The sequence below is a fragment of the Chenopodium album genome, chromosome 25, assembly GCF_948465745.1.
Source record: "Chenopodium album chromosome 25, dcCheAlbu1.1, whole genome shotgun sequence".
Classification (NCBI taxonomy): Eukaryota; Viridiplantae; Streptophyta; class Magnoliopsida; order Caryophyllales; family Amaranthaceae; genus Chenopodium; species Chenopodium album.
Window position 1 is genome coordinate 5649931 of NC_137858.1, and position 143050 is coordinate 5792980.

Sequence of the window (143050 nt, forward strand, 5' to 3'; positions counted from 1 at the left end):
GACCTATGATAATTACCATTAATTTAAAACATAGTCCTTATACCTTTGACACTATAAAATATTGAAAAGGAAGTAGCCTTTTATTACCAAACAAAGACCTTGTAAATAATATAGTGGTTTTATTTTAACATATAGTGACCTATGGTAATGAAGTGACATATTAAACCAACTAAAGACCTTATAAATGATATAGTGACTTTATTTTAACATATAGTGATCTATGGTAAATGTGACCTTTTTGAACCAAACAATGACCTTATAAATAATATAGTGACTTTATTTTAACATATAGTGACATAAGATAACAGAGATCTTTAATAATTGAATTAAACAAACAATATACCATTTTCATAATATATTGGCAAAAGCTTGTTTACACAAAATGAATATTTTTCCATTCTTCATTCAATAACCTACACAAAAGTTGAATGAATACTAATTAGCTATACATTCTTCAAAGTACTTTGCTTAGTTTAAAAAATTATGATAACAACTAAGTTTAAAAATCAGTTTCACAATGTTAAGCCTTTCCTTGGTTAGTTTCAGAAAATTATGATATCTTAAGCCTTTCCTTTCTTCTTCTTGTCTACAGTCTGCTTCTTCTTATTCTTCCTCTGCTCAATCTCTTTCTTCCTTCTTTCTTCAACCTCTTTTGAAAGATGCTGCCTATCAGGTTTGAATTCAGCCACCTTACCAATTACATTTGATCTAGCTTCATTCATATCAGATAACAGTAAAGATGCAGCAATTTGAACCCGGAGAATCTTCCTATTTGAAGCCTAAAAAAAATATATAATCGATATAAGATATTGTGATATTAATTAAAAGAAATAAAAGAAATAAGTTAAAAGGAATAGAATCATAACTGTTTTTAAAATTTCACATTTAAACTCATCAGCTCCATTGAATAAAAGCATACTCATCATAGTATAAACACCAGAATCTGAATTATCTTTGCTAGATCTCCAATTCAAAGTAGGAAACTCCAAAGCATAGTCAACCATAGCTCCAGATTGAGTAAGTCTTTGATCAAAGAAGGTACTGATCATATCACACTACCAAAAAATCATATAATCAGATCACAGTCACATTTGTCCAAATCCTAATTACTAAAACTCACTGTAAAAACCTTTAGACAAGAATATAGTAAAAATATGGAAGAGTGAGAAAGTAATACCAAGAAACTAGATAACTTTTTGAAGAAGTTACGACCATTCTCATCATAATTCAGATTATCAATAAACTGAATTTTTCCTTGAGTCAAATTCACCACAAATAAGCAATAATGATTGCCACTTAGACAAGGTAAAAATATCTGCAACAAAGATATCATAATTAGCAAAATTATTTTTCTTCCCTCAAATTCTCTTATTTGAAATTATTTTTCTGTACACGGGTTCTTTGAGTAGTTAAGTGTTACATATAGGAGTTAATACATACCAAAACACACATAATTAAGGTCACAAACCAAGCTTGCAACTGTTTACAAGATCAGCCAAAATCAAATCAATAGCTAAAGGGCGAAGAGTTGGATAAGTGCATTTCTAAAATCGTCCCCTTCTATTCATAGAGAATATATCTGAAAGTCATAAAGTATGCCAGTGATGGCACCCACTGATACTCTTCAATTCAAAACCATTCATTCATTCTGAAAATGTCAAACTAAAAATGGCACCCTTTATCAACTGATAATTAAGGTCACAAAAAATTTATAATGTAGACTTTCTAAGAGTATTTTACAATATGCACTCTCATTTAAATAAAGGTAACTACAACATAAAAAAAAGGAACTATATTATCATAGCATCAAAAAAAGAAAGTATTACCAGCTCCACTTCTGACAAATCAAAATCATGAGCTATTTTCATCCACTCCTCCAATTCTTGATATACATTGTCCACTAGTTGTGAATTGTCATCACTGCAGGCAGCTTCTACTATTGTAACCTTCATAACATTTAAACAAATACAAAAATAAGTGAAAAGTAAACACATGTATAAACATTGAAATAATAAAAAAACTCACACTAATTGAAGAACCAAAGTACAATTTTCGAGGTCCATCCTTAACAAATTTCTGATTTTCATTGAGAAGCAACGCCCAGCAATCCAAAATACTACTGCTCATGATTTCAGAAGGCTCTCCTAATGTGTAAAACTCTTGCCTTTGAATCAAATGATTTTCATGAAAGCATACCAATAGTTCACTGTGTCAAAGAATATAAAATAAGAATTAAAAAAGTGTTTCGTAAATAAATAAAAAAATAAAAGAAAAACAATGTAATCAAGTAAAAGCTTACTTACTTAGGAGGCAAACAAGAATCATTGATAATGCAATAGTCAACAATCTCTAAGACTAATGGATCCAATAGCTTCATTTCCTTGTTATTTGACTTCAAAAAGTGTGAAATAACAATAAGCCTTTCATCAGATTTCCAATTTAAAGAAATCGAACACCTAGACCCTCCATTTGTAATAATATTTTCAAAGCCAATCACAGGTAAAGTTCCCCTATTTTCCTCCCTAATTTCCTCCCTTCCTTCATTTGTCTTGTTTTGCTCAAATGCAGAAACTTGATCCAACACCTCGGGCATTTTTGTCACCCAAATAGCAAGTTCAGAGATCTCATCAATCACAGATTGAACTTGAGGATCCAAAAAAAAACGATCATCCTGAGAATCATTAACACCGGTAGCATTTTGAATCTCATTGTGGCGTGAAAGAAGAATCTCCTTTATCTTGTCATTGTAAAAACAAGATATCACATTCATATCTCTTTTCATGAACAAAAATTGTTCATGAACAGGCTGCAAAGAGATTAAAAAATCATGTATAAATATTGAAATCAAATCCAATAATTCAAAAAAAAAAAAAAAGGAATAAAAGTCAGAAATTCCTTACATCAATAGCAGATGAATGAATCTCCTGATCTGACATAGAACCCGGTGGGAGATTAAACTGTATTGTACCATCATTACCCTCCCTAACATGTTCAACATTTCCCACACTTCCTGCTGTAGTACATACGGGAGCATCCTGTAAATTCAGCTTACGACTAACAGGATACACATCACAGAGCAAAATCCCTGAACCAAAACTTTTCGACAACTTTTCCTTCTTAATTCTGTCCCTAATCAACTCATCATTCCAATGTTGAATTAAGGGTAAAGAAGTACTTAATTCAACATTCCTAAATCTCAACCTATGAAAGTAAATAATCTCCAACATCAAAATACAACCACAACAGTTTTGAATTTCTCCTTTTTGGTAACTTTTAACACCTTCACACAGTTTTTCAAGAACATATTTACACCAATTCAAATTTTTAATTTGTTCAACATCATCAATTGCCTTAGCAATCCTAAGATCAGCAGTTCGGTTAGAAGTAGGAGCCAGAAAAGAGGATACTGCATGCATAACAAAGAGTTGCTTAAACTCATCACCACCTTGATCTAAAGTAGGTATCCTATCCTCTAACAAATTAAGTGGAATTTGGTCATTTTCATCTGCCAACCCAAAATTCAACCTCCAATTATGTTTGAAAACAAAGTCAGGATTACTTTTATTAGCAGATCGAGGTATCTCCTCAACATTATTAGGGTTCAAAGGAAGGCAAAATACGTCATAAACATCATATTCAGTGACCACAAACTCCTTACTATTGTCTATTGAAAACATGCAGCTACCATAGTCAAAACAGTCAATTAGCCACCTATACATACTAGTAGGATTCCTTTTCAATTTCAATGATAATAACCCTCCAAAGCCGATTTCATTCACAGAAAGTTTTTGAGCATCAGTAAAGTTAGACATCAAGTCAACCAATTGCAAAGGCCTACATTTAGTTTTAAATGGTCGCAATCTGCAAAATAGAAATAATAACGCAAAGTCACACAAACATGCACGTTGAATCTAATTTTTTCAGAACACTACAAAGTAAACAAAGTTACTTACATAGGTACATCACCACCAGCTTCAACTGCATTTGTTCTTGTCCTTTGCCTCTTAACACGTACAAGAGCAGTAGCGCGAACGCTAGATTCAGGTTCATCTTCTCGAGTTCTCTTTTGCCGAGACGAAGGTGAACCAGTTGCCTGATGCTCATGAAGCTCTCTGGAAACATCTTGTTCAGGAGCATTCTTTTTCTTTTTAGCTCTAGTTTTCTTCTTCAATCCTTTGACAACATTTGTATACAAAAGAAATCAAAATGTATATTATAGTAACCTTTAACAATTTTTATAATTATTATATAAAGCACAATTAACAAATCATACATGAAACATATTGCTATCAAAATTACATTCAAACCTCACAAAAAACTAGATCGAGAACAACACATTAACAATAGTTCAATTAAACAAAAACAATAATTAATCAACTCAAATTTACACAAATATTAATCGAGAACAACACATTAACAATAAAATTGAATGAAAAACAGGAAACAATAAAATTGAAAGAAAATAAAAATCGAAAATAGCAAAACCCTAGATCTTCACCACAAAACAAAATTAAAACAAAAATTCATACAAATAGTTGAAATTAGAGAAAAACAACAAATAACCAGTTCAAATTAACACAAATAATCATCGACAACAACACATTATCAATAAAATTGAATCACAAAACAAAAAACAATCAAAATTGAACGAAAATTCATACAAAATTGATCCAAATAATTTCAGTTAAAGAAAACAACAATTAATCAACTAAATATTGCAGTAAAAAAGAAATAAACGAAGATTACCTGAAGGTTGTGGTTCGTCGACTTTTGTAGCAGAAGAACGGAGGCCGCGTTTTCGTTGAAATGTACCACCTCCTCTGGTTCTCGCCATTGATGAGCTCGAGCTGAGGAGAGAGAAAATGGAAGAAGGGAAGAGAGAGAAAATGTCAGAGTAATTGGCAAAATAAAGGAAAGAATTAAATTGGTAATTTGGAGCAATTAATATGTAAGAAAATAGGAAAGGAGAGGAGAGGCAGAGAGGAGAGTAAACTCAGCCAGCTGAGTAAAGTCACGTGACAACTTTGGTCCACAATAATGTTATTGTGGACCAGGTTCATTTAAGAAAAATTATGTAGACCTGAGTAGTTTATGGGCGTTTAAGTTAAAATCTAATCTAATCTAATATATATAAATAAAGTAGGCATTTTTGGAGAGCATTGGGAGCGCCATGTAAGCAAAGGTAGATTTTGGACCAATGAAAAATTAGATTTCTATTTTATTTTAGAATTAAAAAATTCACTCGCCAACTAGATAAAAGTGACGAATAAGATTCGATATATCTCCAATTTTAATGCCATGTAAATAATTATCTTATTTAATTGCATGATAATATAAAGTTATAAAATTCTTTGAAATATCTTTAGTTTAAATATCATATGATAGTAAACAACTACTACATTAAGATATTGAATTTTAGATGGTTAAAAACTATCTTCACCAAAAAGAGCCATGCATATCATATGATAAATCTTCACCAAAATAGGACCGTGCATATCATATGGTATTAATCATTCATAATTTATCAATATATTCTATGATAATAAATATCATTATTAAATATCAATATAAGATGGTTGTAGCATCACCAACCTCGGTTTGAATCCTTCCAGCCACACTCCTCAGCCAATCATACCTCATTCTCACAAGCTCCGGACTCTTGCATTGGAATAAAATATATAATTTTATTTTCAATACAATACAATCCAATATTATTTTCAATATTAGGATTTGATAATCATAACTATCAATATAAGATAAAATTTATTATAACAATAACCCAATAAAATAACTTAAAAATAATTATAACCATATCTTAAAACATATCTACCATTATACGATAAATTTTTGTTACCTACCATTATAAATTGACGCATTATTATTATAAATTAACGTATCATACGTCACCAACAAAATTTCGTATCAATACAAAACCAAATCAATTAAAGTTTGTGTTAGTAATTGTGTCAGTTGTAGATCATCAATGGCTGGGTAATTCTTTGCTTTTTTTAAAAAAAAAATTATATTTGTATTTGTTATGTACATTGTGTTTATTTTGAGATTTTTGATTTTACATACAGATCAAATTTAATTAGAGAATTAAATTCAAGCAAAAATGATTGGAAAATCAAAGTACGTGTTTCTCGCCTGTTTGACGTACTGAATTTTCGCAAACAAGATAGCTTAATAAGTTTGGATATGGTCCTATTGGACGAGGAGGTATTTCTTATAAAATATTACCTCTATTAATTTTGAATTGAACCTCTTTAGTTTTTATTATAACTAATTATCTTAATTTCTTATATTTAATAACAGGGTGATTACATTCACGCCTCAATCAAATCCAACTTTGTTCAACCCTTTCGTCCGAAATTGATTGAAGGAAAAGTTTACACCATTAGATACTTTTCAGTCATACCAAATAAGAAGCAATATCGCATTGTCAGTGACAACAAAACAATGATTCAATTTTTTCAAAACACTGTTGTCCGAGCTATTGGGGATGATGGAAAAATTCCAATGCATAGATTTGATTTTATACAATTACATTCTTTGGATCAATTTCGCAACAATTGTTCACTTCCCGGTAAATATATTAGTTTATTTTATCTAAATGTATAGATTGTTTTATATCAATTTTATTTTTTCTAATATTTCAGTGTTGTTTTTTTATATTAGACATAGTAGGTATGGTTGTAAACGAAATCGGTGATTCTATCGAAATAGAAGATAAATGGTATGTATGTTTTTTTTTATTATTATTATTTTTAAATAATTCTTCTTACGTATATTTATTTTATGTGTATCTAATATTATTTTTTGTAATTAGGGGGAAACGAGCTCAAATTAAGCTTTGGAATAATGTTTTTACTGAGTATACAAAACAGAAAAACCAACTTACTGATTTCACTAAACCTTTTCCTATTATAATAACGTCAACGATGGTGAAAGAGTTTAATGGTAATTTAAGTTTATTGTTGGTTATTATTTTACTAATTATTGTTTTCATTATTTTTCTATCTATTTTATTTTTTATTATGACTTAATATGTAGGTACTTTTAATCTAACCTCTTCGTCGTCAACCAAAATCTATACAAATGTAGAAGTTCCAGAGGTGCAGTTGTTAAAAGATATTTGGAAGTATGATTCCTATCTTTCAAAATTCTTATTTTGGTACATAATGTCTGCTTTTAACAATAAAATATTGATTTATATTTTATTTTTATCTATTTTTTTATTTTTATTATAGTGAAAAATCGGAAAATAGTACTATTGGAAAACTTGAGATACAACGTACTTCTACAAACTCAGAAGAAATTATCTCCAAGAAGATTGATATCTTAACTCTTATGAATCACATCCAAAAAACTGTTGAAAAGGTATTATATCAAAAATGCTATTTCTATTATTTTGAATCATTATTTAATAATTAAATATATATCATACAATATAATTTCTAATAATTTCGTAAATATAGGATTTAATATTCTACTGTAAGGCTAAAGTGACTGATATCATGGGTGAGACTGGTTGGTATTATATCTCATGTCCGGTTTGTAGAAAACGCGTCACTCCAAGATTGACAGATTTTTTATGCATTCTTTGCGAAAAATCAGTTGATAGACCAATACCAAGGTTAGAATTTTAAGAATAGTTTATGGTTTAAATGTTAATCATATTTAATTAGCTATTGATTTTTTATTTTTTTTTAATAATGACCTATAGGTATCGTTTGGAGCTTGGTGTTGAAGATCATAGTGGGTCGACCATATTTGTTATATTTGATGAAGAAGCTAAGAAGTTAATTGGTCAAGATGCGAGTGCTGTTTTTGAAGCTCATATATATGAAAAGGTTATCCTTTTTTAAAATTACTTACAAAAAATTTAATAAAATACAATTATATATTTTAATAATCATTTAAAATATTGATTATATTGCGTATTTTATTGTCACTTTGTAGGCTAATAACAAAGATGATGCTAGCGATAATGACGCACAATCAGAAATACCAATGATAATTAAAAATATTATTGGGAAAGAATTGATTTTTAAAGTTAAAATCACTGCTTATAATCGTAAAACATCACGACAAACCTTCACTGTGATGAAAATTTTTGAAACAATTATCCTTGAGGTATGTTTTAACTTTTAGAAATTATCAAATTTTTATTAAACTTTTCCAAAAAATAATTGTTATACTAACTATTTGATATAAAGGACGACAAAGAAGCTACAACAAATAAAGAAGAAGATACAAGTAAGGATAATGGAAAACGGTCTCATGATGAATCTGATAGTAAAGATGATAAAGATTCAAACAACACATTTAAAAAAGCAAAGGTATGTATCTAATTTTTCTCAATAATTAGCTACTTTATTTTAAAAATAATATACTAATTAATTGTTTAAAAATCCAATCATATTGCAGGCTTAATTTCATGATCAAGATAACAAGTTTTGCGAAGGGATATTCAAGCTTCGAAATTATCATCCATTATGTAGTTTTTATATACTTCATTAAATAATCATTGGTTATTTTAGAATTTCATTATTAAGTTAGCCATTAGACTATTTAGCAATTTCTTCATATGATTTTATATTATTATGTACTCAAATATTTTAGAATTTAACTTTTATACGAGTTCTTATACGTTTTATTATTAATTATAAATTTGAGGTATTAAAAAATTGATGTGCAACATTTGTTAGTGATATCAGTAATTTCAGTTATCCCATATCCTACTCAAAGTAAGCTCGCCACGCCAAGGAAACGCAATTTGACAATTTGTGTATACTCAAAGTAGTTTAATAAGGCTGTTACCATTTTTAATTTATATGATCGTTCAACAATAGTATATATTTTAAGATAAAAGATAAAAAGGTGAAAAAAAATAAAATAAAAGATAATCTATAATCTATCTAATCCTAACCCAACTTTAATAAAATAAGTATCAAACTTAGATTTAAACTTTTATCATGCAGATATGCATATAATAATATAATTATTATTTTCGTTTTCCCAAAGTTAGCAAGTAATTATTATTATTATTATTATTATTATTATTATTATTATTATTAATAAAAGGTGGCGAGTAAAACATACACCATGGACCCAACTTTCGTTTTCCCAAAGTTACCAAGATAAAATGCCAACTCACTCTATATGTAACTTTCATTAATTATTAGAACAGAAAGTTCTGGGTAGTTTTATACGAGTATTATAGAAAAAATAAGGAAAAAACCGTGTAAATAAAAAAGCATATACGAGTATTATAGAATGAAATAAAAATATACGTTTTATTATTACTAACATATATATACTCAAAGTAGTACAATTTTAAATTTTTATAAGAGATCTTATACGTTTTATTATTACTAACATACTCTATAATCTAATCCTAACCCAACTTTAATAAAATAAGTATCAAATTTAGATTTTAATTTTTGTAAGAGATCTTATACGTTTTATTATTACTATCATATTTCGAGTATAGGAGATTGATATCTCAACTCTTAAGTTTCAAGGCCGAAATACTATAATCTAATCCTAACCTAACTTTAATAAAATAAGTATCAAATTTAGATTTTAATTTTTATAAGAGATCTTATACGTTTTATTATTACTATCATATTTCGAGTATAGGAGATTGATATCTCAACTCTTAAGTTTCAAGGCCGAAATACTATAATCTAATCCTAACCCAACTTTAATAAAATAAGTATCATACTTATTTGAATCACAATGTTTACTTGAAATTTATACATAATAGCCTCACCTTCTTCTTCACTATTTCCTTTCTTCACAAATGCATGTATTTTCACAACCAATCTGGAAAAAGTATAAGAATTATACCATCTTTGATTCTATCTTCTTCCCTTTAAGTTGTTTCTAATTTGGGGGCTACTTCATTTATTTACCCCCTTTTTTCTCTCTCCTCTTCTATTTTTATCCTCCATTTTTATATAGCTATGACTTCACTCACCGCCTTTGTTGACGAAACCCTTACTAACGACCTCAACAACCATCTATTCCGCCTTTGATTAGGGATCTTGCTTAAATTGATCCCAATTTGAGGATTTCATGTTATTTGATTGGTTTTGGCATCTAGGTTATTGATTAATTAGGGGGTTTTTTATTTTTAATCCGAGTTGATCTAGATATGGGGGTTTGGGATTATATGATCAAATTTATTCATTATTTTTCTGGGTAATTGTGTGGAATAGGGGAAAATGAAGGAGGTGGAGGAGGAGAGAGAAGGAAGTGAAGGGGGTGAAGTTTCTGCTGTGGCTGTGGTGGTTAATGATGGTGTCTGCGCCAATTGTTTGGATGACATCGAGCTTCAAGAATTAAAGTGTATATAATATACAACTAAATGGATTATGACAAAATTTCAGTTAAATGAATGACAAAGATCAAAATTGATACATTTTAATATGGAAGAAGACAGAAAAGGGTAGTTTTTTTAATACTGATATTTTTTAAAAGAAAAAAAGGGTAGCTTTTTTTTAATTTATATTTTTCTGAAATCAAAAGGGTAGCTTTTTTATTTACAAGTATGTTTTTTAAAACCTATATAATTTAAAGTTGGAACATATCATTTAAAATTAGGGATAATTTTACTACCATTAGTTGTTAGTATGTTACTGCCGATGATTAAATTATGGAAATATGGATTGGAAGTCAAATTATTAGATAAGATCAACAATAAAAATATGATAAAATTGATGTAAAAAAGATAATATTTATTGTATTTCCTTATAAATAGACATAAAACTATTTCATAGTACATGCATCAACAATTAACCACACAATACATAAAAATAATAAACATTGGTTTAATATCAAACCTACATGGCTTTACAATACCCTTCGTGAAACCTATATGGTGAGAACATCCAACAACATCAACCACAGCTCAACATGATGAGGGATGCAATGGAAAACGAAAATACTTCGAGGAACGAAGACGGGAAAAGAACAATCTTGCCACCAACATTCTTCGGAGACATAAGATACATGTACCACAATTATAGAAAAAGAATAGACACTACATGCTACACACTTGAGATGGAAAAGGAGAATAGAGTTATTTTGCTGGCTTCATTCACGGGAGGACCAAGATCCATATACCACAATTACATAAGCAAAATATACTCTCCATAGAGGAGATGGAGATAAAATCCGTCTGAAACTAGCAATTTAATTTCTAATTATGTTATTAATAAAAAGTAATATTTAATAAGTTGAAATAATTATATTTTTTCTTTGTAAAGAACTGCAATATTATATCGACTACATTAATAATTCATCTCTTTATTATTTTTAATGTATTTGATTAATGAATATTGATCCAACACGATCACCTATGGCTGTTGATCCCTACCATATTCATACTTAAAAATAATAGTAGAAAAAGTAAAAATATTATTAAAAAAATAATAAAAAAAATAAAAAGCTATAAACTAACCCGTGCATCTAATAATTAAAAATAATAATAGAAAAGGTAAAAATACTAAAATAATAATAATAATAATAATAATAATAATCTATAAACTAACCCGTGCATCGCACGGGCTTCACACCTAGTATATAAATAAAGTAGGCATTTTTGGAGAGCATTCGGCGCGCCACATAAGCAAAGGTATATTTTCGACCAATTAAAAATTAGATTTCCATTTTATTTTATAATTAAAATATTCACTTGCCACCTAGATAAAACTGACGAATGAGATTTAAGAATTTTGCCACGTTATTAAAAAAACGAATTATGATTTATTAGATCGAAATTATTTTAAAAAAAACACTAAAATTATCTTTTCAAAAAAAACAATTAGTGAATTATAAGGATTTAACTTATTTAATAAACTAAAAATTATCTTTTTTATAAAAAAAAAATCATTTATAGATATAGAACTATATCTAACATAATCTTGATAGTGTTTATGATAAGAAATTAAAATTATTCCTTAATAATAATTAAATTAAATTTTTTTATGCCTACCACTATAAATTGACACATCCTACCAAACCAATAAAATTTCATATCGATACAAAACCAAATCAAGAGAATTTTGTGTCATAATTTTTTGTTAGTTTTAGGTCATCAATGGCTGCGTCATTCTTAATTTAAATCTTATTTTAATTTGTGATTATTGCTTACATTGTGTTTATTTAGAATGCTTAATGATTATATGTTTATGTTTTTTTTACTGAAATTTGTTTTTACATGCAGATCTAATTTAATCAGGGAATCAAATTTTGGCAAAAATGATTGGAAAATCAAAGTACGATGAGGTATTATATTTGTATAAATCGTTTACATATATTAATTTTTTATAAATATTTTTAATTATTATTAATTATTTTATGATTAAAATAATTTTTTGTGATTTAGGTGGCTTAATCAAGTCATCAAATTTAACTTAATTTTTATTTTTAATTACAAAGTGATTATGTTCATGCATCAATTAAAGCCAACTTTGTACAATTTCGTCCAAAATTAATTGAAAGAAAAGTTTACTCCATTATATACTTTTCAATCGTCACAACTAAGAAACGAGCGGTGATTAGGGACAATTAAGCTCCAATGCATAAATTTGATTTTGTACCATTGCAATTTTTGGATCAATTTCACAAAAAAAAAAAAAAAAAAAAAAAAAAAAAAAATCACTTCATGATATATAAATATATTGATTTATTTTATAAGACTAAATTTTATTTTTGCTAACATGTTTTATTTATCCAGTTTTATTAGATGGATGAGTTATGAGTGTGAATGAAGAAATAGAAGATAAGTAGTATACATGTTTTTATTATTTTTTAAAAATAAAACTATTTTTTAAAAAAACCAATGAATAATGATTAAGGATTAAATTATGTAAACAAAAAAAAAAGCTTTTCACATTAAAGATTTTATCCTAATATGTAACCAATAATTTATCATATTTAAAAAAATTTTTGTTTTGAAGATATTATATTTACAATTTATTCATTTTTTTAAATACAATTGTCATATAACTGATAACCACAAATAAAATACAAATTATACTTTTGTGATAGGCAATAACACTTTAATTAGATTATTAAGTGTGTTTTTTTTTTTTTTTGTCTGAAATTATTCAATAGTAAAATAATCAAATACAAAAATATCTTTTCGTGAGATTTATATATGAAAAACCGTGCATCGCACGGGCTTTCATCTAGTTTGGATACATTTTGAGAATTATCGACTGTTAAAGGTTGTTTGGAATATCGGGATGGAGGTTAGGGTGAGACGGTGATTTGAGGATAGTATTGTATACCTAATCTTACTATTATCGTTGCATAGTCATTGTATTTTGTTTGAAAAATTCGTTCAAAAAGTCCCATTCTTGATTTGAGTTGAATTCACATCTTAAGAGGTAGTACGGTGTAGTAGATCAAGTTTTGTATTCAACTTAATGAAAAGAAGAGTTTATACTATGGAGTACTTCTTACAAGTCAAGGGTGACTTGGTGGAGCTACCATTTCATATTCGAACAGGATAAGCAAAGTTTAAAGGTGTCTATCACCATTTACCAAGTATTCTGAAAGACACAAGATATTACATGGAAGAAAAAGCTAACAGGCTCAACATTATGATGAAACTTATTGAGAGACAAGTATTATTGAAGGTATTGATAAACAATCTAAGAAACAGAATATGCTGAGGCTGGGCCAAACTTTGACACTTCGTGCAGACTGCAGGAACTATAAGTTGCGCACATGTATACTCCGTCTATACAAGAGCTTTTTCAACAGCTGAATGTACCACCATTTATTAAGCTTAGCTTAACTTAACAGATCCCATGGTATCTCCTAGTATTTTAAAAACTCTTACAGATCTTCCGAAGACAAAGGCCTGAAATGAACACCTGATGAGCCTGCAATGTTACTCAGTCAACAACCCATAGCAGTTTCGGTAGCTGCACCTTGATCCTGCTCAAAGATGTGTCATGTACTTATGTGACCCATGCCCTGGTCCTAATGGATGCAAGTTCTGAAAGACGGATTGCAAGTTACTGCCTTACTGGTCCTAATGGATGCAAGTTCTGACAGACAGATTGCTCCCTCCCACCAAAATAAATAGGCATGTACAGTGTTCTGATGTGTAGAGGATATGTTTTGGTTAGAATTACGAGCACATCCCGGTTTTCCCACTGACATGTGGTGAGACTGGATGGGGAAGAAGCTGCTATAGTAAAGGGAATCCTGATTAACATCATATAAGTACATCGCAAGTAACTTTTGTATCCAGCAATTCATTCCAGGACTTTACCAAACAGGACTACCTTAGAACAGAGTGAAAGATGTTTGCAGCCAATATTTGCCCTAATCATCTGAGAGACATGTAATTCCATCTGAACAAGCAGAAATCAGGTTCACAGCAGTTTAGCCAAATTGAAACACATGTGGAGGATATAGGCTCTCCGCTCTCTGATAAAGTCACAAAATGCGAATCCTTGTTAAATTCAAGTTATGAAAATGAACTGAATCTAGGACCAAAGAATTGACCTCTTATTAGATCAATCAATCATAGGCCCAAAAATAATCGTATATGTTTTGTTTGAATAATATGAACCTATCAAGTATAAGTGCCAAGAAACTCACAAGAACTTCCATTCCTCACTATACATTCCGAGCTGGAAACTGTCTTATGATACTTTCTTCGAGTCACTTGTCTTCGTTTGCTCGCATTGCTCCAACCATAATTGAGGTGCTGTTGGATGTATACAGGAAAGTTGCGCCAAGAATCCTTTCTTACTTACAGCTATAATGCCTGACAAAGTGTACTTTTTTTTCATCCAACCCTGCTTAGTAAGCCAGACATGAAATCTATATCTGGGCTTAATTCGCTTTTCTAGATTATAAATCAAATACGCTGGAAAAGTCTCCAGGAACTCCAAGGATAAACCGACTTCCTGGCGAAGGAAGTCAATTTTCCGTTTAAGAGAGTCAGTCTCCTGATTTAGAATCTTAGGTGTATAACTTATCATCTTGCACAGTTTGGAGAACTCAATGCCTTCATTTAGTAGGAGATCGAATCGCTCATGTAAGTCACTACCAGAACCATGTACATCTTTTAAGAGCTTCATGGTGAAACCATGCTCTCCAAATCCAATGCCATGAAAAAATTTCAACTTACATAGTAAATAACTATAATGTCTTAGGCATTTGATGTTCTCCATCTCCTGTACATAATTCGCGTCTTCACCTTCATCGGGACTACTCAAATCATAATTACCCAATAACGGATACTTCCCCAACTTCATATTCTGGAAGAACCATTCATGAAGATCCATGGCTCTAAGAATATAGGGCAAATTAGACATCTTATTCCGACCAATTACATAAGAGTATTTCTCCATAAGGAGTTTAAGTTCGATCTTTGATAAGCCAAAATGATTCAAAAATCCGGATACAGAAACTACACGATTTTCGATATCAATGCTCAGTATCTCAGGATGGGAAAGTAGCAACAAACCAACATCTGCTTTCCCAACACTCAACTTACAAAAGAACTCCACCTTCTCAGCCAAAACCTTCTCTGAATAATCAGTGAAAACAACAGAACTCTTACCAATCAACTCTCCAACCGCCCTTTTCGGGACACCCAAGTCATAGAAAAGCCTAAGTTTCCTACAAACCTCATACCAAAGATCCACATTTCCAACTAATCCATCCCCCAAATCATAATCAATCAATACCCTTTTCAATTCATTCAATAATTCATCAAATTCACCCTTCAATCCAACCTCTTCCCCCTTCAATAAAAAGGGAAACCCTAAACAAATACCAACAGCTTGTTCAGTACTAAACCCCATTGCTAACAACCCATTAAACTTTGACCCCAAAAACTTGGGATTATTCTCAAAAATTGAAATTTCTTCAACATACAATCTCCCCAACTTATTCCAAGGAAACCCAAATCCAGCAAGTGTACAAGCAACATTTAATACAGTTGAATCATCAGAGAAAAAATGCACATTTGGCTTCAAAAAATCATTAATATTACAATAATGAATCCCAATACTTTCATAAAAGAACCCAAATTCAGGAAGAGGATTATACCTAAGAAACCTCTGAAAATTCTTGCGGAAATAAATGGATGAAAAATCTACCTTTGACATCAATTCAGTAAGAGAATGAACGGAGTTTTTGCTGATGAACTCGGCATATGAAAAGGGTAATGCACTGGTAGTATGAAGATAATCTGTGACAACTTCTTGAGCTTCTTTGATTGCTTGAGGTCGATATTTAGTGGGGATTTTGCCAAGAGTTGGGAGATTTGTGTAATGGCGAAGTAAGGTTTGAAAGAGAGGATTTGAGAAGGGGGTGAAAGGGAAGAACAGACGCATTGTGAAGGACACATTGAGAGAGATTTGTTAGGGCTCCCTTTTTAACAATTGGACTAACTCTCTAATTTCTATTAGCCTATTGACTCTATTCTCTTAAAATTTGGCAACAATTGGTTTATTTAGAATTTGTTTCTTACTTCATCTCTTTTTGAATTTTTTTTAGTTAAGATCCAATCTTACAATAGAGTATATATATCGGCTCTGAATGTTTGTTGTCATTTATGCGTTTTATATTTTTAAACTTTTGATTGAGTGAAGTTGATACGCGAAAGTGTTTTTTTTTTCCTCAAATGAGGACACGAGCATTCAATAGAGTAAAAGAAAAACAACCAAAAGTATAAAGAGCAACACAAAGAAAAAACACAATCTATGGTGAAGGCAAAGTGTGGCATCGCAACGCCCTTAGTATCCTCCTCTAAAATACAACTTAAATCTAACTGAACATTATTGAAAATTTTTAGTTGAAAGTCTTGAACGACTTCGCAATTGGCCAACCAATCCGCCGCTCAATTACCTTCTCCAAAGATATGTGCTACTTTAATTTGCCAACGATCATCACTAATCAGTCTCAAGCAATCTCTTATGTAATGAATGTTTTCGCCCCTTATAGGCTTATAGCTTCTTATGTTCTACAAAACATGTACACATGCCAAGTTATAAAAAATAGTAGGATTAAAAGTATTACTCGTATGTGAGAGTAAAAGTGCAATGATCGTGAATTGTGATAAACGATAAAAGGTGCAATCTTGTAGGGATATTCATTTTTGGTATATGGGCAAACACTTAGAGTTGGGGAGAGTATTAGAGTAAGAAGGAAAATTACAACATTAATAAAAAGAGATAGGAAAGTATTGAGGGTTTGTGAGAGTGAGAGGTGTCAAAATATCTATCTCGACTCGATTCAAATTGACTTGAAAGTAAATTCAAATTACAAACTTGTATAAGCATAAATAACTTGTCGACAAATCTTAAACGAAACCACACCCGATCCGACATAACCGAACCCGACCCACATTAACAACTCGGTCTCATCCTTTATTAACCAACACTTCGTAAAACAAAACCACACTCCGATCCGACATAACCGAACCCGACCCACCATAACACCTTGTTCTTCCCCCTTTATTAACCAACACTTGGTATATAAACACCCTTTCTTGCTTCCATCTTCTTGCTACCAAAAAACTCAACAATGGCGCAACAAGGACAATACCCATCAATCCCAACCCTCCAACCATACACACAACACCATCAATACATCCCACCACCACATCCACCGCTTCAACCACCGCACCCCCACCACCACCATCAACCCTTAAACATCCCTTACCACCACCAATACCACCCTCACCACCACCCTTCTCATCAATACTCCGATTATGGCTCTGTTCCTCAGCTTCAACACATGCCTTTACCCCCAATTCAATACCCCTCTTACCCTCAACCCCATTACTCTGATCGCCCCTCTTCGAAACGTCCCCGAGAACCCGTTTCGGATTCGAATGAGGTTCCTTCCACGAAACGCCAAGCTTTGGGGAATGATATTTTGTTTAGGGTTGTTGTTCCTTCTGGGCAAATTGGGAAGGTTATTGGGAAAGGGGGTCATAGGGTTCAGAAGATTAGGGATGATACTAAGGCTACTATCAAGATTGCTGATCCTATTGCTGTGAGTTTTGCTCAATTTTAATTGGGGTATTTTGTATTTTGTTATTGCTTTTTGTTTGGATTGAATTCTATTATGTTGTTATTCTTTGGGAATTTGATTATATTGATTGAGAAATTCAGTGTTTTGGGAGTAATGGGGTTCTTGAAATTTGGGGGATTTGTTGTTTTTAATTGATTTTGGGGTTAATTTTTTATGTTTGGAGTATGAGATACTTGAAGCTGTTGAAATTATAAAGGTTGAAAATTCTCAATTCCATAGGTTATGATGATGTTAATTAGAATTTGTGTGATTAACTTGACAAGAGAGGATGTATTATCTGTATGTTAATTTGAATTGATGCAGTGTTGTTGGAGTTATTACATATGAGTAACATAATTCGGTGAAGGCTCGAGTAATTCTTGGGTTAAAAAAATACTGAATTGGTATCTGAACCAATAAGCTGAAAGTTTGAGGAATGTCTATTGCTAGTTTAATTTGTGCTAGAGACTGTGTGTTGATGCTGTTAGGAAGATGAGTTTAGTATGCAGTTGTCGCCTTGTCGGTAAGTGACAGCCTTTTGATGTTATTCCTTGGCATCAAAACGGGTTATTTTGATGTTAAAACTGCCTATCTACTAGGGTATAAGAGGCATCTCTTCTTGATTCTGGCATGAGGTTACAATAGGAGATAAAATCATACATAGACCTTTCTATGTGTAACTGATTTTGTGGAATGCAAGGCTGAGAGATTTAGTGTTGTTTATCAGCTCTTGGTTGCTTTTTTCAGATGAAAGGATACTCAGAGATAGTGATTTTGAACCATAAAATTGCTATCTGGCCTGGAAACTTTCAAGTAGGGCAAATATGTTGGAGGGCTTTCATGCTCCTACATTTCAATGTCACTGATCGAATAGAAGAGTCCACAAAATAAAGCTTATGTTTTTTAATTTTAATTTTTTCCACTAATTTTCATAAACTGAGTTTCATATTGAATTCAGACTTTTTATATTATTTCATTTACTAATATTTGTTTTTATTGGGTTGAGCTAATTGTATGATAGCAGTTATAAGTGGTCTAAGGTCTATATTTGTAAGCTTGCAGTCTTTTCAAATTTCTAATTAGATGGAAATATTAATTGTTTGATTTAAGCTAAAAATTTGGGTCCATAGAAGTGAAGTTTCCTCATAGAAAGACAATGGAAGGTGTTTATATGGAGTACTGTTTAGAACTCACAGGTCAATATTGTTATCTTTATTTTCCCTAAATATCTGATGCTTGAAAGCTGTGGCTCTGTTTTTTTTTTTTTTTTTTTTTACTTATTCAGCAAACAACTTTTGGATAAAATGAATTTTTGGAGAGCGGAGACTTAAACTTAAAACTACTTTGCTACAAATTGCCACCAAACTTCTGCTAATGCAATCTTAGATATATAATAATTTTAACCTATTGTATGTTCATCTTTGGAGAAGCTGCTTCCAAGTTAAACCATCTCTGTATTGTTTGCTGAGGTCGAATGGGTTGGCTATGCTGTAGTTTTAGCAGAAATATCTGATTTTGTAGACAAAGAATTGCAGTCACTTTAATATGGTAATGCAGTGTTTGGGTTATCTCTGTCCAACTCCTGTATATTGGCCATAATATATGAGTTTATGCAGTAATCAGCCTCATTTTTCTGTTCTAGGTATCTGTTTCGTAAAAGCTGTGTTGCTTATTGCCATATTAAGTGATACTGAGATTCATGATTGCTTGTTACATGTACATTCCAGTTGAAGCATTTTTTTGCTGTCTTTTGGGTATAATATGGAGAAAACGTAACAAATGGAATTCTTGTATCAAAGCTGATTTGTGAATGACATCATGTTAACTTGTTGACCCTTTTGTTTTAGCGATACGAGGAACGTGTTATAATTGTTAGTTCTAGAGAGAATGAAGCTGGTGGTATCAGTGATGCGGAGAAGGCTTTGCTTCAGATTGCTTCTCTTATCCTTGCGGTATTTAATCCTGCCTTCCCTTATCTTGTTTTTTCTTTACTCTGTTATGTAAATTAGTCAATAAGACAACTTTTTTGTTTGTTTTATTGAGAGTTAAGTAGAATGTGTTAAGAAAACCAACCTTCTACAAACTTTTGTGATTATAATGTTTTGTGATGTTCTTATGCTTTAAAATAGTTATTTTTGAGGATAGCATATTAAAAACTAGTCTTCCAATTGGTGATTTGGTGTATCTGAACGCATATCTTTCTTTTTTTGGATAGATTTTGATATTCATCCACGTCTTCTCTGGTTGTCAACTTGTGTAAATACATTTCATGTTCACCTTTATAAATCATTACACATTTTTGAGTGACAAATTATTGCATTTGATGAATGAACGGGGTCTTGTGAGCCAGATGAACTAGAAATCCATTAATAAAGAAATAAATATGCTTTTCTGCTAACATACATATGTTTGGGGAAATCTTGTTTAAAGTGTATTGGGATTCCATTTCCGTCCTTTGGATTACTGGAAGTATTACATGGTCTTATGATGGAACACACAATTGCTCTTGCAATGATAATTTGGCCTTGTGTATCAAATTGAGCTTTTTCTAAACAAACAGGATGATGGAAGCAGTGCACCTGCACTAAGCATTGCTGCTGCAACTGATCCTTATTCTGCTGCTGCTGCTGGCATCAGCGGAGGACATGCAACCTCAAATTCAGTAAAGCTATTAATAGCTGGTTCACAAGCTGGTGGCTTAATAGGAGTGTCAGGTCAGAACATTGAAAAGCTTAGAAACTCTTCTGGTGCCACAATTGCTGTTCTGGCGCCAAATCAATTGCCTCTGTGTGCATCTGCTCATGAATCTGATCGCTTGGTCCAGGTAAGAAGAACGTTTGTAAGCCTACCATTATGTAGTTTTATGTTTACTTGGGCATATGGTCCTTGCTCTGGTTTCTTACGATAAGGGAATATTCCAAGATTCCTTTCTCTTTTTAATGTGGAAAAAGGGCTAAAAAGAAATTTTACAGTTAATAGATCTCCATCACAAACGTCTCCCAGTGAAATGGCAAATACATGCAATCCACATGGACATTACTCATTAGAACTGTAACCGACCAATTAGAAAATGTATTATTATTGTGGGTTTGTTTTGGAACTCAAATCCCTTGTAGATGTAACATTATCCTTTCGTTTTGAGTATTTTAGAGTCTGTAGAATATTATTATGCCAGTTGTGTTTTGTTACAATGTAGAACATGCTATTAGTCTATTACCACATATAGGATCTAAGTCAGGTAGCTTATTCTACTTGTATAAAATTTTATATACGAAGTATGTTTATCAACTTTGTTGTGGTTAGTTGAGTGCTTGAGTTTGAAGTTTGTGCAATGAGAACGAAAACATATGTTGACATCATGGATGTCTCTAATTGATTTCTGACTAACTAGTACAGGAAGATAGAAGACAGTAGTTTTAGTGTAATTTTCTGGTAGGAGGCATCCGGTCCTCTCAAGAAGTTTGAAAATTTTGTTGTCAATCCTTATAATCCAACTAAGTCCCCTCCCTCTCCCCCCCTGCGCTCCTTCCTTCATTTCCCTGTCCCATCTTCCTTCCTGTCCCCTCCCTTTTCTTCCCTTCCCTTCCCTTCCCTTTTCCCTTTCCCTCCTCCCTCCTCCCTCCCTCCCTCCAGCCCCTCCCTTTCCCTCCTTCCCATCCTCTCCTTCCCAATCTTTAATGCAGTTACCTTTTGCATACTTCCCCTCGCCTGCCCTTTGTGTGGCACTGACAAGTATGTAAATTAATGATTGGTAGGTTTGCACCAGGAAAGAGGAAAAAGGAAATACAGGTTATCTGGGAGGCTTTCCTTGATTGTTCTCATTTGCGTCAGTCTGGCTTTGAGTATGGATCAGATATCTCTTATGTTTATTGCCAACTCTTTTTTCTACCCCTATTATTCCTCTAGCTTTACTGTTTACATTGTGGATGGGGAAGCAAATGACGGACTTTAATATGCTGAGACTTATGAGCTCAATAATTGGTCAGAAGGTTGGGGCAATCTTGTTACCCCTTTGTTGTTATTTATGGATTGTAAAAGGAAAACATATATTGCTTCTAAGCCTATAATAAAGTGTGGATTAAAGCATTAGCAGTAACTAAGCTATGAAGGTTTTAGACTCAAAGCTTGAACATCGGAAAAAGGTCTATACATTCACCTGCATGAAAATAACAAATAGGCACTTCTTTTAATTTCAGAGTTCCTTATTATCTGTCACCACCATATACGGATTCAACTACATACGATTCGAGGAGATGTAGACGTAAAGAGCCATACCTAACCAATTGTGAGTAATTAGTGGAAGAAATAAAGTATAAAAAGCAAAGACATTAATGGAAGTGTAGTATCACCACATGTTAAGTGTAGCTAGACTGCTAGAGAAATAGCAGTATATGTACATAATTCACTAGTTGATCAAATTGTTCTTTTTTATGCTCTCTTCCTCATTTTGTGAAATCTGAATCATCTATTATGCTGATTACTAGTAGTCCAAAGAGGGAAGAAAGTGATAATTTTGAATTGTTATGATTTGTGCCTCTGTGGTGTGAAGGTACAAAGTATGTACTTATGGTATGTACTTATGAACCAATCCTTGGACCAAATTGAGCACGATAACAATATGTAGACCAATGAAGTGAAACAAAATAGCTAAAGTTTGAACCCTAATGTACATTATCTGAACTAGCTTATTTATCTTCATTCATGTTGATATTTTTATTGGCATCTTATCATGATTAGATGCTTTCACCATCTAGTTGTGAAAATAATGTGCTTCTGTGGTTGGGTGGGGAACTGGGATTCTTGAGAACTCCATCTCATGCTTTGTGCTTGCTCTTTATTCCGAGAAATGATCATTGGTAATGATGATATCAGATATCAGGTGAAGTTTCTGCTGTAATGAAAGCCGTGGAGGAGATTGGTGTTGAACTTAGGTAAATATACTTCTGGACTCACTAGCCTGAGTTCCATTATTTGCACCCTTCTCTGTTTCATATTATATCCATTATCAGGCAAAACCCACCCAAGCAAGTAATTTCAATCAGCCCAACATACAACTTGAGCATTGCTCGAGCAGCTCAGAATTATATGGACCCAAATGCTGGTAAATCTGCTTTTATAAGCACTTACTTCACAGCTGTTTTATTCTCATGTTAATTCTTAAGTTTTTCTTACAATAAGATCATCGTGACTGGTATATTTTGCAGCTGAATATGTGACATTGGATATGGTGATCTCGGAAACAATGGTGGGTGGCTTGATTGGCAGAGCTGGTTCCAACATATCAAGGATTAGAACTGAATCTGGTGCAATGATTAAGGTGTGCTCCCTTGTGATCAATGTTGTGAATCTATACTATGCACTATTTGTAATGGTAGACAGTAGTTATATTTTTTTTTATAATTAACTTATGATTACATCTTTACAAAATTACTTGTGCAAATTTAATGTTGAATGATATGCTCAGTGTCATTCCATATCCCTTAATTCTGCAACTTGTGAAAAATCACTTATGTCTTACAGTCGCAGTATATATCCTTCTTATCCTTGGACTATTTGTTATTATAAGGGAGTAAAATACTAGTCTAAAGACCACGTAGCACAAAGCTTTAAGGCCAAACAGCTGAACCAATGAACCCCCACCACGATTATGCTCATCAAGGCACTCTGTATTAACTTGCAAAAGCATGACTTTCACATTTTATTCTGTATTTTTCTCCCTTATATAACAAATAGTCCAAAAGCATGATTCTTCTGGGTACTTAAAATGTGCATTTGTATTGAACTTTTTCTATGCATGATGCTTTGGAGGAAAAGGTGAGCAGAAACATAGGCAGATCCACCACCATGTCATCTCATTAACTTGCCTGACATGATGCTCGTTCTGTTTAAACTGTCAGGTATTTGGGGGAAAAGGTGAGCAGAAACATAGGCAGCTCCAGCTTATTGGCTCAGCTCAGCAGGTAATTTCGTTCTTTCGCTTTTTCAATTTTCATTCCTTGGGATTTTTAAAATCCTTTCTTGGACAGCTTTAGAGACTCACCATTACCCCTCTTAATTAGAGCTGGCAAAAAGTCGTGTTCGTGTTTGGTCTCGTGTCAATTTCGTGTTGTTTATAAAATCTATCAAAAACTATGTAAAATGCAACATAAATGCATAATTTGACCACTTTATCTAAACGGGTCGTGTTCGGGTTGATTTCGCGTCGTGTCGTGTCGACTTCGTGTTTTCTCTCAGTAACTTCGTGTTCGTGTCGTGCCGGTTTCGGTCGTGTCGTGTCAAAGATTGCCAGCTCTACTCTTAATCTGGAATTGGGGGAAGTGGACTGCTGATATTATTGTTTATAATTATCGAAGGACGTACCACATAATACACTATCAGTTTATCAATCAATAGGTGCTAGGGGTAATATTACATATTTTGAACTAGATGATGATAAACTTGGATTTCCTGCTCTATACTATTTTCCTTAAGATTGTACATGCTTCCTGGTGGCTTGCTTTTAATTGTTATGTCCCTCTTCAACCCCAAATCATTTTGGGACTAAGGCTTTGTTGCTGTTGTTGTATCCCTCTTCAGGTAGCCTTGGCGAAACAGAGAGTTGATGAATACATATATTCTCAGTTGACACAACAAGCTGGTGCTGAGCAGTCAGTGTAAATGTTCATCCTCATCACTCTTTTATCATCTGCCTACTAATTTATGCTTTAAGGTGCGCTTTTCTTTTGTAAAAGTTACATGACTAAAGTAGTTTACTAATGTTTCCCAATAATGTGTATATGTAGTAACTAATTCAATGTTTATCAATTGATTCTACTTGAGTTACTTTTATATTCTGGTTTTCCAATCTTAATAGGTTCATATTATTATGAATGTCTGGAAAAAGTTCACCTTCTATAAAACAGTAGTGATTAATGATAAGAACTCCTAAAAAGCTCGCTCTTAATTGATGTAGATAATTTAAATTGCACTATGATTATAATTTTTTTATAAAATAATGTAAATGGATTTACGCCCATAAACTGTATTTGATTATTCCTTTGCATGACTATGCTATTTTCTGCATGCACAACTCTAGCAGCCCTGGTTGCATATGCTGAATAATTAAGAAACTTTGACTCCCCATCTTGCAGATTGCCACAGTGAAAGAGATAAAGTTTGCCGCATGCATACTCTTGCGCATCTTGTCAGAATGTATCTATTGGTTTAAATATGACCTACAGCTTTTACTTTGAAGAGCAAGCAAACCGGATCACATTCAAGCCATGCATAAACTTTTATCGATGACATTTCCCTGGTTTAAATCTGTACTTTTGAGTTAGGTCTTTACTATTGATGATAAACGCCAGGGGACTCCTCAGACGAGCATAGTTGACATATTGATTGTTACATTAACATTTAGCTTGTATTTAGACCTGGTGTAGTGGTGTGTGGAGACGCATTCTTTTGGATACAGTATTGTATAACATACTCTCAGTTTTGACTATGGAAGTTTTTTTGTGTAAATCTGTGAGCAGATTTTAGTTTATTTACGTAGTTATGTCTTGGAAATACTCTTTGGAAAGTTTTATTGCCATAAGCCAATAACCCAGCATTTTTTTCTTTAGTAATTGGGCTGAATTTGCATCCATCTTTTGTGCAAAATTCCTAATTCAACAGGATACAGTAGGCGAAGTTCTAAGTTTACAATATTCTTTTGGCAACATGTATGATTATCATCGTCCAGGACTTCAGGTATCCCAAGTAAAAACATATGCATGTTGGTAGCATATAGTACTTGAATGTTACATATTTTTTTTATGAAAGCTACTTATTTCATTCTGTAGTTATGCTGAACTTTTGCCTTGCCAAACAGTACATCAGCTATAATACTCCGTAGTATTTGGTTTGGGGGTCTAAATTGCTAGAAATGCTAGTTTCAAAACTATTGCCAAACATACCCTAGTAACCCTACCTGTAAGCACTAACGTGTAGAGCTGTTAATTCGGGTATTCAAGTCGGGTTTGGGTCAGGTCAAATCAGGTCTCGGGTTAAATCAGGATCATGTTATGTCAGGTCAATCTAGGATCAGGTTAAAAGTTATATAAGCTAAACAAAAGATTTTATAAAATCGGATTGAGGGTTTACAGAATTATACCAGTACCTACCTATATATAAGCTGAATAAAAGGTATATAAAATTTTATTAAACCTTCCATGACTCGGGTTCATGTTTTAATTGAGTCAAGTACCAGTTAAGATTCGGATTGTTTTCGGGTCGAATTAAATCGGTTGACGGTCGGGGGCAGGTTCGGGTTCAGGTCATAAAGTATTGGATCAAGTGGATTTTCGGTTAAGATCAAGTCAGGTTACAGATAGTCTAGTTTCACCCCACTGTTCGAGTACAGGCAGGGTTCAGATCTTTGTTTGTAAAGGTCAGATTCTCGGGTCGGGTCAATTTTTGACAACTCTAGCTATAATCCACACATTTTGAGGAAATTTTGAGGTTTAGGGGCCCGGTAGCAAAAAGCCTTGAGACCCTAAGGGATACATCTCGGGGTCATATAATGTCGTTTGAACCATATATGATCATTAAATATTGTCATAAACGTCCGTGGTAGGCTTGAGTTTACGAAATCGATGCAAGTTGCGAACGGGTAAAATAACCGTTTAAGGGCATAATGGATGCTTCCACCGACCAAATTAGACTCCCGGAGGATATTAGGGACCACGGAAAACATCTCGGAACTTTTATTTTCCGTGCGAAAAAAGGTCAAAAAATTACAAAATCGAAGGTTATAATCCACGCTTTTTGAAGAAATTTTGAGGTTTCAGGCCCCGGTGGCGAAAAGTGTTGAGACCCAAGGGGATATATCTCGGTGTCATATAATGTCGTTTGAAACCATATATGATCATTATATGATGTCATAAATTGTCCGTGGTAGGCTTGAGTTTACGAAATCACTACAAGCTGTGAATGGGTAAAATAATCATTTAATGGCATATTGGATGGTTCCACCGAACCAATTGGACTCTAGGATGGTATTAGGGACCATGGTTAACATATCGGCTTTTTTTTTATTTCCGGGCAAAAAAAGGTCAAAAAATTACAAAATTGAAGGCTATAATCCACGCTTTTTGAGGAAAATTTGAGGTTTCGGGGCCCGGTGGAGAAAAACCTTGAAACCCTAAGGGATACATTTCGGGGTTATATAATGCCGTTTGAAACCATATATGATCATTATATGTTGTCATAAACGTCCGTGGTAGGCTTGTGTTTACGAAATCAGAGCAAATTGTGAGCGGGTAAAATGAACGTTTAAGGGCATATTAGATGGTTCCACCGACCCAATTTGACTCATGGAGGATATTAGTAACCATGGTAAACATCTCAACAATATTTATTTCCGGGCGAAAAAAGGTTTAATAATTACAAAATTGAAGGCTATAAATCCACGCTTTTTGATGAAATTTTAGGTTTCAAGGCCGGTAGCGAAAAGCCTTGAAACCCTAAGGGATACATCTCGGGGTCATATAATTCCGTTTGAAACCACATATGATTATTATATGTTGTCATAAACGTCTATGGTAGACTTGATTTTACGAAATCACTTCAAGTTGTGAATGGGTAAACCGTTTAAGGGCATATTGGATGGTTCCACCGACCCAATTGGACTCTTGGAGGGTATTAGGGACCATGGTAAACATCTTGGTAATCTTTATTTCCCGTTGAAAAAAGGTCGAAAATTACTAAATTGAAAGCTATAATTCACGCTTTTTATGGAAATTTTGAGGTTTTGGGGCCCGATGGCGAAAAGTGGCAAAATTGAAGGCTATAATCCACCTCTTTGTTCGAGTACAGGCATGGTTCAGATCATTGTCGATTAGGGTCAGGTCCTCTACGGGTCAGTTTTTGACAGCCTTAAGGTCTCACTACTTTTCACCACCGGCCCTGAAACATCGAAAATTCTTCAAAAACTGTGGATTATGTAGCCTTCAATTTTGTAATTTTTTGACCTTTTTCGCCCGTAAATAAAAATTGCTGAGATGTTTACCATGGTCCCTAATACCCTCCGAGAGTTTGGGTGGGTCGAACCATCCAATTTGCCTTTAAATGGTCATTTATCCGTTTTCGTACTTGTCTCTTGTATTGGCTATAAGCTCTCACGGGGCATTTTCGTTGACGGATAATGGTCATATATGGGTCCACACAATATTATATGATCCCTTCAACTTGTAGTGTTCCGTGAACAACACCAGCTCCCAACACCTTATAAATCACTCCTATTTCTTGTATTATAGTAGAGTGGTCGATTTGGGTATTCAAGTCCAATTTGGGTTGGGTCAAATCATGTCTTGGTTAAATTAGGATATGGTTATATCGGGTTAATGTAGCATCATATCAGGTTTAAGTTCGGGTCGAGTCAATTTCAGTTGAGTTTATTCTAGGTCGTTCACCTTTTCAAATATATGTCGTGTTCAATTTGATCCAAATTCAGATCGGATTCAATTTCAGGTTCGGGTTGTGTGTGAGTCGGGTTTAAGTGGGTTAATAGATGGTACATTCGGGTTTGAGTTAGTGTTGAGTTGGGTTTTGGTTCAAGTTTATTTCCAATAAATATCGATGTGCTCAAGTTGAACCTATATAATTACACCTTCCATAATTTGATCGGCTTTATCAAGATTTTATTAAACCTATATATGAGTAATAGAAAACAAAAAAGTATACAAGCTGAATCGAATTATGGGTTTATAAATTTGCACCAGTATATAAGTTGAATAAAAGGCATATAAAATTTATTAAACCTTCCATGACTTGGGTACAAGTTCTAAATCGGTCAGGTACTAGTTCGGGTCTCGATTGTTGTTGGGTCGGATTAAATCGGTTGAAGGTTACTCTCAAGTCGGGAGCAGGTTCGGGTTCAGGTCGAAAAGTATTGGATCAAACCGGTTGTCGGTTAACATATGGTCAAATACAGGTTTGGTTCAGATCATTGTCGGTTCAGGTCGAGTTCTCGGGTTGGGTCAGTTTTTGACAGCTCTAATAACGTGTTAGCTGATAGGCATGTATGTAGAATTGAATTGTACATACTACCTCCGTTACATATTATTTGCAACGATTTGACATAAAGTAGAGAGGAAAAATGTCTAATCGTTGCAAATAATATGTAACGGAGGTAGTACAAGGAATGTGTGACTCAAGCTTTTTCACATTGTGAACCATATAATGTTGTTTTAACAAAAACACTCTTTCGAAAAAAGGAGTGGGCGAGTGGCTTATAAGCTAATGTACCAAAAATGAAGCAATACGATTACCAAGAGAACATATTGCTCCATTTCAAAATATTTATAGGGAAAAACACGGTTGCAGTCACTCATCATGCCTGAAACCCAAAATAAAGACAAACGGTACTTCTGCTTGCTAAAGGAAAGTGAGAAATCTAAAGAAAGAAGTTAATACTTCAGGATCAAAACCTACTTCTTGGATTCCTCATCCTTCATCTTTTTCTCCCATCTACGTTTCTTGTAGTCCAGTAACATTTGTGGCATCTTCTTCATCAATTCTGCAGTATTTGCACGTTTCTCTGCTGCTATTCTGTCAACCTTGTGTCCTTTCCTCTTAGTTCTCATCTCTTTCCTCGCGGGGTCATAAGGCCAGTCTTGTTCGGCAAGTAAGACTTCTTTGCGGATCCTAGCACGGCGACGAGCACTAATTCCCAAAGGCTTCCATGCCCCAAGTTCCCAGTAACCCCAAACTCCTTTGGCAAGCTCGTCTCTATACTTTACTAGCTTCTCCTGCCAAGGATATTGGTATTCAGTAGCTGCTTTTGCCACAGTTTTCACAGCCTTGCTTGCCATCACTTCTGATGATCTACCTCACAAAAGATAAGAAAGGATTAACATCACATATGTATATTACAAGTGTTTTACAAAATGTTGATCATTGAAATAAGTAACAGTAAATGATTAGTAGGGGACAGTGACACATCTCATCAATAACAAAAATACGAGCATGAACTTATTGATATGTCTAGCTGACTACTGGTACTGGCCATCACAAGTTTTTCAGGCCAAATATTAATGGCCATAATCAAATTACTTCACAAACAACTACCATCAGAAGAGATGAAAATATCCTAATAAGAATTTAACAATATGTCCAAAATCACATTACAAGGATAATTCTATAGAATCTAACTTATTGCAGTCCTGTACACCAATTATATCTAAATTAAGCAAGAATTCTTAGCTTATAGGAGTGAAAAAACCAACCAATACGTACATCAACATCAACTCAAATGAGCTTTACTAAGATCACAGGACTGTTCCCACAAATTTAGCAAGAAGAAAAACACAATGGAAAATACAGCGTCTTAATCCTGGTAATACTGGTACATAAAGTCAATCCTAACACAATGGACTGACCACTAGCATTACACAATATATATGACAATACTGGAGCCAAGTCCTAAACTTTAGTCATCTAATGTACAAAAGGAACACAACTACATCATAATATCCAGAGAAAGAACTAATAACGTTAGGAGACAACTCCAAAACCTGAACAACTATGATTATCACGGAATAATTCTTAAAGAACAACTATAACTATCACAGAATAATCCTTTTTCTCCATCAGAAATAAATTTAACAATCAGTTTCTTCTCTAACTCTTAGATTTCTGACAAGGTCTTTTTCTAGAGAGAGCTACATCAAAGTTATAGCTACCTTAAGACAATCGAGTACAAACATGTAACAAGTTACAAATTGCAGTCTTCACTGTTTATTCATATAAGTTAGAAACACATGTTGGTACAATGAGTGCATCTTACCTACATAAGTATGATTACTCCATCTTAAATCTCCTAAGAAAATGCTTTTGGAAATGAACATTTAACCCGCTATAACCCAATAAAAACTACTCCGTAAGTTAAAAGAAATAAAAGGTAACTTGAAAAATATGAACTACATAAGCTCAACTTCCATACCTCACTCTCTTATTAATCAAATTCCTTAGTTTCATAAGAGTTAAGTTACACGGAAAACATTAGGGCTCCATAGAACTAACATCATATTTCTAAAGCTGCTTATGCTCAACCTAAAAAGGAGCTAGGCAAGAATAAACCTCAAGCATTTTCGTACTTTTTTGGGGGATAAGCGAGGGCGAAAAAAGGGAGGGCGAGACTCCTCAACAGAGAAGCAAGCTAAGAGATGCTCCTTAAAACAAGGCTTTGGCTAATGGTGATCATTAGCTTCAACATAATCACTTTTTCCTCATGTCAAACTCGAATTCAAAACCGTATTTTTCGAGGAGAGGATGACATATTGACATTACATTCCACCAACAACTTCCATTAAATTCAACCACCACATCACAGCTACAACCACAACAATATCAAAACCTTAATTCCAATAAAAATATGCTCGGCTCAAGCTCGATCAGATTTAGGCAGACTCGGCTCGAGCTCGAATGGCCTCAAAATTTCCCAACTCAGCTCGTGAGCTCGATTGGGCACGAAAAATGCAGCACATTAGCAACCAAATTGACGCAATCAAAAGATTAGACTCGATAAACCAAGTAAAATTACTCACTTAATCAAATGTAAATTGTAAATTGCAAATAGCGAAATTCAAGCAATTAAATTGTTCATTATAAGCTTTCATAACTACCGTAGTCACATCCAACAGTTCAATCTTCCACCATAGAAGAACCCTAAATTGATTATACACAATACACTAAAAATTAAATTAACGATAGTGTGAGATGAAACCCTAGATTCTGGAATTGACGTTCAATGATTATAATGAAAGAGAAACATCTTACCTCAGAAGCTGCTTTAATGAGCTCAGATTACGGTTCAACGGAAAACTTAGAGTGCGCTTCAAGAGTGCGCTTCAATGGAGGAGAGAGAAACAAGTGCTGCGTAAAAGTGTAAAGCTCAAAGAGAAAAAAATGAAAATGAAGATTAATGACACGCATATATTTTTGTCAACCGTTAGATCTAAATGAAATCAATGGTCAGCATTTATTATCATATATTTTATTCTTAAAAAAAAAAAAAAAAAAATCTCTCGATTATCATAGGACATTTTCGTAAATAAATCAACAATTTTTTTTATTAATGTGGACTTTATAGTTGATGAAGAATTGATAATATTGTTTTATTACTGAAAATGTTATAAACCAATTTTGTTTATTACTTAGAAAAATTGGGACAAGCTCTAAAAAAATACATTAAGCATTTTACATTTTTTTTCTGTTTAATTTCTTCAATTGTAAAGAAAAACGGAAGCTTAAAGTCGAGCATATGTGATGTTATAAACAAAATTAGTTTTTTAACCGTCACATTTAAAAATTAGTTTACGTTTTGTCATTTTACGTGAAAAAGGCTTACTTTTTAAGGATAGTATTCGTATTGAGTTTTTATTTACATTCTCTTTTAATTTATTTGTTTACAAATTACACAAAGCTTTCAAACCTGAATTGATGAATATGTTAACCTTTTGAAGAAAACTTACATTATTGATGTATTTTGGGATGTAATGTTGTTTTAACTTGTAAGACAAATTCCTATTTTAGGTTTCTCACACTCATTCACATTTCTTAAATTGAACACAATATTAGGATTGTTATTTAACTTTTCAATTGTCCTTTAATTATCAAATCATTCACATATAAGAAGAAATTTGAACCAAAAAAACTACTCCGTAGTAATTAGTGTAATTACTTGCCGTTTAAAGTTATGATTAGGACTTATAAATGGCTGTTCCCAAAAAAAAAAAAAAAAAAACCTATCTTATGTCATGGTCTAAAAATGAGACTCAACCATCAAGATTATACATGATTCTGAAGCCCAGGACTTCAGCGAGGCAATCAAAACAAAATTTCAAAAACACAAGCAAGTTTAGCTTATAAATAAACTTTCCCATTGCTAAATTAAATTGTTAATTCACAAAATTTAAGGATAAAGGCTGAATATTTGGGGCGCTATCCTGTGTAAAGTAAACATAAATATTCTACGCAGCAGATGTAGGTTTTTGGGTTTTTAACCCGAACAGATTCTCGAATAACTTGGGAGCCATAGGGGGGAGATTTGTTGGTTCAGGGGCCATGAAATTGACGATTTTTTCATGGACATGATACCTGCAACAAAGTAAACAAAAAAATTTAAGTTTTATGGGGATCATTTTGAAACAGAAAAAAGTGAGGCTGCATGAAAAACAGACCTGATTTTACGGCTCTTGGAAGCTCGGCGGTCTACCACTTTCCTTTTCTTGGTTTGTAGCCTTTTCAAAGCATAAAATGCTGACTCTGCAGAGTTTATCATGAGATTTGTGTTTAGATCTTATATACAAAGCATATAATATAAGATCATTTTGCTGATGCTATTATAATTCAGTCAATTCATTTAGAGGCAGACAGTGAAGACATTATTGCAGATAATCAACATGGGATCTGTCAATTAAATCCAAAACAATTGTTCCCATTGACAAATAAATGTTAAATAAATTGAACTTAAAAGGCCCAAATTACACATAACTTCTATACAGTGTTCTACTTTTCTCTCTTGTAGAGGTGGTGCAAGTCCAAGAATTTGCAAAGTCCAGCAACGCAAATATCAGCAAAATCAGTTCTAGGTTAAAGACTTACTACGACGAGCAGTATTAACTTGAGGACTCATGCAAAGTTAAGCTATTGGAAACCAAGATATGGGAGCTTACCGGATGATGATGGGTCAATTGTCTCAAAGAACTCCTTCAGCAATTGTTGGTAAAATTCGGAGTCGTCCAGAAGCTCAGGGTCTCCCTCAATGATTCCCTAATTGAAAGAAAATAAAAAATAAAAAAAAAAAAAAAAATCATGCTACCAGTTATGAGAATTGTTCATGTTCACAAGAAAATATAAGAGCTTAGAATCAGTCATCCTATACATTAGAAGGCTTGATATGAACATATGAATGATAGGATACATGTCAGACCACTTAACATGTATGCTAATTGAACTTTGGGCAAACATTGATCCTAGAAGGTCTATAACATTGAAGGCAGCTAATTGATAAAAGAGTGTGAAGCGACAATGAACCCAGTACAGAGATTCAGTCAATACTGAGATAGGAGATGATTGAAAATTATGAAATCGACAAAATGATCCTTGGTTGCCAATCAATTTTAGCAGTGACATCTTCGAAAATACATTAAAAAGAGGTCATCCTATGTATCCAATAATGAAAACAGAACAAGTATATGGATGAAGCAGTGTTTATTTAAACAAATCAAAGAATGATCGGCACATTTTAGTTGCCAGGTTGAATTCATTCCATCAGTACATGTGTCTTTTGTATGTTGTATGAGCAAAATTCACACCTTACAGTTTCTTAATTAGGATGTCAAAACAAATTCTCGTTCACAAGTATCAGGTCAAATATGGACAATAAGAAAAACGCTTAACGAGATATCAGAACTTAAGTACAAGAAAAGGTTGGTTTTATTATCCAGTTTGGCAATAAATGCTAAAGCCTCGACCCCTATGTACCTCCCCCTCCCACCCACCCATAAACAGCTTCATGTAATAAGAGACAGGACTAGAGAGCCAAAACCATGAAAAGAAGTAAGAAACTAAGAGACTACCTCCTCAACGGTGCTGTCAGCCTGCTTACCAACCTGCCATGTAAGGATCAACATCAAATTCACATAATAGATAGAGCACACAATTTTGGATCTCGATATAAAGCATCGAATTCAAAACTCACAGTGCCAAAGACATTAACAGCTTCTCTTCTCTGTTGCATACTTTTAATCATTTTACTTGGATCCCTCATGTACATTGCCACTTGGTCACTTATATTCTACAATCAGAAGACCAGTGAGATACAATCCAGAGATGATGTAACCACAACACATGATAGCTTCCAGTGTAATCACACACTTTACCTGGTTAAAGGCCAACAATTTTACTTTCTTTGCAGCAGCACCACTGTGGACATCCGCTTTTCTCTGCCATTTATCTACTGACTTATTTCTGAATGGTGCTACTCTGTAATAACATATGCAAAGATTAATGCGTCTCCACAGCTCATCTCCATAATGATGACAAAAATATGCTTACATAGTTAAAAAGCCATAAAAAAAGAACAATGAAAACAGACAACTGTAAACAAGAACAAGCATCCCAACAGATTCAACAAACACAGAGAATAAAGTATAAATGCAACCATTATGTACTCAATCAACAAATATATCAATGAACTTCTGACAAAATGGTGTTTAATCTGAGCCTCTGAGGGCGTATATTCACAGATTTCCACAAGAACTGCAAGAAACCACCTAGCAAAACCTGTCTCTTCATAATATCAAATTTTTGTACATGACAGCTACCTGCCTCTTCATATCATATCATATCCACTCTTTCACCATCAATAAATCAAAGCCTTAATCCCATAAGTGGGGTTGGCTACAATCCACTCTTTCACCATACAGCATAAAAAATAAAATAAAAATTAAGAAGCCAGCCCAAAGGCCCCAAACAGAGAATAACATATTATTCATAGCAGCAATGTGTCATCACCGTAAAGTGCAACAGTAGACTTGTAAAGCATATCCACCAAGCAATTAATTGCTTACTCCTCCCAGCCAAATACTAATAATTACTATTCCTGCTCACTACTTTCCTGAAAGTTATTTACCCAAAAAAAAAAAAAAACTAAAAATCTGAAATTGGATCGCTGAGTTATTACCTAGAATTCTACTAAAAAGCACTCCAGAAACATTTGATAGCCCAAAATCCCACCACTAAGCTGAGTTATTACCTAGAATTCTACTAAAAAGCACTCTAGAAACATTTGATAGCCCAAAATCCCACCACTAAGCACTAATTACCAGAAATACACCATGTAATGAACCTTCAGCACAGCCTCCATAACTTTCTCCAAACCCTTTTTCACCAGCTCTGAGGCCCCTAGGCCCTAGTGATGTTGTTCCATTATACCTGCTGTTCAATGAATTACCACCAAAACTCACTTTAAAGCTTCATTCATGATGCAGATATAACCCTAAAATGTCTTCCAATCAACCTAAGGGAAGCCCTGCTCCCTGTACTCCACTAGCCCAAAAGAGTCCTTCTCAACTAGCTAAGATAATGAATCTAACTCTTGAAAATTTTGTTACAAAACCAAAGCACAAGAGAAAAGAATTTATTTGCAGAGTATTTGATGAGCATTAATAATAGTAGAATAATGTCAAATCCTAATAACTTATTTGAGAGTATAAAGACAAGTAAAGTTTAGTGAGTTGTCCAAACTTAACAAGTTTGAGGATTAGGGTATCATGTGGAGAAAGACATGACATTGGAAAATGAAAAAAACATACGATGTAACAGACATATACAATAGCTTTACAGACATTCCATACAAGGCCCCCACCAGGTCAAAACACTACCCTTCAATAGTAATGCCATTGCCAGTGATTTGGACATGATGCCATCAATTTACAATAGTTGCAGTGACAAACAAAAGTATAATACCACAATAAAACTGCAATGGATACACCACATATTGATCAAGCGTTAATTGACCATTAACAAGATAAGAAAAGCATGATACCTTGATTGCGCTTGAGATATATGTAACCATTCTGTCTCTTTATTACCATCAGTATTTTCAACCTCAGAAGATTTAAGAGATCCTTCTGAAAAAAAATTTTTGGAGATAAAGAAAAGATAACAACAGATACAAAAGAGCTACTACTTACATACCAAATTAAGTATAAACAGTATATCTTCCAGTAATGAAACTAGACATGCAGTAAAGAATAGTGTAAAGAACAGATAGTCAGCAACATCTCAGTATTTCTCTTTTGGTTGATATTGTCCACATAGGCCATACTTACTCAACTATTGAATAAGAGAGAAAGATATCAATTCAAACCTTGAACAGAGTGTTCTATGAACAAAAGCACAATGCAACTTGACATACCATATAAATCAATTATCAAGTGTGATTCTTCTACAGAGAGAATCTATCCTATCATATCCCATCACAAAAGAAGGGGCTAGCTTCTGAAAATGCAATTAAAAACTAAAAAGAGGCCAATCTGAGGTAAAGCACATATAGGACAACCACCAAAATTTCCTGAACAACTCATGTTTAGTGCTCTGGTTGAAGCATGGACAGAGAAAATCAGAAACCATTCTCATCACAAGATATGATATTATCTCCATTAAGTTTATGAGGGAACAGAATGTTCACAAGTCAGGACATTAATCCACTATATGATTCTACTTCTTGGATGCAGCACTATCTCACTCAGTTTCAAAACTAGAATTTCACGTAACTTTCGAAAGGTATATTCAACCCCCCCCCCCCCCCCCCCCCAACCACCAAGAAAAATAATAATAATAATAATAAAATAAAATAAAATAATTAAAAAATAAATAAACCACCCATGACCCATGTCCCTGAAATAAGCAGGTATAATGGTAGAAGGCCCAACTAGTACTTTGTATCCTGACAGTTTTCCTGAAACCATGTTAATTTCTTGGTTTAACAAGATTATTACTGGTCAGAGCAGAAGCTTAAAATCAATGCATATCAGTAGGCAAAGACACAAATCTAAAATATACCTTCTGTGGCTTCAACAATGGAAGGATTATTTTCAAGTAGAGCCTGCATCAAAGACATAAGCGTCTTTCAGTGATCAAATTCCGACTATTAAGGATTCATAGAGCATTGCTAGATTTTGTATCAAAAGAATAGGTGTTACCAAAATACCTCCTGTAATTGCACAAGGGATTCTATTGCTTCACTGGATGCTGCAATGAGATCTGAATATGCAGCAGAGACATCTTCATCTGCCTCACAGAACGATGACCGAATTGGTTCCTATAACCAAAGCAATAATTTACCACAGAATTCCAAATTGGATTATCAACTAATAAAGAGGAATTTACATGAAAGCAATTACCTGTGGTAGCTTATTTGATTTAGAATACGGTTTCTGTAATAAGAACCTGAGCTCAAGGGCCTTATCCCAAAGAGCCTACAAGAACACAGAGAATATTATAACAGCAAGAAATTATCATATCTATGATATTAACACTTCAACATTGAGTCACAATACTTGAAAGTTGAAACATGTATACGAAGTAGTAATTATCATATCTATATCTATGACATTGACAATTCAACAATGAGTCACAATACTTGAAACATATATCAGGGTAGTAGAATACTGAACAGGAAATTATGAAAACTAGTCCAGGAGACACCCCCCCCCCCCCTCTCCAAACCAATCATTCATAGGAAACAAATACAAAAAGACAGTTCAAATCAGGCAAGAATTGTGATGAAATAAAGACATGTGCATAGCTTTCAGCATCTAATATCATGTTTACAAAGGGAATAGAGAATTAGAAACAAGCAACTAAAAGAACATTATAACATCATAGGTCAATAGCTCTGATGTAAATATGTAGCTACCTTCTGATTCTTGATAGCTTGCCCCTTCACATGATCTTCATCCTTGTGTCGCTTCAAATTTTGAATCAAACTCCTAAACAGGCAACAAAAAAAAATAAATTAAATAAATAGTGCTAAAATTTGAACACATCAAAGTCAACATAGCTCAAACAAAAACAAGTTGAACAAGTTGACAAGAGCAGCTGAGCAGGTAATTATCTCTTTAACCTTAACTTTAACACGAACAAAACTGACATAGTGACATGTAAATAAGAAATGTGCAGAAGCTAATTCTCGATACAGATCCATTGCCTTCTAAAGATAAGAGCTAGGGCATGACACTCCAAAAGAAGTGTAAGTCCTCCCCCTACCCACCCCCACATACACACCCCTCCCACCCACCAAACCACCCCATTGCAAATTGATAAAGCCTCCCTGAAAGTGGTTAATTGGTGAAGTCTAGCTAGACTCTTTCGCCATTGAAATCGTATCTAGAATATTCGATACAGAACTTCAAACTTTACGATACGTGTCAGTTATCTACAGTCTGATAAAATCTTTCCCAGAAACACAAAACATAGGACCAAAAAAGGGCATAAAACAAAGTGGCACGCAAGAAAGATAGAAGAATCGTGTATATACAAAACCAATATAAAAGCATCACAGTTTCTAATTATCCACATACAATATTCACATTAAATTTTCAAAACAGTAACAAGCTAATTAAGCATCCAAGTTTTCGAGAAAAGAAATCATACTGCTCCATATTTTGAAGTTCCCTATACTCTTTCTCAAGTTCCTCCATTTCATCATCCTTCTTTCCAGCATTTAATACACCAACATCATCATCATCATCAGCTTCTTCTTCTTCACTGCCACCGGTATCGTCTTCGCTTTCACCATCACTCTCATCATGTTCCCCTCCATCTGAATCATCATCAGATGCCTCAAATTCATCTTCACTAACCTAGGTTATTCAAAAATCAATCAAATCAAATTTTGACTTATACCCAACAAATTAAATATCAATTTAGCAAACTATACAGCATAAAAACTACAATTAGTCAAAAAATTTGTTACCTGGTTCATAAATTCATCCTCTTCTTCAGAACCCATGTCACTATCAGACTCCGGAGCTCGTTTCAATTGCTTTCGAGAAGAACCCATCTTAAAACCCTAAAATTGATGAAGAACCCTAATTTCAATCTCAAATTTTGAGTTCCAAAATACCCAATTACTAGAATGATAGAGAAACAGATGCGGCGGACAGCGGAAGAAGAATGTTGGAGAGACGATAAACCTCCGCAAAACCCCCACTATACTTACAGTAAAACAGTTTTTTTTTTTTCCCCCCTTTCTTTTTGTCATACAATCATTACCTCTAATGATTTTAAAAAGACAACTAATAAAAATGGTTTTCAAAAAAAAAAAGACAACTAATAAAAAATAATTAATTTAAAAAAAAAAAAAAAAAAAAAAAGCTTAAACAAACAAAAAACAAAAAAAAAAAAACCTACATAGTACATACAATTCAATCAGCGATTTTACATAAATTATTACAAAATTAAAAAAAAATAAAAAGGCAATTCATTCATACTAATCAAGGAGTATAACAATGTTACACACACCTACATTGATATCAATTTTGAATCTAATTAGAATCTAATTAGCAATTACAATATCAATTATACATTATATTTAAAAAAAAATAAATCAAATTAGGGCAAACTAACCTCTTTAGTTTCATAAATTGTTTTACAGAGTCAATTTCTATTTTTTGTGGGGAATTTTTTTATTTGTTTATTTTTTTTATTAACGTTATGGCGAATCATTAGTCACTGACAAATTTTTTTAAGGAAATCGTTAATCCTAAATCGTTAATTCAGTTTGATTAAAAAAATAAATTGATTTAAGCAATTTTGTAGGGAAATCACTCAAAAAGGACTGACTTTGGTCGGTAATCACTAGTTAGCTGGTAATTGATTGATATAAGTCATATAACTGGTTATATTAGTTGGTTTGACACGTTGACTAATTTTAGTTGTTGCCCATCATATCAAATACTCGAATTAGCCTTTTCATTTGGTCAAACCTCTAATAGGCCTTAATAAGCTAAAAGCACACTAAAAAAAACTCTTTTTTCTTTTTCCTCTTACAAACTCTTTATCAATCAAACAAAGTCTTAGTAATTCAATAACATAGATAAGTTCGGTAATTTTCGAGCCATATCTAGACTTTTAAATTAATACATTAATAAAAAAAATTAAATATAGTAGACAATACTAGCTAGACTTGGTTTCATTCTCCAAAAAAATAAATAAATAAATAATAATAAAAATAATAATAATAATAATAATAATATAATTAGTTTATATGAAGGATTTTTTTAAAAAAATTCAATATGTTATGTATTTGTTAAATTCGAATATTGTTTGTAGATGTCGTATGACTTTCTATTATTGGATTATTGTAAAACATGTTGAATTTTGTCTAATAATTATTTCTAAAGTCAATAAATTAGTAGGATTATATATACGATTAATTACCATTAATGACAAATAGATTATACAACAGATATTGGTCAAATTTCAAGACTATTTCTATAAATAAAACGTGACATATAATTGCTTAGTTAATATGTTTGATGTGCATTTAATTTTGAAAAGAAGGTCGATACTGGGGACGGGGTACATATGAAGCATATTCAACGAAGTTCATAGTAATAATTATTAAACAAATGAAGATAGAAGAAGATTTTCCAAGACAATATTCATTACCGACAAGTATAATTTTGAATTTAGTAAATATAGCCCACACCGAAAATAGGGTACTAGAATTTTCAAATCCACAAGTAGCAAAAAACCAGGTTCCATTAGCAAAAAACAATCTAAGCTAGAGGTAATTATGTTAACCAAACCCATGAAAAATCTCAAATTCTCATCAACCATATGATATGGTTCATCAAATCACCAAAAATAAGGCTATTAAGATTAGCTTTGAAAGTTTGAATAAAGAAAATTAGCATTAATTATGTTTCCTGCCATGAAACCCCCTCAAAATACTCAATCTTTCGCACCTAATGCTAGTTACTATTATTACCATGGTAACTTACAACTTTGAAAATAATTAACTCATTTTGACTCCTTCATTCTCACATAATCAAAATTAACTCCAAATTATTACTCGTCTGTTTCCAAAAACCAAAAAGAAGGAACTTCTATTAATTAACTAAAATCACTTGTACCAAGCATGTAGTGTACTTACTAAGTTACCATGGTAACAAAGTTATGCTATTTTAATTTACTATACCCAACTTAATTATGGGCTTAGAAAAACTGTCAGATAAATAATGGCATGTAATTATAGGACATGAGTTACAATCATGAAGTAATTAGTCAAAGAGAAAGCAAGGGAAATAGGTGACATGTTTGATGATATCCGTGTTATCGGATGTTTCAATTTGACTTTTGACATTATTTATGTACTAAAATTTGATTTTATTCAATTTTGGAGAATGATAGATAATACATAGTAAGAGTTGCATATAGAAAACTAAAAAAAAAATATTCAAAAAAAAATTAACATTATTAATAATACCGATCCACAAGTGTTTTTGTCATGAATTTCCAAATTTCACATTTACGTACGGAGCGGAGTACCATTTTAGGAAATAATCTACACATCTAACGCTTATATAATTGAACTTTTTTTTTTTGAAAACATATAATTGAACTTTAATTTTAATCAATATACGTGGAATAAATTTAATTGTATCATTAATACGAGTGTATCATTATATATGTCAATAATGTAAGTTTGACTAATTTACGGTTACTCCTTAATTTACTGATGGTCAAACTCAAATAATTATATACCAATTAATGACGACGACCAACTATTAAGTCTTAAGAGTAGTATTCAAGACTCAAGATTGAATCCCGTCTACATACAGTCCAAGATGGTTTATATGTAGAGCAAACATAAGCCACATCTACTTCATGACTTAAACACCCCAAAAACAAGAGTACATAGGATAGGACACTTCTTCTTAAAATGAGCCTATTTTGACTCATAATTGAATGTTGCCCCCTTATTCTCATTTGCTTATAAATATAACTCATTTTGCTGCCTATTGTATATGTAACAACACCCAACAACAAAAAATACTAGAGAGAGAAAGTTTAGAGAGAGAAAGAGATGAATGAAGAAGACAAAGTTGAGGTTTGGGGTTTGAGTTTAAGCTTAAAACCACCAATAATCACAAATCTTGATTTTAAGCCTATTTGCAAGAGAGAATCCCAATTTTCCATAGGTAAATTATTCTCCTCTCTTTTATTTGCAAATAATAATGTAATAATTCTATTAATTTTTTCTTATGTAATTGTGCTATAAATTTTTATTCTTTATTCTAGAGTTTTTACAATTTTTTTTTTATTTTTTTAATTTTTTTTTGAGAAAGTTTTACAATTTTTTTTTAATAAATGAAAATTCACACTATTAATATATTAATTTAATCATTTAATAAAAAAAATCTAATACGAAGTAAAATTTTCTTGTGTAATTGTGCTATATATTTTTTTTTTCTTTATTCTAGAATGTTTTTATTTATATAGATATATGAAATTTATTGATGTATATAATGCTTCTAAATGTTTTTGATGCCTTAATTAATTAATTAATCCTAGAATAAAAATTGCATGAAAAAATTACCAGATGGAATTTTTGTTTATGTCGCCAAAAATTAAAGAAAACATTTTTTTTATAAAGCAGGAAAAAAATCTTTAAGAAACATAGAGAGTACGTACGTCTCTCGTGAGTCTTGCCTCTTGTGTTAAACGTTGAATGATTAAAATAATTTTACAAGTGTTATTGTTTTTGTTATTTTAACAGATGAAAAAGGCCCACAAATGAGCAAACTGAATAATACATTGGCTATTATACCAAGGATTAACAAAGGGTTGAATTCAAAACAACCTATAGATATAATAGATTTGGAGGAAGATGATGAAAAAACAGGCAAAGTTGGCTCTCCTAAGAGCACCTTATCAAGTGTCACCGGAAAAAGAGAGATGATCAGCGACGACGAAGATGGTGGCAACCGAGGCGGTGGCGAAAGCTCTGGTGGCGAAAGGAAGAAGCTTAGGCTGTGCAAGGAACAAGTCTTGGTGTTAGAACAGGCTTTCAGTGAACATACCACCCTTAATACAGTCAGTTTTTTTTCTTTTTTTTTTTCTCTTTTTTATAACTTTAATTTGTTTTTATGTAATTTAATTTATTTGTTTTGTTTTAGTCATTGGTTATTTGGTACGTCATAAAATTAAATTTACAAATTATTGTCGTCGACTGTTTTGAGATCAATTAAATTAAACATGTTATCAAAGCTTATATGATACACTTGGATGTGCTTAGAGTGCCGATTTTGGGTTGACATATGTACACAATAACCACACATTATACGTGTGAATGAGTGTACATATCACGAAGCACCATTCTCGATACTCACGATTATGATTTCCAATATCTTCTTGGATATTGATATTTTACCAAATTAGTCAACTAATATTGTATTCATGTTTTTACATTTTGATTGAATTTTCAGAAGAAAAAGGTGGAATTGGCAACACAAGTGAATCTTAGACCAAGGCAAGTGGAAGTTTGGTTCCAAAATAGAAGAGCAAGGTAATGTCATTTTTGATTAATCCATGAAATTTATTTCCAAAAACGTGAAAATGTAATTGAACATGTGATTGGTTGAAATAATTTATGAAATGAGATGTAAATTAATATTTGTACGACAAGAAATATTATGATTTGTAATAAACGCGTTGAAAAAAAAAAAAAAAAAACTTAAAGTATTTATTTGTGGAACGTTATGGTTCTGTCTAATGAATGCAGAGTTTCTTATATAAAACGTCATATATTAATGAAAATGGGTTCATATATTTATTTTGAAGTTGGTTCATACAAGTATGTTGGTAATTAATTGGTTAGGATATAAGATTGGTACACTTGTTTTCATTTGATTGATGTTTTCAGTTAACAAATTGAAAACATTTATGATTTATGTGACAAATGTCGATCGATACTATTAATTGGTAATTATTGTTTAATGGTTTTAACTTTAGATTCTTATGCTTAACCCTTAAGGCTGCATATATCATTTTGACACGTACGAGTAACTTATAATTATTGAATTAAAAACATTTACGGATTTTTATCGATAATTGTTAAGTTGTTATTTTGTTAGTGATTAATATTGCTGTATTTTCCGAATTTTTGTTTGATATTCAGGACAAAGTTTAAGCAAACAGAATTGGATTGTGAGCAACTAAAGAAGTACTGTGAGACTTTAACTGAAGAGAATAAGAGGCTACAAAATGAGGTGCATGAGCTAAGGGCTTTGAAGTTTTCTCCTGAACATTCTATGATGGATGCAAACCACCCTCCTACAACCCTCACAATGTGCCCATCATGCAAAAATGTGGCATTCCCGTCCTCTTCCGCCACAACCAGAACTCCGGCTGGTGAAACAGGGCGCTCTCTGATGGGTGTCTTCCACCAGCGTACACCGCTTACCATACAGAAGCTCTCATTTACAATTAACAACAATCAAGTGACCGAATCCTCTAAGCCTTGATCATCATATGACAGTAATTCATAGTTTTAGTTTGGTTTAGAAGTTCTAATGTAGCAGCTGGCTATACTATATACATTTACTCAAGGTCAAAGTTGACTTAGGTGTTGAAACTTGTGAAATTTTAATGATGTTATAAAAGCATGATAAATTCGGATATTTGAGTTATTTGGTAGGTAGTTAGTTTGAAAGAGAACAACTTTCTTAGTTCAGCCTTGAATGACATAATGATGTATACAAATGATATGGAGGTATATTATAAATTGTCTGATTCATGCAGCAATTTTCTCTGTTTGCCTTGTATTCTTATTTGGATTTATCACCTGATAATGATAGCTGTGTTGGGGCATGTCGCATTGACATGCTCACAGTTCAACTGTATGTTTTAAAAACATGAACATGTGGGAAATAAATAAGTCAATATCTGGTTTTTCGGATAATGATGATACATCAACCTGAGGTTTTCGATAACTCTAAGAAACTTAATTGGCTAAACTAATTGACATCCACATAATCATTATATAATTAAAACAGACGCTCTACATTGGTAGATGCTAATCGGTCATAATTAGACAACTGGACTGAATACAAAAGCTTCCGTTTTCACCCATCTAAACTTCTCAGACACGAGTCTTTAATTTGAAGGTATCTATACTTGGTTGTGGATTCATCTTGAGAAGCTCTAATTAGACCTTATTGGCCCTTATCTGAAGTTCTGTTCTCTTAAATTTGTTTTCTATGGTGGATAGAACAAAGCCAAAGCGTACCAATAGCCTTATCATCCAGGAATCTAGCCCTGATCAACAACAGAATTAATAAGAGTGTAGATTATACTAAAACAAAACAGTGACTGATAAAAACAGAGATTGGGTCAATGAAGATTATACTCAGGTTTATGCTACAGAATTCTTATTCTATAGCAGATAAGTGATGCTATAGAAATTTTGTCCGGAAACCAAACAATAACTCAAAGACTCCATTTCTTTTCTGCATGATCTTAAACTTTCAACACCACAGAGCACATCTCCTCTAGACAGATGTGAGTTAGTCATATAAACAACAAATATCTACATGAAATGACCTTAGATGAATGTGATGATCTGAAACATTTTTCGAAAGGAATGAATTCTTTGATATATAATGAATAGAGCTTAGAAGTTTTGAGTTCCACAGGGGTGAGGCAGAATACTGCCAGAGAAAGAGTAAAGGGCATTTGCATATGTACATATCTTAACAATTCTGCATATCTATATTCCAAGAAAGAGATGCACAACAGCACAAGGGTGGGTGTAAAGACCATTCCGATCAGAAAGTCCTCTTGTGAGTCTTGCGAAGTTGCGAGATTAATCTTAAGTTGAATCACACTGTATTTGCTGTATCAGCAAGACAACGAAGTATGCATCCTAGACCAGCCCTCTGAGTCAGCTTTTCATGTATTCTGAGGCACTGTTCACATGTTGGACGATCTCCAGTTGACAAACCTTTGTACAAGTACCTAAAATTAAAAGAAAGAACAAATTTTTGAGTTACAACAAACCACAGAGCCCAAGACAACAAGAACCTAGTTCAAAGGATTGAAGTTTTTATTTTTTTTTTCTTTTGCACAAAGTCAATTAGTGACTCAATTCCCCTGTGCTTTTTTGAAACCAATTCCCCTGTGCTTTATTAGACTATAAAAAGATAAAAGATAGTTGAAGGTGAAGAACCTAATATGTTATCTATCAAATGTCCTGGTATATGTAAAATGGGGTTTTTAGAGACTTCCATTTCCTAACTTTTCAAAACACTTATTCTCAACGAATCATCCAGTGACAGGGAATACACAATACCAAAGAAGACATTGAGGAATTCGCAAACACAACTTTAAAAGAAAAAACCTTGCAAAGCCTGCAAATTATATGCAACATTAGATTATAACCATCAATTGGGAAACGCACTATTCCTGCAATGTTCTAGAATATATCAATGTTCTCCCACAACTAGGGTAATACCTTGCTGGTATGCAATAATATATTAGGGCCTCCTTTTTCTTCCTCATTACAACCTAATCAGTAATTATTGCAGGTACTAAACTGTTATTCCAAGAGTAATCTATTACAAACCATGCTTCAGATCTACTGTTATCCTCTGGCATCAAATTTCAATTAAGACAATACCAACATGCATTAAACTATAAAAGACTCATGGTACTAATTATGATCAATGTTCAAAAAAGAGGAGTGCATTTCAGCATGCTTCTGTTGCAAATTTCCTAATCAACATAGAGGAAGAAATGAGATCCCAAACACATCACAAATTTCTATAGCAAGGCGTTCCACCACCCTTGCTCTCCAGTCTCCATCCAGCACCGTATCCCAATATAAGATGTATGCGCATATAAATGAGTCACCTCCAAAAAAATTATAGAACCACAAAATCGCCTTCGCAATCATGGGCACATCTATAATTTATTCGGGTAATATGTTCAAGCAACTGCCTACCCATTGCTAAAGATTTTACAACAAATTGATCAAGTTCATCTAGTAAGAGAAAAGAAAACTACTTCACAGAACTCTTCTAGTGCATATCCATTAGACATCCAAATCTGCCATTGGTTTCAATATATAACTTTGGAAGCCCTTCCATATACTAGACGAAACGGGGACGTGAGATTACCAAAATCACCTTCCAATCATCCAGAAATGCACATCTCCATCTAAACATAAAAGGTCAAAGTACACAAAATATCTAATTTGTCCAAGAACAGCCCATCTAAGTGCTTTCAAAACCAGCATTTTGGTAAGAATTCGTATAAATAATCCATCTTTTAACCAAGAATTCTAAATGCATAATTCACCTAATCAAAGAACTGATAAAAACCAACAAATTATGAAAAAAATTGAAACCCAAGATCAAAATGAAAGTTACATACTTCATGAGAATGTCATAATACTCAGAATCTAAAGAAGCAAGCATCCCATCAACATCTTTAATGGCCATTATCGCTCGATGAACCGCTATCCAATTCGCCGACTGTATATTAATAGCAAAAAATCACCATCAAATCACAAACCCTAGAATTTTCAATAACAATCAAATTATGAAATTAATAGCAAAATGTGATAACTTACCTTGCAGCGATCATCTTTAGTAATGGCAGATGAACCTTCAAGCGCAGTTTTAAGAGCTTCAACTGGTTTATACCTTAAAAAAATTATCAATTTTTTAAACCCAGAATTAGAAATGAAATTTGATCAATAACAGATTGAAAAGTTGAGAAATTGAGAGAGAATTGGTATACTGTTTGAGCAAGCTTTCGATCTTGCGAGATTTGTGCTCGATTCGAGTGATGATGGCTTCTGCATTTTCAGCTTCGATGAAATCTTCATGGCCTGCCATATTATTTTTCCCTCTCTTTTCTACCTCCTTAAAAGTATGACTTACTTACTTTCACTTCACTTCCAAGTTTTCACTTTCTTAATAACTTTGGTAAGCGTTCACGATAATCCTAATCGTAGTCGTTTGGCTAAACTTAGGAAGTATGGATTATAGAGTAGAGTGTAAATAGTATTGGAGATATTGGAGTGATGTACGGAGTATTTTGTATGAACTGTGAAGTACTCTATATTCTCGATTAGATTGTATAATGTATACTCGATCATATAAATTGTAATCAATATAGTTTTTTCAATCTAACACGGAGTAATGAAAATGTCAATCGACTAATAAAATTCGTAAATTAAGGAAATTATCAAGCCATCATTTTCTAAATACAAATTGTATGTTAAATTGTTAATGAGATCTAATCATAGAATCAAGTTTAATTACATTTAAAAATTAAACTCTTAATGAAAAAAGACTATTAGGTTCAACAAGTCTTTTGATTATTTCGTGCACATCCAAACAATAAATTTTATTATAATACCATCTTACAAAGTAATAAGTTGTTGCGTAAGGTGCTCTCAGTACTTTTTTTTGGTAATAGTTTGAATTTTTTTTTTTTTTTTTTTTTAAGGAGATTGTAAAAGTATGATTAAACTTTGTTCATTTGATTTATTACACAAGTTTAACATGTTTTGGATGCATATTTTAGAAGAATCGCTTTAGGCGTCTTATGCGCTATAACAAAGAATCTTGATACAATAGAAAACACGCTTAGCTAATAGAGTTCAAATAACTGATTAATGACACCCAAAGTGATTTTGAACTCCCCCGATATAAAACACACTTAGCTAATTAAGTTGAAATAAATTCCGATATTAATATCATACGAGTACTAATTTTTACGATATGCATTATTTAAAAAAAAAAACACCATTTTCATAGTAATTAGTACGGAGTAATTACCAATTTACAATAGAATTAGAGGGAAAATAGAGAATATACCGAAAGCAATATCCTCTGTCACGAATCCCAAGACACTTTTTCCACCATTGCAGCAAATCTCACCCATAAACACACACCCCAGGTATATTCAAAAAGCAAGAAAAAACATTTTGCATTACAATATTGTATAATCCCCAAAAGTGGTATCAACAATCATAAATCAACGGCAAAAGATAATGTCACTCACAAATTCTTACCCTTTTTTCACCCCTTTTCAAACACACATACATACACACTCTGTTTTTTCCTGTTTATCCGGCCCTTTCTACTCAATCATTCTTCTCTTTCTTCATTTTCTACCATTTTTTCAACTCACCCTTCTTCTTCTTTCTCTCTCCTCACTCATTTCAACACTATCTTACCCTAATTCTCTTGCCCAAAAAAAAAGGAAAATAAAAAAACAGAGGAAAAACAGAGGAGATTCTAGCTTGTAATTAGTTGTAATTACATCAAATGGAAGAAGATGCAGTTAACTTTACAAAACCCCATTTTTTTCATCAACATTACAATGCTGAATTTCAGTTAAATCCCAGTCATAAAGGTAAATCTTGCTCACATTTCTTCCTGAAATTTCTGTTCATTGCTCTGCTGCTTTATTTAGTTCCTCTGTTTCCTTCTGATCCTCCTGAGTTTATTAGCCACACTATTTTTGCTAAGTCTTGGGAGCTCATTCATCTTCTTATTATTGGTATTGCATTGTCTTATGGCTTATTTTGTCGTCGAAAACCGGCACAAATTCCTCCTAAAACCCAGATTTCTCAACCCTTTGCTCCTAATATACTTCACCATTCTTCAATTTTTGACTATGAGGAAGGTAACTCATCTGGGGTTTTTGATAAAAATGTAATCCCAACTCAAAGTTTTAATCTTTCACACTATAAGGCAGAAGCATTAGCAGATTCAAGGAGACAGAATTTTAAGTTTTTTGATGACAGGCCATTGGGTTTGCCAGTTAGGAGTTTAAGGTCAAGAGTTTTGGAAAGTGACAGTGAAGAAGAAGAGTGTGCTAGTGAAAGTGATTCTGTTATAAGTGATAATAGCTCTAGTTGTAGTGTATCAAGAAGTGAGAAAGATGAGGGTTTGGAGGGAAATGTGGGAATCGTCAGACCGTCTGATACAAGACCTACTGTTATAGGTAAATCGCGGTCCGTGAAGGCGGAATTTTCCAACCAAGATAGTCTTGAACCCAAGCAGTTAAAAGCTGAGTCTTTTAGGTCAGCAGCACCAGAAGCATCATCATGTCAGAGATTTACTGGATTCTGCTCTTGGTTGCCAGAGTCCCCTAATATGGGAGGTGAGAATACATGGAGGGGAAATCAGTTTTACATGCCCTTTTCAAATTATAATCAAGTTAATGATTTTAATTTGGTGGGTGTATCACCAAATTCAGAAAATTCTACCAATTTTTTCATGCCTTCAGCTGCTGCTGTCCCCCCTTCAGTCCCATTTTCTGCTAGTGATTTTGCATCAGGCTACAGAACACACAATCATGTAAATGAGCAATGGACTAATCCAAACTTTGAGCACAGAAATATGGGTGTCGAAAATGCTGGGTTTTTCATGCCTACGCCAGCAGTTTGTTCCCCAACATCAATTCCTTGTAGTGATTTAGCTTCAATGTATGGAAAATACAATCATGAGCCTGAAAATTGGAATAGATCACCTGTCTTGCAAAATGGAACTTTCGGTGGTGGGGAAAACACCAATAATTTCATGCCTTCAGCTGCATTTCCATCAATGCCTGCTTATAATGATACTTTTGCTTCACCGATTAAATCAACAATGACTGCAGAATTCAATAACGAGTCTTCTCTCAATAAAATGGATGAGATAAGACATGAAAACAGCAGTGTGGTTTTGGGAGGGGAAAACACCAACATTTTCGAGCCTTCTGTTGAATATTCGACTTCAATGACTGCTTCTGCTGCTGATTTTCTTAATCATGGGCCTTCTTTCAAGAAAAAGGATGAGATAAGGTCAGAAAACATCAATGTGGCTTTGGGTAGGGAGAACACAGACATTTTCAAGCCTTCAGCTGCAATTTCGCCTTCAATGCCGGCTTCTGCTGCTAATTTTGCATCATCAAAGAATGCAAGCTTTAATCATGGGTCTTCTTTCAAGATAAAGGATGATACAATGTCAGTAAACAACAGTGTAGATTTGGGTGGGGAAAACACCAACATTTTCAAGCCTTCAGCTGCATTTTCACCTTCAATGCCTGCTTCTGCTGCTGATTTTGCATCATCAAAGAGTGCAAACTTTAATCAAGGGCCTTCTTTCAAGAAAAAGGATGAGATAAGGTCAGAAAACAACAATGTGGTTTTGGGCGGGGAAAACACCTACAATTTCGAGCCATCAGCTGCATTTTTGCCTTCAGTGCCTGCTGCTGCTGCTGATTCTGCATCATCTAAAAATGCAAAATTTAATCATGGGTCTTCTTTCAAGAAAAAGGATGAAATAAGGACAGGATACAACAATGTGGCTTTGGGTGGGGAAAGTGCCAGCATTCTTACGCCTTCATCTGTATTTTCGCCTTCAATGCCCAAATCAGCAGGTGGCTTTCCTCCTTCAGTGAACGCAACAAATAGTGCAACATTCAATCATGGGTCTTCAGACTCTTCACTCAAGAATTGGGACGAGAAGAGAACAGAAAATAACAAAGTGGCTGTGGGAAGTGTTCAAGAAGGGACTACTTCTTATACCCCTCAGTGTGATGTTCCACTTTCAGGTGGTAAATTAATAAAGCCAGAGACTGTAAATTTGGGTAGTGAAAAACCCAACTTTTTCATGAAGACAACTGAAGTGCAGCCTTCAGTACCATCCCGAGGTAATGAGTTTGCCTCATCGGTCAAAGCATCAACAAGTGCCATATTTAATTATGAGGCTTCTGTTAAGAAGGAAGAGGAGATATCAGTTAAGGATAGCACAGGAAGTATTGATAAGGAACAAGATTCTCATACCCCTCTCTTTGGTGATCCAATTTCTTCCCCAACAAGGGTTGATGTTTCTCCAAAGAATAAGCAAAAAACCATTCCAGAGAGGTGGGACAGTGATTGTTTTGAGATACCATCGTCAGAAATAAATGATATGCGGGACTATTTACAAAAGAGTCTCTCCCCCTCACTCGCGGTTTCTTCAGAATCAGAAGCATTGTCTTCAGCAGGATCAAGCAGGCGAATGTCTTGTCAAGATGAGCAAGGATCACAGCAGAACGAAGTGGAAGAAAATATGCCATGGACTGCACCAAGGAGCAATTCAGAGATAGAAAATGTTGTAGAAAATGTTCTTGGAGAGAACAATCCTTACAGGCCTTCCACACTTTCTCCACCACTACAAGTTCAAACACAAAGAATCGAGGAAGTAGCATCATCTGTTGAACCGAGCTCTAGAGCCCTTGTAAATCGATCAGTCCTTAGCAAGGATGATGATGATCAAAGATCACATCCTACACCTGAGAGAAGTAAAACATTATCGAGGGCCTCCCATTCACGAAGGTTTAGTTGTGGCTCCTTCTTTGATAGAGATTTAAGGAAGAGCTTCAAGGGTGAGGCAAAGGAAGCGAGCAAGAAAACTAAGGAAGAGCATGATCAGTTTGCAAGAGGAGGCAAGTGTGGTTGGGATTGCTTAAATGTTAAACCAGCTATGAATAAGGCATCTTTGAAGGGAAAATCTGTAAGAACAGTAAGGCCAAAAGCAATTACTCATGATCTGCAAAAGACTGATCTCATTGAACTGAGACTCGAAGAGAATAATGAAGGACTGTCAGTGAAGAATGCAGGAGATAGAAAAGGAAAGAAGTCGGAAATGATGGTCATACAAATTGGAATTAGTGAAAAGAAATCGAATTCTAATGGTCAAAAGGGGGAAAAGCTTCAAGGAAATGGTGGAACCTCTATAGTTGTGGGACTGAACTCAAAACAGAACCCAAATGGTAAGGCTGCTGTTCTGAATGATAGGGTTAAGGACGAGGAAAATGATAGCGAAATTGATAGGAAGGCTGACGAGTTCATTGCCAAGTTTAAGCAGCAAATTAGACAACAAAAAGTTGCTCCAAGGGGTGTTTCAAGCAGACAACATAAAAAATCTATGTATCAAACTTAAAGTTTGATTAGTCTGCATAAATCCCTTTTCATTTCTATGTTTTTGCACTCTTCTTGCACTATACTGATCATATCACATGTGAAAATTATGTATTATTGTTACATTTCACTGTGTAACTTCATTATATGGCAGCTACAAAGTAATTCCTTTGATGTAACATACAGTATGTTTTGGTCTTAATTCACTGTTACAAATTAATAGCAGCTAAATGTAGAAGAGGAAAGCAAACAAACATAGATATGAAAATTAATTGGGTAAAAGTTATTTTTATTATTATCCTTTCAATTTTTACACTTGTTTCTTCTCTGTATTTGTCAACACCTAAAAAAAAAAAAAAATTTGTGTCACATAGAAAAAAAAAAAAAAAAAAGTGTTATCAACAATATGTTAGTGCCAAAGAATCACCATCATCCTGCATTCCTGCTTTGATTACTACTCATATTATCACTAATGACCATCTATGATTGGCGAATTGGCCTAACTGGGATGATACTAGTATCCATAATCCAATCCAAAATTTGGATCCGAATGCAGATTGGCTACATAAATTTTTGGATGGTTTTGCGCAATCTGGCTAATCACCAAGGGCAAGATACCAAGTGGAGAAGCTTGGCACAAGCCTTTATATTTCTTAACACACCATCACAAGATCGAATATAAGTGTTGAAACACAATATATTAAGCATGTGCCCTGCTTCTCCAACATGGCTAACTTACCCTCGTCTAATCTTCATGCTTTAAGTTGTATTGTAAGGTTTAGAAGAAGCAAAGAATATCTATTTGATGAAGTGAGGAGTATAATTTATAGCATGTAAGTGCATATATATGTGTATGATAATGGTACGACTTTAGTTTAAAAATGTATAAAAATATGTGACGAACAATGTTAACTTACTCTACATTTATATTATAGATTTCAACATAAACCTCTGTTTTCAATTTCACCCCAAATCGCCAAATTTATATTATAGATTTTGAAGAAACCTCATTAACTTACTCTGCAATTTATATTATAGAATTGAGGTTTTGGAGAAACCTCATTAACTTACTCTACAATTATATTATAGATTTCAACATTAACCTCTGTTTTCAATTTCACCCCAATTTGCCAAATTTATGTACCTTTTAAAGAGAAGGGAAATTTTGGTACATAAATTTATTGGACCAAATTACCCCTCTCTCACAACCAAAATTACAATATATTTGATAAGAATTAGAGGAAAAAAAGGAATAAAGGTTTTTGAATTTAAAAAGAAAAGTTAAGATTTTAAAAAATCAAAAAATAAAAATGACAAATCATATAGTACTTTATTAAAAAAAAAATAAATAAATAAAAAAAAAATAAAAAAAAGAATCACACATATTGGCATATAGCCATATAGGAAACAAACTAGATTAGACCCGTGTGTTGCACAATTGAATTAATTTTTATTATATGCATAAAATAAAGTTTTTATACTTGTGTAAGTGGTAATTTTTTTTTGTTAGATAAATGTATAGTGTAGAGATCAAAAAATAAATAAATAAATAAATAATGACATCACTCATAGAAAATGTAGGGAAAATTTTTAATGTTAAAATGACACGTAGGCTAATTTGTGGGTTGATGATGTCAGCAAGGTTTTGTTTTAGCAATAGTTAATAGATTTGTTTTGTTGGGCATGAGGTTGTTAAGATGTTTACGTAGTCAACTTCACATATCCATATATAACGTCAAAGGCTTTCTTTTTCTTTAAACTAGTGTCACACGGCGCATTCCATTGTCATACTTTATAAATTACCGTTATTAAATAACCACTAGTATTACGGAGTTCTAACTTACTAATAACGGCTACCATCAAAACTAATCAAGAAAGAAATTAATTGTAGAGTTAGACCAAAATTCAATGGCAGTAGAAAAAACTCTGATAAAGAGGGACAGAGACACAGAGTTGCCACTCAAAGTTCTTATCTGGTTATCTTTCTCCTAAAACTGATCTTTCTGGCAGTTGACAAGAAATTGTCTAAATACAACACTACCTGCAGAAGCCTTCCAAGCAGCATCAGTGAAAAAGCTCAATATACTTGACAGATGTTCGTCAAGGCTGCAAACTTTACTGGCTTCATATTGATATACAGAGCATCTATTAGATGAAAATCAGTATTGTGAACTATACTATGACTTCAAGTGTCTTGTAGCTGGAGCGACCAAATCTTTTGCTAACCCGCATTCTGCTTGTCTGCATGATACACTGCAGTTCAAAGAAAGATTCCACAAATTATGCATAGTCAACATGAGAAAGCATAACAAACACATGCATTAACATAATCACAGATTCACAGTAGGATAAAGAAGAAATTTAATATTAGAAAGATACTTAGTAAAATACCACATACATACGCATCAAATGACCCACCATAACCCTTCCTCTCTTGACAAACACACATAATAACACCACTCTTGCAAGTCGAAACAAAACTTATAACATGTCACCCATAAGGCCATAATAGAGCTATCCCCAATTTAAAGAACACGCTCTTGAGTCATAACAGCTAATTTGCTTACTAGCTGACACTGAAGATCAAGCACCAAGAGTTTTTTTTATTGACAACTCCCAAAAGGCTTCAGTTTTGATTGAAATCAAATTATATGTAATAGGCCTTAGATTCAATTGAAATAAATTACTAATAGGCTTTAGATTATCCACACATGCTACACATACCAAGAGATTTACCTTTCTTCTCTGACACTTTAGGGGCAACGGAACAAGTAGAAAATTCTACAGCTATTGTTTGCACAGATGCTCAACTGAGAGAGAATACACTAACACATTCATTATACTTCGTATTAGACTGAAACTCCCTCAAATAATCAGGGTGAGGCGTAGTAAAACCTAAAGTAAAACCTAGATACATGGGGCCTAGTAAGGTAGTGAGATCGTCAGAGCTTTCTGCAACGATTGGTTGCTGAGGAAACCTCAATAAAATCTGAGAGGAGGTAAGATTACCAATATAACTACAGCTAGCCACCTTTGTGCAATAACCTCCCGGACACATGAGATGACATGGTATCAATTTGGCACTTAATTTTCTATCAATTAATGATACTGATTTGTGATTTAGACCCTAGGCAAGCATATTAATTGGAGACTAGATGAGCATCACTTTTTGGAGGTTCATCACTTCTTGCTAAGATGAACCTCGTTTTCTAAGATGTTAACTTATTCATGCCTTTCTGATTTGAGACTCCACACTTTCATGATGAAAAGATGAAAATTAACCTCACAGTATTGCCCCCTTTAGGAGCTTTTGGGACGCCAAAAAGGGGACCATAAGATGAGACTACTCTCTCTTGAATCAAAGATCTAACCGAAGCCCATTCCGACAATTAATGAACATAAAATTTTCCATGATAGTTGGAACTGAACTGCCCATATCACCCTCATCCATGATGTCCTTAATTCTTCGCCGTATCATAGGAGAAGGAGCCTTAACAACATATCGGTCTCATTACTTTATAGGTATATCTCCAGCTAGCAACACTCCTTTATCCTTCTTTTTCCCAATTAAATGATACTTGTATATAATTCAATGTTCCAAACAGCTTACAACACTCTCCATCTCCTTAAAATATCGGTATCTCTAAGATCAATATCAAAGCATTAGCCAAATCTCTACGACTTTACAAAAACCGATAACACGGTCCATCTTACCCAAAACCTATCTACCCTATGCCCTATGGCCCTTCCGGCTTCCATATACTTCTAGGATCAAAACAAGGGAGGATACAATCCTGAACCCTTCTCTAATTACACCCACCAAAGTCAATCGTACATTCAGCTTAGAATAAATTCAATCAGACAGCAAAAAATCAAAAACAAGTCAATCACATAATATCAACTCATCAAATCAACAAAACCCCAGAAATTCAATAACTTTCATCAAAATCATCTAATGGGTATTAACAAAATCATCAAAGAAATTCAATCAAACCCACAAAATCAACCATAACCCTTATATAATTCAACAAAATAAACACTATAATAGATCAAAATTAGCAATAAAACTAAGAAAATTAGAAGGGCATACCCTTAATTAGAGGGCTTGGCATGTTGCTTGAGAAGACCAGAGAGAGAAGCACAATGGGTAGAATCATAATTGCAATTTTCACAGCATTTCTGAAGCTTTTGAATGACATCAATACAATTTTTAGGATTGAAATTTTTCTTCGATAAACAAGATTGAATGTCACAGGCTTGTTTCTTGCATGGCTCTTTGCTTGGCTGGGCCATCTTTTCTTTCGCTCTCAATTTGATCCAATTTTTAGTCTTCCAAATTCTAATTCCCGATTTTCTTCTTTCTTGCCCTAAACTACAAGCAAATTTTTATATTTTTCAAAGAAAAAACTAGAAGTATAGTAGAATGTTCTTATTTACAAAGAATTTGTTTTTTTTTTTTTTATTTATTTTGTATTGATGTCATGTAAAAAACTAGTTTTTGACTCGGGTTATACTCGTAATATTGTTTATTGGATTTGTGTTTCTAAATTTAATTAGTTTCGTATTTTGATTAGTTTTTATTATAATTTTAGAGAAGCAATTGAGGCGGCTTATGTTATGGCACACCTCAACACAATTGTTTATTTTATTTAGAGTTTGGATCGGAAAGATATTATAATGACGACTATTGTTTATCATTAAATCATGTACTACTAAAAGAAAATTTAGACTTTTGTCAACTATGTTAGATTGTTAATTGGTAATAGGCTATATAGATAGATAGATACTAATTACATCATATTCAAGGTTGCTTAATTTACAAGGAGTGAGAATGATATGCTAATGATGTAGATTAGGGAGTCTTTGTAGGGAAGAAAATCAAGGAATTAAGGGGGCAAAAATGTGCTTCATGCATGTGCAAAATGCCAAAATCTACAAAGGTTTATTTAAGATAATATGAGAATTGACACAACTTGTGAACTTGACATGCTCTACCCGAGACAATAGAACTAAGAAGTTACAATGTAACAAAGTGCCTCTATAAATCTAGAATACTTATAAATTTATAATAATAACTAATAAGGTGCATGTCTTCTTTTAAAGTGACTTACTACTAGATACTTTCTCACTCCACTAATATAAGTTTTGTTTACCTTTTGTTGTAGTGGTTGAATTAAAAAAGTAAGATAGTGGAGTTTGGTTGATTAAAAGTGAATATAATTATAAACAGAATGGGATTTGGATGATCAATGGTGAACACAAATAACTCACATGGTCTAATTGATTAAAATTGTATCAAGTAATACGAAGTAGATAGAGGTTAAATGAGATTTTTAGAAGAAATGAGACTTTTAATTAGGAACGAAAGGTGTAATTAAAATAATGGAGGGTGTGGAGCGTAAATACACAATAGCTGAAGGGCTTACGTGAGGAAAAAATGATCTGAATGAAGATAACAAGGAAAGCAAACTGCTGTCAGCAAATTTTCCCCAGAATATTAACAAAAATTCTTGGTATTAAAGCCATGATTATTTTCTCATCACCTTCTTCCCTTCAATCCAAACCATTGTTCTCTTGTAAGTCTCTCTCTTCCCCTATCTCTGTTCAATTTCTGACTTTCTACTTTTTTATATTTATTTTGTGGTATGCAACTTCTATGAGTTATCAGTTGTATAATCAAGTGAAGTACAAAATTCCCAGTTGGTAGTATAAATTTGTTTGTGCATTTCATAGCTTTCTGCTAGAGTTTATCTATTTGTAGAATGCATCAATTTTTGGTAAATTCATTTTTGAATATAATGTTTATGCTTTTGCAATTCAATAGTTACAAGTTGATTAATTTTTAATTTAATTCTGTAGTATGAATTTGCTTCAATTTATAATACCCATTATCCAGTTTCCTTTGTTTTTTCAATTGGAAACTTTGAATAGGCCAAATAGGGGGAGATCAACTTGGTGGAGGAGGGGAGGGGGGAGGATTGGGGAATAGCTGATTTATTGTTACTTCCTCGGCCCGGAATTGATTATTGTCACGTTGATAGTGTAATTTGACGAGTAGTGACTAGTAAATCCAGACGGAGGTAGTATATATTACATGAACTTTGATGCAAGTGCAAAAGCTTGTCACCTGTCACCCATTCTTTGAAAATGCAGTTCGAGTGACAGAATGAAGTGTTAAATGTTTTAAAGAATGTAGAGGGTATAAGGAATTGGTGATTAGTGTATCTGAGTATCTCAATTATTTGAGGGGCATACATAGAGTTTCTCATTACTTTGCAAATTCGACTTGTAGATAATGTGGCATCATGTTGCCCTACACTCAAGTACTCCTTTTTCTCGAGAAAGCAAATATCTTGCTGCCATCCAAGCAGACCAAGCTGTAGTTTAGAACAAAATAGGTAAGAGGTAAATTGAATGTTTCGATTACATATGTTCTGTGCTGTTGCTCTTGTCGAAATCCTGCTCATGTTATTGCTGGTGCTCTTGCTAGTTAAGTCCAGCTATTAGTCTAAAAGAAAGAAAATATGTTAAAAGTATGAAACTCTATTCCACTTCTTCATTGGTTGCTAAATGGTTATGCAGTGAACAGAATGACAGTAAAGTGCTGTCGGAAGATAAAACTCTGAGAAGGATGCTGCTCGTTATGTTTGTGACGTCTAGTTCTTTTCCAACTTTATATTCTTATGGGAAAACAAAGACTAAGAATCCATATGATGAAAGACGCTTGCTAGAGCAGAACAAGCGGATACAAAGAGAAAACAACGCTCCTGATGACTTTCCAAGTTTTATCAGAGAAGGTTTGCTTTGCACCAACATTCTTGGAACATATATATGATTCAGATGCAGCCATGTCTTGTTTCAATATTGTCTATTATTATTTGTTCAGGTTTTGAGGTTAAGGTGGTGGCATCTGACAATTATATAAAGCGTGATTCTGGACTCATATACCGAGATTTTGAAGTCGGTCAAGGTGATTGCCCGAAAGATGGCCAGCAGGTTTTTGTTTCTTGTGTCCTGAGGGTTAAATTGTTCCTTACACCTTGTGTCCTTGATTTGTGCATATGCAGAATGTTGGGAGTTATAACTAAACTAGAACAGTCACCTTGATACTAGATTAGAATAGTCAAAGTTATCATAAGGTACTTCAAATTACATGGATACTAATTTAAGTTTCCCTATAATCAAATTCTCGGTGGAAGATGTACACAAAAAGATACTCGATTTCTGGTTTTTTCTGTTGTACCTGTTAGAGTTGAGAGAAAACTATATCTCTTGATGGATTAAGCCTGATCTCTGAATACCTCATATTATACTTATGCAGGTCATTTTCCAATACATTGGGTATAATGAGTCAGGTCGCCGTATTGACAGCACATACTTGCAGGGTGCTCCTGCCAAAATTAGGATGGGCACTAAGGCACTGGTGCCAGGTGAGAAATTTGAAAATGTTGGACGTAATGAGATCCTGAAATCTATTCTAATAGAGGGATTTTGAACAGGATTTGAGGAAGGTATACGTGACATGAAACCTGGGGGTAAAAGAAGAATAATCATTCCTCCAGAACTTGGACCACCGGTCAGTTCATTAATGCTTGAAGTTGCTCTCTTTATCTTTCACACTTATATTGATATTTTGTGGGTGTAAAACTTATCATATGAGCTATTGTTACAATGCACATCTTTTGTGCTATGTTTGAGACATGAAAAGAGGTGCTGATTGAGTAAAACTTACACAGATGGAAGTGTCAAAATTAGCTTTCGTATTATTACCAGAGTACAAGACTATTACTTGATATGAGGAAGACAAAATGTGTTAGTGATGATGTAGAAATATAATGTATAGGACTATGGACAGTTCTTGAGTTAGGTCAATTCATGATATCATATATAATTTGCAGGTTGGACCATCAACTTTCTTCAGTGCCAAACAGTTTGAGGTTTTTGACGTAGAGTTGGTGAGCATCAAAGATTGTCAGAGGAGAACCATAGGATTCTATTCCGATGTAGTCTGTGATTAAGTAGGGAGGTAAATCCAAGCTGAAGTTGCAAGTTAACATGGATACGAGTTGTGTTTCAAACCAGTCCTTGGATTCAAAAGTATACTTTCCATTTTGACATTTCTCAGTTTGCTCCAGGTTTTCTGGGGGAACTAGAAGATTGTCGATTTCAAGAAATCCGTAGGAATTAGGGTTAAATTGTGGGAGATAGTGATGCTACTGATGTATTATGCTCTCTGTGGAGTATTATGGTTGATCAATTGAAGTTATTGTTTCCAATGAGCCACACAAGCCAATTTTGGCATAAATTTTGTACTGGTACAAAAATTCAAAATCACCATTTAACAACAATTCAGAGTAACTCATTTGATATGCTTTTGTTTTTGACATGGAATTGCCAAATGTTAAAAAGAATGCAAGTCCAAGGAGAAGCATTGGATTTCACTCTGGTGTTGTCTGCAATTTTTTTTTTTGTAAAAGGTCACCATAGCTTTAAATTGATAAATGGATACAAGTTCAAAGTTCTGCATTCCAAGCCACATAAATGATTTTTAATGCATGAAGAGAACGAACAAGAGAGCAATATCTGATTAGAATGTAATTTGGGACAAAGACTTGATTGGTTTACAAGACTCCTTTAAAATAATTTAACCACGTCAAACCAATCAATTCAACATGATCCACAGTCTGGGATCTTGAAGCTGTGAAAAAATAAATGCCTCGAGGGAAACCATTAATTACAAGTGCATGTACAAATATGTAAAACAATTGTTCAACAATATCACCCCAGCAAATTTTCTGAAATCAAGCTGCATATCCTCTGACAATCAACAGACGATTCCCGGTTAGCATGCACCAGCATCTGATGGCAAAAGAATACAGTATGCTCTGTCATGTAAATGAGTTTGTTTACACCTTCAAAGAAACTACTTCAAATGTGGACTTTCAGGAGATGTCCTATGGTAGACAATGGTTTCATCTGAACTTGGTTTTGCATGAAACTGGCCGTAGAAAGCATATATGCCAACTGTAATGAGACTAAAGACCACAAATCTCACCCATGCTTCATAATGCAGCTGCAAAGCAAGATTTCTAATATTATCAAGATTGAAACATTGAAATAAACAGTGTTTTTTCTAATTTCTTTTATTGCAAGGCATTTGAACATGTGATTAAGGCAAAATGAGGCAAACCTGAGCGAACAAGAACATGTTGAAAAAAATGCAGAGAGCTGGCAAGAAAGGGACTGCTGGACAGGAAAACCCTGGAGGATGTGAATAGACCTGGAATAAGAAAACACAAATGGATTACATAACATAGAAAATAGCAATCTGAATTCATCAATGCTTCTGAGTTACTTAATGCTTTTACATTAAGGAAAGGTAGCAGGGGCAATAAGATAACTGATGCTGAGATCTATTGGTGCTAAAGCAAACTAATAGGTATATGATCATTAATATAAAAATAGTGGAGAATGCTCACTTGACGGACATAAAGAGCCACTAATGCAACTATAGCTATGACCAAAGGTATGATCAAGAAGTAGAATGAAGCACCAAAACGATACGTTAATCCAGCTCCAAATCCACAGCAAGCCAACAGAACCAGCCACAGTACACCTTCTGCCCATTTAGAGCACCATCTGGTTGATGCTTGACTAGGAGATTTTTCTTCAAACCGGAGAGATAAAACACAGGCAGCCACTACAGAATAGCCCGTCTGAAGAAGAACAAGAATTCAGAATTCAAGCAAATCCAGAGATGGATGAATATATAAAATAGTCAAATATGAAGCTTAACAGTGCGATTCTAACATACCAGTGTCCCAACTGAGAGAATATGAGAAAGCACGTGCACATTAAGTAGTCCAGCCATGACCGAAGCCACGAGACCTACCCAGACCTGAGAATTTATTGGAGTGTGCCGCTTCGGATGTACTTTAGCAAATAATTTAGGTAATAGGCCGTCCCTTCCAAGCCCAAGGTATAACCGAGACTGTACATTAGAAAACACTAAAGAAATAAGCAAACTTGTATGAATGGTAATATAAGCCATTCCTTCAAATTTTCAAATTTAAAATTTTTAATGGACCATCTCCATTATTATACACAAACGAGACAAAGTAGGAGCCAGCAACATCAATTCATGTAGATCTGCCACACCATGCAAATGATAGGAAAGACACTATATTCTAAAAATGCGTCATTGCATCTATTCACCTGAACATAGAGTCCGACCAGAAGGGTAGTTGTAAGCCCAGCAACAGCACCAACACTGATCAGAACAGAGACAAATTTCAGGCCTTTGGATGTAAATGCTGCGGCCAATGGAGCCTCTTCACCAAGAAGATTATAAGGAACCATTCCAGTGATCACCAAGCAAACACCAATATATAGCCCTATGCAGATGAGAAGGCTTCCAATTATGCCCAATGGCAAATCCCTCTAAAGCATCAGCAGAGAATCAAATTATACAAGGATATATGTATATAAAAAGGAGTAGAATCAGCAATCTCAATCTCATATGACTTACCTGTGGGTTTTTAGATTCTTCAGCAGAATTAGCAACAGCATCAAATCCAACATAAGCAAAAAAAACTACAGTTGCTCCAGTTAAAACTGCACCATAACCATTCGGAGCAAAAGGAGACCAATTTGACACATCAACCTTAAATGCCCCAGAAATAATAACAATAATCACAATGACTACCTGCATGTCAACACAAAGTGCACAGCTATGTCAAATACATTTAGCTTTTGCACTCAACATATCCTATAACTTCATCATAATAGGAGCAATTTAGCAACTGCCAGTAATATCATAAAAGGACGGTACCTTTGTGACAGTCATGAATGAGTTCACAATTGAAGATTCTCCAACACCCCAACATAAAACTATTGTCAGGATGAACAAAAGGATAGGAGCTAACACGTTAATCGAGAAAACTCCTAAGTAATCCTTGGTACCATGTCCTATCCAGTTTGGAATATTTCCCTTGACAGAGGGAAACAATTCTAGTAAAGCAATGGCGTAGCTGGCCAAACTCCTTGCAATACTAGCTGCCCCAATGTGGTAGTCAAGCATCAGTTGTGCAAACACCAAGAAAGCAGTGAGCTCATTGAAAGCGGAGTATGTATACAGATATGCTCCTCCAACAACAGCAGGGAAACGGGAAGCTAGCTCAGCATAACAGAGTGCATTGAGTATACATGACACTCCAGCAAGTATGAAGCAGAGTGTCACAGCTGCGTATCCAAAAGAAATTCACGTAAGCTTTTTATTCTAAAAGAAACAACATGCTGTTTTCAAACAAATATCATAATCGAAATATCAGGCCGTATATCTGAGCGAGAACATTTGTCAATGTAGTTTGAAGTATTTTTAATTTGTTCGTGCCGATTTTCTTGCGCCCTTACCAACAATCACAAAATTATTTGACAAATACAAAATCCCAAAACTATGTATCAAAATGCACAAAGATAGAAGTAATATAAGCGTTGAACCTTCTTTCAAGAGAGAAGAAAGACCATGAATGCAACAAGGTTAAGTTGGTAAACAGGGATAAGATAATTCCGTAACATAGGACTGTCAAGAAAACCACTAGGAGATAAAGAAGAGAAGTACTCAAGCATCAATTGCAGCAATGCCAATATTTCAACCAACATACTGAGATTACTGATTGTTCAGCATGCTGCCATTGATATTTTGATGAAGAGCACTATTATAGTAAAATCTGGGGAACAGCCTCCAAATTCATGTAGTTGATTAGCCCTTATTGGAGTTTAATCTTAGTACCTACCAGAGGCAGTCTAATAAATAGGCTAGATAAGCCTGTTATCAAGAACTCAGCCTCTGACATGGTTATCTTCTGAGTTCTAACCAATCACCCTCTCTTTTACCGATGCCCATCAGCCAAACAACTTTGATCCCATATTACCTATAGTTCAGCTTCCTGCTAATTTCCCTTCTTAATAGTTTGAAATGTAACAGAAAATTCAAATACTTGACAACCATGACAGGCAATCAGGCATGGTTATAGCTTGAAATAAATTATTAGTACACAGCAACTTCATCAGGACCACTAAATTCGATAGCAAAGTCAATCAATTCTTCAGTACTTCCCTCTTTGTCACCATAATGAAACTACCTAAGGTGGGCTTTGAGATACACTATCCATTATTTAAGGTAAGGCCACCTCAAAACCAATATCATTCACAAACCCTCTACTGAAATCCACAATAGACAACAGAATAAAACCAAAGATAGCAACAAAATGGAAGTATAAACAGTGATGGGTCCCACCGGTGACTCACCGGCTACCCCACGAATTTGAACCTTTTCAGCAGTGGGAAGACACGCAGCTAAGTCTAAGTTGTCCCAATGGATACCATATCATTAATTACTCAAGTTGTCCAAAAAGATGCAGCAACTCCAAATGTAATATTTCTTTTTACAAAGCAATTAACACAGCAAATATCACCAACAAACAATCAATCAAACCCAGTTCAATTCAAGCTAAAAATTGAAAATAAGACTGACCCACTACAGAAAAACTCAAAATAAACATCTAAAAAAACAAATTTAACAACAATATACACTAAATTAGAACATACAATTCAAAAACCTAAAATTATTGTTTATACCTGGGCCAGCATCATGAGCAACAGTACCAGTAACAACAAAAATCCCGGCACCAATCGAAGCTCCAATACCAATAAGAACAAGCTCAAACAGTCCCAACCGCCGTACAAGGCCGTCACCGGAGTTCGTACGAACGTCGGAAGAATTGGGTGCGAGGGGTTTACTCCGGCAAGCTGATTCCCAGAAATGCGAAAACCAATTTGGTGAAGAAGATGAAGATGAAGCACCACCATTGTTCTTCTTCTGCCTACCCAAATTCATAGCTCTAAATGATTAAAACCCAGAAAAATTACGGCGAAAAAATTTCTGGGATTTGCACTTTAATGGCGGGTAAAATGAACTAGTATGAATTGAAGATCATAGTAATTGAACAGATTGGAAAACAAAATGAGGAGAGAGAAAATGGGTATTGGTTGATTGATTCTGGAAATTTCAGATGATTAAAGGGATTTCGATTGGATGATAGAAGATTGGAGTGTGATGTTCGTGGAATCTGGACAGTGATCCAATTACTGGCTATGAATCACCCAACAAACAAACGACGAAATTGGAAGAATTTTTGTGTAATTTGATTCCAATTGGTTTTCTCACCTACTCCTGTTTTTGTGTTTTTTTTTTTGTTGATATTTTTGAATTTTTTTACAGTTATTTTCAAAGTAACTAACTTTTTTCCAAGTTGGTTTATTAAATATACAAAGTAGGAGACACACGCAAAATTGTGTGTGCAAGATAAGAAAGCTATATGACTCGATTTTTATTTTTATTTTCCGAAATATTATCTTCCAAATTCTAAATATAAGTGACTTTATAAATTGATGAAATCATGGATATGACTTCCTTTAAAAAAAGTTAAAAAAATTAAAAAAAAAAAAAAAATAGTTAGCTTTTAACTTTTAATAAACAATGGTAGGTTTTTTTTTATTATTTATATTGATGGTAGTTATTTTCAAAAAAAAATGAAGGTAGTTTTTTTTTTTTTTTTTTTTTTTAATAAAAGATGAGAGGGGTATTTTGGGAAAAAAAAATTTATCACCCAAAACCCCCTTTCACTTTATATATTACTATAGATATCTTTGTCCTAAAATTGGAGTGTGCATTTAACACGGTTCTTAAATTTGTATTTTGTATTAATTTTGAAGCATGATAAAATTTCGTGTTGATTGCAATAATTAAAGTTTAATTTACAATAGCATTTTACATTTAATGTTATTAAAAATAATTGATTATTATTTTGTTTTTCTTTTTTAAACGATTTTTATTTAGTTTGGCATGCATTTAAATTAGTGATTTTTTGTGTACTTTAGTAAATGGAATGTTGAGTGGATGTATTGCAAATTTCAATTTTTGAAATTTTCATTCTCATCTTCTAGTTTGGGGATCCTAGTGAGGTGGAACATAAAAGAGATGGTCACATTCGGGGCCTCTTCAGATTGTTTTCAGTTTAGTTCGGTTCAGCTCCAATAAGTTCAGTTTAGTTCTTAATTTTCTTATCTCATAAAATATTCAGTTCAGTTTAACTCCTATAAGTTGAGTTAAGTTCAGTTCAGTTAAGCTTAGTTCAATCAATCAGAACAGACCCTTAATCATTAATAAATTCATTCAAGATCGCCATAAGAATGGCCTTCACAAGTGAAAAATGAGCAACATGTTATTGAAACTTGACAAAGGTGGCACATTACCTCTTTTACATGGAATAAATGTTGTTTTTGTGTTGATCGAAGTAAAGCTAACAAAGGAAATTCAAGATTATGTGGAGTAGCATGGCATGAACTTTTATGGAGATAGTTGAATTAAAACTTCAATTTGAAGTTTAATGGAATGAGCCTTTCTAATAGAAAATGATGATTGGAAGGTTTTTTTTCCTCTCGCAATCAATCTCGTTGCAACAATAATCAATAACTTAGAATTGTAGATGAACAACTTAAGAGGAGAGACCATGAAATTGTTTTGAACTAACTTCCAACAAACCCAAGCTTCTCTTTTACAAGAAATCTTCATCATGATTTCAAACTTAATATATCCAAAAGTAGTCAAATTCATGCAATGTTAGATCTCCGCAACTCATGACATGACTTTGTTGCAATGTGGATGGTAGAGGATTCACAGTACCCATAGCACTAGAGTGATTTGAATAATAGCGGGGGGAATGTGCCTAAAACAATTTAATATAGAGCATACTTTACAATAGCGTGTGCGAGCATGAGAGAGTTTACAAATTAGTGTGCCTCTTTCGTACTTGATAAGGTGATGTGCGAGATGTATGTGCGTATTTCGTTGATTGTGTTGAGCACAAAAGGTAAAGCTCTAGCGTGCAATAGTATCAATTTTTTCCCCATTTTATGGAGATCATACTTTACAATGGTGCGTGTGAGCAAGCATGTAACTTTCACAGCAGGTTACCATACAAATCAAATACGTGATATGAAATATTTTACACATTCGTTGTATGTACCAAAATACCCAGACAACTTTCCACGATACTGAGGTACATGATAGTACATTGTAATTTATATCGCCTTTCCTTAACTTGTCGTAAAATTCGACTTGTAATTCAAACTAATCAAATTATTACGTAACAAAACCAAATCGGATCCGCCATTGAAAAACCCTAACAACCCATTGGGTTGCAAATCCTCCATCCAAAAGGCCAAAACCAAAGTAGAACACAATCTCAATCATGTAAAAACACCTGATAAATGGGCTATATATCCCCACTCAAAGAATCCAAACTTGTAGCTTACAAAAACTTTAGATGTATAAATGCATCATTTTGAGGTCAATAGACAATACTAGCCAAGCTAATTCATTCATCACAGCCTTTTTTTTTTTTTTTTTTTTTTTTTCCTTTTACCTTTGCGTCTCTCCTTACATTGCTTGTCTTCCTTCTCTCTCTTGTTCCTCACCTGCACCTTTGTTGGTCAGGTTTCTCATTGAACCCTCAAAAACCCAGAAAAATTCAACTTCAATTCTCTCTCATTCACTTGCAAAATCATCAAATTTCATTGGTATGAGCAGAAGGGTTCGTCGGAAAGTGGCTAAGAAGGGCAAAGAAAAGCTCCTTCTTCCCAGCTACCCTGAACTCATACTTGATGAAAACGATGCCGATTTTCCTCATTCTATCTTACCCATTAATCCCGCCGCAAATTCCGCCGCACCCACCTCCCCAATTGGCGTCGCCGTCGATTGGACCACCTTGCCGGATGATACGGTAATCCAGCTTTTCGCCCTTTTGAACTATAGAGATAGAGCTAGCTTGTCTTCTTCGTGCCGGACATGGCGTAATCTGGGCTCTACTCCTTGTTTGTGGGAGTCCTTGGACCTCCGGGCGCACCGTTGTGACGCTAGCTCGGCTGTTTCGTTATCGTCGCGGTGTTCGAACCTTCGCCGGGTTCGATTTCTTGGGGCGGAGTCAGCTGATGCTATCATTTACTTGAAAGCAAAGGGTTTACGGGAAATTTCCGGTGAGTATTGCCGGAAAATGACTGATGCTACGCTTTCGGTCATCGCTGCCCGGCATGAGATGCTTGAGTGTCTTCAATTGGGGCCTGATTTTTGTGAGAGAATCAGCAGTGATGCGATCCGGGCAGTTGCCATTTGCTGCCCGAAGTTGAGGAGGCTCAGATTATCTGGGGTAAGAGAAATTGACTCTGATTCTATCAATGCCCTTGCTAAAAATTGTGTTAATTTGTGTGATATTGGGTTTATGGATTGTTTGAAAGTTGATGAAACTGCTTTGGGTAATATGGGGTCACTTAGATTTTTATCTGTTGCTGGGACTTCTAATTTGAAATGGGGTTTGGTTTCTCATCTTTGGAGTAAGTTGCCTAATTTAGTTGGGTTGGATGTTTCGAGGACTGATATTAGTCCTACCGCGGTTTCGAGGATGATGTTGTCTTGTCAGAGTTTGAAGGTGTTGTGTGCTCTTAATTGTACAAATGTTGAGGAAGATGCTAGCTTTGTGACAAGCAGCTATGGGAGTAAAGGTAAGTTGTTGTTGTCCCTGCTCAGTGATATATTCAAAGGGGTAGGTTCATTATTCGTCGATAATTCAATGAAAGGTAGGAATGTGTTTTTGGATTGGAGGGATACCGAAAGGAAAGATCAGAAATTGGATGACATTATGACTTGGCTCGAATGGTTTCTTTCGTATTCGCTTTTGCGAATTGCTGAGAGTAATCCTCCTGGTTTGGATAACTTTTGGGTCAGTCAGGGTGCTACATTGTTGCTCAGTTTGATGCAGAGCTCACAGGAGGATGTTCAGGAAAGGGCAGCTACTGGGCTTGCTACTTTTGTGGTTATTGATGATGAGAATACTAGCATTGATGGACAAAGAGCGGAAGCAGTTATGCGGGGTGGGGGTGTGCAACTTCTCCTTCATCTCGCCAGTTCGTGGCGAGAAGGATTGCAGGCAGAATCTGCCAAGGTATGAATATCTCTAGTTCACTTTCTAGTTCTACTATCTGCTCAAAGTTCACTGAATCATCTAAGGCTCCATATATGCGTCTTATAAGCTTAGGTTTTATTTTGTTCAGTTCTGTCCAATGTCCATACTTAGTGAAAAGATGAGTTTCTTTCCCCTGATCATTGAAGCCCCACATGTTTAGGAGTGATTGTGTGATCTGATGTAACCATTGTTTTCATGTACAGGCAATAGCAAATTTGTCTGTAAATGCTAATGTTGCTAAAGCTGTAGCTGATGAAGGAGGTATCACTATTCTAGCAAATTTGGCAAGGTCCATGAACAGGCTGGTGGCCGAGGAGGCAGCTGGTGGATTATGGAATTTATCAGTTGGGGAAGAGCATAAGGTTGGTCATTTTTGCCCGCTTTATTTTTCAATTGTATGTTCTCTGTGTTTGTATGAGCTTTTTGTTAATAGGATCCTTTTATTGTTCAGGGTGCCATTGCAGAGGCAGGAGGTGTTAAAGCTTTAGTTGATCTTATCTTCAAATGGTCAACTGGCGGTGATGGAGTTCTGGTTTGTACTTCCATTGAGATGATCACACATATTTGGCTATTTTTACTTGTTAATTTATGTATTCATGAATTTATACCACAATACAAGTTTCCTTTTATGTTGTGCTAATATTAATAATTGTCATTTCTACACTTTCTAGGAACGAGCGGCTGGGGCTTTGGCAAACTTGGCAGCTGATGACAAATGTAGCATGGAGGTTGCAGTTGCTGGTGGTGTACATGCATTAGTGATGCTGGCTCGCAATTGCAAGTTTGAGGGAGTGCAAGAGCAGGTGATGATATATTATCCAGAACTTTGTTGTCTTCCATGACTTTGGATGCCATTTCGTGGATTATGATGTACTGTTTGTGTGAAGTGAGAATTTAATTTATTAAAGAATAAGTAATAAGTACCTGAAATAAGTTGAAGAGAACATGTCCTATATTGACAAGCTGGAATTTTATAATTTATTTGCATGTTGGGGAACAATATATCCCATGAAAGTAACATCACTTTTACCTTAAACTCGTAGAGTTACTAGTTGTTTTCTAAATCTGATTGAAAAATAAGACCATCTGGATTATCTTTCTTCAATTTACCAATACTTAATGTACTTCTAATATTATTCAATTGATTTTACAGGCTGCTCGAGCCTTGGCAAATTTGGCAGCTCATGGTGATAGTAACAGCAATAATTCAGCTGTAGGGCAGGAGGCTGGTGCTCTTGAAGCCTTGGTACAGCTGACACATTCTCCTCATGAAGGTGTCAGGTATATTTGTGGAAAAGGAAACAATTTTTACTGCATTTTGTTAGATATGTCTTAGATATTCCTCATTAAATGAAGATAAATTCTTGTGTGACCCGCTTATTATAACTCATAAATTACTCTATACAATTACTCTTGTGTGATTGAAACTTTCTGTTTGGTTCTTGTTTGACTCTGATTTAAATTCATAATAATCGGTCCTCTTGAACTCTTTTTTTTTTTTTTTTTTTTTTTTTTATTTTATTAAAATAACTTATTTTATGGTTCTTGAGCAGACAGGAGTCTGCTGGTGCATTGTGGAATTTGTCATTTGATGATCGAAATCGAGAAGCAATTGCTGCAGCTGGTGGTGTTGAGGCATTGGTATGTAAACATACTGTGTTTGTGTTCCATTAGAAATCTTGCTCATGCCCTGTGGACCCTTGGTGGTGTAATCTTTATATTTGACTTTCGAATGAATTTAGCCTAATAGGATCGTGTAGTTCATAATACGTCTTAAATAGTGCAAACTTGTGACCACTGATATCAGCAGTGACTATGAATGAGTAAGGCAAAAGATACTAAAATTGTTTAATTTTTAGTATCTGTTGGATGTCAATTTTTTCCTATTGAGCTCTCATGATTCCTTCATATTTTGTACACTAGGATGTTAGCTACTGATGCATTAATGAACATGTTATTAACCTGTATATGATGCATAATATGTGAATTGCATATTTGCATTTTGTTTAGTATATTACTCACAATTATGTCTTATTTTGTTTAGGTTGCTCTTGCACAGTCTTGCTCAAATGCTTCTCCAGGTCTTCAGGAAAGGGCTGCTGGTGCTTTATGGGGCCTATCAGTGTCAGAGGCAAATAGGTATCCATAGAGTTCCTCGCACATATTTATTGCCATGTTTGATTTTATGATTTTTATTTTGAGCAATTCATTTCTCCTTATAGTGGTTAGGTTCTTCATTCTTTTGTTAGACCTTTGAACAGGACATAATATAAAGGCAGACACATATAGTAGTGCCTTGAAAGAATAGATATTCCTCATATGAGGGAGAAATTGGACTATAAATTTATAGTTGCTATGTTGTTAATTAACATGTAATGTTCATTCTAAAAGTGGATTTCACTTAAATGGTCTCCTTATAAAGCTATATCATTTACTTCATGTTCCTGTTGAGGATACATAAAATGTTTCCATACTTTCTAGTTACGTAGTATCAGATATTTTGCCCCTGCTTTCTTTTAATTTTGCCATTAGGAAAGTAGAAATTATAAAAACCAAGCCATACATATCATCTGATTTGTATAATTTGAACAATACCTTATATTCCATTCCAGATAATGTAACCCTAATCCTCTGAATTAAAATTGACCTCTATTCAAATTGAATAGTACTGATTTTGATAATATTAATGATTGAATTTCTGTAACAAATTAATTGACAAGAGTCCCATATTTGACTTTTACCTAAATACCTCAAAGTGAAGGGAAGCTGAATTGAACATTACATCTATTAATGTAACCTGGTTTTGTCTGAAATAAAAAACGACTATTTTGGAAACAAATTAAACCGAAATTAATATTAATATTGGTTAATTTTTCATAACAAAGTACGAAGTATTTGGCAAGAGATCCATATATGAATGCTATGAACTTGAATGAGCTGTTTACCTAGTCTAATGTGTAACCATGAAGAGTCAAATGTTGCAAGGTATGTTCCCATAGTCCCATACCCCCCCCCCCCCCCCCCCCCCTCTTCCGTCAGTTGTCCTTCAATGTTTATATTGTACCAAGTAGCGTTCTAACTTGTGATGTATTGTGTTGGTAATTTTCACTTTTTCGTTTGCTGGATTGTATTTATATGATGTTCTTTTTTTTTTTGTTATAGCATTGCTATTGGCCGGGAAGGAGGTGTTGCACCTCTTATTGCGTTGGCTCGTTCTGAAGCTGAAGTGAGTACATGATTATGCTATTGTTTTGTCTGATTAATATTTCCTCCTGGCACCCCAAGTAGTGCTAAATGGATTTTGTTGCTATTTGCGGACACTTGAATATTTGATATACAGCTTTGTCATAATGCATGTACACTTTCCTTTTATGTGAGAGAATGGACTGTATCTTGTAGGCTTAATGCTGAAGGTCTTATTGTTGAAAATTTTCAAACTAAATTCTCCTTTTGTTTTCTGCTTGATTGTGGCTTTCAACTTTGACAACATAGTAACTGTTACTAATGTGTAGTGGTTGGCCGAAATTTCTTGTTTGTGTATGAAGCATTATATATGATTAAATTGATTTGCTTTGTTCAATTTATAAATTATCTTTTGTGATTTACATCTGCTGTTAAAAGTCATGGATTCTTATTAGTCAATGTTGTAACATTATATATTTGATTGCATATTTACTCAACTATAGTGAGAATTTGAGGTATTGTTTTGCATATTAGCAAATTTACATTTTGTTAATTTTTGGAAAATGTGTGGGAATTATCTTATAAAAATCTCTCTCCCTCTCTTTTTCCTTTTTTTTTTTTGGGGGGGGGGGGGGGGGGGGGTTGAAAAATTCTGTCATGTAAACAAAGCATAAAATGTTGTAAAAAGGTACCGTTTGCCAGATTTTGGAAGTTTTGACTGTTTTCCGACGTTGATTTTTTGTTTTTTGCCTTTTATTTTCTTCCTTTTTTCTCTCCATTCATGGCCCTATAGTTCTTTTCAAACAATCTCTAATACACCTATGCAGCGCAAATTCAAAGTTCGGAACTTGATGACTACTATTTGGTATCACAGTAGAGGCTCTTAGTCACCACCTTCTATTCTCAGTCTTCCCCTTAGCTTCTTTCTCTCTCCTCTCATCTTAATACATGCTATAACAAGACCTTATGAAATTCATCTATGGCAGACACCAACATCAAAACCTTGAAGAAGTTACAATTCCTATATCTCACCTACAACAAATGAGCAATAGTCTCAAAAGTGTTTGCAAAGCAATTAATTTGAAGCAAAAACCCACCGTCCAATTTGGGTGATGAAGTATTGGACAAGCTATTCTTTTATGGTCTGGTATTCTTCAAGAACAAGGGAGAGAAAATTGGCTTTGGTGGGTAGTTTATGTAGGAATGAGAAGAACGTGAGGGAAGAAAGAATTCTGAGGAAGATGAAAATTTTAGGTGAAAGTGGAGGGAAAAAGGAAGAAAATAAGGCAAAAAAGAAAAGTCAAATGCCGAAAGATAGCCAAACTAACGAATGCAACATTTTATGCCTTATAAGGTAATTTATTACGATATTTTTTTAATTTAAGGTAGTTTTTCACAAAATACCAATTTTCAGATGGTAGTTTCCCCAAATTTTCCAAAATAAAAATTGGAATGCATTGAAGAATGCGATTATTTGATGAAGCTTTTGAGCTGGAATATATTCTATAGACCGAGGACATGAGTAGGGGGATAAACCCCTAGCTGTCCTTATTTTATTTTTTGTTTCTGATGTTATATTTGTAATTAGGAGATGGGCAAGTCTTTTGTGGGCATATTTGCTCTATTATTATACATCAGGCCTCCTCTTTGTATTGGTGTTGCTTTGAGAACCTTTATTTAGTTTTTTGTTGAAACAATAGATTCTCACTACAGCTGTCTTCCAGGATGTTCATGAGACAGCAGCTGGAGCTCTTTGGAACCTTGCTTTCAATCCTGGTAATGCGCTGCGGATTGTGGAAGAAGGTGGGGTCCCTGCCCTTGTTCATCTGTGTTCCTCTTCAGTGTCGAAGATGGCAAGGTTCATGGCTGCATTGGCATTGGCTTATATGTTTGATGGAAGGTAAATATTATAGTTATTTTCCTTTTTTGCTGAAGTGTTGGGTCGATCTGATTCTGCCTATTATTACCTTGGCATACAGTAGGTTAGAAAACTGCTTTGTGACAACTTAAGGACTTACATGTCGTAAAATTGTCAGAATACAAAGTGTATTAATATGTTTAGTGTTTTGTCTTAAAACGTGGCAGGACAATGAGACACCAATCTTATTTTACAAGCCCTTTTTATAGTTGCTATAATGAGTTGAGGATCCACCAGAGTACAAATTTTATAATACCAGAAAAGTGAAGACTGTATCGCTTTTCAGCCACATGTGTTACTCTTTAAAGTTTAGGCCTGCTTGCTTGAGATTATTGATAAGTTGTAGAATGTCGGACACTATATTGAGGGTAGTGGATGTAGCTTGATTTGACCCTTTCTAGAAACTTTTGATTTGAACTAAATAACATTCAAGTCATGCTCCAAAACTTTTTTTGTGAGAGGGTTATTTAACTTTTCTGAAATCCAAAATATGAATCAACTATTCTCCTTTTCATGAAGTAACACAATTTCTTCAGGATGAACACTTTCAATGCTGATGTGGAACTGTGGACAATATAATGTGATGACCCTTAATGGTGTGTTTTAGTGAAAATTACATTGCGTTATGCAAGGCTATAATCCCGTGATAAAGTAGCCGTTACGTTACTTAATAGACCATATTTGATCTCCTGCTCTCAGGATTAGCCCCTTTCTTTAAATTATACTCCGCCACATTGATTCTGAAAGAATCATGGCTTAAATTCTGGATCATGAGCAGTTTTATCATTTTATGATCGTGTTCAAAAGAATGTGGTACCTTGCTGCCCAAAAAAAAAAAAAGACAACCAGAGGTACCTGCTAATGACTTGTGATTTGTAGTAACATTCTTCTTCTTCTCTCTCTCTCTCTCTCTCTCTCTTTCCTGTTAACTTTGTTAATGAACAGAGCAAGGGACTTGGTTGTATTTGGGTTTGCCTAAATGGCATAAATATGTTAGAATCTAGCAGTGTTTGAAAAAGCGTGCCTAGGCGCTGACGCACAAGGCGAATGGGGTAAGCGCTTAACTTGGTCTGGGCGAGGCGTTTTTGGTAAGGCGCACCAAAAGCGCACAAGGCGCACCCGAGGCGCAAGTGAGGCGCACCTGGAGAAATTTCTGCCAATTTTTTTTTAACTGCTTCGTGCACTGAGGGGCGCTGCATGACCCTTCTCGCTTCAGCGCGCCTTGAGCTTTTTTATACATTGGATTCTTGTGAAAATGTTGCCTAAAGGGTCAGTAGACGGGTAGAGTGCTGCTTGACATCATTATCATTGGTGTTGCTTAAAGTGCTTTGTAGATTTATCATATTTTATATCTTTCTAGGGATGTATGTTGACTGCAGGTGTTTGCATTAACTATTTGATTAACTAAGAATGTCTTTTTTTTTTCACAGGATAGGTGAAGTTGCTTTGACAGGAACTTCATCTGAAGGCGTGTCAAAGTGTGTAAGCTTAGATGGGGCTAGAAGGATGGCTTTGAAACATATTGAAGCATTTGTTCTCACCTTTTCTGATCCTCAAGCATTTGCAGCAGCTGCTGCATCATCAGCTCCTGCAGCATTGGCACAAGTAACAGAAGCAGCTCGAATACAGGAAGCTGGTCATCTTAGATGCAGGTAAGAAGTATAGCTGCACATTAGGGGGATTAAAATTGAAGATAAGGGGTAGTACCAGAACTTCTTGACATTACACTTGTACCAGCAATAGTTGTTTATAACTTCTTCAGAGCCCTCAGTGCAGTCAGATAGTAATGGACACAAGCCAACCACTTTTGTAATGCCCTTTGGTTTCAAAGCATCAGAAGAAACTCAAAACATAATTATTTAACTTGAATTTTTCTTACATTCGTAATGTTCTTTGCATCTTTGGCTCTAAAGCATCAGAAAAAAACTTAAAACATTACTATCGAACTTAAATGTTTCTGACATTTGTAGCAAAGAGTGACTAGAGCTGAGCTTTTAAACTCAAACACCCGTGCTTATGACAGCTTACAGTCTCATCACTAATACCTGACCTAGGCAATGGCCTTTCAAAGCGCAGGTTTAGTGTACCACTAAATATGATCCATAAGACCTAAAATATTTGAACTACTGATTCAGCTTGGATCCTCCAGTTCAACATTTATTTGGCCTTGTCTCAAACTGATTTTATGACCAACTGAGAGACTCTATATGAATGAGCGATTGGAGAGACATATTTTTGGGACCAATCTGACATTGCAGAAAAAAAAAAGTTGAATTCATTTAGTGCCTTTTCATCTATAGATGCATCCTCCTAGTGCTCTGAAGCTCAAGCATTATTGTTAAGCTTATTGTAAGTTATGATTGCCATTGATGGTTTTTATTCTTTATTATTTTCAGTGGAGCAGAAATTGGGAGATTTGTGGCAATGCTGCGTAACCCATCTTCAATATTAAAGACTTGTGCTGCATTTGCTCTTCTCCAGGTAAAAGAGATTTCTATTTGTCTGCTTAATTTTTGACATGCATATCCAGTATATACAATGCTGCTAGTATCATAGATACTCTTGTTTAATTTATTTAGGAGCTAAGGCACTTGTTTTTTATATGAACCCTTTTAGCTGTTAACTTGCTTTTATTGTTAATACAGGTATTAACTTGCTTTTATTGTTAATACCTGTATCATTTTCTTTGAAAGTGTGTAAATGTCTCAAATATGAACCCTTTTAGCTGTGTAAGTGTGTGTAAAAAATCAAGTTGAATGGATGAGCATGCATTTATTAGATAAGCACTGCATTTATTAACCCCTACTAGTTTCCCTTCTGTCAGTTTGAACTGAGTAGCAAAGAGAAAATTCTATAAGATACTCGTGGCCGTGAATTTGTGAAAACAGAAAGTTCATCGTCTGTGAAAGTTTAGTTAATTACTGCGTTTATTGCTTTGAGAAAGTTAGCTCTTTAGCTCAGAAGGAACTAAAACTTGATAATTTCAGTCAAACTCGTTGGAAAAAATGTTATGGACTGGGATGATAGAATTGGCAGTAATCTGGACAGGACCTTAGTGAATGGTGAGTGTACTCTTCAAAAAGGAGATAGTACTTCCTGAATCTGTGTCATGCATTGTAGTGGTGCCTGGGGATAATCCCAAAACAAAGCTCCCCTCTCAGCTACAAAGAATCACATCAAAAGGATGAGGCCTCTTGTTGCCACTGCTTCTCTTCCTCTTCTGCGCTTTATCTTTTGGGGAGGGAGTGTTTGTGTGTTCATGCTTTATATTGTAAAAATTTCTAATATTCCATGGAAAACCTCCATTTTTCAAATTGCAGTTCACTATACCAGGTGGCCGCCATGCAATACACCATGCAAATCTTTTGCAGAATGCAGGAGCCCCGAGAGTCCTGCGTGCAGCAGCTGCTGCTGCAACTGCGCTTGAAGCCAAAATTTTTGCGAGAATAGTTCTGCGCAATCTGGAACATCACCTGGTTGAAATTTCAATTTGAAGACGACAACACTATCAACCTTCACCATTATTTTACCCTTCTTGAAGCCTTTATACCGGTGTTCCTTAAAAGGCTTCTTTACAGTGCTGTATTTCAAGGACTATTTCATCGCCACCAGAAAGATGGTATAGGAGAAGGATGACCAGAAAGAACGTCAAGCAACTGGTGATATTCTCTGTCAACTTCAGGGTCATCAACCCTGAACTTTTTTTTTTGTCATGCTGATCTCGATTTTGTTACTTTTACTGATCATGATGATAGCCTGTGAAAAAGTCATTTATCCTGAAAGTGGTTTGAAGACAAAGCACCATATTTCGCCGGTCCAGTGGGTGACTTGGTGGTCATGTACTCATTGCGACAAAAATTTTCATGTTATGTTTGTGCAGTTGAGATGTATTATTGGAGTTGTGAATAAGGGCACATTTGCTCTGTGACTGTGACCTATATTATTCTTCAATTTATGTATACAAGTATTACATAAATCTTTATTTTACAGACTCGGTACTTTGTGAAAGTTGTAGTCCTGGAGTGTTGATTTTTCTTGGATATAAACAGAACTTTATTGAGAACATCTAATGAAAAGGTTTATATGCATGTACGCCTAGCAATTTGGCTCCAAAAAAACAATAAGTACTAGCAATTTTTCGCTCCAAAAAAAAAGAAGTAAAAGCTTCATGCCAATAGGCTTTACAGAGAAACTAGGCAAGAAATTGATTCAACCTAAAATTTTGTTTAAATTTAATAATTATTCAGTCAATCAACTACACAATCTACTACGAAGTACTTTGTAACTTCTAATCCTTTAGCTTTAGAGTGTCAAAACCTATTGGTCGGAGTTGTTGCTCTTTAAAACTCCTTAGGATTTGATATTGCATGAAGTTGTTCTTCTTACCATAAGCTATGATAAACCCAATAAAACCCCATAAAACAAATCAAAACAAGTTAGTTCAATCATTTTCAGGGAAAAAAAAAGCTCAATTGAGAAGAAAAAAAAAAGTTTAAAGGATTTGAAAATCAGCTACTTAAAACTCTCTTTTGACTAGTGTAACTAAATTTTTTTAAAATTGGCTCGACCTTGATGACCAACCAGCCTATTTGACAGATCAACTAATAAATGATAATTTTTTTTTTCCTTAAATGACAATTACATGCATACCCTTTTTTTTTTTGCACTTATTGGAAGGTTTTGAGTCATTTTGATATTTATACAAAGTAATTGGATAAATTGAGATTTGCCTTAATCAAATAGGTTTACTTTATGATGATATTAACATGTTATCTAAGTGGTTTAATGTTTTTATTTCTTCTCATGTTAGAAGGGCAGGTAACACGGTAGCCCACTTTGTAGCAAGATGAGATACTCGTGGTTGCTCTAAATTTATTTGTATGAGTTCGTTTTTGCAGTGTCTTATACTTTCAGCGGATTCTGATTTATATTAATCCAGCGTTTTCCTCAAAAAAAAAAAAAAAAAAAGTTTCTTCCCCCAAAAAAATAAAAAATAGAGGGGTAATATTGGAAAAGAAAAGGAGTACGTTGATACACTGATACACAGCTTTGGGTTTATAGTTACTCCTAAAACCTCCCGACCGGCGACTCGTCCAAACACTCAGTTTGCGCTTCAACTCGCTCGTCTTTTCTTTAACCCCAGGTAACATCAATCTCTGTTGTACTCTGTATGTTTTTCAATTTGAGTGAATGCTATAGTTTTCTTAAACCCTAATTCCCTTAAACCCCAGATAGATTTATGTATACAAATTAATGGAATCGTAATATAAAGTTCTAAACTTGTAATTACAAGCTCAATTTTATCTGGGTATATGTTATAAATTATATGTATTATGCTTGATGATTTATGCATTTTCAATAAACTATAAAGTATGATGTAAAAGTTTTCATTACCCAGTTATACTGTAAAGTGTATATTGAATGAGTGCCAACTTCGATTCTTGATTTGTATGTTTTTTAATTAGGCAGGGAGATTTGCCAATTTGATCTATTTGGGACAAGAAAAGGAATAATTTTGAGGTGGGATTGATTTGGGTTGGTTTGTTTATCTGGGGTGAAAGAGTTTTGTCTATGTTAGGTTGTGTAGCTAATTGATTACAATGATGTCGTCGGAGCTAGCGTCTCGTGTCACCCTCCTTGCCCTTCTGTCTGCCACCACCTTTTACTGCTTCTATAAAGCCCGCCGCCTTAAGCTTGCTTCTCAGAAGTTTGCTGTCTCTGCTCGGAATCCGAAACTTATTTATATCACTCAAACTGGCACTTGTAAAACCCTAGCTCACCGTCTTCACAAGTTGCTTGCCTCGAAAGGTCTTGTTATTGACCTTGTTGACGTCAAAGATTATGAACCAGAGGATCTTTCGAAGGAAAGTCTTGTTTTGATTGTGGCTTCTACCTGGGAGGATGGAAAGCCGCCTCCTAAAGCCAAGTTTTTTGCTGATTGGATTGAGGAGAGTGCGAATGATTTTAGAGTAGGATCACTTCTGCTCAGTAAGCTCAAATATGCAGTTTTTGGGGTTGGGAGTGGGGCGTATGGGGAGAGTTTTGATGTTGTAGCGAAAGGGATTTCGAAAAGGTTGAAGGCATTGGGAGCCAATGAGATGCTCCCGTTGAGGGAGGGTGATGTGGATGGAGGTAGATTGGGGAAAGAGGTTGATGCTTGGGGTGAGAAGTTGATTGGGATCCTAAAAGGTGTAGTTCAGGAAAATGGGGTAGTTGCTTGTGGGAAGCTAGATGATGAGAGTGATGCAGAGTTCGTCGATGAGTCTGATGATGAAGATTCGGAAGACAGTGAGGAGGAAATGGGTGTTGTTGATCTTGAGGATATAGCAGGTAAGGGGCCGTCAAGGAATTCAAAGAATGCAGTGCAGGTTAATGGGGTCAAGACTGACGGCAAAAAAGAAATGGTCACTCCTGTGATCAGAGCAAATCTGGTGAAGCAGGTGAGTTTCTTTTCATTTTATATTTTGAACTTGTTGCTGATTTGATGGTGGAGTTATTGTACATGAACTTTATTATTTAAATTTCTGAATATATGTATATGGATGAGCTGGATTTTAAAGGCCAATTATATTGCCTTATGATAGAGTGTAGCTATGCAGCCTGTCCAAAGACTAGGAAGTGAAACCAAACGCCTTGAGGACCAGTGCCTATATACAGCTTATGTCTAGTGTTCAACTTAGGCCGGAAATGACTAAAGTTGTTCTAGGTTCCAGTTTTTGTACCAAACTGTTCCTGGGTGCCTCAACTGTTAAAGTCTAGCTAGGCATAATATTCTTTGATCTAATACTCTGCATTCTATTACAAATTGAAATTTTTACTGTAGTTATAGGCTCTTATGTATAACCACAGCCTGGTAGCTCTGTAGGAAGTACCATAGCTGGGATATATTGTCAAATTATAGATCCAGTTGCAAAATATTTTGAACCTTTCTTGAAAATAGAGGTATTTTCTTCAATTTTCCGCTCTTTTGAATGTCCACTACCCATGTGTACCTCAAATGCTAGCATGAAATACCTTTCATTTTAAAAAATTATCTTGTTTTTATTTTTTTAATATTATCTTTTGTTAATCATCCTACTGTAACAATGCTACAAATATTATATTGTAATATTATTCTGAGTTGTTGCTCTAATATAATCTCTTTGTCAACTCTCTCTTCTCCCATTAATTTATGTAATGTTTTTTTTTGGCAGGGCTATAAGATAATTGGTACACATAGTGGAGTTAAACTTTGCAGATGGACCAAAGCGCAACTTAGAGGCCGTGGGGGTTGTTATAAGCACTCATTTTATGGAATTGAGAGTCATAGGTAATCATGCCACGAGTTATATTGATCTTTACTTTCTTACTTTGTCTCTCTTTCTCAGCCTGGCCACCAATTTCTTCACATTGGTCTTCTTTAACAAATTTTCCAAGAGTGGAGATTATACTTTTTCATGTCATCTCAAATCTATAAATAAACTAAAGGAACAACCGCTGACATCATATTGTCCACGTGGCAGCTTTATAAGAAAATTTTTCCCGCCTATATAAAAATCTGACGTCATTATATTTTCTTTGGTTTCAAATTTCAAATTTAATTTCTCCTCCTCTCAATTTATCTATACTCTTTAATTTATTTATTTTTCTTCTATCACCAACTATTGGTATCTAATACATCTTTCCCTTATGCTTCATCGAACAAAATACTTTGATGTATACATTTTTTCTATTTTCCTGTATATATTACAAGTTTAAAATCATTATTTATTGTTTAATTAAATTCGTATATTAAAAATCTAACTTTTATGTATGTGCTTAAATTTTCATATTCGGTTTGTTCTTCTTCAAAATTAATTTTATAAAATTAGCATTTACAACTAATGGTTATATCTCAATAATTTTTCTGATACGTAATAATACATAAAATATATATACTCTATATTTCCGTGCATCGCACGGGACTAATCTAGTACCCTAATAATTGAGGACATAATGCATTGTGTTTTTTGGTTACTTTGCTGCCTCAGTTGTTTTTAGTTTATTTGGTAATGTCAATAGGATAAAGAAAAACCTCTGCTTCTGGTGTTCTTTTCTTGGCATAATTCAGCTTTACGGTTAGTTACTGCTGATGCCAAGTAAGCACGCCAGATCTGCTAATATAGATATATTTACGCTGTAATATAACTTATATATACTTAATTAATAGATATATTTTCAATACAGGTGCATGGAGGCACTGTAATATAATTTATCTCCTTAATCTATATACTAAATGTATTGATGTATTTTTAATACAGGTGCATGGAGGCAACACCAAGCCTGGCATGTGCAAACAAATGTGTTTTTTGTTGGAGGCATCATACCAATCCTGTAGGGAAGAGCTGGCAATGGAAAATGGATGATCCTGTTGAGATTGTGAACACTGCGTTAGACCTTCATACTAAAATGATAAAGCAAATGAAGGGAGTTCCAGGTTTGTCTTTTGAAAGATGTTTGTTTATGGCTATCATTTTATATAGATGAGAGTATGATACTTGGATTGGCTTACATGTGATCCTGGGTGGAGTCCAATCCCCATCTCTTGCCTTCCCATTATTCTTTTTCTCTCAATTGTCCAACACTTCCACTTTCTTTGCTCTGCACTACCCCACTTTAAAATTTTATTCTTCATATAAAATCAACTCAGGACTAAGTGTTGGAATTGCTGTTGCAGGGGTGCTGGAAGAGCGGTTGGCAGAAGGTCTTTTGCCCAGGCACTGTGCTTTGTCACTTGTAGGAGAACCTATTATGTATCCCGAAATCAATACACTTATAGATGAGCTGCATCAGAGGAGGATTTCTACCTTCCTTGTTACAAATGCTCAATTTCCTGAAAAAATTAAATCGTTGAAACCAATCACTCAGGTAAAAGCTATCGTGCAATGATAGTTAACTGTATGTTAAGAAATATACTAGGGTTTCTTGCATGTGGGGCCAGAGTTTCTCGAGCTTCAATCTAAATACTGAACTTTTTGTGCCTCGTGTAGTTGTATGTGAGTGTTGATGCTGCAACAAGAGACAGTTTGAAGGCTGTGGATAGACCCCTGTTTGGAGACTTTTGGGAGCGTTTTCTGGTAAGTCACTCTATTGAAAGCAAAATGCAAGGCTTTAATCTTGCTTACTTAAGCTATTTCTTCCTTTTTATACTGATCCTCATTGCTGATAATAACACGACGATTTTTGTGGATCAATAAGTTGAATTCATAAGTAGATTGGAGTGAAATATGCTGATTTGATTTGTGTATCATTTCAAACAATTGATTTGTCCATTTATCAGATTAGGCTTACCTTAACAGTCTTCTATTGAATAGCTTGGTATTGTTCTTTCTATTTCAACTTAAGTTTTTTCTCCAGTGAAATCTTATATTGGAAGTTTGCTGGTAATATTCATTATAATTACTGTTTGTGGATCAGATGGTTTGAATTTAAATTTAGAAAACATGCTTCTTTCTTCATTTTGATCCTTAGGATCTGACGGCTTGTTTGACAATGGCATCTGCTTTATGGTGGTACTGGCAATTTTTTTTACAGGACTCCCTGACTTCTCTCAATGAAAAGCATCAGCGGACCGTTTATCGCTTGACTTTAGTCAAAGGTTGGAATGCTGAAGATGTAGATGGCTATTTTAAGCTCGTTTCACTTGGGAAGCCCGACTTCATCGAAATCAAAGGAGTAACTTATTGTGGATCGTAAGTATCATGCAGTTATATCTTCATCCCTTTTATTTTTGTATCTATGTGGAAAGTTGTACTCAAGATTGTGTAAAAACTCTGTTGCAGAACTGCTACGTCAAAGTTGACAATGGAAAATGTTCCTTGGCATGCTGATGTAAAAGCATTTTCAGAAGCTATGGCTTTGAGAAGTGAAGGCGAATATGAGGTTGCTTGTGAGCATGAGCACTCCTGTTGTGTCCTTTTGGCGAAGGTTGATAAATTCAAGATAGACGGCCAATGGTTCACATGGATAGATTACGAAAAGTTTCACAACCTGGTTAGTTACAGCACCATCATATAGCTTAACATGCTTCATTTTCTGCTTCTATTTTAAAAGTTAATTTTAATTATCTTTCCAGGAAAACGATATTAAGTACTCTATAATTTTTCCCATTTGCTGCGAGTAGTTCAAAATTTTAATTTATCTTAATATGGTTTAAGTTGGTTGGAAGGAGTGAGGAAGGATATGAAGTGCATGGATTTACGTGAGGATGAAGTTTTGGATCGTAAGGGATGGAGGAGAAAGATTTATGTTGATGACTACACGGAATAATCAAATTTGGTTCATGTTAGCCGACCCCACTTTTGGGATTAAGGCTTTGATTGATTGATTGATTGATTGATTGGTTTAAGTTTAATAGAGTTCCAGAAGATCCTAACTAATACAAGCAATACAAACACATCAGGATTCTTCGAGGATTGTTAAACATTAAGATAATATGTGGCAGTTGGTCCAAACGTCAAATACTTTTGATTGCTTTTTTCTTCATGTTACCGGTCTTTCTAATGGTTGCTACTTGCTATCCAAATTTTAGGTGGCTTCTGGCGAGCCTTTCAAGAGCACAGATTATATGGCTCCAACACCACCTTGGGCTGTATATGGAGCTGTAGAAGGTGGGTTTGATCCAAAATATGTGAGATACAGGAAAGAACGAAATCACAAGTCAAAATGACAATCTACCTGATAAATTTTCATCATTGAGGACGACAGGGTTAATCTTGTGCTATTCATTCCAAAAGTGAGAATTGGAAAGAAATGGACTTTGTAATGTAGCAATCAATCGATGAATGTTTTGCTTTATTTATTTTTTTTTTTTTCAATTAACGATGATCGTGAGATTAGTCAGTCATGTGCTTTTGGCTCACCTCAAGTTCATTTTTGGAAGTGTTCGAGTAAACGGGAAGGTAATTGTTTTACTTTTATGAAGTTTTGGCACATTGAGTGGTATAGAGGGTGGCATCAGAAGACCTTGTTTTCGGGTTGCAGCGCATCATGGTGATCACGCCATCACGGTAGTATGAAATGAACTAGAACCATGAAAGGTTCTATTTTCAATTGTGTACTAATTTAGATAGGCTTGCTGGTAGACCATTTTTTTTGTTTATTACTTTTTGTTTCTTACACAAGCACTTTTGTGCCATACAATTATTTTCAGAAGAAAGCTTTTAACAGTTCAATAATTGAAGGTCTCTTTCAGTTGTATTGTAAGATTTGTAACTTAGTAAACTGTACAAATATACAAAATATTCTTCAGAAGACATCAACGGCTAGTACGATAATTAATCCTAATTTTGCACATTTATTACAATCATCATTCATTCATCACCAAAGCATTATAGTAGTAAATCTATCTATCTATAATATATAAAATTTATTAAAAGGCGTTCTTATGAAAGTCTATGTGCCACGTAGTTTCTTCATTACGTCACATCATCGACTCAAATTCTTATTACGCCATTCACTTCCTCAACAGTTTTTCACAAGATTTGAACACACAACTCAAATTCTAATGGTTTGAGCATCTTACCATCAAGCTATGTGATATTTTATGTTAACTTTTGATACAAAATATTAATATGTATAATTTGAATAAATTTATCATCAAGAAAAAAGTAATGATCCGGGGCATCAGCATTGCCCGGGCCCAAATACTTGTTTAATAATTAATACACGTTCAAACTTTACAATAGTATGGGCGTATGGCAGTACATATTTCATTTTTGTAAGACCGTCATATCATTATAAAATCACTTCTGTGAGTTATTCATTATGCATTTATACATGTCTATCCGGATTTCTCTTACACTATAGTTCAATCCACCCCACAAAATGGTCTTACAATCCACTATTAGATGTGTAAAATTAAGTTAATTTTTTTTTTTCATGCCCTGTGTTAGCTAAGTGTATAAGCATAACTTACAAGTTGCTCGAAGTGCCACAATTTTAAAAAGTTAGACCAAGCATGAGTTGATCCAGTGTCTTGTGTTATATTGTGTCGTGTATTCAGTCTTATCATATCTATCCAAAGTTAAAGGACCCTACAATTTTTTTGTGCAGAAAATAGTTATAAGATTATTTCTTAATTTATCCGTTATGTTGTTAATAAAAGTAGAATATTAGAATTTCTATATAAATAAATTTTCTTATTTTATATTAATAGGAAAATTAATTTGATTCCAAAAATACCAACTCTTAATTTTTAGGGAGAAATATAATACTCCGTGATAAGATTATAGCAACTCTAAAATATTGTCGTAATAGAAAACAAACATAAGTTTAGATTTGAATTCTTTCAACTGCATGACTGCACGTGCACCTTTTATTTCGGTTATTTCCTCGACAAAAGTGTCGAATTGATAGATCAACTCTTGTGTTTCTTTACTTTTGAATGATTTGAATCTTGTTTAATCTTATTAATTACAAGTTGTAGAGTTCCCATTTTCACAAGCAAAGCCCCATGATAAGATTATACCAACTCTAAAATATTACTTGTAATAGAAAACAAACATAAGTTAGATACGAAATCTCTGAACTGCATGACTGCACGTGCACCTTATATTTCGATTATTTCGTTTTCTTTTGAAGATTTTGTTGTGTAAAACCTCGACCAAAGTATCAAATTGATAGATCAACTCTTATATTTCTTTACTTTTAAATGATTCGAGTCTTGCTTAATCTTAATTTTTTTTTTTTTTTTTTTTTTTTTTTTTTTTTTTTTTTGAAGGGGGGAGATTAAAATTCATTAATAATAAGCCATACGGCACTTACATAAGAGATCGTAATCGAACAATACAAAGACAACAGGACCAATTACAAGTTCGAAATAAAGGAAACTACAATTGCACGCGCAAAATGACATTCTTAAGTACCCTTGGCTCATATAACGCTGTCCTATGCAGCCTCTTGCAAGGGGGTCTGGCAATATGTTGTAGTTTCTGACGTGAACCTTCATTGGCTCAGAATCCCGTACTCCTCGACCTAAAATCAAAATTGGTGTCGTACACTTCACCATAGAGAAGACAATCTCCGATTCAAACACGAATATCGGCATGGAAGCATACCCCTTTAGCCCAAACAACCAGATGATCAAACCGAAGCCCCATAGCCAAAAAACCCGGTTTAAATCCTGCACCAGAAGATCGGTAAACCGATCTGCAAGCCCCAAATCACCCAAACACACCACACAAACAGAAAAAATAACAAAACTAAAAATCACACAAAGGCACCTAAAAGAAAAAACAGGAAAAAACTTAAAAACTAAAACAACGAACGAAACCCTAACAACCCACCCCGCCGCCAAACCGAGCCCCACCACCAACGGTCCGAGGTTCACCAACCTAACCCACAAACCGCCTGATTTAAAAGCACGGACCGCTGAAACCCGCCCGAGAAGCCCAGACCCCACATACCCCCGAGCTGCGGCACCGACGACCCTACACGAGGGACTCAGAACGGCCCTACACAAGGGACTCAGAGGGCGATAACTCACCCTCCCCGTTCTCGAAATCAACGTCGCTACAACAGCCAAAGAGGTGGAGCATAGGCGCAGCTACAAGTATTTTTGTCTTTTTTTTTCTTTAAAACCATAAAATCATCCAAAATACATTTTAAAAAAAAAATTCTCGCTCATTAAGGCTTCTTGTCGTTCAAGTCTGAAGCTTCGAAATTCTCTCTCATCCCTTTCCACACTTCCAACCAAAACACTCAAAAATCCCACCTTTAATCTGTTCTTTCAATTTCACCCAGGTATTTCTCTCTTTTTCTTTTTATTAATTTAAAAAAAAAAAAAAAAACACCGTTTTCCCTTTACTTAATTCTCTTTTTTTTTTCTTTTTTAATTTTTTCTTTTTTTTTTTTTTGATGATTTGGGTTGTTTTTGTTTTCTAAATTTTTAATTTTTGCCTTGTTGATTGAAGGTTTTGGTTAATTTTTATCTATGCTTTGAATTTTGATATATATATATACCTAAAATTCTCTTGCTTTTATTCATTTTTGGGTGTTGATTGTTTTGTTGATTCAATTAGGTTTTCTTTTCAGGTTCATAAATTGAATCATCATTTGCGTAATACAGAAATTGGAGTAATCAATTGTAAAACCCAATTATAATTTTGCTCTTGGTTGGGAAATATGGTTTAGTTTGAGCACTTGGGTTATGATTAATTTTGGGTTTTGAGTGAAGTTGGCATTTGCATTGTTATAGTTTGTCATTTGATCAGAATTTTAGCAAGTTTTTGATTGATGGGTATTCGTTGAAAGATGGATTCTTTTTAGTTAGATATTATGTTGATGGGTCCTGAAGTAGATATGAGTGGGAAATTGGATACTCCGATGGAGGTTTCGCCGGTTAGTATGAAGGATAATAGTACTGTTAAGTTGTCTGAGGAGAATTTGGTTGTTTTTACTAGTAACTGTGAGGATCAAGGGTTTGCTGATGCTGATGTTGATGCTGTTGCTAAAACCCCAGAAGAGAACCCGGTGACGACGTGTGCTAGTAGCTATGAGGATAGTGGTTTTCACATGGATGTTTCCGGGGTTGACTGTGATCAAGGCATGGCTTCTAATGGGAATAATGAGGATGTTGAGGTTGAAATTGTGGAGAATGTGGAATCCGATGAGGGAATGGTGTCTGAGAGGGAATCTTTGGATGCAACGGAGAACTCGAGCTCATTCGAGTGTACAGATTCTGAGACTGGAACTGCTGGGGCATCAAATGATGTTGAAGTTGAGTCTGAATTGCGGAATGATAATTCATCATTGATGGAATTAGACGGATTTAATGACCTGTTCAAAACCAGGTATAGCTCTTGCATGATGACATGTATGAAATATTATGAGAAACAAGCAAAGTTGGAGGAAATAGAAAATCTCTTGATGTTTTGTTGCTTAATTTCTCCTCTGCCTAATTTATTAATTTATTTTATGAGTATGTAAACATGAATATACTTGGTAAGTTCTTTTTTTTTTCCCTTCTATATGTCCTTTCACTGATTATTAATATGACACTTTTTTGTGATGATGTGCATTTAAATTTAAAATTTCTGCCTGGATTGTCATTTTGAGATTGCATATGTTGGGATCTGATGGACATTGTAGAGTCAATCTAATCATTTGAAAACAAAAGAGAGGATGTTTCCTTGGATCTTTTTGGTTTCTTACACAGATCACCATCTCCCAGCACATTTCATGCAGTCCTTCTGACTTAGCATGTGATGAAGGTCTAACTCTTTCATCTTAGAACTTCTATCCCTTTTGATACCCCTTTTATATGAGGCTTACGTAAATTGCGATTAAGTGGAATTCTTATTTTAGGACTTGTTCTGATCCTTCCCCTACCTTGTTGTATGACTTGTATCCATGTTGTACTAGTCTCATTCTCATGTAGGACATGGGTGTGACCCTTTATTTTTAGCAGGACACCTTGGGAAAACTAGACATGATAATTTCAGAAACCATGTTCGAGTCCAACACTTTTGGTGAGCAGTATCATAGAAAGATGTGATGGAACTTATGGGTTAACATCAAAGGAGTTGCAGGCTACAGACCAAATCATTTTGCTATTTATATCTTTATCACTAATTTAGACTGGCTGAAGCAGGGTATTAATTTTCGGGCGAATCACTACATCACAACCGCATTGTAAAGTTTTTGACTTTGGCAAGACTGTAGTATTAGGCCCCGGCAGCCGGAGTCACAGACTACATTTCCTGTGAAAGTGGCTTTATGACCATAATTGCAAATCAATTACATCCGAGATTTAAATTCCTGAGATCACGTGAATCTCTATTTGGCAAGATTTTGCAGAGTAATCTTTGAGCGTATGTGCTGGAAATATTCATTTACCATACATAGCTCCTTGGGAGAGGGCTGGGTTGATCCTTCTTGCAATTCATCTCAAGCTTGGGATGAGACAAGGGTGAGCCACTCTATTGTCTTTCAGTTACTCTTACTTATCCTAGAAAGTGGCTCTGACATCTGAGACCTTAGTTACCTCTGGTTCTTAGGGTTTTGAAGCTTAATCCACACCTGTCTCACTAATAAGTATGCTGATGCTCAAAAGTCCCTTTCTCTCAATTTCACAGCTTATGTTGATTAATATGAATTGTTTGTCAGATCTGGGAAGAACTTGTGTTTTTAACTAGAATTTGCTCTGAATTCAATGACCTGTTACCAATCTGCTACATATCTTTGATAATATTCATGATATGAAGGGTCCTCTGCCTTTTTCCCCCCTTTCTTCCTTCCTTCCTTTCTTTCCGTTTAACATTTTTTTTTTTTAAAGAAGTTTATTGTGTTGATGATTGATCATATCTATTGGCCCCACTATTGTATCTCCATGTGTTAGGATGTTATGGTGTAATTCTTGTTCTTCACATGCTCAGGAAGAAGAAATTAACAGCTCAATGGAGAAAGTTTGTACGCCCACTGATGTGGCGGTGTAAATGGGTTGAGCTACAGATTAGGGAACTACACTCCCAAGCTTCCAAGTATGACCGTGAGCTTGCAGAATGTGCTAAAACAAAGCAGTGTGAGTTGGAGAAATATGCTGCTGAAGACCTTGCAGTGAAGTCTGCTCCTTCTGTTTGCCAGAATCGTCCAGTAAGGGTGATGAAGAGGAAGAAACGGAAAAGAGTTGAAGAAACAACAGACTTGGCTGCCTACTCATCATGTCATAGCTTGTTCTCATATTTTGGTATAGCTATATTTTTTAAAATATTAATATGGTAATAAGGGTAAATAAGGATGGCCTTTAACCCCATCAGTAACTTCCATCATGAGGTTGAGTTACATGGGATTTTAGACCCCTTACTGATACTCATTTTTCGCTCCTCACGCTTATACAAAATTTCCTTTGCAGTAAATAAGAGACGTTCCGGTGATTCAGCTTATTTGGATGATGATCATGGCAATACTGGTGAGAATAAAACCTGTGCTAATAAATTGTGGCTTAGATGAATATGGTTCTGCTCTCTATACAAACTTGTGATGTATGTAGAATCTTTTGTTCCGAATGATCCATGGTGTTGTGTTAGACCTGTATGTTAATCATTTATCAGTGATGAAAAGCATCATGTCTTTCCCTCTTTGAAGCTTCATAGACCTTTCTGTGAGGTGTTTATGAAGTATACTGTGAAGTAAAATTCAAAGCTTTTTATAATTAGAAAACTGCACCCATTTTGACTTCTTGGCATTCTCGCTTTGGCCCATGATTTCTTTCACTTTTATAATCTTATCTTGATCTTTCAATGGAAGTTTTGTGTTGGGATTGAAATATGGAATTTTAAAGTGACCATTTCTGCCATTTTTATTTCTTCTTAAGATGGACCGCTTGTCCTTTCATCTTTGCCATGCTACCCTTCTTTTCCAGATAAATGTGATCTTTTGCTATTTATTACTACTAATTACTTGTACACTTCATTCATTAACTTCATCCTGTCTTCCTGAACTCTTGTGACTTGTGAATTAAACTGGCTTTTTTATTCTTTGTATGTTCTCTGCAGAAAAGACTACTTCTGGCGTTGGTGAATTTGGTGTTAATGGTGAATGGTCATTCCTTGATTTCAAGGATAGTGATTCCTTTGAAAATATCTTACGGAATATTGAAGTGGCTCAAATGCATGTCCGCCAGCTGAGATCAAGAATTGATAAGGTGTTCAGGGAAAATGCTGAAATCTCAAGCTTTGGTCCTGGTGAAGCATTGATAAATTGCCCTAGTTCAATTTTGGCCCAAGTGGATGGTGAAAATTTTCAGATAGGATCTCTGCCTACTACTCAGCAGACATTGGAAAATAAGATGATCATGCCTCAAAATGTAGTCTCTGGCAGCATGATTGAAACTGCTGACCAGCAGCAATTTGGGAGGAAATGTTGCAAGGTTAGTCATCTTTGATCTTTAAAATTTTTATCACGAATATTCGTATGGTCATGTTTGCATGGATACGAGGAAAATGTTACTGTAAGATTGCAAATTATAATTTAGCAACTGGGAAGTTTTTAAACTATTGCAATTGCAGCTTTAATTTGCTTGGACATATTTGCATGACACTAGGACTTGACCAGTTGTTTCTAATGATAGTCTTCTCTCTCTCTCATGCTGATTAGCTTTTATGTAATGATTGTTTGTCTGTAGATTGATAACAAGATTCTTGTCGCTAATCAACAGGTGAAGGAAGAGTCCATTCATACTGAAGTTGTTGGGACTCGACCTACTGCAGAATTTCAGTCGGGAACTGAAGTGAAACCAGAGAATGTTGAACATGTCCCAGACCCCAATTCTCCCAGCAAAATGACAGTAAGTCAAGAGCAACTGGCTGTAAAAGTACGGTCCAAGTTGGCTACCCCCAAGAACAAGAAAAAGCGTGGGAGACGCAAGGCTCGAACTGGTAGGTGGAGCCGAAAATCATCTGGTTAATGATTAGTAAATAATAGGCAATTGCTATCTGATTTTATATTATAGTAGTTGGTCAGTGTTCTACATTTAGATATAACCTGAAAGAAAGACCTGGAGAAGGATAGAAAGTGCAGGCGGTATAAGAAGGTTGAATCTATCGTTTTTCCTTGATCCAGGCATTTGTACATGCTTTTTGAATCTCTACCAAATACCTCCTTCCTGTTAAATTAAGTAAATTCTTTTACAGGCATGATGTGTACGGTGTATCAATCTCTCTCTCTCTTTCACTTTCTCGCGATAAAATATTGCTGTTTATTCTTATACAGGGTAACAATATACTGAAAAAATTGATGTTATTATCTTAATAAATCTAGAAACATAAAATTAATTGTATTACTTAAGTGCTCTAACATAGTTGTAAAAACTTACATTTGGGTATTTGACCCCCTTTTAACTTGCAAAACTTCTCATTTATGCATGTTAATGCGTTAGTTTAATCACTAATATTTTTAATTATCAACAATTAAAAACTATTGAAATTTGATATTATGAATTGAGACGAATATAACAATATCCCACATGACCACATTCTTCCTTGATTGTGAAATTATCAAAACTAATAAAATAAAAGTATGTGTATCAGTATCCCGTCAAAAAAAAAAAAGTATGTGTATAAGTATCCCGTCAAAAAAAGTAAATGTATCAGTGTAATGCATATTCAGAGTGTTGCAAGTGAAAGAACAGGGCAACTTGTTAAGAGGTAAATAAGACTTGAGTTTTTGAACATATTAGGTGGTTTTTATAACTCTAGATTGTTGTAGAGTTGGTTGAATATATAGGTGGTTTTTATAATATGAAAGGCAATTTTTCATCAAATTTCACAAATACAGGAGTGTACAAACAGATGTTTTTATTAATGCTAGAAAAGTAGATATATACATGAAACTAATGCTCAGTTCACAAATGGACAAGAAAAGCAATTAATCTAGGTGTTTTGTTGCCCTCTTTGTTCATTTCGACGAACCATTCTCCTGTGTAACACATTTCTTGATACCTGGGCTGAGATGATAGCAAAAAATGTAACAGTCGGAACAAAGAGGACATCAGGTACTACTTTGATGATCTTAAGTGCAGGGACTCTCTCTCCGGCTTTCTTTGCTACCATGGCAGCTGGTGGCGTCACCAAACCTGTTATTAGTGTCATTTTTTGTGGCTTGTTGAGGCTTACCATTCTGCTTATAAAGTGTACAAAGATTTTCTTCTTTTCTGCATCATCACTGGCAGCTTTCCAATCCTCGAAACATGTCTGCATTTGAAGTATTTGTTAATGTCGTGAATGAAGTGGTATAAACTATCTACAGAGTAACAATATTTCAGAGATGAGAATCATGAAATTAAAATAGCGCTGGTTTACCTTTATCTCCAGGGTAGAGGGTACATCATAATGTTTACCAGGCAATGCCGAGTTGAAAGTGCTGTTTGAGATCGTTCAGGGACATGTTAATCATCTTATATAGTAGTAATGAACAACTTAATTTAATCATCTGTTATAAAATTCATATTTCAAAAGCTTGTTTGATATAAATGTAGGCTTTGGTACGTACTTGTATATATCAAGAAATGCTGTGTGGAATTGTGAAAAGTCACTGGTATCCTTCTCAATAAAACTGTGGTAGAGTGATCCCGTAATCAGGTTCACCATCTGTGTTGTTGGTGACCCTAACATTCATCATAGATTTAAAGCAAGTACAAAATCAGAATAGGAAAGAGACTAAACCACATAATAGAATTGATATGCTTTACCGAGGGAAAAAAAAAAATGAGAATGAACATTTCGATGAAAATCAGGGTAGCATGGGAAGGAGCACACCTTTTCCCAATAAGAAGCTAGTAGCAAGACCCATTTTGCGCTAAATTTTTGCACAAACTTGAGGATATGATGATAATAAGAAATCCCTAAACAAAGATAGGGAAGACATGTGAGGGATAGATTAATATAAACGGGAAACTTTTATGGAGAAAATGGTATGTTACACTTAAGGGTTTAGTTTAAGCAAGGAATCTCATTCCCAACTTTTAGTTCTAGTTATCTGATTCCTGGCCTTTGGCTTGAAGGCAGGATCAAGGAATCACCTCAGGTTATCCCTATCTCAGAGAAAGGATTTTACAAAAAGTGAGACCAAAGCAAACTATTGTTCCAATACTGCAGAGAAGAGAAGAACACCAGTATTACAGCATCAAGAGAAAAGAAGATAGTAGTGCGAGTTTCTTAGTAAGATTTGAATGCATATGCAGAACTTCAGAAAGCATAACATACCGGCTAATAAAGTTGTGATTTCCAGCTTTCCTCCATTCCACTCTGCAACTTTCTTGCAAAGGTAAGCAAAAATCATAATATTAACTTCAAAAGATGGTATATAGCGTAAGGGTATGCAAATTACAAGCAAGTATGCATGCATAATCAAAATTAGACAAACTCATTATAGAGAACTCACTTAAACAATCTTAGCTGCTTCCTGTCAGTAATGCACTGGTTATTAGTTGTAAATGTGATGATCAGCTCCACTTATACTTCACCACCTTCCTTCTCCACAATAATTGGAAGTCTAACCGTCTAACTACATCTGTTCTAACAAAATCTTAGATCATAGAGAGGACATCACCAGAAATCAAGTGTGTAAAGAGCTAATCAGAACAATATACTGCCCAAACATTTTCAACTTTGCAAGGTTTCTTCAGCAATACAAGATTCCAACACGATCTCTTCATCCATCTTCTTCATGTGCATCTGAAGCTGATTTAATACTGGAAGTATATTCTCCTGATGAGGGTGCATTATGCTCCCAGACATAAACTCACAAACCATGCCATCAGCTTCAAGAGCACTGCGACCAGCTTCCTTTTTTACACCAATCGTTCTCATATGCCCTTTAATTTCCCTCATTTCTATCCATTTTCTTTCCATGGCATACAAGTTCCTTAATAGAATATAGTTCCCAGCATTTAATGAGTTCTTTTCAACTGCTCGTTTTAAAATTCTCACTGCCCTAGGCAAATCTTTCCGGTTCACACAACCTGAAAGGAAGGAACTAATAACTACCTCGTTAGCCTCATATGGCATGGATTCTAACAATTTCTCAGCTTCATCCAAACTACCTATCCTACACAAAAGATCTATCACACAGCCATAGTGCTCTATTGTAGGGGCTAGTCCGAAACTCTCCATTGCTTTGAGCCACTTCTTTCCCTCCTCAACCAAACCACTGTGGCTGCAAGCCGACAAAACACCAATCATAGTTATCACATTTGGTGTGTATCCTCTATATATCATGTTCTCAAACTCATCTACTGCTTCCCTCCCCTTGCCATTGACTGCAAGCCCATTTATGATAGCATTCCAACAAGAAGTTGCTTTCTCAGGAATCTCTTCAAAAACACGTCTGGCTTTGTCTATATCTCCACATTTTGCATACATATCTATCAGTGAAGTGCATATCTTGATAGATTTGTCAAGCTTTTTCCTTTTCACATATTGATGAACCCAGCATCCAAACTCTAATGCACCCAATTCAGCTACTGCCGGAAGAATGCTGATGATGGTAACTTCATCAGCTTCAAGCACTGCATTCAACTGCAATTCATGGAACAACTTCACAGCTTCGCGTGGTTGTTTGTTCCGGCAATAACCACTAATCATCGCGTTCCAAGAAACAAGACTCTTCCTAGGCATAGAATCAAAGAACAACCTAGCTGACTCAAAGTCATCATTTTCACAAAACCCAGAAATCATACTCGTCCACGAGATCACATTCCTCTCCGGCATTGCATCAAACAAACTCCGAGCAGAATTCATGTCACCCACCTTAACAAATGCACCAATTATCGCGTTATAAGCTGATACATCCTTCCCAGGCATCTCATCAAAATATTTCCAAGCATTGTCAATATCCTTTACCCTTGCAAACCCACAAACCATAGCAGTCCAAGACACAACATTTCTCACAGACATTTCATCAAACACCTTCCTTGCAGAAACCATATCACACATTTTCCCATACATATCAACCATAGACGTCGAAACAAACAAATCCAATCCAAACCCAATTTTAATTACATGATTATGAAGCTGTTGACCTTCCAAATTGTACAAATTCGACCCACAAGATTTCGTCAAAAACAAATATGTATAATTATCAAGAACAAATTGTGTCGTTCTCCTCAAATCTCTAAAAAGAATCAAAGAATCAGTAAATTGATGATTATCAATATGGGATTTTATCATGACATTACAAAGAAAAGAATCGTTCCTCTGGGGAATTTGATCGAACATTTTGCGTGCATGTCTAATGCCAGGACTTGTTGATGTAGATGAAGAACAAGCGGCTATGAATTTGGTGAGTATATTTGGATTAGAATCAAGGGTATTGCGGAGAATGAAAGCATGGATTTGAAGGAGTGATCGAGCATTCTGCCATTGTTGGAGAAGAGAGAAACATTTTCTTTCTTTGGGACTCCACAACCCAGAAATTGAGTTCATCACTCATGAAATTAGTTTGTTAAGAGAAAAAAAATACTGTATCGTCTGTAACAATTGGACATTTCATCATATTTTTCACTACTAGATAGTGCTTGTAAATCATAAAGTACTAATATATACTCACTACGCTTTTAAATACTTACTCTAATTTTCTTTTTCGGTCGTTTTTAATTACTTGCTCCATTTTCTTTTTTGGAAAGATTTTACAATATTTAATTCACTTCTCACACTTGGTGAACCTAACATAATACTGTACTCTCTCTCCTCCTATTCTTCGGCACAAATGTTTAACGAGTACACAAGTTCTAAATGCATTACAAATTTACCAAACTAACAGATTAGTAAAATGACACATAAAATAAGTTAAAGACCATATTACCTTTTTATAGTTCCTAACCTAAATTTCATTTAACAATTGATTAGTAACAATACGAATAATCATTTGAGACAATAACGACAACCTTCAAAGCATGCACACTTACAACCTTCCCATGATTGATCAAGGCATCCTTTTCACGATCGATCAAGGTGTATAAAATATAAATATTCAAAGCAACAATCTCATAATCAACTCAATTAAAGGTTTATTGACAATCATATGACAGATTGATTAAATCAATTATTCTCCAAATATTTGACGCATTAGGAGTTTCCCTTGTGATTTTTTTTACCGGTCCTTAATGGTCACTGGTCAGCAACATTGTGAACTAGCTTTGACCTGATTATTCAAAATCAAAACACTCTCTCTTCTCCCATTCCCCCAATTTTCCTCTGTTTCTTGCCACCCAACACATCCAATTGTCACCATTTAAACCCAGAAAATCCACCTTAAACCCAGAAAAACCCAGATGACAGAAATCCCAGAAGACATCATCCTCGAAGAAATCCTCCCATGGCTTCCCGCCAAAACCCTTATCCGATTCAAATGCGTCTCTCGACGTTGGAACGCCTTCATCTCAACAACCCACTTCGCAAAAACCCACTTTCAGCGCCCTTCTTATCGTTCTTCAAGGTCAGTTATTACCCTTGATCTTGCAGAATCTCGTTTGGAGTCTATTGATTATGGAATTCTTGATAAAATGGGTATTCAATCTAATAATATCTTTGATGGATTTGGGTTTGCTTTTTCCGATTACACTAGCTACACTCACTTGATTGGGTCTTCTAATGGCTTAGTTTTCATGATTTTTGCTGATGATTTCAACGGGCTAAATGAGGTTGAAGATCTTCCTTACAACTTTTACTACATCATTTATAACCCAATAAACCCATGTCTTGGTCTTGATGCTTTTATTAAAATCAAGGATCAATTTCGTAATCATTTTGTTATTGAAAATGATTTTGTCAAATACAACTTTAGTTTTGGGTTTGGTTATGTTAATTCTTTTGATGATTATCGCATTGTTGCCATTGGTTTGCCAAGTAACCCTAGACGTCCAAACATTGTTGTGTGTGTTTACTCATTAAGGGATAATCAATGGAGAACACCGCGAAGATTTAAGCAACATAGGTTGCCATTGCATTTTCTAAAAGTCTGGTGGAGTTTCGTTGGAGCAATGGTGAATGATACTTTGCATTGGGGTATTAAAGTAGGCAAAGACAGGAAATGTATTGCTGCATTCGATTTGGTCAAAGACGAGTTCAAAATGATGCCATTGCCAAATCCGGAGTTGGGGGATGGTAAAAAGATTGATTCAGGGTTTGGCTTGTGCAATATGAATGATTGCTTGTGTGCTTGGGGAACTTATGATGATGCTAGTGTTGAACTGTGGATGTTGAAAGAATATGGAGTGAGGGACTCGTGGACCTATTTGTTCCGACTTAATCTGGATCAGGATTTGGATTTGTACACTCGCGATTTGTTTGGACTAACGGAGTCTGGAAAGCTTTTGATTTTCACCAATATGGATGGCCTAGTGCTTGCTGACTTCAGCTGTGAACCACCAAAATATGTAAAGCTTGATGGTGTTGTTGAAAAAGTTCAGGCAGCGAATTATGTTCAAAGCCCTGAATCACCTATTGCCTTATTCGCAAATCCAAGAGAATAGATGATTGTACAAAGATGGATGTGTACCTTGTGGAGTCTTGTTGCTATACATGCACTTGTATTTCTGTTGTTAATCCTGCTTGAAACTCTCTTCAGAGATGAGAATTAGCTTCCTACAGTCTGTCAAAATTATAAGCTAAGACAGTGTGTATAGCTTTTCGTGACCAGTTAGTCTACCCCTGGCTATCTCGTTTTATTCTTTCATATTTTTGCATTCTTTTCTTTGTTTTGTGAGCAATTTACACAATTTTGTATACATACATATTACATACAGTATATCTGATTTTTTGTTATCTTGAGCTGCAATGAATATCATGTGTCTTTTCTTCTCTATTATTGTAGATATGATCATAAAGTAGTTCAACATCGTATAACTTGGCTCTGTTTGAATGCTTAAATAGTATCCATTGTTTGAGATGTTAAGGATTCTAGATCACCAGTTTATGCATCACTTGCAAACAGTCTTCGTCGTATGAGCTTTTTGCCTTTTGTTCTGTTTATTTTTCACCTGCAAAGTAGGAATGGGGTATCTAACTTTCTGTACTTGTAGTTGATTCATATACTATGTAGTTCTGTTGTGGTTGATGCTTTGGATAATATAGAATCATGCTAAGTTAATCCAAGGTTTTGCACTTTGTTGTATCATGCTGTATTCATTCTGATCTTGAGAAGCTCCTTTGACCAGTGTCTATATTGTGGAAGCATTGTCATGGAAATGTATTTGATTACAGATAACACTCTCTTTCTTTACAAGTATGTGACCAGTGTCTATATTGTGGAAGCGCGTTGTCATGTACAAGTATCGGAGCAATCTGTCTGACTGTTTATGCTGATTTGAGGCAAGTCTGCATACTCTTATACCACTTTGACCCTAGAGACGATGGTTTCACACTGATAAAATGTATAATTTCTTGCATGTCCAAAACATGTTAATAATCAGAAGATCCCCCATACCCCTTAAATTATGTCAAACCGAGGAGCCTTCTCTTTGTTAAGGTTTCACGACTGGTGATCGGACTGACATAATGGACCTTACAGTCTATGATATGCTCCCTCACTATTCCAGGGACCATGACCAAAGCCCTAGGAATAGGACTATATGGTTCTAAAACTGCATGTGTGTATAAACTAGGTGTTGGTGACCAATTAGTATTGGTGTGCTTACAATCAATTACTTATGTATCTCACAGCGAGTTTGGTTTTTGTAGAATGATGGGTGGGTTCGTTTATAAGGGTCTGTGGTGATGGCATGGTGGTAAACAGGCTATGGTGTTAGAGCCTTAGAGTTATACTTGAATTTGATGCTTGGTGAGTTGGTGGTAATGTTTATTATAAGAGTGATTGTTAGGTGTAGTGTGTTTGTTCTTAATAAAACCAACAGTGACTATATCATCAATAGAACAATTTTACAATTTTCTATAGTCATCTTTTGCTTTTTACAATTTTCTATTTTCTCAACTACCACACTACCTCCATATTTTATTACTTTCTCCAATTTTCTCCTAAAACTCCGCACATAGAGAAATAGAGCAAGTATTTAAAACGGAGGGAATACTTCGTATATAACTGATGAGGTATTGGACTAGTGACAAAGATTGAGGGTTTGTATACGATATGATAAGTTACAGGTTCAAATAATCCCCCTTCACCATTTGTAATTTGTAATGTCTTTGTGGTTCATTTGCATAAAAAAATTACTACATTCTATATGGTATAGAATGATGTAATTATGAATTTCATTTGTTAATGCAATTTACAACAGGTATCATAATTTCCATCTTGTACTAGGGCATTACATTACAACTCCACAAATTACTAGCCGTGTATGTGTAGCGTTTTCATACAAAGTAGAGCATACAAATCATTTGTAGGTAAGAGAAACTCAATCATTCTTTCAATGCTTCAACAGTTATAGTAATTGAATTATTGTAGTAGCATAAGTACGAAAGCGACAAAAAAGTCAATATTTAAGGCTAAAGATCATATTATTACGTGGACTTAGAGGGAATGTTTCATCGTTTACTTTAGACTTTGACTTCAACTTCTTGTAATAATATTCATCTCCACTGAATTTTCAGTAAATTTTGTAAACATCCCAAAATAATAGTCAAGGAGCTAGCTACTAGCTTGGACAAGTCGGAGTAGTATAAAAAATAAGCAAATTTGTCAAAAAAAAACCTTTTAAATGCACCATTTTGCGAAAAAAAACCTTTTAAATGCTTTTTTGTTAAAAAAACCCAAAGTTAAAATTTTTTTGTTCAAAGAAACCTAGTATCACTAATTAACTTAATTAACCTCTAATATCTTCTAATTATTCTCTAACACTCACTTAACTATTTAATAATTAGATTAATTTATAAATTAAATAAAAATAACAACCACCACCACTCTAACCACCAACCCAACCAGGCAGCCACCTTCCTTTCTCATCCCTCCCCCTAGCTGCTGCTCCCACCACCGATTCGGCGGTGACCCAACTCCACCGCCGAACCCCTTCCCTTTCCCCCTTACCACCGCAGCCACGAAAACCACCTCCAAACAGCCTGACCCCCACCTACGATCGATCCCCTCTCAAACCCTAACCCCGACAAGCTTCCTACCCACCACCCCAGCCGCAAAACAACCCAATCCACACCCACTCAACCGAAATTCCTGAAATACCACGGACATTTACCTCGACCTCGACCTCGACCTCGACAAGGGAGGAATTGTGTTTTCTTTCTCCCTCTTTTACTTCACTTTTTCCCCTTCTTCAACCACTATCAACATTCAACCATTTACAATCATTCAATTTTGAAAAAGATAAAATGAGTGAGGAAACTAAGCAAGCAATAAACGCTTGAAAACATGGCGTCGAAGATCGGAAACCGCCAGTCCGCCATTGATGTGGTTGATTGATTTGCTTAATTTGTGGAATTTGTTGTTGATTTGCTCTTTTTTTGCTTTAGGTTTCGATAATCTTAAGGTGGGTTGTCGGGTTTAGGGTTTCGAAAAGGGGTTGGCCGCACGTGTAGGTGGGTCACCGGAGGTGGAGGGTTTAAGGCAGCGTTTGAGTTGGGGGTAGGGGTGGTTAATGGGTAGGGCTGCCCATTGATAATAGGGTCGGGCCAAAATTAAAAGGGTCTTGACCCTTTAATATTTTAGTGGACAGGGTCACTAAAGGGCTTTAAGATATAGGGTCAATAATGGGTTTTTATTGACAGTCCACTAATATCAAAGAAAAATTAAAGGGTCAAAAAAAAACCCAGAACGTCCAATTTCATTCTCTCCCCTCTTTTCGATCTTCTGAGCTTCAACCTCCATAAACCCTAAGTTCTTCAATTGATTTACAAAACTATTGCGATTTCGAGTAGGTGAGAGAATTGCTACATGTGTACTTTGCGATTTCGACCTTCATAATTGCAATTTCGAGCCTTCAATTTCAAGATAATACTGAGGTTAGTTAATTGAAATTCGACGAGCATAATTTGTTTGGTATATTTTCTCTCTCCTCTTCTTTTGTTTGGTTGAAATTTTGGTAAATTTCAGTAATGTTGTAGTAGTATGGTGTGAATTTAATGGAGTTTTGCTGGAATTAGCTTTATATGTGCTTGATTACATGCAAATTTAATTTTTATGGATATAAATAGGGATTGCTGGAATTTAATTTAGTTTTGCTGGAAGGTTTATTCATTTTTTTATTTATTTGTTTGTGATTATTGAGGTGATTGGTATTGTTTGTGAATTGGGTTTGTGTTAGATTTGTGAATTATTTGCAACTTTGGTTGAATTTGTGGTTTTTTAGTTAAGTTTGTTTGGTTTCATGATATGATTTTGTATAATGACTTTCACAAATCGAATTGTTTTAGCTTCTTTTTCACAGAACTGACTGTCGTAAAGAACCAAATCAGTAGTATACATCAGGTGTTTTGACAGACTGTTAACGCATGAAAGGCTATGGTTGTGGTGGGCTGGTGGCAGCACGAATACCTTACATTGTATTAGTATTCAAGGAGTATTAGCCTGATGTAATATGAACTTTGTGGATTTCAAAATTTTTCCAATTTTGATACCGAGTATTATGTTTTCCACTTAAATGTATTAGTTTCAAGGAGTATTTTTGTTTCCAGTTTACATGAGTAGTGAAATAGAAGTATGTGGGTACAGGCCCGTTAATGGCCCGTTTCATTTTTACCCTGACCCGCATTGGCCCTGACCCGCTAAATATTCATCATGACCCGCAACCGACCCGCCCCACTAATGACCCGCACCGACCCTCCCAATAACCACTGCTGATTTTTTTTTTTCAATTTTAAATATTAAATTGTTAAGTAAGAGTTAGAGAGTAATTAGAAGAGATTAGAGGTTAATTAAGTTAATTAGTGATACTAGGTTTCTTTGAACAAAAAATTTTTAACTTCGGGTTTTTTTTTAACAAAAAAGCTTTTAAAAGGTTTTTTTTCGCAAAATGTTGCATTTAAAAGGTTTTTTTTGGCAAATTTGCCTTAAAAAATAAAGGCATGCAATTATATTATATGCATGCATACATTATAATTTTGCAAACATCACAAAACTCTTTTATATTATGCTCTGATATCTTCCCTTCAGTATGTAATTATCATATAGTACATACAATGAAGGATTTTATAGCAAAGGTAGCTAGGAAGATGGGAGAAAACTCGTCGAGATTGCTGCCTCGGTATTCGAGGTTATCTTGTGATAATGCTAGGGATGATGATGCTAGACATGAAGTTAGAAGAGGGTATGTGCCGGTTATGGTAGGCTTGAGTGAGGAGGAACAAGAAAGGTTTATGGTGCCGTGTGCTATGGTGAACCATCCTTGTATTGTTGAATTGCTTCAATTATCTGCTAATGAGTTTGGGTATCATCAACAAGGTGTCATCCATATACCTTGTGAACCAAGTCATTTTAGAGTTATTCTCGAGAATATCTCATCTTCGAAATAGATCGAAGTGACAATAATTTTTAACGGATAGCAGTATGAGTTAGGTAGTTTAATTCGTGTAAAAACCAGTAGACATAGAGATAATGACTTTCATTGTATTTATCTGATCTATAGATTTTTACTAGTTTATATTTTAATTGACTTATTTGACTAGTTGTATACTTGTATACTATCAATGAATTGTTAAATATATAGGAATGACTTCTAATGTTGTTCCTTAGTCATTAATTATCTTTTATCTTCTTTTTATCCCGTCAAATCATTCAGTTTATAGATCATCATTAAAGTAAAAAATGTTGATCACTAGATGATTGATCAATTAGTTAAACATTGTAAGTATTTTCTTTGTGGTCAAGATGCATGAAGAGCCACGTCTATATTACAAGAAGATTAAGTGTTAAGTTCCTTTTGCACATAGATTAAGCTCGATAATAGGGTTGTTACCTGTTAAGTGGACATCATATAACTATATAAGCTCACAGAAACGGTGGTCAAACTTAAATTTGGGTCTGCATTGCCTAGATTAATTACTTTGTAATCATGTGAAGCGCGGAAATTACAGTAGCTCATCTTAAGACTAGATAAAAACATAGGATACCAATATAAAAATTTCATACCAATATACCATAGTTGTTTTAATTTGGAGTTAGCTTGTACTATCACAATACTATGTGTTGCCCAGATGATATTACTTGGTCTAATAGTAAGAATTAAATCTTACTTATAAAAAAAAAAAATTCCCCACATTTTTTATTTGCTAGGTGCATGCAATACACAAGACATGCACTTGGTTAGAGACCTTAAGAGTATGTTAAGGAAAATTCATATGTGAGTCGAAACTATTTGTCCCACATTCACATGAAGACTAGATGATATGGGCTATATTGTTTTTTTTTGTTTCAGGTTGTGTCACTAGCCAACCCAATATTGTCAATTTAACTTGTATGCTGTCGAACTCTCCTCTTACATATTCTTAAACGGATTAGTTTAACTCAAAAGAAAAAAAAAAAAAAATATTATCATCCCACGTGTCCTTGAAACATATCACGTGCAGCTGCTTGGTTGATATCTATGTGGCCCAAGATTCCAAATAGCTTTTGGGCCATGCTATCCGGGTACTTGGGCCGATACCATGGCCCAATTCCAGCAGACTCAAATGCAAAATGGAGACATTGATACATACGTACATCAACATAATATAATGCACTTTTACAATACAAAAAATTAATTCTCATTTTGCCTTTGTGGTTAAAAATGTTGACCTTTCAAGCCATGAATTCTTTTTAAACTTTTGTTAGAAAAATTCTTTGTATTCTTTTATGAAAACCTTCCTACTCAATATTATTACTACGTATGTGAGATTTTTTATTTAATATATCATAATATCCATTTTTTTAATCATTACTTTTACAAAATTATAAAATAAATGTTAAATGCATTGAAGTATATTACGTTTACACTAAAAATTATTGTGTATGGAAAAAAAAAGACCATTAGTCAAAGTTCAATATTGATGCAAAAAGGTGATTAATAAATAAACGAATAAAATCGTTGAAGTTTATAACACCTACTTTTTTCATCTAAAAAGTGGATCAAGCATCACATACATAGTATTAGTAACAATTATAACATCTTTAACGACTAACTCGATCATAAGTGTACAACGTTTTCACTTTTTTAAAAGTCGGCTAATCCTTAATCCACAACTCCACTAGGACCAGTGGATAGCAAGTAATAATCTCACATCCATAATCACTCTCTCCTTTTAATAAGATTAGTTTAGCACGTGGTTATTAGGAGTTAATCATCATTAGAACATGATAACTTTACAACTTCCATTAAGAAAAGTAAAAAAGTGCTCAAGTCGACATTGATTGGGATGATTAGAGCAGTCGAAGACTAGAAGCCTGCTATATTTGACTCATGAAGTAAGAGTTACTTTCTATAAATATAGACTTGTAAAAAGTCAATAGACCAATCTTATTAAATACTCCCTCCGTTTTTAAATACTCCCTCCATTTCTATTTTTTATACTATTCATTTGTTCTACTTTGACTAATGTTTGTGATTTATACATAAGAAAGAATATAGTCTTGTGGATATTTGTTGGAATCGTCTCAATGAATAGATTATTAATTTTTAATTGTTAGAATTTATACTTATTGATAATTAAAGATATAAGTGATCAAAGATTAGCATTGACATACGTGACCAAGAGAAATGGAGAAGTGTTTAAAAACGGAGGAAGTAATTATTATTATTATTATTACATATAAGTAGCTAGTTTTATACGAAGTAATAAGTAAAATACAATTGGCTCAGAATTTTTCCAAATAAGTGGCAAGAATTTCAATATACATCGCTATCTACAAACAAGATTCGAATAAGGGAGGAAAGGTAGGCTCTAATTTGGTGCTATGTCGATATTGATATACGAAATTACGAAGTTCTCGTAGTTTATAGGATAGTTGCATCAAACAATATACTTCATTTGTTTCTTAATGAATGCACTAATTGAATTGTTGACGTTTTTATTCAATTTATATGTTAGAATATATTCCAAATATATTCTTTGACTTTGTATTATTGTATATAATCAGTTTAGCAAGTGTATATCTCTTAGCATAATCCTAGCCTAGAATACAGCTAACGGTTGCCGAGTTTATCTCGATAGTTTGTATATTTATACTCCAAGCTAATCAATGAAAGATCAACGATCAATCTCTTTCAATCTCTTTCATGGTATCAGATTAGGGTCTCGATCCTACCTCTCCTCCTTCTTTCTCACTCACGGCCCATCTCCTTCTCCTTCCTCAAATTTTCTTTCCTTCTTCCGCTGCAACGTTCCATGGCAGACACTCCAAAATATCACCCTGCATTTGCTATCACAAATGTCAAATCCCTCATCCCGATTACTTTGGACACCGCTGGAATGTATCACTCTTGGGCCGCCCTATTCAAGGTGCTTTGTAGGGTTCACGACCTTACAAATCACATCACACCTCCAACCGAGGCGACGGAACTCGCTGCATATGAGAAATCCAAATCGGCAGACTTAGCCTATTGGAGACGCCTTGATGCCGCAGTCCTTAATTGGATTTACGGTTCAATTTCTCATGACCTTCTCACTGCTATCCTTCTCAAGGATGACACTGCTCAAGGTGCTTGGGCTCGTCTCGAGTCTATGTTTCAAGACAATAAAGCATCCCGGGCTTCTCATCTCGAACAAGAACTTGCTGACCTTGATTTCGAGAATTTTTCCTCTATTGATGGCTATTGCAATCACATCAAATCCCTCGCTGATCGTCTTGCGGATGTTGATGCTCCGATTCCCGATACCCGTCTTATTCTTAAACTGACTGCCGGACTCCCTGAAGCGTACGCCGGTACGGTGGACTTCATACAAAATCAAGAACCCTTGCCTTCTTTTGAATCATGCCGGTCTCGACTTAAATTAGCTGAGCGTACTATCAAAAATCGCTTAGCTAAGGAAGGTGGCTCCAACGGCCGTGCACCAACTGCCCTCGTCTCTACCACCGGTGGCAACCAATCGGAGTCCTCTGCTTCTCGCAACAACAAGAATACCAAGCAGCAGAAAAAGAATTCAAAGAATTCTAATAAGGCTGCTCGCAATTCAAGTGGGCCGGCCCAGCAGTCAAATGGTCCACCTTGGATGTTTCAGCAAGGACCGAATTCATGGCCAGCTTCTTGGGCTCCTTGGCAGGCCCAATGGCCAAGTCCTCCCTGCCCATATCCAACGCAGTCTTGGGCACCTCGGGCTGCTGCTTCTTCAAGTGGGTCACGGCCTAATGGGCCTGGTATCTTGGGTCCATCTCCACAAGCATACTATGCTACTGACATGGGTCCGAATCCAACGCCTACTCACATTGAAGCCGCGTTGCAAATGCTAGCTAACATCAATCGACCGGATCCAAATTATTATATGGACACTGGTGCAACATCTCATATGACGGCCGACCAAGGTATTCTCTCCACTTATGTCAATTCGAGCATTAAAAATCATAATATTGTTGTTGGTAGTGGTGATTTAGTTCCAATTATTGGTCATGGTAGTGCTACTTTGCCCACCCCATACCCTCCCTTCACCCTTAACCATGTTTTGCATGCTCCCAAAATAATAAAGAACCGTAAATTCACAATTGACAATATGGTTTCTATTTCCTTTGATCCTTATGGGTTTTCTGTGAATGATTTACAGACGGGGGCCCAACTAATGAGATGTGACAGTACCGGTGACCTATATCCAATATTTCCTTCCGGTCAAGCCAACTCTCCAGTCCCACATTCAAATTTTACTGCTCTTTCTTCCGATCTTTGGCATAATCGATTAGGACACCCTGGCGATGTTGTTCTTAGATCTTTAAGCAATCAAAATTTAATTGAATGTAATAAGGCTTGTAATTCTTTTTGTACTTCGTGTCCTTTAGGAAAACACGTTAAAGTTCCTTTTTATGATTCTATGTCGCACACTACTTTTCCTTTTGATATTATTCACAGTGACCTTTGGACTTCTCCTATTATTAGTTCTTCTGGTCATTGCTATTATTTATTGATTCTTGATGATTACAGCAAATTCTTATGGACTTATCCTATCTCTAAAAAATCACAGGTCAAACACATTTTCCAAACCTTTCATAAGATAGTCCAAACACAATTTGAACGTAACATTAAGACTTTTCAATGTGATAATGGAACTGAGTATGTTAATGGTACTCTTAAACAATTTTTTGAGAACCAAGGCATGCTTTATCGTCTTTCTTGTCCCCACACCTCTCCTCAAAATGGAAAAGCTGAACGCCACATCAAATCAATTAATAATATTATTCGGACCCTTCTTGCTCATGCATCCTTGCCACATTCTTTCTGGCATCATGCTCTAGCCATGGCTACGTACCTCCTTAACATTTTACCCACCAAAGTCTTAGGTTATAAATCTCCTACACAAATTTTATACCAGCGTGACCCGATTTATTCGGCTTTACGAGTCTTTGGTTGCTTATGTTTTCCTCTTTTCCCCTCCACTTCCATAAACAAATTGCAAGAACGGTCCACTCCTTGTGTCTATCTTGGCCCCGCGCCAAATCACCGTGGTTCGAAGTGCTATAATTTATCAAATGGAAAAATCATTATTTGTAGGCATGTGAGATTTATCGAAAACGAATTTCCGTTCTCAAAATATCACACACCGAATTATGATGATTATGATTTTTTGGAATTTAATCCATTAAATCATCCTCCCCATTTGCGCACCACTCCACCACAGCATCCTCCTTCTCCAGCCCAGCCCACACCAAATGGGCAGCAAACCCCTTCTTCCTCTTCTGGGCCGAATCTCCCCTTCAGCCCAACTTCTCCACCTACTGTCATACAGTCGCGGATGGGCTCCCAACAAACCGCAGCCCAACACACACCGATCCTGCACCAACCTTTGTTCGACAGTCCGGCCAATACTTCCTCACGAAGTACGGCCTACCTCTCCTCTCCCCCTGTCAGCACCACCGTGTCTGCCACCACCAGCAGCTTAGCCGCTCCTCCCCCACCTACCGCCACTACCCATCAAATGACCACAAGAGCTAAAGACGGCATTGTCAAACCTAACCCCAAATATTTTTCCAACCTCAACACAATGACCACTACCTCTATCTCTCCTATACCAAAGGACCCGGTTAGTGCTATTCGTGACCTTAATTGGAAAAATTCAATGTTAGATGAATATAATGCTCTAATTGATAATCATACTTGGGATTTGGTTCCTCGGCCTCCTAATGTGAATGTGATTCGCTCTATGTGGATTTTTCGTCATAAACGAAATTCTGATGGTTCTTTTGAGCGGTATAAGGCTCGTCTTGTGGCTGATGGTCAGACTCAGCAGCAGGGTATTGATTGTGATGAGACTTTTAGTCCGGTTTTCAAACCGGCCACTATTCGTACTGTTCTTAGCATTGCTCTTTCTCACTCTTGGCCGATCCATCAGTTGGATGTAAAGAATGCTTTTCTGCATGGTAAGCTCAATGAAACAGTTTATATGCATCAGCCCATGGGTTTTCGTGACAAAAGTCGCCCTGATCATGTTTGTTTATTACGGGGTTCTCTCTATGGTCTCAAACAGGCTCCTCGGGCTTGGTATCAGCGGTTTGCAGATTTTGTCACATCTATTGGATTTGCCAACAGTAAATCTGATACTTCTCTGTTTATTTTTAGGCAGGGATCTGATACTGCTTATATTCTGTTATATGTTGATGATATCATTCTTACAGCATCCTCTGACCGTCTGCGGACACGTATTATGGATCTATTGTGCTCCGAATTTGCAATGAAGGATTTAGGTCCTTTGAGTTTCTTTTTGGGCATTGCTGTGACTCGTGATGCTAATGGTATGTTTTTGTCTCAAAAACAGTATGCTTCTTCTATCATTGACAAGGCAGGCATGTCTAACTGTAGCCCTTGTCTCACCCCTGTTGACACGAAATCTAAACTTAGTGCTTTTCATGATGACCCATATGAGGATCCCACTAAGTACAGGAGTCTTGCAGGTGCTCTTCAGTATCTGACTTTTACCAGACCTGACATTTCATATGCAGTTCAACAGGTGTGTCTTCACATGCATGATCCGCGCAATGCGCATATGGGAGCTCTGAAGCGTATTATACGCTATTTACAGGGCACTTTATCTTATGGTTTGCATTTGTATAAGTCTCCTATTGATAAACTTGTTGCTTATACTGATGCGGATTGGGGGGGATGCCCCGACACCAGGCGATCTACTTCAGGTTATTGTGTGTTTTTTGGCGACAATTTGATTTCCTGGTCTTCTAAACGGCAACCTACATTATCTAAGTCTAGTGCAGAGGCCGAATATCGTGGGGTTGCTAATGTTGTGTCTGATTCTTGTTGGATCAGAAATTTGTTGCTTGAGCTTTATTTTCCCATTCGAAAAGCAACTATTGTTTATTGTGACAATGTGAGTGCCATCTACCTCTCCGGAAATCCAGTGCAACATCAACGTACGAAACACATTGAGATGGACATTCATTTTGTACGAGAAAAAGTCGCCAAGGGCGAGGTACGAGTACTACATGTTCCTTCCCGTTATCAAATTGCAGATATTTTTACGAAGGGCCTTCCACGGGTTTTGTTTGATGACTTTCGTGCCAGTCTTAGCATCCGTGATGCTCCCGCTACGACTGCGGGGGAGTGTTAGAATATATTCCAAATATATTCTTTGACTTTGTATTATTGTATATAATCAGTTTAGCAAGTGTATATCTCTTAGCATAATCCTAGCCTAGAATACAGCTAACGGTTGCCGAGTTTATCTCGATAGTTTGTATATTTATACTCCAAGCTAATCAATGAAAGATCAACGATCAATCTCTTTCAATCTCTTTCATTATATAGTCGTTTTTAATTACGTATTGTGATTTACATGTTAGATTCATTACTTTAATATATATTTTAATAATATCAAACAGAAATTGTAATTTAAATTTCACACATATAATTACTTAATTAGAGATATTTAGGATTGAAATTGTGCATTAGGATGCATATAAAGTAAGTACTCGTATGAAAGATAATACTTCAACTGTTTATTTTGTTGTTTTCGTTTCATATTCTATACAGTTTCTAATGTTCGCATGCACTTAAGCTTGTTAAAAATGAACTACTTTTTATGTTGTTTATTACTTTTTGGTTTTTACACTATTTATAAAGTTATTGTTAAAACAAAATTAATTAATGTTATAGTATGTAGTAGGCCGTGGGATTCACAATTTCTATCTTACTCCTGGAGTACCGTGCACAAGGTACTCCAGGTTACTAAAATACATGTTATTTTAATGTTAATTTCTTATTATTTCAATTTATATATATGTTATTTTTAAATATATATATATTATTTCACCTTTTTTTCCGGTCATCTTCCTTGCACACTCTCTTCCTTCCTCTTAGTTACTTCAACTCAAAATCACACATTTCTCTCTCTTCTCTTCTTCCAGTGTTCTAGTTTTTTCCAGAAATTAACCCCGCACACTCTCTCTCTCTCTCTTCCTCGAAGCTACTCTAACTCAAAATCAAACACACTTTCTCTCTCCTCTTTTCTTCTTCCAATTTTTTGGTTGATATCAATTGATTTGAAGTCATTTAAGGTTCAAATGTGTTCATGTCCAGAAAGTTAACACCTCCCGAAGACCTGAAGTGTTTGATTCTCTTTACTTTTTCCTAAAACTCAACGTTGCTAATGTTATATTCATGTGAACTTTTTATTATTTTAATTTTTATATATGTTATTTTTAAATAAGTTCATGTTATTTTATGTTAAATAGCATGAGTTGATATTAAAGTAAATAAGTAAATACAAAGTAACATATTATTTTAACAAAATAACACAAGATTTAAGCAAAATAACATAAAGTGTAGGCAAAATAACACAACCATATTGTATATGGAGTACCATGATCCATAGTACTCCAGGAGTATATAATACTAATTGGTGGGATTAGTGTCAATGTTTGTCTAAATAAAATAAAAATAAAAAAATTAAAAAAAAAAACCTTCTTTTTAAAAATTTTAATACATTGATGAAATAAATCTATGATCGATCAAAGCTATGCATGAAATAGCATATAAGTGTAAAAAAAATTGAACTAAAAAAGAACAGATGAGGTATTACTCGTGTAATAGAAAGGGTTCACTACACCTTTAAAGTTGAGTATAATTTGAATAAATGAAACATTTAAAACGGGAACAAATTAAGAAACATAGGAAGTATAAAATTTTCACCATAAACATATATGGGAAGTATAAAGTTCCTAGAAATATAAGAAGTTATCATAAATTCATAATAGAATGTGTTTTAAGTTTTAACTAACTAAGTTCCCTCTAGGGTTTCTCCTTTGGGAGGGTTTTTTTCTAGTCTCTATTGCTAGATTTTCTCTACTTTTTTGAAGGTTTTCCTTCAATCTTCTCCTTCTCTCTCTTTCTCTTCCATCTCTTTTCTTCTGGTCTCAATTGTAAATTTTTGTAGGGCTTCCATCTGTGTTTTTACCGGTGGTAAGCCTCAAAAAACTTTTTAATTGCTTTTAATAAAGGGTCACATCTTTATGATGGAGTTTATTCTATTAGGTCAAATTTATTTGTTTGTTCGTTCGTCAAAGATTGAAGATTTAGGGTTTCACAATCTCCAAAAGTGTCTAGAAGGCCATATGAGTTTTTTCACCCAAACAACTATTTATATGTGGATCTCAAGCCGAATTAGTGCTAACTCACAGATTGTATTGCTTCGGATGAAGTTTTTTATAAAGGTGATCGTTGATCGAATCTGCGATGTAACTAATTTTAGGGTGAATTGTATTTGTATTGGATTTTTAGATTTTCTCGGAATTGTTTGTAAGTGCCGTTTGGCTATCTTTCATTAATGAATTTTTTTTTCTTCTTGTCAAAAACAAAATTTTAACTAACTAATTACAAGAGTTTTTAAAATACCTAACAAATTACAATAAAGGGGTTTGATGGTGGCCCACATTTAAGGTTAATTAGACTCCGTTAGTATATTAATTTAGGCAAATTTGTCAAAAAAAACCTTTTAAATGCACCATTTTGCGAGAAAAAACCTTTTAAAAGCTTTTTTGCAAAAGAAAACCTGAAGATTAATATTTTTTGTTGAAGACAACCTGTGCCTCTAATACACTTCATTAAGCTCTAATTTTTTCCTAATAACCCTCTAACTCTCACTTAGTCATTTAATAATTAAATTAATTAAAAAAAATAAAAACTTAAACCACCATCCCTACCACGGTACCACCACCATCCCTACCACCAACAAAAATAAAAACTAAAACCACCATCACTACCACCACTCCACCAACCAACCACCATTTCCCTTTCCCTTTCCCCCTCCCATGGAAGCAGCCCCCTTCCCCCCCCCCCCTAATCGAGCCGCCCTGAACCGCGGCCGACCTTTCACCTTTTCCCCCTTACCAAACCCCCGCTACAACCCTCCCCCTTACCAGATCGGCGACGCGATGGAGAGGGTAAGAAAGAGGGGGGGGGGGGGAGAGAGAGTGAGTCAAGGAGAACAAGGAACAGGGAGAAGAAGCGTGAGGCAAGCTGTGCTCGGTGTTAGGGTTTAGGGAGGGGGTTACAGCGGGGATAAGCGGGAAAGGTAGGAGGGTCGGGTGGCTGTCGAGGTGGGTCGCCGGGAGTTAGGGGTTCAAGGCGGCGGCTCGGTTGGGGGAAGGGGGCTGCTGCCATGGGAGAAGTAAAAGGAGGGAGTGGCTAGCTGGTGGTGGGGGTGGTGGTTTTTGGGTTTTTTTATTTTTTTTATTTTTTATTTATTAATTAAGTTAATTAATAAATGATTAAGTGAGATTAGAGGATAATTAGAGTAATTTAGAGCTTAATTAAGTGAATTAGAGGCAAAAGATTGTCTTCAACAAAAAAATTTCACAATTGGGTTTTCTTTTGCTAAAATGTTAAAAATCGGGTTTTCTTTTGCCAAAAATCTTTTAAAAGTTTTTTTTCGCAAAATGTTGCATTTAAAAGGTTTTTTTTGACAAATTTGCCATTAATTTATTCCCCTTTTGATCCGTTAGATGATGCTTGATGTCGAAATTACTGAATATTTTTATATAATTTGTTCATCTTTGACTTGATTTCTTCAAATATGTAAGCTAAGCATATCAACAAAGCCGTAATACTAATACATTTAAACTAAATCACTATTTGTATATACAAGAAAACGACTTATCCAAGTTGCAATTTTTAATACGACTCCTCTATATATATACATTCAAACATCCACTCATTTTTCAAACAACTAGCACTAAAACAAAAACAAAAACAAAAACATTTATTCCTTCCTTTTCTTCATTCTTCACTATCAAGTATCAACTACTATTACCAACTATGAAGAACTTGATAAGAAGGATAAGTAGGAAGAAGGAGCAATCTTCATCTATGTCGCCACCTCGATACTCGAGACTAGGTTGTGAGGAAGTGAGTAATAATCATTCTAGACATGAAACTCGAAAAGGGTGTGTTGGTAGGCAAGTATGAGGAAGAAGAAGAGAGGTTTATGGTACCTCTTGGATGGATAAATCATCCTATTATTGTTGATTTGCTTCAATTATCAGCCAATGAATTTGGATATCATCAAGAAGGTGTTATTCATATTCCTTGTGAAACATGCCATTTTAGACTTGTTCTTGAAAATATTTCTTCCAAATAATAGGGAGTTATTTATTTATGATTTAGCTTTTTTTTTTTTTTTTTTTTTTTTTTTTTTTTTTTTTTTTTTTTTTTTTTTACACTTTGGTACATATATTTATGGTAATTAGGGATTTTTTTTTGCTCCTATAGCTACTTAGGATATTTTTGTAATATTTTTATTTAGAATTGAAGCACAATGATTGAAGATCAAGAACAACATCCTTGTTCCCTTCTATATGTAGTATTGGAGTAGTGAATTATACGTATAAAGTCTCTACCAAATATGTAGAATTGAACTACATACAATGAATTTTTTCATCTTCTCTTATATTAGTTCTTGTTTTGTTCACCTTATATCAACATATTTACTTAATAATAAGTCTGAATACATTGAGAGTGAGCCATAGCTCAAGTGGTTAGAGCTCTCCTCCCGATTTTAGGAGATTTCGGGATCGATCGATTCTCATTATCCGCCCTTGTGGCTCTCTAAACACCAAAAAAAAAAATACATATGACACTTAAATACATTTAGATAAGTTTAATTAAATTCAAATAAATTCAGTTACGTGAAAATCAATAAAATACAACATATGACAGTTTTACGTCAAAGGGAAAATATTATCACTTATTTGTCAGTATATTATTATAACTAATTAATTATAATATTACAATCGAGTTAAACTTAACAAGAAACTTGAACATCTCAAAAATTATGCCAACTTAAAAACTTTGAGTTCATCAATTCTAATGAAATATTGATATTACAGTACTACCTCCATTTCTTATTATTTGGAACAAAGTGGTATTATATTTTAAAACACACAAAAAATTATTTGTTGCAATTAATAAGAAATTAAATGAAGATAGTATATCCTAAAATTCAGATGAGATAATTATGTATTTCTCCTAGTCTCCTAGAGATCATGTTGATTTGTACAATAATCAAACTTTCCTTCTTATTGGGTTTTATAAATTAATACACATTTTTTACTCTGCTAATGTGATAGATATGGTTGGCTTCTTCGGTCATTACAAGAGAAAGTGTGTAGTTTATAAAACAACTGAAGAAAATTCCATCCCAAATTAAACATTATACTTGTAGTATTTGAGGCTCCTAATTAAATTTTTTTTTTTTCAATGCGGCGCATAAAATTTTTACATATACGAATTTTTATGGATTAGGTTAATCCAAACAATTAGGATATGTTCATATTTACTGAACTGATTGAAACTGAACTGAACTGAACTGAACTGGTTGGAGCTGAACTAAACTGAACTGATTGGAGTTAAACTGAACTGAATAGAGCTAAAAAGAATATTTTATGAGATAAGAAAATAAGAAGCTAAATCGAAGTGAACTGAATCGAATTAAACTGAACTGAAGTTAAGTTGAAGTGAACATACCCTTAGTTTAACTTATTTTTCCAAACACTGCCTTTATCAATTAGAGAGACGCCATACACCTAGTCAAATATGTTATGTGAAAAAAGCTTGAATTGGTGAAATTGTTAACCTTACGCACACGTATTTTTGCTAGTACTATTCTATATTTTTATAATGCATTATATGGCACATGCACGTAATGAAATTTCGTAGATTCAGCCCATTCAGGTGCGTGGATGACCTGATAGGCTGATATGTTTGATATACGAATATATCTTTACTTCGTTTAATTAACGTTTATAACTTGGTTACTTGGGATCTCATCTAAGGTTGGTACGTTGACTGGGCTATCAATGCTCCATAACATGGGTTTCAACTTTTAGGCCGGTGGAATTAGACATTAGTTGGGCAAATGTTTTGAGATAGAATGCATGGTTTCGTGATATTTAAAATTTGAGATCAAATTACATTGACATTATTTATCTGCTTGAGTCTTCATACACCTAAATTTTGAACAAAGTACAGTATTCAAGAAATCAAGATCGTGCAAAAGCAAAAAGCAAAAAGCAAATTAAACCTTTGTCCTTATTTGTTTTTCTGTTAGGGGTAGAGATAGGTTTTTTTTTTTTTTTTTTCAATTGGAAAAAATGATAACTAAGGGAAGTTGTGTGACCATGGATAGTTAGGTTTTTTTTTTTTTTTTTTTTTTTTTTTTTTTTTTTTGAGAAAGTGACCACTTATGGTTAGTGTGAAAGTAAAATTATTGTGATATGTCACAACCAAATATTATTGACTTATTGTAATTAGAAGGATTTACTAAAAAGAAAGTAGCGCAAACATTAAGAGACGAGGAAGTACGTATTAACAAACAAAATAATCCGCCCCACAAATGAAGGCTATGGTCTTTCAGGCCCACAACACATGCCCTTAAGTAATTACCTAGCAATAGTGTGATTTCCCATATTTGGCAATAAATTCTATAGCAGTTGAATAAAGTTCAAATTAGATGACTACATAAGGCTAAATAACGATGGTGAGAAATGTTTTTTATTGAATGTTTATTAATTCTTGGTATTTGACTCGGACCACTTCATCTTTCAAACTTGTGACTTTGTGAGCTATACGAGTCCACATAATATTATTTTATATGTGCGATGACTATATTATAATATTATATACAAAGTATTTACATTATTTATATATAAGTCTAGGGTCGAGCGAGAACTCAAGAATTGTAATAACATAAACTTATAAAAAAAAGACATAAGCCATAAAACACATGCATGCATATATATCTTTAGTACTTTCTCTCCTTCATTCAACAAATATAAACTAAGGACGAGTAATATATCATCTTCATCCCTACCAATACTACTACTACTACGACCACCATGCATCTTAATGTCGAGGACTCGATATTCAAGGGTATGTTGTGATGAAGTTGATCATAGAAAACACGAAATTAGAAAAGGGTACGTGCCGTTTATGGTAGGGAAGTGTGAGGAGGAAAAAGAGAGGTTTATGGTGCCTCTTGGGTGGATGAACAATTCTTGTATTGTTTCTTTGCTTCAATTATCGGCTAATGAGTTTGGGTATCATCAACAAGGTGTAATTCAAATTCCTTGTGAGCCAAGTTACTTTAGACTTGTTTTAGAGAATATTTCTTCCAGTTTGTTAGTTTAGATGAACTACTACAAGAGGGGGGGTGAATGGTAGTAGGTTCCAATCGCGGAACTTAAGCGGAAATAAACAATTAAAACGTAAAGGAACTTAAAGCACACATCAAGTTTTACGAGGAAACCATCCAGTGCCTAACTGGAAGTAAAACCTCGGCCCTATTGGGACTTATAAACAAATTCCACTATAATAGGCAACTCTCCTAGTACAACCTATTACACAGACCTTTGCTTTGCAAGTTCCACCACGGACACTTGACTCTATGATAGGACACTTCCTACCAGACCTAAGACACTTCTTAGGACCCTTTTTCTCCCCTTACCCAGGACACTTCCTAGGTGACCCAAGACACTTCTCAGGTTCCTTTCACTCACTGTGCACTCACAGCTACCACTCGAATTTTACGAGATTTCAAACTCATCACTTGTGTGAATTTAAGAGAATTCACAATCTCACCCCAAAATACAAAACACTCAAAACCCTTTTTCCCATTACAAGATCTCATTGAATATCCCTAAATACATATCTATGAATAAAGAGATAAAACTAATATGTTGGACACTCGGGACCAGTCTGGAACTCACTGGACGTACTGTAACCAAAACCTGATAGGAACTTTGACCAGGAGAACTGACTTAGCTTCGTGGTGAAGGCTAAAATCATTAAGCACGACCACTACACTTCGTCAGCCTCAACTTTGAATGAATACTTATGAGCATATTTATAGTACACTCGAAATATTCATTTCATCTTGAAAAGATAGATTTTCTGAAAAGATAAGTTTAAAAGATATTTTCTAAAAACAAGTTTTCCGAAAATATATCTTTTTGTTAAGAATAAAATCTGTCAATAATAATAAGATAAACTTAACATAAAATCAGATTTAATTCCAATCTTATCTTTTAGTTTAAAAATACTTTTTAAACAAAATTTATCTTTTTCCAAAAGGGATTTATTAGAAGATAAATATCTTTATTCAGTAAAACCAAATCCCTAAAAGATATGCACGTATAATGTAAATATATATATCATTAAAACCGACTTTTAACAACGTGCACACTTAAGTTCCTATTAGGTTCCTGAACTCTGACAGTCTCCGAGTTCCTGACAAGTCAGTTACTCTAATTTCATTGACTGTTTGGAGTTCACCTAGGTTCTATATAGACTTGTTCCAGACCGACTTTTATGTCCAACATACTTACATGAATCCTAGAGCAATATACTTCTATTTCTCTGTCTTCATGTTGCTTCTCTGAAACTCTTGTTCTGGAATCCTGTAGTCTTGATATATTCTGGATCTTAGGGTTTGCCCCAGCATTACACCAGAACCAGGTCGTTACACCCGTTTGAAGTTCCTGTTGAGAAACTTCGGGAAGTTCCATTTCTGGAACTCTTCTTCTAACTTTACTTGTATCCTCATGGATCTTCTAAAGTTCCTCTGTTTCAGTTCCTACTTCAGCCCTCAACGCTTACTGAACCTGCAAACATCACAACACTAGAAAATCCTTATTAAATGGAAGTTTGCTCAATTCTTAACATCATCATCAAAACCTCATAAGGGTCAACAAGTTGCCCCTTTTTAATGATGACAAACTGAGCAAACTTCTGAGGATAACTAAGCAACTCAGAAGGTTAGTTTTTTTCATTTATAAAAACAGTAAAGAAAACTAAACTAAATTAAAAGACTTCTACACATACATGACATATATATGTATAGGATACTTACCTCGTGAAGCTAACATATGTAAACACCTATTTACATAGTTACCTTCATGGTTCCTTAGCCATCATCATGCTTATCAACCGTAACACTTATCATTGTTCTTGTTCCTCTATTGCTTATCCTATATTGCTCAAGTTCCTTGTATATATACTTGTCATTGCTCAGGTTCCTTGTATCCTGTTCCAAACATAACTTGCTCTTTCTATGCACAACTTAACATACACGTTAGATAGATAATCATCATTAGTTTATAATCATCAAAACCTAATTGCTCAACAATTTCCCCCTTTTTGATGATGACAAACTAATGATGCTTATCACATATTAAAGGATAATCATTGTACATTTATTCCCCCTTAGTTTTTCAAGGAAATACCATATGAACAAGTTAAGAACATTAAGAACATACACAAGAACTTAACATAGTTAGGAACTTAGCAATACACATCATTATCAATATATATATATACTTTCAACGATCATGATGTATGAACTTTAGACTTAATTACTGCATACCATAAGCATCATACATATTCTTCCCCCTTTTGTCATTATCAAAAAGGGTATTGTTCCACATGTTTGTTTTTCGTAAATTATACACACTTAAAGTCATATGTCACACCTACCACCATATAATAAGTAAATATATAATGGTTAAACACTTGTTGTTCCTAAAAGCCTCAAGGTACTCACTTTTCAAACACGGATGCCATTTTCACACTAATTTCCAACTCACAATCCAAAGGCCCAACTTCAAAACCCTTAATTGAACTTGACAAATAAGTAAAGATCAGGGCTAAAAAGTTAGGAATGAACTGCATGAATAGACAAATGAAAGCGCAAATTCAAAGGATATATAAAGAAGCATATGGAACAAAATAAGTAGAGGGAACATGAAATGGAATTTGTGCTCTTCGTTTAGACCTTTTGAGATGATAAGGTTCACCACATTTGTTCTTCATTTCATACTCTTGAACCTCCTGCTAAACACAACACATATTCATCTTACCAATTGATAACCAAATTCCCTTACTTCTACCACCAACTTCTTTGAGGAACATTCTGCATACTGGAACTTAAATAGATTTCAGTTTCATCATAGCCAAGTTCCTTCAACGTTTGTCGTTGTTCCTTCACTAGCTCACCAAGTATACGAGTACTCCACATCAAAGTCAATATTCTTCATCTTTAGATATCCAGGAAATTAAATATTTGATCACCCTTTTCTTTTTCTTTTCTTTATTTATTTATTTATTTATTTATTTTTTTTTTTAAAGGGTGTCATTATACAAATTTTGCATACTTTCCTGGAATAACACATTTTTAAATCAATGAAGATATTACTTACTCATACACTTGAGTTCCACAACCAGATCTGAACCATTTTGATTTCTTGGTTCCTGCCTTATTCCCCCTGAGTCCCTTACCATTCTTCTTCCTTTTCAAGTACTTACTTCTTTATTTATCTTCAACTTCCCCCTCAAAATATAATCACCATTTTTCATGTTTCATCAAATCATAAAAAGATGATCAACAAACTTAGAGCACATGGGAATCAAGAATAAGAAGTAAAAGTGTGTGAACGGAAAGAGGAAATTGAATTGGGTGAATAAGAATCTTCGATTTTCTGAATATGGGACAATTAAAGTATATGCAACACGGACACACAACTTAGAGTTGTAGAATAATGTTGCGATCGAAGATATATGACGTGGATGCTTGAAAGTTGGCTAAAATATAGGTTAGTTCCCTCTGAAATTTAAACAAGTGAGGTGTAAACGGTCTGGGAACTTACCTGTCTTGTTCCATCAAAGTTTCTTTCATTGTTCCTTTGGCAACTTAGGAACTTCGTGTTTGACAGCACCCATAGTTCTATTATGAGACCTCTAATACTCTTAGGCAAGTAAGTATGTCTTTTACAACACAAGAATTAAGTGTGACACATAAACAATAAGCGCATATTCTTTACTTTAAGTATTACATGCATAGGAACCCCAGCTTGACATAACTTATGGGAAAAATACTTTATACTCATGTTATGTTTCATCAAGTCTTGTTCTATTAAGCAACAAACAAGAATATGACAAGTCAAGACAAAACCATAAGAGAATCAATTCACAAATTCACATATTGCATTCATACCACAAATATATCAATTCCATTCATCTAATGCCGACATGTGAAAAGGAACTTGTATCTTATGTAGTCTCTTACCAATAAAAATATAACTTTAAAGCATTGGTTGAATATGATGGCTTACCTTGGAGTTCTTGAAGTGGCTGTTATGTTCCTTGATGATCTCGAATCTAATATGAACTTCCACTTCTAACTCAAGTTCCATTGTCAGTGGTTAATGCTTACAAATATATTTTCTTATCATAAATTAGCAAAAACCAATGCACAATGGCTCGTTAGTAGTACCAGAGATATATCAATGTAAACAAGTACTACTAATAACTCAGTTCATCTTGAAAACAAAAATTGATACTTTTTAAAACTCAATTTTCAAGAAGGAACTTGGATAGCATTCTATCCTAGAGTATGTTCCACATAGACGTCTACAAAAATTCATATCAAGACATACAGGACATCCATGTGGTACAACTCTAATCCCATATAAACAGCAAGAACAAATATTATTCAATTTGCTTCAAGTCTAGCTACACACGCAACAAGTTCCTTAAAGACAATACATACCTTTGTATTGGTTGTTTCTTTTAAGAACCAACCTGGCCTTGTTCCATCCACGTGCCTTACTCAATAAGCATTTTCCAGAACACCCTTTTTAATCTCCGACCCTTTTTAGGTGTTCTAGAATAGGTTCAGGATGTGACATGCATCCTCTTCCTTTTAAGCTTATTAAGTTCCTGCTGCACATCTAACCTGATAACAACCAATTATATGTTTACATCAACCTTAAAAACAAACTTATCTTTTATACAACTATGAGTTATGAAGTCCATCTTTTTCAGTTGATATCTCGAGCTCTTCTCTGATCCTTGGTTGTTGAGGTTTTCCCTTTGGTTACATATGCATGAAAGACACTTTAGTTCCATAGTTTGTTGAGATATTGCTGGTCGGAACAAATATTATCTCAGCTCTGGAACTTCGTTGGAACTTGCTTTCTTGTATTGAGTTCTTTGAACTTTGCTGCATGAGTTGGAACTTAACACCTCGAAGTTCCTCAACATATGTAGCTATCCCTTGCTGTTATTCTTAGTGACATATTTCTTTACTAGGAACTCAGATAGTTCTTCAAGAACTTGCGAGTTCACCTTTTATCACCTGTCTGATGGGAACAAACATGTTAGTCTCAAAATATGTTCACTTATTGCACATTAAATAAGATAGGGTAAACTCTTTATGTTTTGCTGTTCTCGGCGTTTATGGATAAATCGCCTTGGCACTTCTATCATCAAACATCCCTAAGTGGAACATAGGGTGTCTTGTTAATCAAAGATCTATTGCTTCAGTGTTGATGATGTAGCAAGAGGCATTGAAAACTATTCCAAAGAACCTGCAAAGACCATTAGTATATAACTTTGTTCTCTTCTTGTCTTTCATGATTCAAAATTGGAAACTTGTTATCAATCTGTGTTCCTGCAACAAACACTAAACGTGACTGGAACTAGGTTCCGTTGTTAGATCTATAACCTCATAGATGATGAACACTTAGCCACTTACCCTGTGATAGAAAAGACTTTCAACAAACAATTCATCGTCTCTTCTATTAAGAAAAGTAACCAAGTGCACATTTGCTTTCATTACTTATAAACAAGACATCTCTTTCAATTAGTCTCTACATATCACATGGTAAACATATCCATATCACTAAGATCCAATGGATTAGTGTTGCTTACCAACTACCTGATGTTGAAAGAGAATGTAACATGTGTCTGATTCTCATGCTTTTCGATCTTAACCTGTTTGGAACTTACATATACATATACCTATTATCGAGTTCCTACTAGGTTTATCAAGCATGAAAAGATTTACATGTTCACAGTTTGAAGCATAGAAGTATCTCATCTTCAATAAAACCTAGAAATGTCAGGTTGTTGTTAGGAATCACCTTGAGATCCACAAATGATGTGTTCCCTTTTTGATTCCCTTCATATGTGACATTTCCATTCTTTATTGATGATGTCATCTTGAAGCCATGAAACAAATAGAGTTACAAGCAATTGAAAACCAGAATGTGCATTAAAAACTCGACGAGAAAAATATTCACAATGGGATAGGAACTTGACTTACTAACTTCCTGTTATGTAGAAATTTTACCTTTCGTGTTAGTATTATAAGTCAAAATTCTTCCATTGTAGGTTTATAGTAAGAGATACCTTGATTTGGCTATCATCATCTCTTTTGGAACCTCGCTGTCGAGATAATGCGAGTTCCCTCCTATTATAAACCTTCAACTCTTCCATGTTCCTTTTGACATAAAGTTGGAACATGTCCTTCTGGTCCTTTAGACCATTGTATCTTGGGTAGAGGAACGTGTTGATTTAATCTCAAATTCTTCAACACCTTGTCAAAGTCCCTCATATTATCATTCAAAAGATATAACCTGAAAGTTCACAACCCAAGAGATTCCTTTGTGCCTTTAAAATGTCAGTAGGTTAGTCAAAAGAGATAGAAAAAACCTAAAGCATAAAAGTGTTGAAACATAAAGTTCCTGTAAGAGTACTCCCTTTTAGATGTCGTTCCATCAACGAAATGATGAATCTCCAACACGCAGTCAAAGATAATCATCTTAACTCATCATCCTTCATAAGAGTCTGCTACAGGAATTAATGCTTTGTTCCAAAAAAACTTTGAATAATAAGAACTTAACTGGAACTTGAACCAGAATCTTTACAAGAACGTATACAATAACTCCTATAGCACCTTGATATAGAAGCTTTGTTATTCCTGTATCCCTAATTCGTTCTATCATTTCAAGTTCACCAAGTTCCAACCAATTTAAGCACTGAGCTCCTAATGGAACAAACTTTTATGCATCAATTTGTCTCAATGGACAAACCTACAAAACAATCATTAATAACTTGCACAAAACTAGAAGAGAAGTTAGTTTGTCATGATATACATTATAAACATCAAAACAACTTCTCTTTTTATCCATTCACAAATAACCTTCATAAGAATAGGGAATTGAATTTCAATAGGAATTTGTGAAGGATTAATACATACCAAAAGCACATGACCAATCTTTACAGAGAGATGTATAGGTGACTTACACACTTATCCATATTGTCGCTTCACCTACTATATCCCTCTTATAAAGGCTTTCTAGTGAGAGGAACTTGCACATAATTCCTTATATACAAACAACCAAAGATCATCATTATTAATAAGTTGTCTCCACTCATATAGCCTGCAAAATCAGTCATCTTTTGGCTTTGGTTACCCAATATATATTGGGTGCCTTCATGTTAGTAATAGACGTCAATAATCCATAATTAAAATAACTACGGTTAAACCAACTATCTTTACTAACAATAAACATCATGTGTCTACATAATAAATATTCAGAATAACACATACACATGAGAAGGTCATTCTTTGGCAATTATTCAAAATATACGTTCATTACCTTGCCTAAAGAATTAAGTTTCCATACAGGAGTAATCCAGGTTCCAAGAGACCAAATATGCATAATTCTACACAATACGTTCCTTGAACTATTTCTAGTAAACCGATTCTTTAAAAATAAATCAATTTGTAAATCTGACAAATACTTTTCACACTATAAATCAGATTTGAGGTTACACAAAATTGATTTACAAACTTCCAAAACAAAATCCAAAATTTAACTAGAAATACTGCAAGAAACTTTTACATATAATATCATGCATATAATCAAGACTTCAAAGACGAGACACTTACCTCAAAGATGTTCATCTTTGAATCACTTCTGCTTCACAAGCAGACTTTGGTCTCTACGTGGTATTGGGAACGTTCTAGGGTTGAGTTCCATTCGCTGCATTCCTTGTACATATCCATCCTAGCCTGGAACTTGCTCCTCGGGGTTGCCCGGTTTATCAAGAGCACCTGCTCTGATACCAATTGTTAGTTTAGATGAACTACTACAAGAGGGGGGGTGAATGGTAGTAGGTTCCAATCGCGGAACTTAAGCGGAAATAAACAATTAAAACGTAAAGGAACTTAAAGCACACATCAAGTTTTACGAGGAAACCATCCAGTGCCTAACTGGAAGTAAAACCTCGGCCCTATTGGGACTTATAAACAAATTCCACTATAATAGGCAACTCTCCTAGTACAACCTATTACACAGACCTTTGCTTTGCAAGTTCCACCACGGACACTTGACTCTATGATAGGACACTTCCTACCAGACCTAAGACACTTCTTAGGACCCTTTTTCTCCCCTTACCCAGGACACTTCCTAGGTGACCCAAGACACTTCTCAGGTTCCTTTCACTCACTGTGCACTCACAGCTACCACTCGAATTTTACGAGATTTCAAACTCATCACTTGTGTGAATTTAAGAGAATTCACAATCTCACCCCAAAATACAAAACACTCAAAACCCTTTTTCCCATTACAAGATCTCATTGAATATCCCTAAATACATATCTATGAATAAAGAGATAAAACTAATATGTTGGACACTCGGGACCAGTCTGGAACTCACTGGACGTACTGTAACCAAAACCTGATAGGAACTTTGACCAGGAGAACTGACTTAGCTTCGTGGTGAAGGCTAAAATCATTAAGCACGACCACTACACTTCGTCAGCCTCAACTTTGAATGAATACTTATGAGCATATTTATAGTACACTCGAAATATTCATTTCATCTTGAAAAGATAGATTTTCTGAAAAGATAAGTTTAAAAGATATTTTCTAAAAACAAGTTTTCCGAAAATATATCTTTTTGTTAAGAATAAAATCTGTCAATAATAATAAGATAAACTTAACATAAAATCAGATTTAATTCCAATCTTATCTTTTAGTTTAAAAATACTTTTTAAACAAAATTTATCTTTTTCCAAAAGGGATTTATTAGAAGATAAATATCTTTATTCAGTAAAACCAAATCCCTAAAAGATATGCACGTATAATGTAAATATATATATCATTAAAACCGACTTTTAACAACGTGCACACTTAAGTTCCTATTAGGTTCCTGAACTCTGACAGTCTCCGAGTTCCTGACAAGTCAGTTACTCTAATTTCATTGACTGTTTGGAGTTCACCTAGGTTCTATATAGACTTGTTCCAGACCGACTTTTATGTCCAACATACTTACATGAATCCTAGAGCAATATACTTCTATTTCTCTGTCTTCATGTTGCTTCTCTGAAACTCTTGTTCTGGAATCCTGTAGTCTTGATATATTCTGGATCTTAGGGTTTGCCCCAGCATTACACCAGAACCAGGTCGTTACACCCGTTTGAAGTTCCTGTTGAGAAACTTCGGGAAGTTCCATTTCTGGAACTCTTCTTCTAACTTTACTTGTATCCTCATGGATCTTCTAAAGTTCCTCTGTTTCAGTTCCTACTTCAGCCCTCAACGCTTACTGAACCTGCAAACATCACAACACTAGAAAATCCTTATTAAATGGAAGTTTGCTCAATTCTTAACATCATCATCAAAACCTCATAAGGGTCAACAAGTTGCCCCTTTTTAATGATGACAAACTGAGCAAACTTCTGAGGATAACTAAGCAACTCAGAAGGTTAGTTTTTTTCATTTATAAAAACAGTAAAGAAAACTAAACTAAATTAAAAGACTTCTACACATACATGACATATATATGTATAGGATACTTACCTCGTGAAGCTAACATATGTAAACACCTATTTACATAGTTACCTTCATGGTTCCTTAGCCATCATCATGCTTATCAACCGTAACACTTATCATTGTTCTTGTTCCTCTATTGCTTATCCTATATTGCTCAAGTTCCTTGTATATATACTTGTCATTGCTCAGGTTCCTTGTATCCTGTTCCAAACATAACTTGCTCTTTCTATGCACAACTTAACATACACGTTAGATAGATAATCATCATTAGTTTATAATCATCAAAACCTAATTGCTCAACACAGTTCAAAGGGATTTTAATTTTTAAGATTCATTATTAGGTCAGTTTAAATTTAATTAGTTATGTGATCTTATTCACATAATCACATGCATTAGACAATTTCCATGATTATTTATTTAGTCACTAATTTGTAAAGTTGAGATAATTAGTAATAGTGTTTTGTATAAAAGATAGGGATTTCGATCATTGAAAGCCATATTTGTAAATTGCATGTTGTATCATACATATACTCATATGTGTGTAGTTTATATGAAAACACATTTATTTATTATTTTTGTTAGTACTTTATTTTTCTCTTTTAATAATATAATAGTTAGCTCCTTTTACTTCCTCTATTTCTGAATAATTGAGACATACAATTTTAATGAATTAGTAGATTATTACATGTGTTACTAGGCAACCCCCTCTAACTTATATTATAGGAAGTTTGTTTGATCAATCCTTTAAAGATTGTTCTACTTTTACTTTTTAGGTCCAATCTTTAAAACTTTAATTTGACCATAAATTCATACAAATTGTTTAGAAATAATAATTTAGTTTTGTGAGATATTGTCAAATTGATTTAATTTAATATCTACTTTTGTGATATCAAATTTTATAATTATGATGAGTACATTAAAGATATTTATACACATCAAAATAAGTTGTCTCAAATATGATAAAGAATTGAAGACAAATGATACATCTTTGAAAGACGGAGGGAGTAGTAGGGAGTTGCCACACATTTGTCGGATATGTATCGAATTTTCTAGGTATAAATTCATCAAAATCTTTGCTTGACTCAGACCTCAAACTTGAAACACGGGGTGCATACATTAATATTATAAATTAATTATTAATAATATAATATATTTTCCCATATTTAATATGGACAAGATAACGACAACAAAGGGACTATTTTGACGGCTATATGACAAGAATTCAAGAAAAAAGACACTAAATTTACAATAAGCTCCTTATATAAATTTGGAAACAACCAAAAAGCCAAAACCTACCATTCATTCTTCCTGTCCTCCATATATTATACATCAATAGAAATCTATTAAAACTCCATCACCACAATTATGAAGAATTTGATCATAGTAAGGACCATAACTAAGTAGGAAGAAGGAACAATCTTTATTGAAGTCGATGCCTCGATACTCGAGATTTGATCATGGTCTTTATTAAAAACATGCATGAAGCCCGAAGAGGTATTACATGTGCCTATTATTGTAGGCAAGTGTGAGGAAGCGGAGAAGATCATACTTCACCCAATTGCTATTAAAAGAAGGCCTCAAGCATTACTCCGGGATGGAAGGAAAAGGAAGAGAGTTCGATATAAAATAATATGATGATTAGCAATCGAAGCATGTTATTTATGACTAAGGACCTGTTCACATGTACTGAACTGATTAGAACTAAACTGAACTGGACTGAGCTGATTGGAGCTAAACTGAACTGAAGTGATCGAATAGAGCTTAAATGAATATTTTATGAGAGAAGGAAATTAAAAGTTGAATTGAACAGAACTGAGTTGAATTGAACAGAACTGAAAGTGAACATGCCCTAAATTAGGAGGAGATGATGTTCGTATAAACACTTTCTATAATTCTATCAATAACTAAATCTTGTATGTTTCTTGAAAAATTACTATAAAGATTTGATTTGGCCGCCTACCAAATCTAAGTGGTCCAGTCGTGTTAAACTACAATATAATCTGGATTCCAAGCTCTCCAAAGGAGGAAAATAGTTGGTTCGTTTCAAGATTAATTTATTTATTTTTGTATAGATGGAGGGCAACTGTCACTAAATCAATTAAGTAGACACGTTATGATTTTATGTACAACTTGAGTTCTTGAATCTTGACTAGTCCCTGAAACTTTGACAACTAATCTACTTTATATTCACCATTATTTACAGATTATAAGCTTAATTATAAATTAGTAGCATTGGATAATGATGTTTATATAGTTAACAATACTATTTTTAAAAAACAACATTATTTATTTTTTTAATGTACTATTGTCAAGATCAAACACATAATGCATCTCTTGGGTTTGAATGGCTAGAATTATATACTACCACCAATTCTTGTTTTTTGCACTTTTGGCATTATTTGTGAGATATAAAATATTTTAAAATTGCAAAAACATGAAACGAAGGTAGTACAACAGAATAAACTCAAACTTATAACCCAAGGCTCAAATTTTATTCATTCAATAACAATATACCTTTTGCTTGTTTGTTTATTTATGCTAATAAACCATTAGTAGTCTAACGAATTCAAATTAGAAGTTTCTATTTTTAGCAACCGGGATACCATTAGCTTTTGATGGGCTTCAGTAGAATTTTGTTGACTCGTTTCAATGCTCTATCTTTGACTCAATTATCTTTAAAACTTATAACTAACACACACGTGTCCACTAATACAAGAAAACGACAACCGACTATCCAATAACCACTATATATATACATACATGTACATACTACTTGCATTATTATTCAAGCAACCAAACTAAAAACACATATACTTCGTAATTACTTTCTTTCTTGCAAAATTATTGTTAATCCACAAAAATAATAATAATGAAGGGTTTGATCGGAAAGATAGTAAGGAAGAAGGAGCAATCTTCATCGATTTCGCCGCCTCCATACTCAAGATTATCATCATGTTGTGAGGATGAAGTGACGAAGAACAAACATCAAAGACATGATAAAGTGGCTAAAAAGAAAGGGTACGTGCCTATTATGGTAGGGAAAAGCGAGGAAGACGAAGAAAGATTTATGGTGCCTCTTGGTTGGATGAACCATCCTTGTATTGTGGAATTGTTACGAGTTTCCGCTAACGAGTTCGGGTATCATCAACAAGGCGTTCTACAAATTCCTTGTGAACCACAACATTTTAGAGTTGTTATGGAGAGTATTTCTTGCAAATAGAAGTATAGGAATCTTTAATGTAAACGATGTAATTTTTACAGTAATATTCTTTGTTACCTTGAAATTAATTTTAGAAGATGTAGTATCATTTGTTTGTTGATTAAGGTACTTTGTGTATATAAAATATTGATTTATGTACGTAGTATAAGAAATTAAAGGGTATTAGTTTTAGAATCGAATTTTTTAGTACAGTAGTATTATAAGATCGATACAGTGATTATTGGTGAATGGTGATCAATTTTTTTTGCAATTATTTTTTTTAACTTTTCTTTTCTTTGATTTTTATTTTATAGATTGAAGCTAAAGTAATTATTCATTGATTTTTGCTTTTTTTTTTTTTTTTTTTTTTTTCCTTTGAAGAATTTGACCTACACATGAAAAATTCCCTCCATTTGCGTGCAATATGTAAAGCAATATGAAATTTCAATTAAAACTATTAATTAATTAAGCTAATTGAATAGACTCATAGAGGGCAATTGTCAATCAATCAATTAATTAGTATACACATTAAGATTTAATGTACACCAGTTCTTGAATCTTGATTAGTCGAAACTTTGCCAATTAATCTACTTGAATAATTGATATTCATCACCATTATTTACAGATTACAAGCTCAATTATAAAGTAGTAGCATTGGATAATGTTTACATTGTTAACAATATTATCATTAAAATTGCATTAAAAAAACAATATTACTAAAAAAAAATCGAGATAATTTCTTTATATTTATAGTATGAGACTCACTAGAGGGGGAAACAAGAGAAAATTTTCAAATGAGCAAAATCCCTAAAATACTTGTTCAACCTCATTTAAGATAGATCGAGACTTCTAACATCTTGGAATTGAGAATAATATTTAAGAACAATCAGCTCGTTTTCTGTGTGGCTGGCCTGGGGTTACTTATTCAAAGTTACTCGATTGATCAAGGGTTACTTATTTAGGGTTACACGGTCATCATGGTTTACGTATTGATCAGGGATTACTCAGTCGGTCATGAGTTAGTGTTACTCGGTTGGTGAGAGGTTACTCAATCGGACAGGGGTTAACCCTGAATAAGTAACCCTGGCTACATGGTGTGGCCAACCACATATATTTCATTGTGAAAAATAACTAGTGTCGGCAACTTGGCTAGCTTTTTTTTTTTTTCTTTTTTTCTGTATCTCTCTCTCTCTTTTTTTTTTTCCTAATATTGTCGAGATTGAACTCTAGTGCATTTTTTGGGGTTGGGATTATATATACAACATAATTAAACTCGAAATTATTTCTAAAAAAATGTTCTAATTTAGTACCCATGGCTCAAATTTTATTTTTGTTCAATATACCTTTTGCTTGTTTGTTTGTTTATGCTTATACACCATTAGTAGTATAACGAATTCAAATTAGAAGTTTCTATTGTTAGCAACCCTTGTCTTTTGATTGGCTTCCGTAGAATTTTGTTGACTGTATTTCAATGCTATACATCTTTGACTCTTTTATCTTTTCAAACTACCTTTTAACCCACACGTGTCCACTAGAGCTATATATACATGTACATACTTGCATTATTATCACTATTCATCAAGTAACCTAAAAAACACATTGCATAATTACATACTTTCTCTCCTTCAAAATTATTGTTAATCCACAATAATAATAATAATGAAGGGTTTGATCGGAAAGATAGTAAGGAAGAAAGAGCAATCTTCATCGTGTTCGACGCCTCCATACTCAAGATTATCATCATGTTGTGAGGATGAAGTGAAGAACAACAAACATCAAAGACATGATAAAGTGGCTAAAAAGAAAGGGTACGTGCCTATTTTGGTAGGGAGAAGTGAAGACGAAGAAGAAAGATTTATGGTGCCTCTTGGTTGGATGAATCATCCTTGTATTGTCGAATTGTTACTAGTTTCCGCCAACGAGTTCGGGTATCATCAACAAGGTGTTCTACAAATTCCTTGTGAACCACACCATTTTAGAGTTGTTATGGAGAGTATTTCTTGCAAATAGAATTGACGGAATCTTTTATGTAAACGCTGTAATTTTTTTATTTTTTTTGGAAATTAATTTTAGAAGATGTAGTATCATTTATTTGTTGATCGATTTAGGTACTTAATTTGTGTATATAAAGTATTGACTGATAGTCTGATACTTGTAAAGAAATGGTATTAGTTTTAGGATTGAATTTTAATTAATACTATAAAATCCAGTGAGCATTGGTGATCATTTAAAAAAAAATAAATAAATAAATTATTTACAAGTAATTTTTTCTTGATTTTCTTTGATTTTACATTGAAGCTAAAATAATTATTCATTGATTTTTACTTTTTCTTGGTAAAAAAGTTCCCCTGCCTGTTTGCAAATTAGTTAACTAATCAAGAATGAATAGCTTTTTTTTGACGAATATTATTATTGATTAGGTTCTTTATTTGCTAGTGGCTTGGATTATCTCCATTAGGGCAACCGAGCTAATCCAAAGCCCGACTATGCGTTGGCCGATGGCAATTTAAATTATATACTAGCCCAATATTTTGAACATCAAGTTTGTGATAATATTGAAAAGGGACTGCCCAAAAAGGATTATTCAGAGAATATAGGATATATACATGTTCAAAGGACGACCGAGTTTGTTTTCACATCATAAAATCAATAGGTAATTAATAGGGATAACTCGTTGATCATGGAATCTAATCAACATTACCAATATTACTGTTGGGGCATATATATAAAACAAACTAACTGTAGTATAACTTATGTAATGTACAATCTATATCAATTAAATAGAGAGAGAAATACATATAATATTAATCGCTAAATCGATTGTTGCTTTGAAACAAACTCAATCGAATCAACTGGCCGTACGTGGTGGAAGAACAAAAACTTGTTGTGACGCTACGTAAATCTTTAAGATCTATTGTAGTTAATTCGAACTAGACATAATTGGTTTTTTTCCCCCACAAAATAAAATAAAACTGATAGAGTATAAAACATATTCCTGGGCCTCAACCATCATCTTAAGCTTTTGGTTGAGATGGTCCACTAACAATAAATTAAAAGGCAATACGAAAATAGAATTTCATTGTGAAATTTCAATTATAACTCATAAAAAATATAATTAACTAATGAATTAAGCTAATAGACATAAAAGTATTTAGTTAGCGAGTCAAAACTTGGACCTAATATTCAAATAATAACGTCTTTCCATTATCAAATGCAGTTGGTTTATCACATGATAATCATTTTCTACTCGACAATATTATTTTAGTATATAAAAGGATGATAGATAATCCTTGTTGTTACAACTTAAAAAATTATTTGTAAAGTTAATTCCTAGTATGAAAAGAAAAAGGAGAATTACGTCAATAAATTGATTAGCAGTCGAAGCATGCTTGTTAATTTGACTAATTATGAAAAGATCTAAGGTCTAAGGAGTACTACGTATAACCGCTTTATACTGGTAGTTTCCATAAAGCTACACTTAGAAAAAGTCTTAATTCATATACGAATATTGCTCGGAAATAACATGATTATTTTTAAATTAGTAGGATGATATGATGATTAGTTTAGTGCACCATATTTAATTAAGTGGTAGGGACGTAAGTATGTATAACCTAGATTATTAGATTTCAAGCTCATTAGGAGAGTGGTTTGGATATAATATTTTCTTCTAGTTGGTTTGACTAATGTTAGATTGTTAGGTCATCTAGGAAATAGAAAAATATTTTCATCTAAATAAGCGTAAAGATAATACAAATTATTACAATTAGGCCATAATAGGGGAATTTAAACTTGTAACTTATCGTACATACATTGAGCTAGATTTCACTTTTACCCACTTTTATTAAAGGTGGTCTTATTTCACCCACTGAGTTGAGCGATCAATCAAAGTTTTTCATATAGAATAGGCAACTCAATTTTAACTAGAAACCTTTTTTTTTTTTTTTTTTTTTTTTTTTTTTTGTTTCTTTTATTTCCCACCATCGTACGGTCGTACCCCACGTAGCGAGTAATAGAGGATTAAGAGTCTCTTAAAGTTAAACTAGTTTTAATTAACTTACTCTTATTTTTTTGAAATAATTACAGGTTTATTTTTGTTCAATTTTATAATAAATCATCATCTTTGACTAGGACTTCCAATTAAAGTTAATAAACCACGAGGGTTCACATATTATAAAATGCTACCAATGAGCTACTCCCTCCGTGTTTTTTTAAGTGATACATATTCTATTTCCGACCGTGTTTTTTTTAAGTGATACATTTCTTTTTTTGGCAAAACAATACACTAAAATATTATATCTCTCTCCTCTCATGGTCCCCACCCAAACCCACTACTACTTTTTTATTATATCTTTCCTCTCACATTCATTACTTTTCAATAAACTATTAATCCCACTATTTTTCTTTAACAATTTTTTTATACTCCACTACCCCACTTACCTCTTATTTTATTTAAGTCAATTAAATTGCCTAAAACTATGTGCCGGTCAATATGTATCACTTAAAAAGACACGGAGGGAGTATATTATATTAGGACGGCTTTATTAAAGCATTATATTGTGCATATATATATACACACACTAGCTCCACTAGTCCACTACACAAATAGAATCATATATTCACAAACGACCCAATAACTAATTCAAACATACATTCTCTCATCTCCCTCCTTCAACTTTATTCAAGACCAAAGACGTACAACAACAACTAATACATAATCTCTATTACTTGCACTACTTACAATGAAGGATTTGTTAGGAAGAATAATTAAGAAGAAGGAAGGATCTTCATCGATGTCGCCCCCTCGATATTCGAGGCTAGGTTGTGAGGAAGTGAATAATAATGATCAAAGGCAAGAAGCTCAAAAAAGAGGGTACATACCTATTTTAGTAGGCAAGTGTGGGGAAGAAGAAGAGAGATTTATGGTGCCTCTTGGTTGGATGAAACATCCTTTTATTGTTGATTTGCTTCAATTAGCCGCTAATGAATTTGGGTATCATCAACAAGGTGTCATCCATATTCCTTGTGAGCCACTTCAATTTAGAGTTGTTATAGAGAAAATTTCTTGTAGATAGAATAGAGTTAGGGTGCCGCGAATAGAATGAAGTATGGAGATTCGAACTTGTGACTAGCTGTGAAATTATATACGTAGTAATGTTTTTTACTCTATGTAATTAGTATTGTTTCAAGCTTTACTAAAATTTTGTAAAGAAAAGGATTGAATTATTTGTAAAGGTTGAATATGATTGATGGTGGTACCAACAACTATTGAAACGCATGAATAATAATCACTAATTTTTTTTTTATACAAGTATTATTTTTGTAATTACATGCATATACTTTTTATTTTCATCACTCTCTCAATAGCTATTGTAAAATGGAAGAAACAATCAATCATTTTGCTTGCATTATTATTGCAACATACAGACGTAACTAAAAACTACACATTGTGATTAATTAAAAAAGGCAAAATTTACTCAACAAGTAATACAAGAAATAATAATAAGGCTCATCACCCATGCATGTTATACAAATTCATCATCCATGCCTGTCATATAAACTCTTCGCCTGAAAGGGTTTTTCTTCCAAGTACCTGTTATTAAATTAAACCAAAATAATGGAATAGAGGTAATATTATACTCTCTCCATTCTATATATATATATATATATATATTTTGTGACAAAGGTACTTCAAATTAAAATTTCTTTCCTAATATACTCACATGCGTATTAGCTAGGCTTTAGAAGAACACAAATTCTTATATGTAACTGGCCATATTGTGTGGCCAATCAACCATTATGGGGGTTACTTCATTAGTGTTACAGGGGTTACTCGGTTAATATTATTACAAGGATTACTCAGTTAGTGTTATTGGAGTTACTTTGTTCATTTACAAGCAGCCACATGGTGTGACCAACTACACACTAAATACGCTGCAACACCTTAATTATTTGATAAAGGTGGCCATAATTTAATTTCATTTAATTCTATGATTAAAATGCAGCTAATCATTATGTCAGCATTTGACATCACTATTTGGATTTTGTGTGACTATTTCCCACCGGAAAAATCACAACAAATCATACTTTCGTCATCTTAAGCGTCACAAACTATTTGAATTTATACAACTAATGAAAAAATGAAAAGTAGAGGGAATATATATATTGAGGGAATCTACCTCGTGAGAAAACATAAATTAGAGTAAAAAATTACCAAAAATTATAAAACACTGTTGTAAAATTAATTTGAAACATCTCACAAATTAATATATGTGACGACTAATTTAGAACGGAGGAAATAATAATATATACCAAGCATTATTGATAGTTGATTCATTCTCTCAATACTCACTATGACTGATGAGTGATGACATTATCATATAACTTCAAATTTCCTTATTTATGCTGGATTATTTGTCAAACTAGGAAGGCTACTAGATTAATTAAGTAGTTTGGATTATATAAAGTGCTCTTTAGTCAAACTAGAAAAATGTTGGCAAAGTAATTTTGGATTACACTTGTGTTGATCGATCAGTTGGTATAGAAATTCACAAAACTAGAAGAAGTAGCTAGAAAAGATTAACTTTAAGTCTTAATAATCACCGTCTTTAAAATTTAAAACGTCATTATTCTAAGGTTATTTCAATGGTTGGTAAATTCAATTATAATTCTTCGTTCAATGGTAGCGTTAATTTTGGCCAATTGAAATTTTCTAATTATAGCTATTGTTAGGGTTATCGATGAGGGCATGTAAAGTGACCAATTACACAAGATCTCAAATTAGATCATACGAAGTATATATATTTAAGAAAGCCTTAAAATTTGTATAATGTGTGTATATTGATTAGTCATATAATATGCATTGTCCTAATTTTCTACGCTTAATTAAATACTTTTAATGTCGTAAAATTAATACTCGTAATATTAAATTAGTAATTTTAATTTCTATATTTAGCACAGGACCGCTAATATGTTTATTATGGCCTTGACTATTAGCATATATACTCAAATGTAATCTAATATAAACATATTAAAAAGTAAAGTTTTTAATAGGCACATATATGACTAATTAAAAGCAACCTTTAATCTAAGTACCTCGTCATTCTCAGGTAAAATATGTAAAATGGGAATCAACGACAAAGAGATCAGATGATCATCTCATGTTTATTGAAAAAATGCATCTAGGATAATTTTAGATAATTGTATCTTTCAGTTTGCAATTTGCATGTCTAACTAGTCTTAGTATTAGACAATAAAAGCACGTGCCATTCAATTTATACTTTTCAATCTATACAATTTACTTATTTACATAACACTACTTCCTTGATTCAAATTAATACTTCGATCTCTTACACTCTGAATTTTGACACTACGCATTCACTTTGACCGTAATTTGTGATATATACGTAAAGAAATCTAGTTACTGTTGGGTTTGAGAGTGTGGAGAACGGTTCAAGAAGGCTAAGGAGGGTGCATAGCTTTGGTGTTAAGCTATGGATTGTTTGCTTGGTGCAAAGCAACAATGAAAAGTAGCAGCTGACTTCAAATGGGCATATCTCAAGATCTAGAAGTGATATTGAGATGATTCAAGTTGGAGGTGATAGCTCGTCTCAAGAGCTTTCCAACGACTGGTCATAAGCTTGATTTGGTTAAGAATCGAGGGAGTTATGGCTGTTTTACGAAGACCTGTCTGAGCAGTGCGGGAGTTCGGCCGAACCTATGAAAGGTTCGGTCGAACCTGTTGTAGAATTTCAATTGCAATTGCTACTGCCTCGAAGGTTCAAACGAACCTCTGGAGGTTCGACCGAACCACCCATGGTTCGGTCGAACATGGGGTAGGTTCGGTCGAACCTCGTGCGTGCCCTGTTCCTACGGTTTTGCGACTTAAGCGATGTGGCTTATTTAAGATCGTAGGATTGTTTTATTTAGCCTAGCACTATATATACTCTTGTATTGTCATTGTAGAGAGAGTAATAAGGTGAAGGGGGAAAGATGTAGAGAGAGTGCCTCATGTAAAACCCAAACACTTAGGGTTTGAGAGTTTGAGAGGGTGAGTTTGGGGTGGGAGCTTTCATGGTGATTGAAAGCTTGTAAACTACATTGTTCTTCATCATATTGTTACTCCATAGTGGATTGGTGGGTTTTTTTACCGGTTCTCGGGTTTTCCACGGTAAATTCTCCTTGTCTCGTTTATTGCTTGTTTTTTCCGTCTTCATGGTTGTTAATTGTCATTAATCGCAAACTTAGCTAGCACATTCGTTAATCCCTTTCAGTTACATGTACTTACACGAGATCTAGTAAATTTCATCTAAATTTTATGTATTTTATATTTTTTCAAATATAAAACTAGAGATGTTGTTGCTTAATTAAAGTTGTGAAAATTTAGAATATGATAAAACATTTTATGAAAATGGAGGGAGTAACCGAGTATATTGATGAAAGATGGGTCATTAATCATTATTATTTCTATAGAATCTTAATAGATTTGAATTACTATAATGGAAATGTACTTATGTATGTGACATCTAGTTATATAACTTCTATATAATTAAGTAAATGTTAATTTTCATCAAAATATTTAGATGTATTAAGGGTCGCTAAATACATTGACAAGTAAGAACATCTATTAAGAATGGAATTATATTAGTACATTTTCATATGTCTCAACTCACAAATTCACAATACATACAAGAGTCTTTCTTTGAGTTCATCAACTTATCATTGGAAGATAATCATAGCATGTTGTAAAAGCCTATTTCTTTACCATTTTTGCTGAGTTGAAATTATTTTTACAGCACTGATTTTATTTATTTTTTTATTTTTTCTGAACATAAAGAGTATATTGATTCTATAAAGTTACTGATTATTATGTACTTAACTGAAATTACTTAATATGTTTTTTTTAGGTGAAGAGAACAGGGCCTAAGTTTAAGTGCTTATATATATAAAAAAAAAAAAAAACAAATCATAAAGAGGACTATCATTTGAAATAATCTAAAAAATAGAAATTTGGACTATCATTCTAGTGTAAAACATGGACAATAATTAATTATAATTCATTGGAATAATTGAGGTGATTTGGTGTTTAAGATGACATGATAAATTGATGAGTTTCCTTATTTATGTTGATGTAAAGTCAAACACATTTTTTCTTTTTTGGCTCAATAAAAAAACAAGATTTATAATTAAAATCCCATCATAAATCAATAAGGTATTGTAATTTGGTAATGGATATGACAACATATAAGATATAAAAAAGGGTCCTTTTGTTTTATGTCTTTATCCCTATACTTGTTCTAAGTGTGAATAGAAAAATTTGCCATTTCTTGCCACTTTTTTACCAATAAAATAACTAGGTACATTGTTTGGTTTTTTTTTTTTTTTTGTTTTTGTTTTTTTTTTCCAGATAATACGACTATAAGAGCATGAGACAATAGTCTAAGATAGAATTTCTCTCTTTTGATAGGATCACCATATTGTTGCTATATATCACTAAAGTGAAATTGTGTTCTTATGTTCTTAATTTCTCAATCATGGACACAAGTGAAAAAATATACTGTCAAATTTAGAGTTTAGAGAGAATAGAGTTGTGTATTTCGTATTAGGGGTATGCACAAATATATATACAAGAGAGTAGGGCACAAGAACTAGGCCCGTTAGCTATATAATCTACATACTAAATGTAGGCCCTAACATATACTATCTCCGTTACATATTATTTACAACTTTTGAATTTTTAATATCTTATAAATGTTCCCCAAAATTGTAAATAATATTAATGGAGGTAATATTAAGTTATTGGTTATTTTTTTGAAGAAAAGTTATTGGTTATTTCACTGACTCTCAACTCGTCATAATTTGAATAAATAATGGATCGTGAGTTGAAGAAGGAAAATGATCGGGTTTTGCCATTACAGCTATTCATAATGAAGCCACCCTTTGCGTGTCTATGTGACTGAGTTCATAATATACATAGACATGTACCCAAAAATAGGCCAATAATCTCAAACTCTCAAGTATAAGCTAGCGCCCGACCTTGATCTAATAAAGAGACTAATCTCACTCCCATCAATGCCTATTTTTACAAGGGTGTGTTCGATGGAAAGACTTATTAGTTACCACCCCCTTGGCCACTCGTATCTTATTTATTTATATGTGATGAATAATTTAGTTATATTGTCTCATGTATGTGAAATTTTGCTAGAATTGTCTTGATTTATACTTTCAAAACTCAAAACATCAATTTTTATTATTTAAATTTATTGAAAGCGAAGTTAAATATATTAACGAACAAAGTTGTACATTAGTAATTAAGTAGTGTACATGAAGGTTAACATGGTGCAATATTAAAATAAACCGAGATTGTATTTAAATTTTTCTTATATTAG

At 34.2% G+C, this 143050-nt stretch overlaps 15 protein-coding genes, 1 long non-coding RNA gene and 1 pseudogene across 20 annotated transcripts; 10 read left to right on the plus strand and 7 right to left on the minus strand.

Annotated features, from left to right (window-relative positions):
* Positions 1 to 13585: 13585 nt before the first annotated feature.
* SHOT1 (Mitochondrial transcription termination factor family protein) lies at positions 13586 to 16444 on the minus strand. Its single transcript, XM_081669968.1, has one exon. The coding sequence runs from the start codon at positions 16377 to 16379 to the stop codon at positions 14676 to 14678; it is 1704 nt and encodes a 567-aa protein (XP_081526094.1). The 5' UTR covers positions 16380 to 16444; the 3' UTR covers positions 13586 to 14675.
* Positions 16445 to 17552: 1108 nt separating this feature from the next.
* LOC145614497 (heterogeneous nuclear rnp K-like protein 2) lies at positions 17553 to 25646 on the plus strand. Of its 2 annotated transcripts, none has more exons than XR_014107116.1 (9): positions 17553 to 18045; positions 19911 to 20015; positions 20624 to 20887; positions 22936 to 22994; positions 23073 to 23164; positions 23268 to 23380; positions 23961 to 24023; positions 24640 to 24772; positions 25194 to 25646. XR_014107116.1 is itself a non-coding variant. In XM_081669551.1 (9 exons), the coding sequence occupies exons 1-9, from the start codon at positions 17572 to 17574 to the stop codon at positions 25204 to 25206; spliced, it is 1260 nt and encodes a 419-aa protein (XP_081525677.1). In that variant the 5' UTR covers positions 17553 to 17571; the 3' UTR covers positions 25207 to 25646. The 2 variants fall into 2 exon arrangements, 1 of the variants encoding a protein (XP_081525677.1); XM_081669551.1 differs by having other exon boundaries at positions 24640 to 24716.
* Positions 25647 to 29326: 3680 nt separating this feature from the next.
* LOC145614715 (uncharacterized) lies at positions 29327 to 31970 on the minus strand. The gene is made up of 2 exons (XM_081669787.1): positions 31864 to 31970; positions 29327 to 29910 (listed from the first exon to the last, which is right to left on the minus strand). The coding sequence occupies exon 2, from the start codon at positions 29895 to 29897 to the stop codon at positions 29514 to 29516; it is 384 nt and encodes a 127-aa protein (XP_081525913.1). The 5' UTR covers positions 29898 to 29910; positions 31864 to 31970; the 3' UTR covers positions 29327 to 29513.
* An 897-nt stretch (positions 31971 to 32867) lies between these two features.
* Positions 32868 to 39827, minus strand: LOC145614773 (uncharacterized). 2 transcript variants are annotated; one of them, XM_081669837.1, is made up of 13 exons: positions 39572 to 39827; positions 39250 to 39458; positions 38513 to 38585; positions 37998 to 38072; positions 37805 to 37915; positions 37657 to 37699; positions 36638 to 36719; positions 34971 to 35073; positions 34790 to 34885; positions 34668 to 34700; positions 33762 to 33858; positions 33267 to 33351; positions 32868 to 33183 (listed from the first exon to the last, which is right to left on the minus strand). In XM_081669837.1, exons 1-13 carry the CDS (start codon positions 39656 to 39658, stop codon positions 33057 to 33059), a joined length of 1221 nt encoding a protein of 406 aa, XP_081525963.1. In that variant the 5' UTR covers positions 39659 to 39827; the 3' UTR covers positions 32868 to 33056. The 2 variants fall into 2 exon arrangements, with proteins under 2 accessions (XP_081525963.1, XP_081525962.1); XM_081669836.1 differs by having other exon boundaries at positions 36638 to 36722; positions 39572 to 39826.
* A 3571-nt stretch (positions 39828 to 43398) lies between these two features.
* On the plus strand, positions 43399 to 45184 carry LOC145613543 (homeobox-leucine zipper protein ATHB-4 pseudogene; annotated as a pseudogene).
* A 1062-nt stretch (positions 45185 to 46246) lies between these two features.
* LOC145615271 (actin-related protein 2/3 complex subunit 5A-like) lies at positions 46247 to 48607 on the minus strand. Its single transcript, XM_081670334.1, has 4 exons — positions 48406 to 48607; positions 48236 to 48308; positions 48037 to 48137; positions 46247 to 46620 (listed from the first exon to the last, which is right to left on the minus strand). Exons 1-4 carry the CDS (start codon positions 48501 to 48503, stop codon positions 46485 to 46487), a joined length of 408 nt encoding a protein of 135 aa, XP_081526460.1. The 5' UTR covers positions 48504 to 48607; the 3' UTR covers positions 46247 to 46484.
* Positions 48608 to 49943: 1336 nt separating this feature from the next.
* Positions 49944 to 53743, plus strand: LOC145613544 (uncharacterized). The gene has a single exon (XM_081668660.1). The coding sequence runs from the start codon at positions 49944 to 49946 to the stop codon at positions 53589 to 53591; it is 3648 nt and encodes a 1215-aa protein (XP_081524786.1). The 3' UTR covers positions 53592 to 53743.
* A 5282-nt stretch (positions 53744 to 59025) lies between these two features.
* Positions 59026 to 61994, plus strand: LOC145614105 (peptidyl-prolyl cis-trans isomerase FKBP20-2, chloroplastic-like). The gene is made up of 7 exons (XM_081669103.1): positions 59026 to 59145; positions 59862 to 59967; positions 60152 to 60366; positions 60456 to 60565; positions 60891 to 60999; positions 61069 to 61145; positions 61468 to 61994. Exons 1-7 carry the CDS (start codon positions 59094 to 59096, stop codon positions 61585 to 61587), a joined length of 789 nt encoding a protein of 262 aa, XP_081525229.1. The 5' UTR covers positions 59026 to 59093; the 3' UTR covers positions 61588 to 61994.
* An 87-nt stretch (positions 61995 to 62081) lies between these two features.
* On the minus strand, positions 62082 to 66857 carry LOC145614104 (cationic amino acid transporter 9, chloroplastic-like). The gene is made up of 8 exons (XM_081669102.1): positions 66209 to 66857; positions 64401 to 64810; positions 64098 to 64274; positions 63785 to 64009; positions 63384 to 63560; positions 63049 to 63285; positions 62760 to 62849; positions 62082 to 62642 (listed from the first exon to the last, which is right to left on the minus strand). Exons 1-8 carry the CDS (start codon positions 66465 to 66467, stop codon positions 62493 to 62495), a joined length of 1725 nt encoding a protein of 574 aa, XP_081525228.1. The 5' UTR covers positions 66468 to 66857; the 3' UTR covers positions 62082 to 62492.
* A 2194-nt stretch (positions 66858 to 69051) lies between these two features.
* On the plus strand, positions 69052 to 79736 carry LOC145614817 (protein ARABIDILLO 1-like). The gene is made up of 12 exons (XM_081669880.1): positions 69052 to 70629; positions 70854 to 71012; positions 71102 to 71182; positions 71322 to 71453; positions 71804 to 71931; positions 72204 to 72291; positions 72695 to 72789; positions 73813 to 73876; positions 75558 to 75733; positions 77182 to 77403; positions 78148 to 78232; positions 79072 to 79736. Exons 1-12 carry the CDS (start codon positions 69214 to 69216, stop codon positions 79243 to 79245), a joined length of 2820 nt encoding a protein of 939 aa, XP_081526006.1. The 5' UTR covers positions 69052 to 69213; the 3' UTR covers positions 79246 to 79736.
* Positions 79737 to 80759: 1023 nt separating this feature from the next.
* Positions 80760 to 86968, plus strand: LOC145614578 (S-adenosyl-L-methionine-dependent tRNA 4-demethylwyosine synthase-like). The gene is made up of 9 exons (XM_081669635.1): positions 80760 to 80894; positions 81217 to 82191; positions 82945 to 83060; positions 84031 to 84206; positions 84447 to 84637; positions 84760 to 84846; positions 85304 to 85461; positions 85552 to 85762; positions 86301 to 86968. The coding sequence occupies exons 2-9, from the start codon at positions 81352 to 81354 to the stop codon at positions 86436 to 86438; spliced, it is 1917 nt and encodes a 638-aa protein (XP_081525761.1). The 5' UTR covers positions 80760 to 80894; positions 81217 to 81351; the 3' UTR covers positions 86439 to 86968.
* Positions 86969 to 89383: 2415 nt separating this feature from the next.
* LOC145614338 (uncharacterized) lies at positions 89384 to 94535 on the plus strand. Of its 3 annotated transcripts, none has more exons than XM_081669382.1 (6): positions 89384 to 89512; positions 89804 to 90561; positions 92146 to 92456; positions 92622 to 92678; positions 93265 to 93638; positions 93894 to 94535. In XM_081669382.1, exons 2-6 carry the CDS (start codon positions 90047 to 90049, stop codon positions 94173 to 94175), a joined length of 1539 nt encoding a protein of 512 aa, XP_081525508.1. In that variant the 5' UTR covers positions 89384 to 89512; positions 89804 to 90046; the 3' UTR covers positions 94176 to 94535. The 3 variants fall into 3 exon arrangements, with proteins under 3 accessions (XP_081525508.1, XP_081525510.1, XP_081525509.1); XM_081669384.1 differs by having other exon boundaries at positions 93927 to 94455; XM_081669383.1 differs by having other exon boundaries at positions 89405 to 89512; positions 89791 to 90561.
* Positions 94536 to 95001: 466 nt separating this feature from the next.
* Positions 95002 to 96475, minus strand: LOC145615551 (uncharacterized). Its single transcript, XM_081670624.1, has 4 exons — positions 96025 to 96475; positions 95759 to 95873; positions 95569 to 95629; positions 95002 to 95460 (listed from the first exon to the last, which is right to left on the minus strand). The coding sequence occupies exons 1-4, from the start codon at positions 96056 to 96058 to the stop codon at positions 95140 to 95142; spliced, it is 531 nt and encodes a 176-aa protein (XP_081526750.1). The 5' UTR covers positions 96059 to 96475; the 3' UTR covers positions 95002 to 95139.
* A 180-nt stretch (positions 96476 to 96655) lies between these two features.
* Positions 96656 to 98691, minus strand: LOC145615368 (pentatricopeptide repeat-containing protein At2g44880-like). The gene has a single exon (XM_081670442.1). The coding sequence runs from the start codon at positions 98689 to 98691 to the stop codon at positions 96871 to 96873; it is 1821 nt and encodes a 606-aa protein (XP_081526568.1). The 3' UTR covers positions 96656 to 96870.
* Positions 98692 to 99539: 848 nt separating this feature from the next.
* LOC145613545 (F-box/kelch-repeat protein At3g23880-like) lies at positions 99540 to 100739 on the plus strand. The gene has a single exon (XM_081668661.1). The coding sequence runs from the start codon at positions 99540 to 99542 to the stop codon at positions 100737 to 100739; it is 1200 nt and encodes a 399-aa protein (XP_081524787.1).
* Positions 100740 to 103265: 2526 nt separating this feature from the next.
* Positions 103266 to 104808, plus strand: LOC145615160 (uncharacterized). Its single transcript, XR_014107239.1, has 2 exons — positions 103266 to 104175; positions 104587 to 104808. It is a non-coding gene; the product is annotated as an uncharacterized LOC145615160 (long non-coding RNA).
* Positions 104809 to 105351: 543 nt separating this feature from the next.
* Positions 105352 to 105684, plus strand: LOC145613546 (auxin-responsive protein SAUR71-like). The gene has a single exon (XM_081668662.1). It carries the CDS (start codon positions 105352 to 105354, stop codon positions 105682 to 105684), a length of 333 nt encoding a protein of 110 aa, XP_081524788.1.
* Positions 105685 to 143050: the final 37366 nt, after the last annotated feature.

What these genes read in the sequence shown, in the direction of transcription:
- SHOT1 (XM_081669968.1), bottom strand. Translation starts at nt 16,379, where the DNA reads ATGCGTCTGTTCTTCCCTTTCACCCCCTTCTCAAATCCTCTCTTTCAA.
- LOC145614497 (XM_081669551.1), top strand. Translation starts at nt 17,572, where the DNA reads ATGGCGCAACAAGGACAATACCCATCAATCCCAACCCTCCAACCATAC. An exon ending in AATCTGATCGCTTGGTCCAG is followed by an intron (nt 20,888 to 22,935) that starts GTAAGAAGAACG and finishes TGATGATATCAG; the next exon opens with ATATCAGGTGAAGTTTCTGC. An exon ending in TTATATGGACCCAAATGCTG is followed by an intron (nt 23,165 to 23,267) that starts GTAAATCTGCTT and finishes TATATTTTGCAG; the next exon opens with CTGAATATGTGACATTGGAT.
- LOC145614715 (XM_081669787.1), bottom strand. Translation starts at nt 29,897, where the DNA reads ATGGCAAGCAAGGCTGTGAAAACTGTGGCAAAAGCAGCTACTGAATAC.
- LOC145614773 (XM_081669836.1), bottom strand. Translation starts at nt 39,658, where the DNA reads ATGGGTTCTTCTCGAAAGCAATTGAAACGAGCTCCGGAGTCTGATAGT. An exon ending in CCCTTGTGCAATTACAGGAG is followed by an intron (nt 37,700 to 37,804) that starts GTATTTTGGTAA and finishes TCTTTGATGCAG; the next exon opens with GCTCTACTTGAAAATAATCC. An exon ending in AATTGACCCATCATCATCCG is followed by an intron (nt 33,352 to 33,761) that starts GTAAGCTCCCAT and finishes TAAACTCTGCAG; the next exon opens with AGTCAGCATTTTATGCTTTG.
- LOC145615271 (XM_081670334.1), bottom strand. Translation starts at nt 48,503, where the DNA reads ATGGCAGGCCATGAAGATTTCATCGAAGCTGAAAATGCAGAAGCCATC. An exon ending in ATCGAAAGCTTGCTCAAACA is followed by an intron (nt 48,309 to 48,405) that starts GTATACCAATTC and finishes AATTTTTTTAAG; the next exon opens with GTATAAACCAGTTGAAGCTC. An exon ending in CTAAAGATGATCGCTGCAAG is followed by an intron (nt 48,138 to 48,235) that starts GTAAGTTATCAC and finishes ATTAATATACAG; the next exon opens with TCGGCGAATTGGATAGCGGT.
- LOC145613544 (XM_081668660.1), top strand. Translation starts at nt 49,944, where the DNA reads ATGGAAGAAGATGCAGTTAACTTTACAAAACCCCATTTTTTTCATCAA.
- LOC145614105 (XM_081669103.1), top strand. Translation starts at nt 59,094, where the DNA reads ATGATTATTTTCTCATCACCTTCTTCCCTTCAATCCAAACCATTGTTC. An exon ending in CACTAAGGCACTGGTGCCAG is followed by an intron (nt 61,000 to 61,068) that starts GTGAGAAATTTG and finishes GATTTTGAACAG; the next exon opens with GATTTGAGGAAGGTATACGT. An exon ending in CTCCAGAACTTGGACCACCG is followed by an intron (nt 61,146 to 61,467) that starts GTCAGTTCATTA and finishes TATAATTTGCAG; the next exon opens with GTTGGACCATCAACTTTCTT.
- LOC145614104 (XM_081669102.1), bottom strand. Translation starts at nt 66,467, where the DNA reads ATGAATTTGGGTAGGCAGAAGAAGAACAATGGTGGTGCTTCATCTTCA. An exon ending in AAGAATCTAAAAACCCACAG is followed by an intron (nt 64,010 to 64,097) that starts GTAAGTCATATG and finishes CTGATGCTTTAG; the next exon opens with AGGGATTTGCCATTGGGCAT. An exon ending in TTCTCTCAGTTGGGACACTG is followed by an intron (nt 63,286 to 63,383) that starts GTATGTTAGAAT and finishes GTTCTTCTTCAG; the next exon opens with ACGGGCTATTCTGTAGTGGC.
- LOC145614817 (XM_081669880.1), top strand. Translation starts at nt 69,214, where the DNA reads ATGAGCAGAAGGGTTCGTCGGAAAGTGGCTAAGAAGGGCAAAGAAAAG. An exon ending in TTGAGGGAGTGCAAGAGCAG is followed by an intron (nt 71,454 to 71,803) that starts GTGATGATATAT and finishes TTGATTTTACAG; the next exon opens with GCTGCTCGAGCCTTGGCAAA. An exon ending in CTGGTGGTGTTGAGGCATTG is followed by an intron (nt 72,292 to 72,694) that starts GTATGTAAACAT and finishes TATTTTGTTTAG; the next exon opens with GTTGCTCTTGCACAGTCTTG.
- LOC145614578 (XM_081669635.1), top strand. Translation starts at nt 81,352, where the DNA reads ATGATGTCGTCGGAGCTAGCGTCTCGTGTCACCCTCCTTGCCCTTCTG. An exon ending in GAGCAAATCTGGTGAAGCAG is followed by an intron (nt 82,192 to 82,944) that starts GTGAGTTTCTTT and finishes TTTTTTTGGCAG; the next exon opens with GGCTATAAGATAATTGGTAC. An exon ending in GCAAATGAAGGGAGTTCCAG is followed by an intron (nt 84,207 to 84,446) that starts GTTTGTCTTTTG and finishes TTGCTGTTGCAG; the next exon opens with GGGTGCTGGAAGAGCGGTTG.
- LOC145614338 (XM_081669382.1), top strand. Translation starts at nt 90,047, where the DNA reads ATGTTGATGGGTCCTGAAGTAGATATGAGTGGGAAATTGGATACTCCG. An exon ending in TAGCTTGTTCTCATATTTTG is followed by an intron (nt 92,457 to 92,621) that starts GTATAGCTATAT and finishes TTTCCTTTGCAG; the next exon opens with TAAATAAGAGACGTTCCGGT. An exon ending in TTGGGAGGAAATGTTGCAAG is followed by an intron (nt 93,639 to 93,893) that starts GTTAGTCATCTT and finishes GTTTGTCTGTAG; the next exon opens with ATTGATAACAAGATTCTTGT.
- LOC145615551 (XM_081670624.1), bottom strand. Translation starts at nt 96,058, where the DNA reads ATGGGTCTTGCTACTAGCTTCTTATTGGGAAAAG. An exon ending in TAGCTTCTTATTGGGAAAAG is followed by an intron (nt 95,874 to 96,024) that starts GTGTGCTCCTTC and finishes GATGAATGTTAG; the next exon opens with GGTCACCAACAACACAGATG. An exon ending in GCATTTCTTGATATATACAA is followed by an intron (nt 95,630 to 95,758) that starts GTACGTACCAAA and finishes GATCTCAAACAG; the next exon opens with CACTTTCAACTCGGCATTGC.
- LOC145615368 (XM_081670442.1), bottom strand. Translation starts at nt 98,691, where the DNA reads ATGAACTCAATTTCTGGGTTGTGGAGTCCCAAAGAAAGAAAATGTTTC.
- LOC145613545 (XM_081668661.1), top strand. Translation starts at nt 99,540, where the DNA reads ATGACAGAAATCCCAGAAGACATCATCCTCGAAGAAATCCTCCCATGG.
- LOC145613546 (XM_081668662.1), top strand. Translation starts at nt 105,352, where the DNA reads ATGAAGGATTTTATAGCAAAGGTAGCTAGGAAGATGGGAGAAAACTCG.